At 44.2% G+C, this 144,179-nt stretch overlaps 1 protein-coding gene and 1 pseudogene across 2 annotated transcripts; one reads left to right on the forward strand and one right to left on the reverse strand.

The window, feature by feature from the left end:
- The first annotated feature begins 58,993 nt into the window (after window positions 1–58,993).
- EVA1A (eva-1 homolog A, regulator of programmed cell death) lies at window positions 58,994–113,666 on the forward strand. Of its 2 annotated transcripts, XM_040993636.1 has the most exons (4): window positions 58,994–59,270; window positions 85,516–85,638; window positions 92,741–92,911; window positions 112,585–113,666. In XM_040993636.1, the coding sequence occupies exons 3-4, from the start codon at window positions 92,812–92,814 to the stop codon at window positions 112,956–112,958; spliced, it is 474 nt and encodes a 157-aa protein (XP_040849570.1). In that variant the 5' UTR covers window positions 58,994–59,270; window positions 85,516–85,638; window positions 92,741–92,811; the 3' UTR covers window positions 112,959–113,666. The 2 variants fall into 2 exon arrangements, with proteins under 2 accessions (XP_040849570.1, XP_040849571.1); XM_040993637.1 differs by lacking the exon at window positions 58,994–59,270 and having other exon boundaries at window positions 85,220–85,638.
- Window positions 113,667–138,025: 24,359 nt separating this feature from the next.
- On the reverse strand, window positions 138,026–138,446 carry LOC121164986 (annotated as a pseudogene).
- Between the last annotated feature and the right edge of the window lie 5,733 nt (window positions 138,447–144,179).

The following is a 144,179-nucleotide window of genomic DNA, read 5'->3' on the forward strand; positions in this document are numbered from 1 at the left end:
GGTGAGGAAAGAATGAAGAGTTCCAGCCCCGGATCTGGAAGGCAGTGGCTGATTTGCTTGTGGTTACCTGCCCTGCAGGTGTTGGTGTTTAGTCTTTCCCAACATATAGAAGTGCATGTTACAGAAGAGAAAATGCCCCACCACTTTCATTCCCTCCTAGATACTAGCAATTCCCTGGCCAGTTAGTGTTGGGTTGGACCTCACACTTGGCCCCTGCCCACGGTGCTAGAAATAGATGCTCACCTCTGGTAATTCCTGTTAGACACTGGGCAACTTATGGATCAAACCATAATAACACTCAGGCTTTTCCCTTCAGCTTGGCTCACCATGGTGAAATTGGTCACTGCCAATGCGACGCTCTGATGTGAAGGATACACAGAGCATTCACATCAAATTAAGCCTATGACAGGAACCGGCATACTATTGTGGTTGATCACCTGGTCTTTCCAGCCTGGAATTCCATTACCACTTTTATCGTCCTAAAGACTCACACCGTCCTCTTTCCTGAGGAGTAATTGAATTCTGCCACAGAATATTTGATCTTGATCTTTCTGTCTTATTCCTGAAATCCTATCCATGCATCTTGTGGAGGATGTTTCCACAACACTCCCCAGGAAAGCAGCCTTCATTCTTATCACCATTGACTAGCCTTGCCCTCCTTCTCCTCTGGCTTCCTCATTTCTGGAAAGTCTTTACCTAAAAGCATGACAAGCTGAGTCAAGGATTCACGTTAGCAGTTCCCTAGACTCAACCAGCTACCCCTGCTTCCTGCCTAGTTGTGTTAAAACAGGGGAGGGAGAGTGGAAAGGAGGCAAAGGAAGTGTAGCTAGAGGAAGTGAGCAACAATCAGCAGAGAGTGGTAGCAGAAAAGTTAAAACAGGAATGAACTTTAAGAGGGTGTAATTTTCCTTTACATGGGTAAAGAAGTCTTCCTGACAGTGGCTGAGAAAGACAGACATTTCAAAATGTCAGCGTATTTTGTGTTCCCAAATGGAGCAACACCCACCAAAGTGAGGTGGGATAGGGTGGTCGAAGGAAATAGTGGGGAGCAGACCCAGTAAGTTTTCGTTGGTTTAATTATGTGATTTTTTTAAAAAAAAAATTATTTATTTTTATTGGAAATGCAGATTTACAGAGAGGACAGTAAGATCTTTATTATGCTGATTCACTCCCCAAGTAGCCTTAATGGCTGGAGCTGAGCAGATCTGAAGGCAGGAGCCAGGAGACTCTTCCAGGTCGCCCAAGAAGCAGTTCCGAAGGCTTTGGGCCATCTTCTACTGACTGCTATCTCAGGCCAAAAGCAGAGGGCTAGGAGGGAATTAGAGCAGCTGGACACAAACTGGGATACCTGTGTTTACAAGGCAAGAACGTAGCCGCTAGGCCATTATGCCAGGCCCTGATTATGTTTTAATTTAATTGCTATAACATCCAGTAGGTGCAAACTAATTGTTATGAGTCCATATGGAAATAGCTTCAGGACAATTAAACAGCAAAATCTTGCTTTATTATACCCTGGGTGGAACATTCTTATCCTCCATCACCTCTTCAACATGCCGCTAAGATGGAGAAATCCAACTGAGTGCTTCCTTCGGCCCAGTGGGGATAAGTCTGGGAAAGGCAGAGAGAGATTTCAAACCACGAAAGGAACTCTGAAATTCTCTGCATAGCAAATCAAGTTGTTGACTTACAAGGCAGGTGGTGTCTAGGAGGAGAATATATAGAAATATGGTGAGGTAAACCTTTTTTCATCACCCCTTTGGGGAAAGTCTTCTAGAGTTATATGAAGTTGGGATAAGTAGTGGATAATGGGAATCGGACAGAGAAATCAATTATCACAAGAAGTAAACACAGAAACACTTTTAGTTCATGGAAAGTCGTGACTAGAGCCAAGAGACCATGAGAACCTACAGGAAGCTCAGAGGGGGCACTGGGCTTAACACAGCGTTGAGTAGGAATAGAGGCTACTAAGTATGACTCTAGGGAAGTGAAAGTTCATTTGTTCCTTCTTGACTTCAAGAGTAGCAAGAGGCAGAGACAGGTGGGTCCAGGGTGGACTTAGGAAGGAGCTTAGGGCAGGCAGGTTGCTGTGGCCTGTCTAAGGCTCTAAGTTTGCATGCTGGGAGACCTTGAGGCTGGTAAATGGTAGACCAGGTGAGAGATTCAAGGTGAAGACTAACTGCATACTCTGTGGATTTGACTGGTGGGTCCATTCTGATGAAATTCTTCAGAATTGGACATCACAGATGGGGGAGTGAAAACTAACTTGAGATCTGCATTTCCAACATAATTCACAGTGTAGTCATAACACAAGTTGGATACATGAATTTGTGAAAATTATCCTGATGGATAGGAAAAGTAGTGAAAAGGAAAAATAACAGTGTAACAACTCAAATTCACATATTTAGACACAGAGTTGGGCCCAAAGAAATCCTGAGGCAATTACTGCGTGGATCTATAATAAAGTATTTACTGGTGTCAGATAGTAAAGAAGACCTAGCCCTAAGCCTTGTGAGATTTGTATGATAGAGTAACAGGAGAAAAGTGAGAGAGGGAGAAGGGAGCAGGGCAAATGGGTAGAGAGCTCCTACCTACTGGCTGACTCCCCAAGTATCTGTGATAGCCAGGGCTGGGCTAGGCAGAGCTGTGAGCCAGCAGTGCAGCCCAGGTGTCTGACATGAGTGACAGAAAGACAAGTATAGAAGCAGATAACAGAGGCGAATGTTTCACTGCTTGAACCATCATCACTGCCTCCCTGGTTTTATATCAGCATGAGGTCAGAGTCAGGAGCCAGAACTGGCAGCAAACCCAGGATACGGGCATCTTAACTGCTAGTGAGACATTCTCTGTTATCTGCTCTGTACTTGTGTTGGTCAGTGCAGCACATAGGAGAAAACTATTTTGGTTGTTTGAATGTGTTAGATACATGATTTACTAACATTGTACACCAAGCAGTAAGTGATTGTAAAATCATATTTTGATCGATACAACTTCAAAATGGAAAGCAGAGACCATACAAAATTCAAAATATAAGAATGAGAAACGTTGCATAAAGTTATCTATTTGGATATTCTTCTTACTGAAAGTCATTTGAAATAACCTATTACAAATTGGCAGCTCAACTATTTGGGGTACACTCCAGGGAGAAACCAAGAGCTGTACTATACTCAGAGAAAGCAATGGGTTTAGAGCATGAATGAACAAATTAATTAACAGTCATGTTCTACTGTCTAAGCCAGCAATTGGCAAACCACTTATGCAACTATTATAAATGCTTTAGGTTTTATGGATTTTATCACAAATATGCAACTGTACTATTATAGCACGAAATAACCAGCACCAGCACAGTCACTATGGACAATATTGGAGTCAGTCAATAGATGAGACCTTTGTTCGTCTCTCCCCGTTTGTCTCTCTGCCTCCCAGATAAAATAATTAAATAAATGAAAATAAAATAAAATGTGTTGGTAGAAATGGTAAGATCTCTTAAAATCAGTAGATCAGAAAATCACCACAGTGAAAAAGATAGCTTACTATAGTTCCCAAGAGAAGGGGACACATCATGGAATGGGCATGGGGCCCACGTGGAGGTATTGGAGCTCATCAGGAAACGGAAGAGGGTAAAGTATAGGCTGGTTATCCTATAGTGGCTTCCATGGGAAGGAATAGGAAGAGCAGTTTAGGACTGGCTGGTTTTAGTGGGCTCCAAGTGTTTGCTCCTGTGGTATGGGGCAAGTATATAGAGTCCTGCAGTGTGAGAGCCCAACAGTGAAAGTGATTGGGGTTGTGGCTCTAGGCCTGTTCAGTTTGTATTTGAAAACCATGCTTGTGGGTAAGTTGATCATCAACAACAGTTTTTGTTTTTTTTTTTTAATCTCCGGGAAATGGTTAATCTGAAAAGGGACAGTGCTTCCAGGCTCAGCAAGGCCCCAGATGTGGAGAAGGCATAGTTAATATACACAAAAGCAGGCTGTAGGCCAATTTATGGTTATAACTATGTGCTATAGCTCAGCAACCGATGGACACAGGGAACAAAGGAAGTGTCAGATAATAAACATGCAGTTGTTAGAAATAAACAGAAGAGGAGGAAAGAAGGAAGAAAGGAAGGAAGAAAAAAACTAGTAAGAATAAATTAGGAGTATTTCATGAAGTTCCTTGATTCTTGCGAATGAACAATGAAGACAGAAGCTCTAATTCATGGCAATGAGAGACCACTTCTATTCATTTAGACTTGAGGACCATCTTTTATTTATTTAGCCATGTGAGGTGTTCATTCTGCCTCTGTGCTGCCCAGCACATAAATATCCTCTAATCTGTTCTGCCCTGATCTTCATTATGAAGGGTAACAGCCAGCAGAGGATGCAGAATTTCAAAGTAATGTCAACAGTTTTGGTAATTCTATCTTTCCAAGCCCTCTAGTAAGATGTTGGTGTAATCTCTGGGTTCTCATCTTTCACTCAGGCCTAATTAAAGTTTGCAAGCTTCTAATCTAGTTATGTAACTGTGAATGTCTTGAGGGCAAGGATGATGTTTTCTTTTTTTGCATAACTTGCTCAAATCCTACCACTGGCTGCTCACTGCAATCAGGCGAAAAATCCCAAGCTGTGTCCACAGCCAAATGCTATACCTCATGCGGCACCTGCTGCCTCCTTTTCTACTTATATCTCGACACATTTGCTCCTTTTCAGGATTCATGCTGCTGCCTCTTGATCGACAACTGTATCAGGCTTTCCTTTCCACCTGCAATAGTTTCTGTGCATTCCTTGCTTTATTCCTCATTTTAAATTTTTTAAAAAGATGTATTTATTTTCACTGGAAATACAGATTTGCAGAGAGAAGGAGAGACAGAGAGAAAGATCTTCCATCCAATGGTTCACTCCCTAAGTGGCTGCAATGGCCTGAGCTGAGCTGATCCAAAGCCAGAAGCCAGGAGCATCTTCGTGGGTGCAGGGTCCCAAGGCTTTGGGCCATCCTCTGTTGCTTTCCCAGGCCACAAGCAGGGAGCTGGATGGGAAGTGGAGCAGCTGGGACACAAATTGGTGCCCGTATGTGATCCCAGGGCATGCAAGGACTTTAGCTGCCGGACTATTGCACTGGGCACTATTCTTCATTTAAAAAAAAAAAGAAAGAAAGAAAGGAAAGAAAAAAGATTTCTTTTTATTTGAAAGGTAGAGAGGGAGAGACATAGAGAGCTCTTCCATTTGCTGGCTCATACCCCAAATGGCCACAGCATCTGAAACTGAGCTGAAGCAAGGAGCCACACGGGTACAGTGACACAAGGACTCCAGCCATCCTCTGCTATCTTCCCAGGTCATAAGTAGGGAGCTGGATTGGAAGTAGAACAGCTGAGACTTGAACCAGCACCCATACGACATATGAGCACCTCAGGTAAAGAATTAGCTTGTTACACCACTGTGCCAGCCCCTCATTCCTCATTTTTGAGGTCTTGCTCTTCTCATGTAAGTTCAGTCTTCCACAATTCTTCCTCATAGAAGCCTGTGCCCTTCCTTCGTTGTGCTTTTGAGGTCTATATTTATACAATTTTCAATGCAATCATCTTTTACTGTTGGTCTCTTCCACTAGGCCTTGGGTCCTTGAGGGCTGAGAGCCAAGCCCACAGTAGCTACACAATAGCATTTGCTGAATGAATGTATGAATAAGTACAAAGAATTGAATGGCAGCCTGAGGAAAAGCAAGATGTTAAAAGTCTGGAGTGAGAAGTAATGCATGTCGATCTTCAAATATTTCCAACAGCTTCATAAATCCTCATCCCTGTTGAGAACATGTGGAGGCAGCAGCACCCCAACAGAAAAATGTCTAATGCAGAGTCCATGAGAAAATTCATTGTGAGGATGATCCGAGTTGTGAATATGAGGATGGGACAGGCCCCCACGGTGACAGGTGAGGAGGGAGAGATAATAAGCCACGTAATTTTTATTCAGCTCAATTTGGCTTAAAAATCTTAATAGTTTAGAGCATGCAGGTGCTCAATGTGAACATGGGAGTCTCAAGCATCAGGCTGAACATCTACACCTGGGCTTTTTAGGTTGCCTTCTGGCCAAGACCTCTCATAACAGTATTCTCCTTTAGCACAACACAAAACAACTCCCCTTTACTGCTGAACAAAATCATTCTTAAAATGACTTCCTGTCTCATTGGCAGACAGCCCAAAGCTTGGTTGAGTTGACTGTGTTGTCTGGGTTGAGTTGTCTGGGTTTTGATTGTCACATCCTGGTCTTCCTGTGGTCTTCCATCTCTCTGGTGGTCTTCAGTGCACTAGACATTCATTTAGTCCTTATAGGTGCTCAAGGGGTAGGCATGTTTATTCCCATTTTACTGACAAGGGCAGTGGCATCTATAGAGGGGCCTATGTCACATTGTCACCTTTGAAGACAAGGAGCTGGACAAGCCCATCGAAAGCTCTCAGAGTGCTGTAGGAAGTCTGTGCTGGTTGCTGGACAGCTGAGGCCACCGTGAGCTGAGGAATACTCAGCATGGCATGGTTCTCACATGTGGACAGGAACGGGTCCTGGAGGGAGAGCCAGTGAGCTCAGTCATGAAATTGAAGCGGCACTTTGACAAGGAACCAGAGCCAGGGAATCAAGCCTTTCTGACTCAAATTCTAATATGGACAGACACACAATTAACTAAGAGAGAAAATATTTAATCAAGTCTGTTTTAAATTTAAGTGTAAACAATTGTGACTTTCCAACCATGTATTATTAAACTTTTTGAAAATTAGAAAATTAAAAAAAAAACCAGCAAAATGTTGGCTTCCAGGTTTCAGACCCCTTTTCTCTGCGTACATAGCCATGTGTCTATTCACTTGACATGATGTCTTGCAAATTCTCCTGTGTCAGCCAGCATGCGCCTTCAGCACTGCTGTTAGTGTTTGCTCCATGTAAATAATGTGGTTGCACCACATTGAATCTGGCTGAGGCCCTGTGGGAGGGACATTTAGACCACAATCCACGCAACTCTGCAGCTCCCCCAAGCTGAGCTGGGACCAGCGACTGAGGCAGAGGCCCTGAGGCCCAACCAGGTGTAATTATTCAGTGACTCATCCCTCGCCTTTCTCGTAAGCCATTTGCCTGAAATTAAGTGCAATTCTGAAAGCTAATCTGGGTGTTTGGGAAGCAAAACAAACAAGCACAAATACCTTGTGGAGCTCTGCAAAGTAGCAGTGGGTCCCGTGCCAGGAGATACTAGGGCTCGCTGACGTGGCCTCTGCAGGCAGGTGGAGAGACAGGAAAATACAAGGTGTTTCATCCTCTTGAGGATGAGTTTATGATGGAAACAGAATTGAAAGAAGAAATAAAAACTTGGAAAAAAGCATGTAATATTTATACATCTCCAAATCTTGCTTTGCAAATCAAACTTATATCCACCAAAGTGTGGTGTATCCTCATGCGACCTGGAAAATTTTCTCTGAGTTCCAATTCAGACTTGAATTTATTAATGCATCCCGGAGGCGTGGCTCTCAAGTCAGCCCATCTTCGCTGCTGCTTCCCTGGCTTCTTCCTTCCTCCGCCTTCTTTTAGTTCATTGCGCTCCGGCTTTGTGCCGCCAAGGGTTCATGACGGGAGGCCAGTGTTTCCTGTGAGGACCTTATTCACAGCTGCTTTGCGACTTGATGTGGAAGCAGATCTACATGGGCAAGTGCAAGGTGGGGTGCACATAGGTCCTGGAGGAGTGTAGTGTGTCCATAGAGGTCAGGGACACTCACAGAGCAGCTGACATGAGGGTTGAGTCTTGATAGAGAACAAGTAGGAAAGACACTGATGCTGAAGTTGCAAGTCCCATATGCCTGGGCAGAGGTGCAGGTACCAGGATAGGGACGTGCTGGGGGTGGGGCTGAACTGGAGAGAGCCTTTCACTGCCTGGAGAGAGGCTCTGGTTTTCTTCTCCATTTCTTCCTTGGTTCGTCCGTCTTTCTTTCTTTCTTTCTTTCTTTCTTTCTTTCTTTCTTTCCTTCCTTCCTTCCTTCCTTCCTTCCTTCCTTCCTTCCTTCTTTCAAGTCAGATATACAGAGAAGAGGAGAGAGAAGAAGGAAGATCTTCTGTCTGCTGAGTCACTCCCCACATGGCCACAACGGCTGGAGCTGAGCCGATCAGAAGCCAGTAGCCAGGAGCCTCTTCTAGATCTCCCATGCGGGTGCAGGGTCCCAAGGCTTGGGCCATCCTTGACTGCTTTCCCAGGCCACAAACAGGGAGCTGGATAGGTGGGAAGCGGGGCTGCCAGAACTAGAACCGACGCCCATATGGGATCTTGGTGTGTACAAGGAGACGACTTTAGCCATGAGGCCACTGCACTGGGCCCAGTTCTTTCAACTTGGGCATCCTCTTCCCTGACACAGCTTTCCCAAATCCATCCTCCTTTTCCTCTGATCAACTCCAATTTATCTTTCAGGGTTTACTGCCAATGCCACCTCCTCCACAAGTGCTGAGTTATAGCTGATTTGGACTCCCTTGCCTGTAGCCTGCTGGATGGCACAGATTCTTTCACTATTATTGGTGCGCACTGTAGTGATTTCTATAGCTACGGATACCAGGTGAGCTGTGATTGGTTTCCTCTTTCCACTCCGCATTCCTAGCACAATGACCATGATGGAAAGAAGGATGTTTGCTTTCAAATCCCAGTACCTTCTCCACACTACATCATGGAGGCCAACCCTCACACAGTGCATTTCCCAGGGTCACTTGGCAATTAGCTTTCTGCTGGGTTTGCCAATGAGAGCCACTGGTGGGGAGAAGGGAAAGATGGTCCCTCCCTAACCCCTTTCTGCTTGCGCAGTACCACTGACACCCAACACATCTCTCCTACAAGACTCCAGCTCCTACTGGCCAATCCCTGTCTCCAAGATTCAAGCTCCTGTGAGGTGGCTGATGCTGCTGGCTGGCTCTTATACTAACTTCCACCAGTTTTAGGGGATGATTAAGAGTCTCTTGCTGTTGCTGATTCTAGGTTGTTCTTTGCTTGACTTTTCAGCTCTTCTTAAACCATCATACTTTCCTTGTTCAATTTCCTCTGATTAATTTCCTCCATGGACCCAAGCACATAAGCTTTAACAGAAGTGGGTGTTCTCAGTGTGTGTTGGGTGATCACTCAGGGAAGACCCTGAGAGGGGGATCAGGCTGGTGGGGGAGCACTTTAGGTAGTGAAGCCATTTGGAAGCTACTATAGCTGTCCAGATGGTGAGCTCTGAACGAAGGCCGAGATAGCCCAAGAGGAAAGGAGAGCAACTGCAGATGCTGCCGAGGGACAGTGAGAGTCCCAGGGACTCAAAGGAGTGGAAGGGGAGAAAGTGATGAGGCAGCAGCCACGATGGCTCTCTGACTTCTGCCTTGGACCCTTAGATGTAGGAGCTGCAGCTCTCACTGGGACATGGAGGGCAGGTGCAGCAGTGCCTTTGGGAGGGCTGAGAGAGCTGACTAAACTCACTCAGTTCTCTCCCGTCTACATTCACCTCTGAAGTGGAGGCAGTGCCATGGTTGCTCGCTGAAGCCCCCTGTCCCGCGAGGCTAAGGAAATGGGGTGCTGCAGCTGCAGCAGTCACTAGAAGACTGTGAACAATGAGAAGCAGAGCAGTTCAAGAAAAAAAAAAAAAAGCCAGGCCTGGAGGAAATTTGACCATGAAATGGGCTCTGTCGCTCAGTGAATATGCCCTGAGCCAGAGGGTGCTACTCAGCACAGCGGGGCCTCTGTGTCCACAGGGCATGGACTCAGGCTTCCAACCAATACTGGAAACTGCAAAAAGCATCAGACCCCTGCATCTTCTTATGCATATATACCTACCATAAAGTTTAATTAAAAAGATAAAGCCCTGCAGGAGATGAATGATAATAGCCTACTATATGTCTTAGCAATCATCAGCACCTAATTTTTTCCCTTATTATGTTGAGAATGTACAGGGAATACATTATTGTTTCTCTGACAGATCTGAATTGCCAGTATCACAACTCTTGCACTCTGGGGCCATTAGTAAGTACAATAAGGACCACTTGAATCCAAGCATAGCGATGCTACAGCAATTGATCTGAGCCACTCAAATCTTGGAAATTGCGTATTTCTGGAACTTTTCACTTCATCATTTTTAGATTGTGACTGACCACAAGTAACTGAAACTGCAAGGAACAAAACCATTGTGTCCACAAGTTTTTGTCCACCTTGATCTGGCCCACATGCTATTCAATGAGAAAAATGGCACCATCTCCCCTCTGGGCAGGGTCAGGGCGTCAGTGAGGAAGGGTTAGTTTCTGGGAACAGTAAGGGGGATGAAGTCATGAGATGCCAGGATTCAGAAGAGGGCAAGGTGGAACAGACAAGGGGCATGGGGGCGTGGGGAGACGGAGGACATGGTAACACAGAGGTGATCGGAGGAAGTTCGTGATGCAGGTGAATCAGAGGTCTAGGCCTGGGCCTATCACATCAGCCCTCCCTCCGGGCTTAGACCAGGGGGGAATTGGCCATGACCTCCAAGAGCTTGCCAGAGGCTTTGTGGGGCAGTCCCTTAGGACAGAGTCCCCAGTCAGGAGGGAAGGGGCACCTGACTGCAGCTGTGGCCTCTGAACTCAAGGCCCTCCTATCTGCAGTGACCCCGGCCCTGGATTACCTCCTGACCCTGGCGAGGAAATAGTTGGAAGCGCTAGGCTTGTCTCTGCCAAGGGACTGGCAGACCCTGGAGGTAAGGACTTCTGTCTTTTCCTCCTCCTTTTCTGCCCTCCAAAGCCTGCCACCCCATGGCACAGAACATGCTGGATAAAGAGTTGTGGCTGAGCCCACAAGCTGTCCAAGTGAATGAAGTTATGTGGGTCATAATCTCAGCACGTCTTTCGTTTGGTCTGCCAGCATCCTCTCAGAGCGTAAAGCCCGGACTTCCGACCTCTCTGTCCACGCTCAGGTCATTAGCGTTGCATTCTGTTGATTGTAAACAATCTCTAGTAAGGGCTTAGAAGTGCTGTGTGTAATGTTCATTCCGTTAAACACCTGCTTCCTGTACATTTTTTCCTTTTACTTTCATTTATTTGCGTAATGACAATTTCTGCTTAAAACCTGCTTCCTGTAAATTTTTTTTCTCTTTATTTTTATTTATTTGAAAGGCAGAGCAGGATCTTACATCTGCTGATTCCTTCCCCAGATGCCTTCAACAGCAGAGCCTGGGCCAGGCAGAAGTCTGGAGTTGGAAACTCAAATTCAGAAGGCCCCAGCTGGTGGCAGGGCTCAAGCACCTGTGCCTACTGCCTTCCACGGTGCACACTGGCAGAAAGCTGGGATTGGACTTGAACCCAGCACCACAACATGGGCTGTGGGAATCCCAACTGGCATAGTTAACTGCCATGGTAAGCATCCACCTCCAAACCTGCTTTTCTGAAAAGACTCAATGGTAGCTTTTGGCTTTCTCAGCTCCTGTCACCACAAGCTGCTCTCAAGTCGGTCCTCTGTCGGACTGCGGAAAGGCTTACTAATGACTAAGCCGAGGTCTTTCCTGGACGGGAGGGGCGCGACCTGTGTCTGGTGTGGAATCTATCAGGGAAGAGACCTGCGGCCCACGTCTGCCTGTGGCACCTCCCTGGGATCTTCAGAGACCCTCTGCCAGTCGCCGTGCCCACTGTGCCTGAGACCTGAGTAGCGTGTTTCATCCCTTTGGGTGTCCCAACCCGCAGGCCCTAGAGAATGACTGCCCTCTGCATCGAATCCCACTGTTGGGGGGGGCTCTGAAGGACTGGCGCTGCAGCCTGGCTTTGCGCCTCGCTCTCAGGCGTTCTAGCAACATGGCTCAGCGTGAGTCAGGCGCCTGCTTCCCCTTCCCCAGCCTGTGAGGTCTGCTGCTGCTCCCGAGGAAGCGTCTTTGGCCATGCGGCTCCCACATGGTCCTCCCTGGATTCCTGCACTTGCGTTCTCTCTCTCTCTCTCAATCTCTCTCTCTCTCTCTCTCTCTCACACACACACACACACACACATACACACACACACACACACACACACACACACACACACACACCCGTGCTTTTGGGGCCAGGAGCCTGGACACACGCCAGGACGGGGCATCCCTCTTTTTTTAGGTAATCGGTAAAGTCATCAGTCAGAAGGCTGCCTGCGACTGGCCTCAGCGGGGCATGGACGTGTAACGGTGGCGACACACACTCTTGGGCGTAGCATTTTTTTTTTTTTTTTGCTTTTATCCAGCTTCATGACCTCACCACCTCGCTGTTCTTAGAAAACCGACGCCCCCTCTCACTTGGAAGGGTCCGCGAGGTGAGAACTGGACGCGCTCCGCCCCGCCGCGGCCACACGGTGGCGCCCTCGAACGGTCCCGCCGCCGGCCACAAAGCGGCTTTTGTCCCCGTGCGGTTCTCTGAGGGAGGGTGACCCCATTCCCTCTGCTGACTCCCTAGGCAGGAGCCAACCCCCCACTTGCGCTCACGAGGTTGCAGCTCCGCGCTTCTCAGCCGCCTCCCAGGTGCCAGCTGGTCCCAGGAGCCCCGGGGCGGCGCAGGCTCCCACGGATTCCCACGCGGGCTTTGCTTTCACCTCAGCTCACAAAGGGTCCCTGTTACCGCCCGCTCCCCTGACTGCCATCCAGCTCCTGAGGAACAGTACCCTCGGGGCCTCCCCAGGGGCCTCCCGGCTGCCCTGCCGCTCGCCCCAACCCCTTCACAAACACCCTCGGGGAAGGCAACTGCGTTTTCTGTGCCACCCTACCAGCCAGCCGGGGCCCACACATCGAGTCTTTAATCCATCAGTCCCTCTGCCTGGCCTGAGTAAAGAATGTGTCTAACAAGCTTGAAGATGCAGAACAGCCTGCAGCCCGCCCTGACCTTCCCAGCAGACCCCCGAGGGTGCAGTAAAAACTGGTGTAGCGGTCTGACCCCTCCGACTGTTAAGGAAGTGAGTGAATGCCAAGGGCTTGTTCATGCATGACAATTAGTTTTCAAAGTTTCCAAGAGCAGAAGGTGAACTCCAAGGAGATGCAGCGCGGGGAATTCGCTCTTTCCTCGCCTGACCTCCCTCTGGAAGTCGCAGAGGCCTGACTGTCACAGTTGTGTCTGATGGAGCTATAGGTCGGGGTGAGACAGCAGTTATCAGGGATCTTTGAGCATTGGGAGACTTGGTTCTTTCTAACCCTCTTGACCCGTCTTTTTGGCAGATATCACTAACATCATTTTATAGATGGGAAACTGCGGTTCGGAGAGGCTGTTTCCAGTCCAGTGTTACGTAGCTGGTTACTAGCAGAGTTGAGATGCAAAACCTTGGGACTCCAAAATTTATTCTCTTTCTATCTGTTGCCTTATAATAAGAACAATTTCAGGTTCGAAGAGAAGGGTCGAGAGAATGGGTTTGGAAAGGGTTCTTGATATATTTCAGGGTTCCTTGTGAGGTTTCAAGCTTAGACAAATGGTAGCTCTACTTGTGGGCCAGTCATGCGCTTTGTTGCCATCAACAGTACGCAAGGGAGTGAGAATCTGCCAGTGCGAGCAAAGGGCCCAGAATAAACACAACTGCTTTTCCTTGGGACAAGTTTCTTGCTGATCCTGTCTTCACATCATTGTGCTCCTCCTCCCTTCTGTGCCTGGAGTTGCCTTCAGTCCCCCTGCCAGGTGTCTCCCCCAGGACAGGCTTTCTGTTCCCAGCAGACACCTGTGCAGCAAGCCAGTCGCTCCCTTCCGCCTTCCCATTGTCCTTGCCAGGTGTGAGTGGGGCAGTCAGGGGTCATGGTCAGAGCACAAAGCCAAGGCTGAAAGCCAGGGACACAGCCTGGGAGGTGGCCGCAGCACTAGCAAGTCCCATATTTTGTGTAAGCCGGTCCTCAGCAAGATGTGCTGGACGGGGCCAGGAAGGGTGGGGTCTGATCAATCACCTGATTTTTAAAAAAATTTTTTTAAAATTATATTTTTGACAATCTTTACATAGTTAATTGGGGTAAAAAGGTTCAAGGGCTACAGGAAAGTGGGTAAGACTATTATTTCCATATTGTTTCCTTCATGTTTAAAGAGGGGGTATTAAGGGAGAAGGCCCACCCAATTTCCCACCCTCCCCAGGTCCCGCATGTAGGGTATGTTCAGAGGTTCTTGCTCAAGTGGTTTTGATAGTTCACCAGTTCTAAATTGCTGCCAATCTTGCCACTCCAAGCACTATGAGGTCTTTGAAGAATCCACTGATTGACATAGTCCATCATAGCTGAGATGGTTGATTGACCTGTTCTGTCTTCTCTCTTTTCTTGGTTAGGGTTCTGAGTCCAGCATTTCGATTGGGGAAATCTCCAAAGAAACTTTGTCCGAGGTGTTCTCAGACCAGATTCTTGTATGTACTAGCAGGTACAGGGCCCGGCTCAGTCCCTCTCCCCATCGGATGGTGGTTGCAGTTGCTGGGTTGGTTCTGTTTTCAGCCCCGACTTCCACTGGAACCAATGGGTGTTGCAGTCCAGCCTGGTTCTGCCCAGCACATACTCGGCCCTCGCATAAACAAGTGGGAGCTGCAGCCTAGTTGGAGCTATCCATAATAACCCCCACCAGGCCCACCCGCTACCCTGGTTTGCCAGTATGTGTAGCAGTAGTCCAGTCTGTCCCACACCCCATTCCAACCCAGCCCCTGTCTTGGTTTTCGTACCCTCCTGTAGAAGTGGTAACCCAAGAGGGATGAGCCCACTATTTCCCTCCCAGGCCTCTCCCACTCCTGGATTATGCACTCTCCAGGTAGTTCTGTGGTTTGACCTAGCAGAACTAGCCCCCAATGCCAGCTTCTGCCAGCTGATGCTGTGGCTAAGCCCAAACAACCCTCACCCACTCTAATTTTGTTTGCACCAGTAGGAATAATCAGCCTGGCCTGGCTTTTCCCTGATCTAGTCCACATGAGGTGTATAGGTGCTGTAGCCCTGCTTAGTCTGGTCTGCCCCCATCCTTGCTCATGCTCTTCAGCTAGAGTAGCTATCCAGCAAAGGAACCCTCCCTTATAAATCCCCTGCCAGCTCTGCCCCCTCCCTTCCTGGTTCTCATGTGTGCTGGTTGGGCACTGTGGTCACATCCGGTACAGGCAACCTCACCTTGGCATTCCGTATTGTACATTCGTTTTTTTGCAACCGAACCCAGCTCGACCCACACTGTTCTGGTGCCTGGATTTGCCAGTGAATGATGTGAACAGATTCAGCCTGGTCTGCCCCCGACCCATGCCAAATGTATGCCCATGGAAAACTTCTCATGGCTAGTTCTGGACTGTTTCCTATCATGTTTCTTGCACTTACCTGCTGGGTCTGTGTCCTGCCAGAGGAGTTGCCCAGACTCCTCCATCAGAACCTCTCCCAACACCAGATTTTGCGCATACCACTGGGTGCATGAACCAGCCCTACTCAGTTCACCTCCTGTCTTAGCAGGAACAGTGGCTTTTCCTGACTGGCCTTCAACCCAAACTTCAATCGCCTGATTAAGCCAGACCTGAGGCTGTATGTGTCATAAGCCATTCCCTCACTCTTGGTTGAAGCCCTGATTTTCTCAAAAACCTGTTATGTTCCTGGAATGTGCTGCTGTGGTTCCCAAGCAATTTTCTTGTGAGTGAGTTTGACCGGCCACTTGGACCATGTGACCTGGTGAACTGCACTGCCTGTCGGGGCTACACTGGGACTGAGCAGCGGGTCCAGATCCAGTGTCTGTTTGCAGGGTGTCCAGGAAGATTCTGCCCTCTTTGGGGACCTGACTCTCTTCCTAGTTATGAATCCAATTGTGCTCAACACCCTCTTATTTTTCTAAGTAGGTGTTGGGAATTTCTTGGATGAAGCCACCAGGTCTCCTCTGTTTCCGGATTTAATGAGCTCATTTATTTTTCTTTCTCACTTAGCAGCTCTTAGGACCAGCTAAAGAGTGCTGGGGTTCCCCTTGTGAGCCAATTGGGTGGGAGCTCAGGGTACTTTTCTGGCCATTTTCAGCTCTCTAGTCCCTGGGGTCTCTTCTCAACTCTGGCATCTGCCTTCCTGGTGCCATTCCTCGATGTAAGAGTTTCTGGAACACGTGGTGCAAAGGCCCCGGTTTTTTGAGGGTCTTCACATGCCTTCCCTGTGATGGTTGTTTCTAGATAAGCCTTCAGGGGAGACCCCCTTTAACAGGCAGGGCTTTCCTTCTGAGTTTTGTCTAGAGCTTCCGGTGGGTTTGGAGCTGGAGGCAGCTATGAATTCCACGGAGACTTGCTGGAGGCTGTTTAATCTCTCTCCCATGTGAGGCTGTGGCCAGAAGGGAGCACTAATGGAAGGGAACTTGGGAACCTTGAGGTGGTGGCTGGCAGCTGGGAGGCTGGGGGCTCTCAGCCCAGAGAGAATGAGAAAGAACTCAGAGAGCATATGGCATTGAGAGGAATCTGCAGCAAATCAGATTCATTGTTGACCGGCTTCATGGACCATCCCAGGATAATGTCTTCACTTTGTTGTGTCAGATACTGGGGCAGCTTAGGCATGAATGTCTCCTATGCTAGTGTCCTTCCTGCCACCACATGAGCAAAGCTGGAGCATTCCCAGCACACTGCGGAAGAGTGAAGTCCCTGTGTGGCAGAGACAGACAACCTGCGGGAACTCCCTGGAGTCCCTTGGTGTGCTGCTTGGGGAGCATTTGCAGAGCAGGTGCTGCCTGCTGCTTCTCCTCCACCATGAGGACAGCCTGCTTTGCCTTCCGGTGGCAGTCCTGCAGAAACCCAAATTGCTCTCCTAAACCTCAACATTGGATAAGAGCCAAGGTTCTCCATCCAGATGGGCCTCACTGCCCCACCACAGCAAGTCCCAGCAAGGACTCGAATTGGACCAGACAGCCTGCCCACCTCTGGGTCAGGTTGGGATGCATGTATGCAGGAGATTCCTAGGAGAGCTGGGATAGAGGACTACAGACAGGGCAACTTGCTTAGCAGAAATGTATTGTTCCACAGTTTTATACACTAGAAGATCTGGAACTACATATCTATTGGGTTGATTCAGTTGAAGGCAGGAGAGAGAATTGGTCCCAGGCCGTTCTGCCCTATATCTACTGCTGTACTGCCATCTCTGGCCTTCCCAGGCTTCTAGAAGCCTCTCCCCTCTGCCTCCACCTTCACATTACATTCTCCCTCTGTGTGTGCCTCTGTGCTCAAGTGTCCCTCATTGAAATGAGCATGGGCCATATTGGCCGAGAACCCTCTTTCATGACCCAGTCTTAACTATGTACATCTGAAATCACCCTATTTCCAGCTGTAGTAGTCATTATCTGGAGCTATGGAAGGTGATAGACTTCAACGTTTGAATTTTAGAAGCCACAGTTCAACACATAGTCCCCAGATTCTGCCTTTCCCTGCCTCCTCCTGCCAACTCCAGGGCCTGTGAGGACGCCAGAGCTGAATTGAGGGCCAAGACAAATCTAGAGCCTTGGGACATCCATCAGGAGCATGCCTGGCCTGCAGCCGCCAGAAGCAGCTGCAGGATCACCCAGGGACAGACTGTCATGCAGAGGGCTGTCCACTGCCCAGCTGTGCTCGGGGAGGGCAAGAGCCTGCACAAAAGGACTGCCCGCAAGCTGGCAGTCCTGTAACAGTCTTCAGAGGAAAGCAGGGTGCAGAAGAGCCCACAGTGTCTGGATGCAGCAGCCCCTAGGGCTTCTGGGAAACAGGATAGTGCTCAGGGTGCAAAGTTGTGGGATCTTTGGGTCATGGGGAATTGGGAGGTGAGACCATGAGATGGGAGCCCTTGGGTGACTCTGGCCATGTGAATGGCTGCATTTTTCATTCACACACTGTCTAGAAGTAGCCGGACTCTTAATAATTCTCTCACTGAAACATAAAATCAACTTCATTAAGAGCATAACTACAATGGGGTATTGAAGTACAGTCTTGCAGACTTTGACAGATAATTGTGCAAAAGTAAACAGCAGATATTTACGCTGACAAATACTAAAAATTCAGTTAAATTGATCATTACCAAAACAATGTGTTTAGGCACATAAATAGTTTATCGGGATAGGCTAAAATCTGGAAATGAGTATATGTAATTTTCAGTAATGAATATTTCATGGAGATGATGTTTCAATTCAGCAGGAACATTATGAAATAGTATTGACCTAACTGGCTCTCCTTCTAGAAGAAAAAAAAAGTAGATGACTTCTTCACAGCATACACAAAGATAAATCCTAGGTAGGTTTAGGCTAAAGATGTAAATAAATAAATGTATACGTTACACATTTGAAGAATATGTAATGGGAAGTTTGCATTGCCTTAGAGTAGAGGGAATATTTTGAATGATGGCAAGACAAACACCGTGAAGAGAGCTGCTGCCTGATTTTTTTTTTTTTTTTTTTTTTTTGTCTTCAAACTACAAGCAAAACCACCACGAGCAAAATCAAAGGAAAAAATCACAGTCTTGGAAACTTTTGCAACATACCTGGGAAGACATATTCCAATGTTCATGTAAATTTGTCATAAATGGTAAAAGGAAAAATATGAAGAGGGAAGTCAAAGAAGAAATGAAGATTAAAATGGAACAAAGAAGGATGATTCAGAGAAAGATTTAATTATTTATTCATCAGCTTAGAAAAAATGGAAAGGCCCGATACTGTCCTGTGCTGGGAAGATTGCATGGGAATAAGGAGCTGGCACCTTACAGGTGAGAGTGTGAGCTGCCAAAACCTCCAGAGGAAAAAAATCCATCAGTGAGTATTAAAGTTCAACCTGCATCCTCCTGAGCTCATTTTGGGCAGTCTTTTCAGTACATAAAAATGCAGCACTCTGTAAGGATACATTGACTGACAAGGGTATTTACAGCACTATTGCTGTGTCAAAGTATTGGACAATACATGATAATCTATCAACTATAAGGTAGATGATTAACTTAGTCCTTCAGAGTTGCGGTATCTTATCAATTACCAAGAAAGAAAAATAAGTTGGAGTTAACAGTCAATATATTCATATGGGAAAATGTTAATATATAATATGCAAAAAGGGGGTTGTAGAAAAATGTGTATGTTGTTTCATTTTTGTGAAGAAGTCAAAAAGCAACACCGATGCCCATTACAGGTTTGCATGCCCATATATCTGCCAGCTTGGAACAGGGCCATTGAGCAGCCTGTTATCTCAGGATAGGAATGGAGGGTATGATTTTTAATGTCTTGTTTGCACATCTTTGGCTGCTTTACTTACTGTAGGACTTTTTTTTTTTTAACTTAAATGATAGGCAATCAGATATAGGAGAACAAAGTGCTTGGGAGAAATTCCTGCACCTCCTTTGACCCACAGGATGAAGCCCACTCTGTTGAGCTGACTTTCTGAATCTCCAGGATCCAATTTCCTTGCACATCACCAAACCTTACTGTCCTTTGTTCCACTCTTTCCTGCTATTCTCTGGTTGTGCAGGATCAGAAGAATTCTTAATATTTAATTAATTTGAGAGGCAGATTTACAGAAAGAAGAGATACACAGAGAGAATGTTCCATCCACTGTTTCACTCCTCAGATGGCTGTGATGGCTGGAGCTGAGCTGATCTTTTGAAGTCAGGATCCAAGAGCCTCTTGTGGGTCTGCTATGTGGGTGCAAGGACTCAAGGACCTGAGGCATCTTACTGCTTTCCCACAAGCAGAGCAGTTGGGACACAAAGTAGCATGCATGTAGGATGCTGGCGCTGCAAAGTAGGGGATTAACATGTTGAGGCACTGGGCCAGTTGCAACCAGGACAATTCTTGACACCAATATGCTTTCCTCATAGACCTTGGTCTCACTGCCCAAGGGAATTTCCAAGGTTGGGCAAAATGTGTACACTCAGTTCCTAGAGCACTTTGTGGAACTGCTCTGACTGCCCACAATCTGTAAGTTCCAAAAGGGCAGAAGTAACGCTTCTCCACTTGTCCTCAGTGCCTTGGCTAGCTCTTTATAGGTGCTGAATATAATAATTATTCATTGGTTGGATAAACAAAAGAGAGAAATGAATGGGCGAGTGAATGAATGAATGTCAAAACATTGGAGATACAAAGACAAGCACAGTTTGTGTCCTCAACCTTGTGTGGTAGGGAGGCAGGTGTATAAATGGGCCAGTTATAACACAAGAAGATCATTATTGTTCTAGAATGGAAGGGACAGAAACTACCACAATTGCCTGAGGGAAGTCTGGAAGATTTCACAAGTGAGGAAACATTTAATCAGAGACCTGAAAGGTGAATAGACATTGGCCAGGAAAATAAAAAGAAGGAGGCAGTGATATTTCTGTCAGAAGGACCAGCTCTGGCAAGGGCATAGAGGCATAAAAGAGCATGGCATGTGCCGAAAACCTCCAGAGAGAGTATTGCTTGAGTATGAAGTTCAAGCTTTGGAAAGAAGTAGATGAGAGATTGTAAATGGAGACAGCTTTGTTGAAACCAAAATTGTTCATGATGGACCCTGTAGGTGACGTCCCTATGGTTCGAGTTTGTATTGAAAGGGGACAGAAGGACTTATTAAAGAAGATTTTAAGCAGGGGCATGATTTTGGTGGAGGGTTAGAACACACTAGAAGAATAAAGATGGGTTAGGGCATATCAGACAGAGGGAGATTGACAGGAGCAATTAGAAAGGATGGTCAGTATACTCTACTGGTGAAGTCATCAGAGTTGACCAGGGTAGAGATATTGGACTCAGTGGAAGGAGGATGGGTGAATACGGAAGGCACATTGACATGACTTAGTGTTGGTGAGCTGTGACGGGATGGGGGGAGAAGGAAAAATGAGCCTCAAATTTCCAATTTGGTCACCTGTTCCAAGAAGTACAGAGAGCGAGGCTAGTCTGAGAAAAATAGAAATCAATGAGCTCATTTTGGGCCATGATGTATATTGCTATTCCCAAGGGTTGCCACAACAAAATCACACAGAGCAAGCAGCTTAAAACAACAGGAAGCTGTGCTTTCACAGTTCTGGCTCTTGGGGACTTGGCTGTAGTCCCTTTGAAACCCACCTGGGAGAGTTCTTATGACGACACTGGTCATATTAGATTAGGGTCCACCCCAATGACTACTTGATTCTATCTGCTATTTTCCAACTAGGTCACATGGACATGTACCAGTGGTTGGGACTACGTCTCCACAATAGCTGAAAGTTTGAGTCTGAAGGGTCATGGGACCTGGGTGAAGAGATGCCCAGGAGGCCCTACAGATGGCAGTGAGAACTTGGGGCGGGAAGCCCGGGCAGCACGGCGTTTTTAGGATAGACCACAAAGAGACAGTGCATGGAGCGATGGCAGCATGCTGAGTGAGAAGAGAAACCCTGGGGGAGATCATGGCCAAGGATCCTATGCAGGAGGAAACTTGGAAGGAAGGGTCAGAGCAAGGGTCTTGGGGGAACCCTGTGCACATGGCTGTGAGTGAGCTGCCTGCGTCCCTCATTTCCTGAGAGCTGACCTTCACCCACCAAGGAGACAGACTGTGTTGCCTGGTTCTTGAACGCCAGAATTTCTTCCCAGTATTGGACACTGCCTTTCTGCTTTATTCAGAAAGCACTGGAACCCTGCAGGCATCTCTTAAGGGGTCAGCAGGGCTATTACAAGATGCTGTTGAGCCAGCCGCCTCCCAGAACTGAGCATTACAGTACGGCATTGATAGAACAAACAAGGCCAGCTTGTTTGTGTTCTGTGTTTCTTCAGAAATGTGCTGGCAGTTTTGTAATAACACTGAGGGATTGCATCTTAATGCATCACCAAGTTATTCCTGTAAGGCCATGCAATTATTGTCTACAGTGTATGCGGTCTCTCTCCTGCAGTCCCAGACCCAACCCCCAAAAGAGGCTTCCACACCAGCTGCCAGTTAGCAGAGAAAACAGAGGATCCTAGGAGGTAGGAACGAAGAACAAAATGAGTACCTAAGCCTCAGAAAGGTGTGTTTTCGGGTCAGGTGGAGCAACAGGCCATGTTCTTTATGCAAGCAGGCTGCCTGGCTGGCTTGTTCAGTGCTAGTAGGTTCATGGACATTCAGAAACTATCTCCAGGGTCTCATGGGCTAGAAATTTTAGGTGTTTGTTTACAATGGGGTTGCTAAGTCGCAGCATCACGATGCTGGGTGAGCAGACAGGAGGCATGTGTGCAGTCACTGTGTGAGGAAACCAGCGGCCAATGGTCAGGATGACTGCAATATGGTGGTCCTGAGTCTCACATGCTCATTCCAACAGGATCCATCCTCTCTGCTCTGGGAAATGCAGGAGAAATTAAGAACAATGGCTGATGTTTGCCAAGTGCCTGTTAAGGAACACACACTCATGCTATAAGATCTACTTGCATTATCTCAGCTAAGTCCTACAACATCTCTGTGAGATCAGTGCTATTTATGTCACCATTTAGAACGTAGAAAAAGTGGGTGAGCACAGTCCTCTGCCCTGCAGCACCAGAATCCCATATGGGTGCCAGTTCATGTCCCGGCTATTCCATTTCCCATCAAGCGCCTTGCTTGTGGCCTGGGAAAGCAACGAAGAATGGCCATGGTTCTTGGGCCTCTGCTCCCTCGTGGGAGACCTGGAAGAAGCTCCTGGCTATCAACTCAGATCGGATCAGCTCCAGCCATTGCGGCCATTTAGGTAGTGAACCAGCAGATGGAAGACCTCTCTCTGCTCTTCTCTCTCTTTAAAACTCTTCCTTTCAGATAAAGATAAAATAAATCTTCAAAAATGAGAAAGATGACATTGAAAGAGCTGAAGTTATTTTCCAAAGATCTCACAGCTGGCACGTGGTGCTGGGGTGTTGGAACCTCTACCGTCTGGAGTTAGAGCCCACTCCTTGTCCTTGGGAGCTTTGCAGCCATTGAAATTTTGTGTCCATTTATTGCATGTTTAGTTTATGAGTTAATGCCCAGGAGAGGAGGCAAGAATGGAGGGGGTGGTTCAGAAGCCCCAGATCAGCTTCTGGCAAGTTCTGGAAATTAGAATAGAACTTTGTCTTTGTGGAGGAAGAGGGCAGTGAGTTCAGAGGGAAACTCAGGGGAGTAGAGGTGCCCAAGGTCACTGCTGCCATGGGACTAATGTCTGACTGACTTTAGCTGCCATCACATCCTGACCACCAAGGGTAGACTCCTAGACTGGACTTCATTATCAGTCAGCAAATTATATGTTAGAACCAGGCATGCCAGGCTGTGGGGATTGGCGGGGAGCTCAAAGGTAAACCAGTCTGACTCTTTATTTCACAAGTGGGGAACCTTAGGCCCAAAGGGGAGAATAGGGAATGGCTGATTGAGAGAGGCTGCATTTCTTGAACATTGGCTTGTTGAGAGATCCTTACCCCGAGTCTTAGCTCTGTGAGTGATGCTGTGTCAATTTCCAGGTTCCAGCCTTAGGAGACCAGAAGCTTCTACTTCCTGCTCTGGCAACATGGACCCTTGGAGCCCAGCTGTCACACTCTGAGCAAGACTGAACAGCCCCAACAGAGACACGTGCGAAGAGGAGTGTTAGTCACCAAAACCAATGCTCAGAAGACTTGTTGGAGCTGAGGGTAAGGCATTTCCCGCTCAACCGATATCTGAAATCTTGAGCACCAACTGGAAGGCTTGTGTTTTAATTCAGGCTGTCACTAACTAACCAGAGTTGGCATCAGGCCGCTCAGGTTTAAGGGTTCAGCCTTACAAGATTGTCTCATTTCAGGTGCCAGTCACAGCCATCGGTTTCCTGGGTAACCTGCCTTTGTATCTGACTTGGCCACACAGTTGATATTCTCATAATTGTTCCCTTGCCCAGGTTTTGATAATTTGCTAGAATGACTCTCAGAATTCAGGAAAATGCTACACTCTATACTTACTATCAAGTTTATTACAAAGCATGGAGATAAACATGAAGATGAAAGGTGTATAGTGACGGTTTGGGAAGGTGCTGATCACAGGACCTGTGTCCCCCAGGAGGTGGGCTCTACCTCCCCTAGCCAGCATACACAGATGCACCCTGAACCCTGTCATTTTAGGGGTTTTATGAAAGTTCTATTATGTAGGCGTGATTGACTAAATTGTTGGTTATTGGTGATTAAAGTTAATCTTCACCATCTCTCTCCTCCTTGGCAGTTCAACAGTGGAACTAAAAGTTCAACCCTCTTATATAGTTGATTCATTCTGGTACCAGCACCTACCTGAAACCATCTAGGAGTTGACCAAAAGTTACCTCATTTGGTATCAATTCAGTTATATCTGAAAAGGCATGCTATATATAAAAAAAGAAGACCCTCTCATAACTTCTTTCACTCAGAGAATTTGAAGCTCTGTGTCAGAAAAGGGAGTTAGGGACCAGGTATGTATTTTTCACTGCACAGCGGGAGGTTGAGCATAAAGGCTCGGGGGGCCCTAGGACAGTCTGATGCTGAATTAGAATTCCTAGAATGTTTCTGTTCTTCAGCCCTTCCCAGGTGATCCTGATGGTCTGGGTTGAAATCACTGATCACAAATCATTTGTGTGCCATTGGGAGAAACAGCCCAGCATCCTCTATATGCGTAGACTCTCCTAGACTCTGCACTTCTGGGTCTTCCTGTTTATGGACAGATTCCTGGACAGGATGAGTTATTTCTACTCCCTGGTTAAGTCAACCTGGGAGTTCCAAGTTCTCATTTAACTTGTCTTGGGATCTGCAGTGTGATATCTCTGGTACCCTTGGGCCAGGCTAATTTGACAGTTATTAGGGTTGTCTGACAAATATTTATGGCTCTCTCTCATTCTGAGACATGGAAGGATTTTTACTTTCTGTTTTTCTCTGATGGAGTGGGGCCAGATAAATAACTCTGGCTGCTGAGCAGATGTGATGTTTTTCTGGGCCAGAGCATTTTATTAGAGGTGCAGGTCCCTGCGGAATTCTCTTTCCTCCCATTTGCATCATGAATGGCAGCATTCTGGATGGTGGTTGCTCTACCACCATGGAGTCCTGAGTGATAATGATGTATAGGGCCTCCATGCCTTTTGGTTGACTACAACACACATGTGCCATTAGCAGTAAAGGGATTTTGACTGGAGACACTGAGATTTGAGGGATGTTTGTTATTGTGGTAGAGCCTCGTTCAGCCTTACTGATCAAGCCAGAGGTGCAAGCTGATGGCCCTGAGGCCGCCATATTCCTCTGTTTTTGGAGTTAAGGAGAATGCTTCATGCTCAGTTCGAGTGTTTTTGTTTTGTTCTACTTCAAAGATTTATTAATCAAAAAGTTCTAGCCTATTGCATGAATGAACACTTTCTCCCCACCCTGTCCAAGTAAGCCTGTCAGGGGCCTGTCAGTATTCTCAGAACAACCAGGAAGTGTTGAGAAAATGATATTATCAGTTGAAAGATAACAGTTTTGTTTGTCTATCACATGGGACTCTGATAGCAAAGAATGCTGGAGCGTAAACTGACAAAGGAAATCCTACCTAGCAGTGTTTAAAATATTTTGTAGAAAATTGCTTTTTTAAAAGGCTAATGTGCACGATATGTTTTATAATTTTTCTGCAAAGTCAGTGGCATAAAATAACTCCTGTTGAGTGACTGTGGCTTGCCTATCTATACTCAGCCAAGGTGTGATATACGGTCAAAGACCACGTAACAAAGTTTCAGATTGTATGTACAATGATGGCCGTGCAATGTTATAATGGAGCTGAAAAATTCCTATCGCTTAGGAATTACATTATATACTATCGCACTATGAATTACTTCTATGTTTGTGGCACTGCTAGTGTAAGCAACCGATTGTGTTACCAGTTGTATAAAAATAAGGAGCCTACAGGGCATGGACTGGTGGCCCAGTGAGTCAGACACTGAATGAGATGTCCACATCCCATTCTGGAGTGGACAGTTTAAAGTTCCAGCTCTCCTCCCAACTCTAGCTCCTTTGTTGTTGTTCATGTTTAAAAAAGATTTATATTTATTTTTATTGCAAAGTCAGATATACAGAAAGGAGGAGAGTCAGAGACGAAGATCTTCCATTTGATGATTCACTCTCCAAGTGACTTGCAACGGCTGGAGCTGAGCCGATCCAAATCCAGGGGTCAGGAGCTTCTTCTGGGGTCTCCCATGCAGATGCAGGGTCCGAAGGCTTTGGGCTGTCCTTGACTGCTTTCCCAGGTCACAAGCAGGGAGCTGATGGGAAGTGGGGGCATTGGGATTAGAACTGGCCACCCATATGGCGCATTCAAGGACTTTAGCTGCTAGGCCACTGCGCCGGGCCCCTGTAGCTCCTTTTTAATGTGCACACTGTGAGGTGGCCATTTTCAGCTCAAGTAACTAGGTCCGTACAACCCATCTGGAAGTTCTAAACTGAATTCCTGGCTCCTGGCTTTAGCCTGGTCCAGCCCTGGGCATTGAAGACGTTTGGGAAGGAATCAACAGCTGGTGATTTTCTCTGTACGTCTGTCTCTCTTTTTTAAAAATAATTTATTTTATTTTTTGATGGTGATCACAGGGTTGACCAGGGTGGGAAGGATTGAGGATGAGGGGAAAGTGGATAAAATCATTGTTTCCTAATTCTGCAATTCTTCTTGTCTCTGGAGGAAGGGGAGAGATAAAGGGGGAACCAAACCTAGCCTCCCAAATGTCCCAATACCCAGGGATGGGGAACCACCACCCGATATCAATTCAGGGTCCCACTGTAGTGCGTGTTCTGAGGGCTCTGATCAAGTGGTGTGGGTAGTTCTGAAATGTCTGTTTTGCTGATCCCAGGGTCAGACAACACTCCCAATGTCCATTGGCTGCCATAGTCGATCTTAGGTCTCCATTCATCCAGATTTTTGTTGCCATCGTTTGCTGGAGTAGTTGTCCAATTTGCTCTGTTCTCCTTCCTCTGCAACAGTCCCAAACAGGCTGCCAATATTAGGAGAATGTGCATTATGGAAACAGACATTCTCCATGTCTGTGTGTCTGTCTGTGTGTCTCTCTCTCTCTCTCTCTTGTTTAACCATTTATTTTATTTTTATTGGAAAGTCAGATGTACAGTGAGAAAGATTTTTGGTCCACTGATTCACTACCCAAAAGGCTGGATCAGCTGGAGCTGAGCCAGTCTGAATCCAGCAGCCAGGAGCCTCTTCTGGGTCTCCCATGTGAGTGCAGGGTCCTGATGCCTTGGGTCATTCTCAACTACTTTTCCAGGTCACAAGCGGAGAGCTGGATGGGAAGTGGAGCTGTCGGGGTTAGATCCATTGCCCATGTGGGATCCCGGCACATGCAAAGTGAGGACTTTAGCCACTAGGCTACCATTCCAGGCCCTGTCTCTCTTTTTTAAATGGTTTATTAATTTTTGTTGGAAAGACCCCTCCAATGGGGTTATAGGTTCCCAAGGACTTGAGCCATCCTCCACTGCCTTATAAGCCATAAGCAGAAAGCTGGATTGGAAGTGAGTGGCCAGGACATGAGCTGGAGCCCATTTGGGATGCTGGTACCACTGGGCAGAGGATAAGCCTGCTGGGCCACTGCACTAGCCCCTGTGTGTTTATCTCTTAAAAATAAACTTAAAGTCTATCATATGCTACATATGAGTGACATGTATTGCTTGATAATGATGACCACTATATTACTGGCTTACATAGTTGTTATATAAGCGAATATGTATATTATTATTTTAGAGGGTACTTCTGCTTATTTTTTCTAAGTTAACTATAAAACTGCCACAGGCAAGTCCTTCGAGATAGTTTCCAGAAGAAAGTATTATGGGACATGACAGCTTCGTGTTTCTTATTGACCCTGAGAGGATGTAGAGTGGAAAGACTGTGCTACTGATGATACATTTGAATCCTAGTTTTCAATAAGCAGCTTTAGAATTCTGGGGTTTACCAACTATGGGCAACTGCCTAGGTTATCTTGCACTTAGGTAAGTGTTAACACTGTTGGAAGAAAAAAAACGCATATAAAGTGAAGAATGTTTGTGTATTTCACAGTATAGATTTAGGAGCATAACGGTACTTCTCCCTCTACCCTCCTTCCTGCCCACATGTTCACTCATTTTATCCCCTCCTCATTTCTTTTTTTCCCCTTAATTTTTTTTTTGGTAAAGATTTATTTTATTTTTATTGGAAAGGCGGATATACAGAGAGGAGAGACAGAGAGGAAGATCCTCCGTCCGATGATTCACTCCCCAAGTGAGTGCAACGGTCGATGCTATGCCGATCCGAAGCCAGGAGCCTCTTCTGGGTCTCCCACGCGGGTGCAGGGTCCCAAAGCTTTGGGCCGTCCTCGACTGCTTTCCCAGGCCACAGGCAGGGAGCTAGAAGGGAAGAGGGGCCGCCGGGACCAGAACCGGTGCCCATATGGGATCCCGGGCGCGCAAGGCGAGGACCTTAACCACTGCGCCACCGCGCCGGGCCCTTTCCCCTTAATTTTTACAATGGCATAACTTTCAGTTCACTTCAGAATCACAGGCTTAAATAGCAAATAGGGGGGAAGGTATACTGTTCCTAAAAGGGTATGGAGGAAGGCGCTACACAATAATCACATCTCAAAATGTCAGTCTCATTCAAATAGCTCATATTTTTTCACTCTGTGCGTTAGTTACCATAGATCAAGGAAAATATATGATATTTGTATTTTTGAGACTGGCTTATTTCACTAAGCGTAATGGTTTCTGGTTGCATCCATGTTGTTGCAAAAGACAGGATTTCATTCTTTTCTTTTTAATGGCTGAGCAATATTCTTTAGTGTATATATACCACATTTTCTTTATCCAGTCATCATCTGATGGACATTTGGATTGATTCCGTATAGATTGTGTGTTGGATGTACATGTAAATCCAATTTTCCCATCACTATTTGTTGTCTTCTCCCTAGATTGATTTGTTTGTTTATTAAATGTTAACTAACTGTAGATGTGTGGGTTAATTTCAGATTTTATTCTGCATTATTGATATGCATGTCAATTTTTTGGGCAGTGTCAAGCTGTTCTGATTACAGCCACTCTAGAGAACATCTTAAAGTCTAATACTGTGATACTGTCACAGTTTTTGTTGTTTAAGATTCTTTTTGTGTAACTTTGTGCAGAAACCACTGCTTCTCTGGAGTGAATACAGAGATATGGGAAGGGTTTGTCAAGGGATCTGACACTACTGTAATGGACACAAACCTATCTCCCTAGGAAGCGAATCATTACCTAGGAGCAGGTGGCTGCTTCTCCATCTTTGTTTGCCATCATATCGTTTTTTTTTTTTTTTTTTTTAAAGATTTATTTTTATTATTTTTTCATTGGAAAGGCGGATATACAGAGAGGAGATACAGAGAGGAAGATCTTCCGTCCGATGATTCACTCCCCAAGTGAGCGCAACGGGCCGATGCTATGCCGATCCGAAGCCAGGAGCCTCTTCCGGGTCTCCCACACGGGTGCAGGTTCCCAAAGCTTTGGGCTGTCCTCGACTGCTTTCCCAGGCCACAGGCAGGGAGCTGGAAGGGAAGTGGGGCTGCCGGGATTAGAACCGGCGCCCATATGGGATCCCGGGCGTGCAAGGCGAGGACCTTTTTAACCTCTTGCGCCACCGCGCCGGGCCCCATCATATCGTTTTAAAGATAATTGATTTGATGGCAAAGTGACAGAGATGGAGAGATCTTCCAACTACTAGCTTACTCCCCAAATGGTCACAACAGCTAAGATTGGACCATACCAAATTTTAGGAACCAGGGATTCCTTTCCAGTCTTCCACATGGGTGATAGAAACCCAAAAATTTGGGTCATTACCTGCTTGCTGCCTTTCTTGATATGTTATGATGCTGTTTTGGAAGTGTGGAGGAGCCAGGACTTGAACCAGGCACTCAGAGAATGGGGGTGTCCCAAGTGGTGACTTAGGTTCCTGTGCCACAATATCACCCCCTGATTTCATGTTTTTATTTCTACTTAGAATCTTTTCCCATTTTCCTATTGCTGCCGTTATTTTTACTCTTCCTCTTTAATTTTTTTATTATTATTATTTGAAAGAGAGAAAGTGATTGTGAATCTATTTGCTGCTTCATTTGCCAAATACCTGCAAGAGGCAGGCTGGAATTAAGTATGAGTCTCCCATGAGGGCGACAGGGACTTCAAGAACTTTAGCCATTACCTGTTGTTTCCCAGAGTACATAGCAGGCCTTTATTTCTCCCCCTTCTGGAGTTTGGAAGGTTGGAGATCAGGATTCCGCATGGCTGGCATCTGGTGAAAGCTCTTTCTGCCCTACAGATCTCTACTTCCTCGCTGTGCTCCCACAGGATGCAGAGAGCTGCTGCCTTTTACCTTCTTGCAGCTCTTTATATGCTCTGCTTATTGTTCCTTTGTCATATACATTGCAAATACTTTCTCTATTCTTTGGAACTTTTGAAGTCTGTCTCTTTAGCGCTTCTCTGCAGATGTTTTTTTTCTTCTTGCCTCTTTACCTTTGTTTCCCACTAGTTAGTCTGTTCTTTGAGTTTAAAAGTGTCTCTTTTTAATGGTATATTCTTTCTTTGAATGTTTAATGATTTGTGATTGCAAGTGATTCTTTTTATTTGCTTTTGCCTCCATGTACATTACCTGTTTGCAAGCATGCATAGTATTAGCTGAGGGGCATGAGAAAGCCACATTCCATACTGCTATCCTTGGCTACTCGCTGCCAGTTGTCATTTGGTAGTCATATTCTTAAGCATGAGAACCACTCTTACTTGCAGGGGTTGTCAATTGCCCAAGATACAGGTGGCTTCCCACTAGGTGCAGATAGCTCTGTTGTTTGCTGTCTAGACCAAATGGGGAGGGGTAGGAAGAAGTTGGAAGGTGAGGAAGAATTTCAAACACTTGGTGTCTTTCCCTGCAGGATCTAAAATAATAATCCTATTGGTGATTCCAGAATTCCCTCCTTCACTGCTAACCAACAGCTCTGTTCTCGGAAGGGTGTGTCTTTGACCTTTTGGACCTGCTTTCTCTGAGCATATTGATTGTGGTTTTTGCCTCCAGTTTAATCCATCTGCATTCCATGTTTTAGTCATTTTTCCTGATTTCTAGTTTACACAAGTAATATCTTCTTGTTTCCTGATGCAAATTATGCTTTCTAAGAATTTGAGGTGAAGGGAAAGGAAGCCATGTATAATCTGTTATCCCTTTTACATCATCAAATCAGCCAATCCTATTGTGCTATATAAATATATGTAGTGATTTATATTACACTATTCTAATGTACTATAAAAGTGATTTATATTGCACCATTCAGTCTGATATTTCTGAAATATTGTTTCTTTTGGGCAAAAGAGCACTAAGAAGGATCGGAGAGTTTGCTTCATTGATGCGAATATTCTCAAATAGGCATAGTTGTGCTTGACTGATTGTTTACTCAAAGCTAAAGAGGATGAAGAAAAGAAAGGGATTCAGACAAGGTTAAAATATCTGTCTTCACATTTATCTCTGATGCTGTTGTCTACTGGAATTTCCCAAATGTCCCATCCTGACTTATGAGCTGCCTGTATCAATTGTGTTTGAATATCATTTACATATTCATATCTGAGTCAACTTTCAAGTTATAACACTTCTACAGCTGTCACTAGCTAATGATTCCGTTGGGAACAAAACCATCCTCTAACAAACCTGGCTGAGCCGAGTGGAAACAAACAGGCCATAAATTACAGAGAGTGGCCTTGGCTTGTGGCTTGTGGCTCATGGCTCAGGGACAACATTTTCGTAAGTTGCCCATGCCCATGACAAATATGTGCCCTTGCAACTTCTCCTTGAAGGGGCAGGGAATAGAAAAAAGTCCTGCTTATGGAATTTAGGCCTTGGTGAGTAGCCCTTAATTTTTTCTGTCTCTCTGACCTACTTTAAGGAACCCAAGTATCCTATTTTTCTTATCCTACTTATTAAAATGCAAAATGATAAAAAAAAAAGTTAAATTCTGTATTCCACAGAATTCTGAATTTCACCCAGTATATCATTTGTCCCTGGGGTAATATCCACTGGGCTTTGCCTACTGTCCTCCACCACTATACATAATAGCTTGAAAAAAAACTTAATTAATTGACATGCTATCGATGAACCAATGCAATTAGAGTAGGACAGACATTTATGTTTATGCAAAAAGGGAAGACAAATAAGTGACCCCATTACCATCACTTTTCTGTCTGAATGTTTTCTTCTTCAAATGTTTTTATCTGTTTGTGTAGGTGATTGGACCAAGAAAGTAAGCTAATCTAACTTTTCTCCAGAACCATTCCTTCAGCATTGCCCATTAAAGGGATACTGCCATAAAACAGAAATTTCTTTTATTTGCTGTCATCAAAGGAAGTTTGCTGACATTTAGTCTCAGATCAAGGATTCTGGGAAATGAAAACACCATGAGAGAATGCTTCTAGTCAGATTCCCAATGATTCAGAGAATTTCATGTGTTTACTGATGTGAGAAGACATTTGAATACATTAACCTTGAATCTATAAGAACGGAAAATCAAGAGTACCTCTCGTTTGTTGAAGGAACTGAAGATATTCAGATACAAACTTTCCTGAGTTCATTGCAATACAGATATGTAGAAATTATGGACACTGGATGGAAATAGAGTATCAGAAGAGTTCCACATTTTGACATATTTATATAAATAACTCTTTAAGTTCCCATAGCTGCTCTTAGAATGAAAATCTCAGGATATTTAGAACTGCAAGCATTAGCTCTAATAGTGCCAATATTTGGGTTACAATTGGACTACATCTACCAAGAAGAAGTCATAATGCTGAAGTTTTGGGACAAGGATACACACACTAGACTCAACTGCTGTTAAATTCCTTAGTTCTGATAACAACTCAGCCTGTTGATACCAGTTCTACAATTAACAGGGACCAAGTTGAACTAAGACTAATACCAGCAACATTTTAAAAAGTGTTTTTTAATCCACATTGGGATTAGAGATTAAGAAGTTTACGACCACATTTATGGCCAGCAAACGGACTGCTGATAATACTTCCATACAGTCCACATACATATGATATGTGGCGCATCTCTGGAAACAAAATGTCCAGCAATATATATGGGGTGCCCTCGGAAGGCCATGATTGGCCTCTGCAAGAGCAGCAGAGTTCCCAAATAACCAAGACTGCTGTGCAGGTGAGTATAGGTACTGTTGTCATTTGACCAGACCACTTTTCCCTGTGGGATATCATTGTCTCCCATTTCTGTGCACGAGGCTGTTTTCCTTGTTATTCTGTAAGAAACCATCCTGAGAAGGAAATGACTAGTTCGCCCAAGCCTAGGCCCCTCATGACACAAAGGAATCCCCTTCATACTTTGTGCTCTATCTTTTCCTGTGGCATTACAGCTCTCCAGTTTTGGATTTTCTCCTTTTCTGCATTTGATGGCTGCATAAAGTGTTTTTTATAATAGGACTTAAATCTTTGTTCTGGATAAATGCCATACTCAACTATATGCTGTTCTGCTTGGATTATTGCCACAGTTATTTTATGAACATATTTTTCGGCTCCACAATGTAATTTTGGTTTATTGCCCAAGGTCTGGGACAAATTACGCTCCTTTCTGTCTGATTTTTGTTTCTGTCTTTGTGGAGGGCCTGTTCATTTCCAGCAGAGATATGCTGAGCACACTGTCTTGTTGGTCCTCTTGCCTCTAAGCCACTTAGGATTGATTAGAAGCACACAGACAATTTATTTCCGGTGCTAACAGATTCAGCCATAGTCCACGTTCTTGAAAAAACACCCCCTCCTAAGTCATTTTATGTTGTTAAAATCTTGTGGTTTCCATCCTTTTTTTTTTTTTTTTTTTACATCCTACAGTCATTAAAAACTTGCGGGAGGCGAGATCTTGACCTTTAAATAGTTTACATAACAAAACTAACTCAAATAATTTCATAGATTTAAACATCCTGATTATAAAAGCACTATATGTTTATTAGGGAAAAACTCAAAAATAGAGAAAAAGAAAATTCATAGAAAATATAAATTAAATTTGAATGTCTTTTCTTTAAAAATCTTTTTTTCCTATCTACATAAATAGTATAGCAGTTAGGGCTACACAGATTTGTATCCTGCTTTTTAAATTTTGTATCATATAAACATTTTTCACATTATTATCAGTCTTATCAACATCTATAATGGCTTCAAGACATTCAATCATGAAGATCTACCATAATTTTTGTTTATTTGTTTTTATTTGAGAGGGAAGAGACAGAGAGTTCCCATGCTTTGGTCTACTCCTTAAATGAGTGCAACAGCTAGGGAGAGGCCAGGCAGAAACTGGGAGCCGGAAATTCATTCTATGTCTGCCACATAAGGATACGGGTAACCAGCTCCTTGAGCCATCATCTCTGCCCTGGGGAATACACATTAGCAGGAAGCTGGAATTGGGAGCAGTGTTAACATTCAACTGACACACTCCAATTGGGAAGCAAGCATCCTAAAATGTCCTACCTGCTGCAGCTGGATGCCAATTCTGACATGCATCCTAATGTAACGACTCCATTGTTGTTGAATATTTTGCTTCCAGAAGTTGTACCAGTGTACTTTACGATTTTTAAAAATCTAATATTTAAAATAAATTTCTGGTTTGTTGCCTTGAATGATTCAAAACTCCATATGTTGCCTCATTAACATACAGTTCAAACATTCAAAGGAGAAAAAGAAGACGGTGTGAATACACATCTTATATAGCCATAGCATTTTTGTGAAAACTAAGAAGCTGACATTGACTGTGGTCTGCACTTTGTTTTCAAATTTTCCCAGGGTTTTTGTTGTTTGTTTTACTAATACAATCTTGCTTTTATAGGATGGAATCCAGGAGACCTGACTGCATTTAGAAGTCAACTGTTAGAGCATGGTAACCAGTGGTATCCTCAAAAAGATAGGTGAGTTGTCTGTTTTTAGATCTTTTCATAGCTGACAATGTCTTTGTCTTCCATTGACTCATCAAGAGCAGCCTTCGTGTTGTTGTTGAGTCACAAATTTCTCTTTACGTATTTGAATATAATTCATGTTCCTTACATACTTACTTTTCTTCAGTCTAATCGTCCTATGTTTCTTGAGTTCTCTTCTATGATTCAGTTTCTCCTATGATCCGGCTCCTTGAGTGATTTGTGGCTGTCATAACTTTGATTGCTTGCAACCTGGTAGAACTCTCATCTGTGGTATATTGCTTAGAATTCCAAACTCCAGAAGTCTCCCCAATGAAGTACAAGGAAATTTCTACTATCTCTCCAACCATTGGTTTCCATCTTCAACATTTGAGATTTTGAGACAGCCTGTGACTATGAGATACTTCTCTGAGTAATGTGAATTAACAAAGACATGTATCTTTAAATATAGTTTCAAATATAGTTTCCTAATTTATCATATTGTAATTCATGAATTCCCCATTGCAAGGGGAAATCTTAGACATTATAAGGGCTTAGAGTTCTTCAAAACACAACATTTTAATTTTTAATCAATTGCTTTGATTTTTCACAGAGAAATTAAATCAAATTAGAAATTTTTTTCTTATGGAAGATGATAATGAAAGTTATATAATTATGACCTTCAACAAAAATTCAGATTGTCCTAACCTGACAAGATAATTTTAATTCTCTGGAGGCTTAAATTGCCTAAGTATGCTTACTCTACATTGATCCAAATAAATATTAACATATTAAAATTATACCACCTTGGCCTAAATTAAATACTGAAGGAACTTTACTCTGTTAGCTCTACCTTCAGACCAGAGAAGGTCTCCCCAAGAGGCCACTGAACTCATCTGGACAATAAGATGCTGGACTTTATGCTAGGTATATGCTTGCAATGAAAGAATCTCAACTGAACTTGAACTGTGGTTATGCAGCAAGGTGGAGGAATCCACTATGGGGGGAGGGGTGTGGGAGGGGTGGGGGGAGGGGTGTGGGAGGGGTGGGGGGAATCCCCAGTGCCTATAAAACTGTATCACATAATACAATGTTAATAACAATAAAAAAAAAGATTGACCAAGTTAATGACTTGGTATGATTATTCACACTGTTTATAGATAACATGATGTTATTTTGAGTATAAGAATAGAATATAATGAAATAATTTGCTAAATGCAGATAATAAAAATAGATTGGGCATAATGCTATTTTTTTTGTTTCTTCAATTATGTAAGTAAATGAAAAAACTACTTATAAATCATCCCCAGTGCCTAGTGTTAATGGATTCTCTCAGTGCTTATAAATCATCATCATCACTACCTTTGAGCAATTGATGCGTATTGGTGTAATGATAATGCTTTACATTGCTTACTACTTAAAAAATCCCATGGGGAGGGGTGCTGGTTGTTGGCCCGGAGTTAAGATGCCTGAATCTCATACTGAAATGGCCGGGCTTAGCCTCTGCTGCACTCCCCAGTCCAGCTTCCTGAAAGAGGGCAGGTGATGGTCCAGGTGATTGAGCTCCTACAACCAATGTAGGAGGCCTGAATTTTGGTTCCAGCACCCAGCTTCCATCTGGCTCAGCCTCTATCATTATGGACATTTGGGGAGTGCAACAACAAATGGGAGCTCTCTGTCTGTCTCTCTTTGTGTCTGAAACAATAAAAAAGAAATGTACTGTAAGCTATGTATTCGTTACAGAATCGGAAAAGGAGGCCTAGAAAAATAAATTTTCACGGTAATATTCCTCTTGAAGGATGGGGCTGCCCTTCAAGGCCTGCCTACTTTGAAAGCCAACATTTTCTCTCATTCGGATTTCTATTTTCATATTCAGTAATATGTTCCAGGCTCCAAGTATCTGGCATATAATCCCTGGATCCATTTTTTTATCCTGTTTGAAATTTTTAAAAAATTTTAATCAATCATTATTATTTCTATTTCCGACCATTCCTTGATCATATACTGCATCTACCCTCAAGGACACGGTAAGGTATAAATTTGAGCCTAGAGCATTAACTCACCTTAATTGTTACCAGCTTGTCATTATCAGCACAATTAGGGATAGAATTTAATATACAAAGTACTGGAGAACCATGAAGATTAGGTGAAGAAAGTCCTTGGGTTGAAAAATTGCTGCAGAAATTACCCTCTCCTTGCTAATCCTGATTCGGAGCCAGAGCTGAGCCAGGAGGATGTATGCGAAAGCTTCAGTTAGTATAACTGCGAATGTCCTGAATCTTTGGCTTCTCTTCTGTATGCAGCCCAGGACAGGTTCCATGATCGTTTGCCCATGGATGAATCTGGCTGTGGCCATCCTGTGAGTGAGGAAAACTGAGAGGCAAAGAGATGAGGCAACCGAAGAATGTATGTTGGCAGCATTCACCATGGCTCTTGCAAGATCCAGGACCCTCTCACTGACTCAATCCTCAATGCTGTTTTTCTTTTAGAACCCTGGGTCTCTACATGAGCCCAGTCTCAGTGTTTGTTCACTTTGACTCTTAGCACATCTTTTTTTTTTTTTTAAGATTTATTCATTTTTATAGAAAAGAAGATTTACAGTAAGGACAGAGAGATCTGCCATTCACTAGTTCACTCCTCAAATGGCAGTAATGGTCAGCGTTGAGCTGATCCAAAGCTAAGAGCCTGGAGCTTCTTCCAGGTCTCCCACGTGGGTGCAGGGTCCCAAGGCTTTGGGCCATCCTCCACTGCTTTCCCAGGTCACAAGCAGGGAGCTGGCCATCGGGATTAGAACTGGCACCCATATGGGATCCCAGCACAAGGTGAGAACTTTATTCACTAGGTTATCACGCCGGGCCCTGAAATAGTTTCAAGAGTTCACTTGCTGTGATAGAAAGGTAAATTATTCATTTAATACAAAAACCAGAAGAACTACAAAGATGAAAAATCAATGTATCTAAATATCTTAGTCTGCTTGGGCTGCTATAATAGACTGCCACAGACTGTGTCATTTATAAACAACAGATTTATTTTTCACAGTTCCATAGACTGGGGACTCCAAAGATCAAAGTGCTGACAGTTTGGGGAGGGCCACCATTTTAGTTCTCACTGTGTCCTCATGTGGCAGAAGGAGCAAAGAAAATTTATGGCACTGTCATAGGAGAGTGCCACTGTCATGACCCCATCACCTTCACATACATTGAGAATTAGATTTCTACATAGAAATTTGGGAGGAAACATACACATTCATTCTAAAATTACAGTGAAGTCAAAAACATATGCATGTCAAAATTTTATCACATTTGCTTTAGTTTCTTTGTAAAGAAATAAAAAGTCAAAGTTGGATTCTTGTTTTCATACCTCTCCATTTACCTTCATCGATTTCTCTCCCCAGCAAATTTGTCATGTAAAGGTAAATACACGCATGTCTACAAGCAATATAAGATTGTTTCTTGTCAAATGTGCATGTTTTGCATGTCTTCCACCTCAACATTTACATTGCTGAAATGTAAAAAACATGCTTGTCCTTTTAATTGTTTTAGTGGTCTCCCTCTTTCTCTCTGTCACACACACACACACACACACACATACGCATCAATCCTTATTTATCTGGTTTTATCTGAACATTAGCAATGACAATCAGAAATGAAATGAACGTTGTTCTGTGTTCTGAAGAATGAGTGCAAGATTTCATCTGAGATGTCAGCCTAGACTGGGAATTGTTAGGTTGCCAACTTATAGGTTTCCATTATCTTATCTTAAAATAGATCTTAGAGGTGGTTAAACCAATCTCTCTTGCCCTCTCTCTGTCTCTTCTCTCTGCAGCTCTGCCTTTCAAACAAGAGTAAAAAATAAAATCTTCTAAAAAATGTAAACAATTTTAAAAATACAACTGAACTTTCATTTGCAGCATTTGACAATTCCTGTTTTTCTCTCTCTTGACCTACAGGAATATGTCAGACTTGAGTCTTGTCCTATTGAGAAATGTTAAGCGGAAATTTATTGTTATTTTGCATTCTATTTTCCAAGTAGTCATTCTTTTATATGCTAATCCTTCATTCATGCTCTTCATGTGAAGATAAGGAAGAAGCTCTTGCTCTTCTCTTAAAAAGTTGGCTTATTTATCTTTTTTAAATCTGGTAGATTAAGACTTCTGGGCACTAAACTTTGACAAATTAAATATGTTGAAAATGTCCTCTGCCTGTTGTCTCTTGGAAACAAACATCGTTTTATGTAAGTAGTCTTTACATACTGAAGTTTTGTTATGGTCAAGCTAATTAAGGCTCTGTGATTTCTGCTTTTTATTTCTTCTTTGGGAATTCTATTTCCAAAACCATATAGATTTTTTAAAGACATTTATTATTTTTTTTTATTGGAAAGTCGGATTTACAGAGAGAAGTAGAGACAGACAGGGAGATCTTCCATCCACTGATTCACTCCCCAAGTGCCCAAAACAGCTAGAGCTGAGCTGATCTGAAGCTAGGAACCTAGATCCTCTTCTGGGTCTCCCATGTGGTTGCAGGTTTCCAAGGCTTGGGTCATTCTCAATTGTTTTCCTAGGCCACAAGCAGGGAGCTGGAAGGGAAGTGAGGCTGCCAGGACATGAGCCTATATGTGGGAATCTGGTCTGTGCAAGACAACGACTTTAGCCACTAGGCTATCGTGCAGGGCCCAATATAGATGTTTTTAAATGTTGTGAGGTGAAGTTCCAATAGTATCTTCAGGTTATGGAAATTTCCATAGATAAATCAAATTGTTTAAGTAACTCTCATAAATCACACTTTCCTTTTTCCCACTAATTTGCATATCTTCGTCTACTTTCTACCAAGGTACCTAATACATGTCAATTTATTTCTGTGTTTTTTTTCTTTCATTCTATGGATCTATTTGTCCATTTGTGGGCTGGTCTTCTCACCTACTTACTCTTGGGAGTCAAGTTCTCTGCTGTTCTCCTTTTTTGGAATTATTTTAACCTTTTGCATTTCAATAAGCCAACTTAGAATCCATTTTTCCATCTCAATGATGATGCTAACTGAAATTTTTATTAGAATTAGATGAAATTGTTATGCTAGTTTGATAAGATTTTTTGTACCAAATAGCTCTCATTATTTCTTTTGTTTTGTTTTGTTTTGTTTGTTTGTTTAGGAAAGTCAAGTCTACAGAGAGGAGGAGAGACAGAAAAACCCTTCATCTGCTGATTCACTCCCCAAGTGGTCATAAAAGCCAGAGTTGAGCTGGTCTGAAACCAGAAGCCAGAGCAAGTGCAGGGTCCCCCATGCAGGTGCAGGGTATCAGGCCACAAGCAGGGAGCTGGAAGGGAAATGTAGCAGCCAGGATTAGAACCAGAGCCCATGTGAGATCCTGGTGCATGTAAGGCGAGGACTTGAGCCATATTGAGCCCTTCCATTTTTCCTCCATTAGATACAGCCTTCTCTATCTTAATTTATTCTTTGAAGTGCCAACTTTTATTCAATCATCTTTTTGCACCTCAGTTCGTTGATCTACAATATGGGAATAGTAAGAATACCAGTATAGAATTATTTAAAAATTTAATATATCTAGACAATAGTAAATCCTATTTAATAGGTTGTTAATTAACCACAATATCTGAAGAGTGAAGGAATACAGTAATATCCAGTGGAATGTACAAGGAATTTTGAAACAAAAATAGTTTAGATTTGGATTTCTTTTTTTAAGATTTTTAAGTTTATTTTTTATTGGAAAAGCAGATTTCCAGAGAAAAGGGGAGACAGAAAGATTTTCCATTCTCTGGTTCACTCCCCAAATGGCTGCAATGGGTGGAACCGGGTCAATCTAAAACCTGGAGCTTCTTCCAGGAGTGCCACTCTGGTGCAGGGTTAGGACATCCCTTGCTGCTTCCCGAGGCCATAAACAGGGAGCTGGATAGAAAGTGGTGAAGCAGGGGCCCAGCGTGATAGCCTAGCAACTAAAGTCCTCACATCACACACACCAGGATCCCATATGGGCACTGGTTATAATCTGGGACGAAAGAAGACCTTACTCTCTGTCTCTCCTCCTCTCTCAATACCAGTAGGTAGAAAGTTATCCAGTTGAGCCATTGTTTCAGCCCCTAGATGTGGATCTTTAACATGGGAAAATATTGATGTTACGAAAAAAAAAAAAGATTCCTAAATCTTGGAAAGGTCTATATAGTCTTTGAAATTAAAATACAAATCAATATGGGTTGTAAACTCTAGATTAGGAAGCTTTCAAAAATCATTGTTGAGAGCATGGCGCAATAGCGTATGTGTTGAAGTCCTCGCCTTGCATGCACCAGGATCCCATATGGGCACCACTTCTTCCCATCCAGCTTCCTGCTTGTGGCCTGGGAAAGCAGTTGAGGACGGCCCAAAGCCTTGGCACCCTGTGCCCACATGGGAGACCTGGAGGAAATTCCTGGTTCCTGGCTTTGGATTGGTTCAGCTCTAGCTGTTGCAGTCGCTTGGGGAGTGAACCATCAGACAGAAGATCTTCCTCTCTGTCTCTCCATCTCTCTGCATATCTGGCTTTCCAATAAAAATAAATCTTTTTAAAAAAACCATTGGTGAAATGGAATAGACTCTGATGTGATACACTCTCATGGCTGGACTAAGGAATATGCAGAGAACTTATTATTAGACATTATTTCTTGATATATCTGTGAAGGTGATTCTGGAGAAGATGGGTATGTGAACCTGTAGACCAAGTGAGGATGATTTGCTGTCAGTGTTAGTGGCCCAAACTGCACAGTTCCATGCACGGCTCATTGGGTGAAGCACCACCTCAAATCTGGGCTAACTCCCTGTATCACCTTCGTCTGATTTCATGCACTCCTTGTAGCACCAAGGAGAGGTTGGCAATGATGTTACCATGATAACCCTCCTCTCCCCTGAGGAGAGTTAGTGTCAGCCATTGAAAGGTGTTTGAGATTGAAGGCAGAGGGGTGGGGGAAGCCACGATGAAGGAATTGTAGGCAGAGGCGGGAGGCAGATGTGAGCTCCTCAGCAGCTTCAGAATATTCCAGTGTGAGCGTCCTTCTTTGATACTGTGGGCAACTAAGCGAGCCAGTGCTGTCCTCTGGAGAATGGAATATTTGAGGCAGCTTCCAAGTGAACTCTTCAGATCCTTTCTGTTGATGATGCAGGCTGGGGTCATCTCAGAAAACTTCTTTGATTTTTATTCCTTGGCCCTAAAGTATGTATAAAAGTCTTTCTTGCCTTGTTTTAAAACCGGTTGTGCCTGGAGCAGATCGAGAAACATGGTAGCTGGCCTCCAAGACGGCCCTTGTACTGTCTCCTGGCACTCAGGACTTTGAGGAAGCTTCTGCTGCACTGGGACAGGACTGGCCCGTGTAACAGATAGAATAAGGTGGAAGGGACGGCGTGTTGACTTCTGAGACTACATGTGAGTTTGACCTGGGGCAAGCCGTCTGTCCAACCCAGGAGAAACTCTGGTAGCCTTCTGGGAGGCTCACCTCATGAAGAACTGAGTTCTAAACAAACAAAGAAACAAACAAAAAAGATGGGGCCTGGCGTGATAGCCTAGGGGCTAAAGTCCTCGCCTCACACATGCTGGGATTGCATATGGGCTCCAGTTCTAATCCCAGTGGCCCTGCTTCCCATTCAGCTCCCTGCTTGTGATCTGGGAAAGCAGTCGAGGATCGCCTAAAGTCTTGGCACCCTGCGCCCACTTGGGAGACCCGAAAGAGGCTCCAGGCTCCTGGCTTTGGATTAGCTTAGCTCCAGCCATTGTGGCTGCTTGGGGAGCGAATCATCGGACAAAAGATCTCCCTCTCTGTCTCTCCTCCTCTCTGCATAGCTGATTGTTCAGTAAAAATAAATCTTTAAAAAATTCAAAAGAACTGAGTCCTCTCACCACCACGCAGCACCAACCTGCCTAGCTGTGGAAGTGAGTTCCCTTGGAGTGGACCCTCAGCCCCAGGCAAATCTTCAGATGACTTGGATCCCAACCAATATCTGACTATAACTGCCTGAGAGGCTCCTGGCTGGAACTCCCTAATTGAGCCACACCCAAATTCCTGATCCATGAACACCACGAAATATGATAAAGGATTATTGTCATAAGTTGTTTCATTTTTCCGGAGGGTGGTAATTACACAGAAATAGAGTAAGTGGCATCTGTATTTCTTAATAGAGCTGTCTTCTTCCTATTTGCTCCCGAATATCATATGTATATATGTATACAGTCACCAATCAGTGAGAATTAATTTTTTTAATCATCATTTTCTTACCTCAATTATTTGACAAGCCCAGATTTCTTGCGGGCTTTCAAATTGATTGCTAGTTTCTGTCTTAAAAAGTTATTTGTGACTCTCAACCCTAGCAATATGCTCATTGCTTAGTCTTCTTGTAGAAAGAAGAGAGAAAGTTTGAGAATGACCAGAATGTAACTAGTTTGAGTACTCTTTCTGCCTGTATAATCTTGTTATTATTTTGCTTATTGGGGGCCCGGCGCGGTGGCGCAGTGGTTAAGGTCCTCGCCTTGCACGCCCGGGATCCCATATGGGCGCCGGTTCTATCCCTGGCAGCCCACTTCCCATCCAGCTCCCTGCCTGTGGCCCGGGAAAGCAGTCGAGGACGGCCCAAAGCTTTGGGACCCTGCACCCGCATGGGAGACCTAGAAGAGGCTCCTGGCTTCGGATTGGCATAGTATCGGCCGTTGTGCTCACTTGGGGAATGAATCATCGGACGGAAGATCTTCCTCTCTGTCTCTCCTCTCTGTATATCTGCCTTTCCAATAAAAAAATATTTTGCTTATTGGAAAGGCATAGTCGGAGAGAGAGAAGTGGAGAAAGAGTTCTTCCATTTGCTGGTTCACTCCCCAGATGGTCACAATGACCTGGGCTGGCCATGCGGAAGCCAAGAGGTGGGAGTTTCCTCGGGATCTCCCATGTAAGTGCTGGGGCCCAAGGATAACCATCTCCTGCTGTTTTCCCAGGCACATTATCAGATAACTGAATAGAAAGTGGAGCAGCTGGGACTTGAACTGGAGCCTACAGAGAACACTGGTATCTCACGTGGCAGTTTTACAACACCAGCCCTTCAACTTGTATAAATTCTAAATGTTTCCGAGTTTTTCCTTTCTTGGTTATTGAATATAAATAGTAGTATACTTCTAAGCTTTTAAGCAAGTTACATTTTAAATGTATTTTAAAACTTATACTGTCTGGCACATCTTGGTCATTTGACAATGGTTTTGATGATGATGATGATAATAATGATGATGCTAATCATGATGATGTTTTTATTTGAATGTGGCTTGTTCTCCAAAGGGTGATGAATTAGAAACTTGGTACCCAGGGTAGTGATATAGGGAGATGTTGGGGGACCATTCTAGTTGGGTCATGTAGGAGGTGGTTAGGTTACTGGGAATGCTACTCTTGGAAGGTATTTTTTAATATTTATTTATTTTTATTGGAAAGGCAGATTTATAGAGAGGAGGAGAGATAGAGAGGAAAACCTTCTGTTGGATGATTCACGTTCCAAGTGGCTGCAACGGCCAGAGCTGAGCCTGTCCAAAGCTGAAGCCAGGAGCCTCTTCTGGTTCTCCTAAGTAGGTACAGAGTCCCAAGGCTTTGGGACATCCTTGACTGCTTTCCCAGGTCACATGCAGGGAGCTGAATGGGAAGTGGGGCTGCTGGCACATGAACTGGTGCCCATATGGGATCCTGGTGTGTGCAAGGCGAGGACTTTAGTTGCTAGGTTACTGTGCTGGGCCCCTCAAAGTACTTCTTATAAGCGTGAGTTGTTATAAAAGAGCAAGCATGGACTCTGAATCCCTCTTTTTTTCTCATTCCCCATATGATCTTTCCTGCATGCCCCTCCCCCCGACGATGCCATCCACCATCAGGTCTTTACCAGAGCTGAACAAAAGCTGACACCTGCTCTAGGACCTCCACAATCCTGAGGTGGATGAATCGCTCTTCTTTATGCAACACCTAGCCTCAGGTATTTTGCTTTAGCAACAGAAAATTAACTAATACAGATTATGATGGTGACTATGATTATAGACGCCAATGTTTGGCGTTCGCCTTCCACAAGCCCCTTCTTGTTTCAGTTCTCTTCTATGGTTGTATGACCTAGTATCCCTCCTCCAAGTTTGTATCTAACCGTAAGAGCTGTTTAGTTATCTGTGGCAATTCTGTGGGTTGACTCAGATTAATTGGTTGGTTCTTCTGCTCCAGGTGATAAATAAATGGATTTGCAGTCATCTGGTGGCTTGTTTGTGTTGGCAAAAGCAAGATAGGCTGTTCACATGGCTGGTGTCTTTCCTGTCTGTTGACTGGAAACTCAGTTTGGGCTTTTGTTGGCAGAGGCTACAATTGGTTTTTTCATATGGTTGTGTTTTTCATAGCATGCTGATTGTGTTTTAAGAGAATACCTGAAGAGCAAAAGTTTCAAGAAGCAGGCATTGAAAGCTAGTGGTTTTTCTAAGGCTAGATCTAAAACTGTCTGCTATGCTTTGCATGGCTCTCCCAAATTCATATTTTAATAGCATTTGAAGAAAAGACATAAGAGAAGTGACTGGGTCAAGAGGGTTCTGCCCTCACTAACATGAATTCATTCATTGAATAATAGATGAATCAGCTACTCTGGGACGGGCTGTTGTAAAAGCCAGTTTGGGGCTGCTTTGCCAGGCACCTCTGACTCCTGTGGGATCTCTAGCACTGTTGGCTAGTGCCTTATGTACAGTTTATGAAATCCCATGTGCCTGGTATTTGCCACTGCTCAGGCTGAAATCCTCATGTTGAGTGCTGTTTCCCACTGAAGTTTGTGTGTGTGTGTGTGTGTATTTCTTTTTATATAAAAGTTTGGTACAAGTCTTTCCATTAATTAGTGCTTAGTAGGCATTTTGCAATTTGAATGCAATGCTGTAGGGAAGCAGTGATGGAAAGGAATTGACATTTACTAAACACCGGGTCAAGCATGATGCTACGTGTTTATATATACACACCATCTTGTGTATTCTTCCTAACAATCTGGCATAGTATCATCATTCCCACTAGGCAGATGAAAAAAACTGAGTACTGAACTTTTCCTGAGAACAATAAAGTCTGTCTGATGCCAGTACCCTTACCTTTCATTGGCATTGCCCAGCCTGCAACAGCTTTGGCATGAAGCTATCTGGAGAAAGAAGGGGGAACTATGTGAGCAATGAGGGACTGTGGTTTCCAGAACACTTGAACCATAAACTCTGCATGGCGAGGGCATGCTCTTGTCAGACTGGCTGTATGCAGGCATTCACTTCACCTGGGGCCCAAGCTAAACATTAACACACTCCAGCTCATTTTCCAACTCCTTTGGTTCCCAGGGGCTTTGGCCAAACAGATCCTATCCCTTCTTACTCCCATTGAAACAACTCTGGGCACCGTGTCAGCATGTTTGGAAGCACTGTGGCATATTTGTGGTGATTAAACTTCACTCACACATCTGGCTTTCCAGCTTCCAGAGGCTTCGTGGCTCCAGCCCAGCCTGCAGCTCCTCCTCTTGCTCTCTGAGAGCTCTCAGACAGGGGCCTATGGCTCCTGCTCGCCAGACTCAGAGTGGAGGAAAACCCCTGGCCATGCATTCCCAGGGGGACTTTCAAGGGATCAAAGAGAGAAAGCAAACACTGAGGGAAAATGTGCTACTTATTCTAGGGACAAAGTGACACTGGCAGCTTTCTCCTCCCTAGCAATACTTGTTTTCCTCAAAGGATTATGCTCCTGGTTGCTTCCTCCCACAGAACTGAGCTCTGCTCTGCTCACTGCCTGGAACTTCTGTCTCCTGCCCCTCCCCACCATACTTTCTGCTTTCCCATAGGCTGGGAAAAAATTAAGAAGATTAAAACCATCCATGAGAGAAAGTGGGTTAGTGCTTGTTACAGCAGTGCCCCGCATCAGCAGCTCAGATGAACTTGGCCACGTGAATAATTTTCCTGGGAACCAGAGGATCTCTGAGGAAGAAACATGAATGAGGTTGAGCAATGAGGGCTACCATGTCTTTTTTTTTTTTAATTGACAGAGAGAGAGGGGGAAGAGAGAGCAACAGAGACAGAATCTTCCATTTGCTTGTTCACTCCCCAGCTATAAGCCTGAAGCTTCTCCTGGGTCTCCCACAAGGTTACAGGGACATAACATCTAGGCCATCCCCTATGCTTTTCCCAAGGCACATTAGTAAGGAGGTGTATCGGAAGCAGAACAGCTGGGACTCAAACTGGTGCCCGTATGGGATTCCAGCACTGACAGCAGTAGCCTTATTTGCTAAGCTACAGAGCCAGACCTGGAGGCGTTTTTCTTCAAAGAGTAATTCCACTCTTTCTTCCTCCTCCTCCTTCTTCTTTTAAGATTTATTCATTTCATTAGAAAAGCAGATCAGATTTACAGAGAGAAGAGACAGAGAGAAAGATCTGTTCACTGGTTCACTCCCCAAGTGGCTACAATTGTTGGAGCTTAGGTGATCCAAAGTCAGGAGCCAAAAGCTTCTTGCAGGTCTCCCAAGTGGGTGCAGGGTCCCAAGCCTTTTGCAACATTCTCTACTGCTTTTCCAGGCCACTGGCAGGAAGTGCAGCAGCGAGGACATGAACCAGTACCCACATGGGAAGCCAGTACTTGCAATATGAGTATTTACCTGTTGGGCCACCGTGTCAGGCCCACAATTCCATTTTAATGGTTGGTTTGAGAGCTGTTCTGCAGCATAGCTGAAAGCAGTCTTATTCTAGGGGGCAGAGCGTCCCTGATCCTGTTTGTGTTCCAGCGGCCTGCACCCGTAGAGGAAACTTGTGCTACTCTGTGCTGGGGTGGCTTGGCAGCTTTGCATTTCTGAGGGTGTATGACCTACCTAGAAATCAGGGAGGCCCTGAAAATGACAGAAAGAATAGGATTGCTGGGAGAGACTGTGAAGTGCAGTCCCTTTTATCCTGCTTTCCCTCAGCACCCGCCCAGGGGGGGGGGTGGCTAAGATCAGGGGTGAGAGTTAGGAAGGTGGCCTTGACAACTTTTGTGGAAACAACACCCACCTGCAAACTTCAGCGGAGGCTGCCTCGGACTCTCAGCTGGTCCTGGTGACCACGCAAACAGAATGGTGCCGCTCCTCTGCGAGTCATGGTCCCTACAACTCATGAGAGACTTCTGCCCCACCCTGGGGTGGAGGGACACTCCAGTAAGGATTGAACTTAAGTTTCAACTCAGAGAGCTAAAAAGAAATATTATACTCTAGCATCCTAATCACATATTTGGTGTTGTGTCAAACTCTGGAGACATAAAGATGGAAAAGTCCCCAGGGCCTGGATCCCAGTGCAACCCATGGCAGAACTCTACAAGGAGGACATGTCCTGGGTGCTGAGGACTTGAGAGGGTTTATTACCTCTATCTGGGAGCAGATGAGTCTTCTCCAATGGGCCCTCTTTGTTCTAAGTCTTAAAGAAGAACTAGAATTCCTTCCAGGAGGATGGGGGTGGAGTTGAGAATGGTCTGTACACAGATACAGAAGTGTGAAATGGCACATGCTTGGGAAATGGCAAAGAGGTTGATGAAGCTGAAGCCTAAGATCGGGTACCGTGGCTGAGTGGGAGGGGGATGCAGGTAGGTCCTGAAGAACTTTGCATCCCGGCGTTTTAGTGAACAGATGCATTCATTCTGAAGCAGAGCCAGTGAAACAAGGTCAGGGGGAAAGAATGATCGCAAAGGTAGGAGGGGACGCCAGGGAGGAACAAGAACCTCAGGACGGACACTGCGGAGAGAATGGGAACCCAAAGGCAGCCATTGGAGATGAATCCAACTCCAGTGAGCTGATGATTGAATGGTGGCAAAAACAAACAGAAAAAGCAAGAAGTCTGAGTACAGCCATTTGTTTAGAAGTATGTCTGTGAAAAGAAATAGAAAATGTGCATAAATGAGTCCAGAATGTGGAAGACATATTTAATAATAGTCTGTGACCATATTTTATTCATTTGATTTTTCTTATAGATAATTTACCACTATCTATATTTATGGGATACAAGGTGATGTTGTGACATATAAATACAATGTGAGATAATAAATGAAGCTACTAACATATCCATCACTGTCACTGTCCCGCAGGGACGGACTTGGTGCACGGAGCCGATAATAACACGCGTGGAACCTGACTGATGGTCAAAGCCGAAGTTTATTAGGGGCATCAGACTTTATACACTGAGAGTCCATACTGTTTCCCTCTCTTGATTGGAATTCCTTTTGTTTTGTATATCCCACCAGGTGTTCTCATTTACATGCTGTTTATACCAAAGGTAGCCATTTGGTTGTTGTCATGCAAATACTGTCCAATGAACTGCAAACCTGTGCTCGCTGACCTTCCAGGCTCACAACGTCCTCCTACACATCACCACAAGTATTTCTTATTTGTTAGTGAGTTGTGTTTATTATCTTTCCAGTGACAATATCTGATTTTGATTTTATTTTTATTTTAATTTTGAATCTAATTTTGATTTTATAATAGCAAAATATGAATATTTTAAAAGGAACAATGCCCTATTCCTAGCCATATTCACCACTCTGTGCAGAAGAAACTAAAGACATCCATACCCTTATTTCTACTTAGTCTGCATCCTTCAACTCTTATTTCTATGTCCCCCACCCTCAGCCTTTGATAACCACCATTTATCTGCCTGTTTCAAGAGTTCTGTTCTCTGAGATTTCACATGTAAGAGGTTATTATTTGTCTTTATGTATCATTACTTTTTCTTAGTATAATATAATTCCATCCATGGTAATGCTCATGACAGAATTTCTTCATTAAAAAAATATTTATTTTATTTGAAAGACAGTTTTTATGGAGAGAGGAGAGATAGGGAGAGAGGTCTTACATCTGCTTGTTCACTCCCCAAATGGCTACATGGTCAGAGCTGAGCTGATTTGAAGCCAGGAACCAGGAGCTGCTTTCTGGGTCTTTCCTGCATGTGCAGAGGCCTGTAGACCTGAACTATCCTCCATTGTCTTCTCATGTCATAAACAGGGAGCTGGGTCAGAAGTGGAGCAGGTGGGACTTGAACTGGCACTTATATAGGATGATGGCATTGCTGGCCCAAGAATTTTATCTGTTTCAAAGGCTCCAAAGATTTCAGTTATCTAAGTTCATTCATCTACTGGTGGACACTTGATCTCCTTTCTTGACCATTGTGAATGATGCTGCAATGAACATGGGAATGCAGAAACCTTGGCAAATTGATTTCAAATATTTTGGGTAAATATCCAGAAGGGGGATTACTGGATTATATGGTGATTCTATTTTTAGCTTTTTGAGGCACATCCACATGATTTTCCATAATGGCTCTTATATGTCTTACATAGCAGAGGAGGTTCAGGCATGTTCAACAGTCAGAGGAAGAAGTTATGGAACAGCAAAAGGGAAAGGAGAGTGAAGCTGAGAAAGAAAGGTTTGGCAAGCAACAGATTGCAGCTCAGAGAGGATCCCCCAGACCAAACTCCTATGTTCCCAGGGAGTTTGAAGTCACACATCTGTGTGGCAGCTGTTCTCCTACTCATCTCTTGCTCATCTCTCTCTCTGCAAGTACGAATAACTTACGCTTCTGAGAAGTACAAGAGCAGTAAACCACTAGAAACAAACTCAAGTGCATCATACTGTACATATGTTAATCAAAGGATTCCTGAGCTGGACCTTCAGTGAAACAAATGAATCAGCCTTTTATGTATTATTTCTTCTTCACTTAGGATTAAAATGTTAGGTATTCACATATATAGTAAATCCCAAGCTCCCATCGATATGTTCGTTCAGGAGGTTGACTGGGTGTTGGTTCCAGGTGAAGAATGAAATTGACTCCAGTTTAGACACTGGGTTCCTGAATACATTGCCACTCGTCCATCTGATCTGATTAGATCTAGTGCAGCTGTATGTGAGAACACCCTGTTCCAGAATTGGCTTCAGGAGGCTGATGAATGAGCAAGCTGATTCAATGCAGGGACTGTGCAGTTTTCAGGAATTTGAGGCCTCCTCAATTATCTCTGGTGGTTGGTACACAATTCTCAGGGAAATTAGCAGTTTGGAAGGAGTTCCCTTTCCCCCTGTGCTTGCCCATTTATCTTTTAGACCAAATAACCCTATTGATGGCTCAAGATCACACATTTCAGAGTTTGGGGAGGTGCATCTTAGAGAAATTGTGGAGAGTTACAGGTAACCTTGTCACAAACACTGATTATGCTCACTGAAATACTGCAGTTACGCTGTTAGGCTTAGGAACTATAATTCAAATATATACTTAATTCAAACACTGATGTTTTCTTTTGTTCTAAAAGTGTGCAACTTTCTTCGTTAAGAGGATGCTTTATAATAGGTCTTGTGATAGGATGCCTCAGTTTCAAGAAAGAGCCAATAGTATTTTCAAATAAGACAAATTTGTATGTTTTGACAACTTTTTAAGGTCATGTATATCATGGTTAGGTTTCTAATTTGCATTTCATTAAAGGATAACTATGGGAAATTTCTTCAGGAGTGTTTCATAGTCTCTCTGTCTTTTCCTAAGTGAGAATTTGTATTTTACAGTGGCTTTCCTGGTGGGCAGAAAGAGTGCAGAGTGGGGCGGGTTTGTTAGAGTTCTGTTCATATTTATTTAATTTTGTTATCCAACATGAAAATGTAAAGGATATGTTAGTGTAGGCATGAGTATCTTCCTATAGAAAATGGATGGGGAAAAGAAGCAAAATTTACACCAAGCTATGTTTATGATTTAACCGGTTGAGTGTGTTTTGATTTAAAACCTATCATTAATCAAATTTAATGCATTGGGCAGCAGCAACCGGCTAGAGAAATATTTTGATATTTTTACTCTTACCCCTTAAGCAAGACAAAGTGATGGAGTCATGCATATTTAGATCTCTACTCTTCTGACCAGGAAATAATTTAACGGGGTAAGCCCACAGACTGAACAAAAAGATAAAGATGATGCTTAATGGATGCTTTTTCTCCTGATTCTACCCATCTGGGGCACATTACATTTACAAAAGCTGGAAGAGAAGTTTGTGGGGACTTAGCTGTGTTACTTTTGTTTCCTGGATTTTTAATTTTATTAAAATTCTCTAAAACAACTGAATGCTACACCCAGCTACTCCTCTGTGCAGACAAAATTTCACCTTTAATAAATGCCTGGAGAACATGAATTTTTATAGTTTGGGGTCTACATTAGGAACCTAGAACTTCAAACAGGGTGTTACCACCAATACTGGTTTATCTGGGGACCAAAGGCATCCATTAGACCTTACAAAAGTTGCTGAAAGAGCTCTAAATATGCAATTTTATATTCTTTAGTGTCTAAAACGTGTTGGTAGTTAATATAGTCCAATGAGTAGTTTCATTTTGGTGGGCTGTGGTGGAATGAATGAGTTTAAGTCCTAGTGAATAGCTATCTATGTGCCTTAAGAGAAATTCAGTTAGTTTTCCAGGCTATGTAAAGGCAAAGGTGAAAGGAAGGGAAGAAGGGACAAAAGAAAGGGGAACGGGGAAGTGAGATACGGAGGCAAGCAGGGACACTAACCTGCTTTTCCCCAAGTAATATTTTGAGTACACATTTTCTTTTCAAGCTCACTTTTGCTACATTGAATAGATATAAAATGACCATAGGGCAAAACATTAGATAAGTCTCAGCCTCCCGACTTTCCTAAAGTGACATCATTAATGGTGACACATTGGTGTCTCTGTCTGCACATCCATTAGCTTCTCATTGGGCCAGGAGGCAATTTCATTTTTTGCTTTTGCTTTTCATTATTTAGTTTACATGACTGTCTTGCTCCAGTGTTCCTGCAGGTCATTTACTACTTCTGGAATGAATAACAGCTCCAAGTTTGAAGGCTTCTTGTAAATAGCGGTGCCATAGCAGGAGCAGGAAGGGGTTCTGGTTTCAGTCATTTGTACTTTCTTGGGACAGAACCAGATTTCCCACTCTGAACTATGTGGGGATAACTTCATTTAACTTCAGGCTAACAGTCAAGTCCAGGGACTTTTTTCTGTTTGGCACTGAGATTTTCCTTTTTCTGATTACTTTTGGAGACCAGTTACGACTAGACTAAGCTACTTACTATTTTTTAAACTCCACAGCTGTGAGAACCTATGGTTTGTCCCTGCATTTCCTATGAAAGTGGCTCCCAATCCTTACTACATGTTTTCACTACATGCAACGACCAAACAAGCACAAGAAGCTCTCTTATTAGGGGCTGGATTGCTCTGGTTTGGAGCCCACCTGGTGACTTTAGAGTGCTCTTCAAGTGAGGGTTGAGTGTCCTGTGCAGCCAGCTGGCTGCCAGTGGATAGGAGGGCATTCTGTGAAGGGCAGGTTCAAGGCAAGGACAATTAAATTGAACTGCATTAATACTGACTTACGCAGCAGCAGACAGCTTTGCGTGAGAGCATTCCTGCAGGTTTCTCAGTGGCTTTAGTAGTTCAGCATTGTGGGGGAAACCGCGGCCATGCAAAGGTCTCTACTTGGGTTCAGCTGATAGCTCAGCCTTTTTTGTTTTTTTGTCTAGTTTTGGATGTTGTGATTTACTTTGCTCACCAGTAAAGTGTGGAGGATTCCAGGCTGTGTTTTTGTCTGAGGTGAAAACTAGCGCAGATTTGCCACGCTGAGTTCTGTGTCAGATTGCTTATATGCAAACATGGATGGAGCTCTGGAAGTAGGAACAGCAAGAATAGGGCTGGGGTTTTTACCAGTGGTAATCGGTGGGATTTGGTGATGACACAGAAGTAGCAGACCTATGGAATCTTGTCATTGGGCTGCTGGTGTCACTGAGGGAATGCCCAGCCTTTGCTCATTAAAAGCAAAACTACCACCTCTCCTCTGTATGGACTGCAAGCTCTGAGGCCTACACTTTGTTCTGTGAGTTGGATGTACTGATGGTCAGGTATCAGTGTGGGGGAAGCCGGTCCTTTGCTTTGGCCACTAGTAACTGCCCCCATCATCAAAGCTGCTCACACTGGGAGCCAGTTTATAGCCCTGGCCTATGACCAGGCATGGAGTGGTTACTTCAGATCCTGAGATGCAGACCCTGGTTTCCTGGGACAAATCTTATCCATCTTTTGACTCCTCATATCTCATTAGAACTGGAACTGCATGCATGGATCCTTCCTCTGTCCTGACTGTCTTATTTTGTGCATCCTAATCCCAGCAGGGGTTCCGTCATCACCCCTGACCTTAAGGCCAATCCATCACACCCCATGAGACCAGGCTGAACAGCCCATATTCAGCCACTGAACATCAATTCTGGGGCTTATTTTTAAATTTAATTATGGGGCGGTTGAGACAGAAAGAATGCTTCTATCTGCTGTTCTCTCCCTTTCTCCCCCACCCCACCCCCAAATGCCTGCAACAAGCAGGAGCTGGATGTCAGGTTTCCCATAAGGGTGGAAGGAACATGTTGTCTTCTTCAATGACAAAAAGGTAGAATCAGGAGCTGGAGCTGGGTGTGAAGCCTAGACATTCCAACAAGGGATGCTGGCATATTAAGGGCTAAGCTGAATACCTGCTTCCTGACTTTAACATCTTCATCGATATTTATTGCTATGTTTTCAATAGAAAATGAAATGGCTACTGGATGATTCCAATCTTCTGTAACATTTGTATGATCCATGATGCACTATCCCTCTCATTTGGGATAAATCATCCAATGTATTCCGTTTCTCTTAACCTATAGATTATTCCCCGTATTAATCACATTTTTCTTATTACAAATGAAATGTCTAAAGAAAGTTTCTTTCCATTTGCTGTTTTGGAGTAGCCACATTGGTCTGGCATCTGATGGGAGCAGTGGGTGGTGGAATACTTGCGGAAGAGAAATCTTGTAGTGATGCAAGAAGCTGAGTGAGACAGGGAGCGTGCTCCTTATGTTGCAGGATTTTTGACTCCAAGTATGGCAGCAACCTCAAATTCTTGTCTCGCAGGAAAGAAGAATTTTCATGCAGACACAGTTTAGTTTTAACGCAAGATTTATTAGAAAAGCTGAGAAGAGAAGACTCCCGTCCTAATGATAGGAGGGGGTTTTGAGATAGAAAGGACCCTTACCCCCTGCCACAGTGGCAGGAGAAAGAGTAAATAGAAGACCCTAGTCCTCTGCCATAGTGGCAGGAAGACAAGAAGCAAAACCCGTATCAATGGTGGGGAATGCACCTTTTAAAGGTTTCCCTCAAAGATGTTTCTCCATAAACAAAGAAAATTCCTGGTTTCCAAGGTACCTGGCCTTGGGACAAAAGGCCACAGAGGTGCCAGACATAGGACATTCCAGGCCTTAGGCAGATGTGTATTACTTCTTCCTGCTCTCCTTTCAATGATAAAGAGATCAGCCTGAGGCCCTCCCACAATGGCCAGAGGGGATGGCTGATACTTAAGGTGGGGAATTGATATGCTAATAGCACCCCGTCCCTTGGAAGAGACTGCTCTGGTGAATCCAAGACATGGTGGGGAAATTCTCTTTATTCTCTTTTACTCGGGGACCCAGAATACCCTAACTGCCTACTACCCACTCTAACTCCTCTCTCATTCATACAGTCACCATGATTAAGTCATGAGGCTGTACCTTGGCAGCCTAATGCAATCCTATCACTTCCTAAATGCCCTACAGTCATATATCATGATTGATTTCCAATGTACTCAGCATCACTGAGTTTAGGGTTAACTGTCTGCATGAGTTGGGGCAGTAAATTAAGTTCTAATTACAGTATCTCCTTTTACTTCCTCTCAGACAATCAAGTGTCAAAGCATACACAGTACCTTAATAAAAAAGTAATTAAGGAAAATGTATTTTATAGGTGAGAACATGAGGCACAGGTTGTGTTGATGACCTGTAATCAAATCATAACAGGTGAATGGGAACTGAATCAGAGTTCCTTCTTCTATGGGAGGGCTGTGAGTAGGGGGTGAAGATGGACACAGAAAAAGGTGGCAAAGGAGCGTACTTCTTGGAAAAGTCAGGGGCTCCCACTGTGGCATGCAGAGATTAGGTGGTCACTTATGATGCCCACTTCCCATAGAGAGTGCTAGTTGGGTCCTGGTTACTCCATTTCTGATCCAGCTTGTTGTTAATACATCTGGGAAAGCAGCAAAAGAAAGGCCCAGGTACTTGAGTCCATGCCACCCTTGTGAGAGATCCAGATAGAATTCCTGGTTTCTGATTTCAGTGTGACCTAAATGTGGATGTTGTGGTCATTTATGGTGTGAACCAGATGGAGAAGCCCTTTCTCTCAGCAGGATGCTGTGAGGATAGAAGAATATAGTTGAGAAGGACAGGTTAAAGGGTTTGGCACCAAAATGGTTCTCATGAAAGGCAGTACATGAATGCACACACATATGCAATCATGAATCTGGCAGCTTTGGGGACTCTGTTTCTAAGGCTCGGCCACAGCTCACAGTCCCCTGACAAAGCTCCTAGAAGCATCTTTCTCAGTAAGGCCCAGGAGCAGTTGTGTTCCTCAAGGTTTGTCTCTACCCTGGGATGTACAGTCTGGGGAATAACCCTCAGGAACCCCGAAGGGTCTCTGGTCAGCAATGGATGCACTGTTACCAGCTATACAACAAGAAACAGGGGCTCCCCTTGATGGCAATTCCAGTCCCTTTATACTCTTGCTTCCTAAAGCTTGTGGAAGTGAAGAGTTCAACAGTATTACCTACGTATTAATGAAATGAGGCAATGTTTATCAGCGGAACACTTAGCTCAATGTCTGGAATTTACTTAGTCACCTACTGGCAGTTTCTAGTAACAGTAGTTTTGTGTCCACAGCTACATTGTATCAGAGTGCTTCCAAAATTCCTTTCTCTAGCCTGCAGGGCAAAAGAATGGACTCTGGATTGTGCTCAAGCAGTCACTAGAAAATGGACCACAGCCAAATAGTCCCAACAGAACATGCTTACATATTGGCAACTATGCCTGCTTTGTTTGTTCAATTTATTTTTTTTTAAAGAAAAATGAAGCATTTATTTTCATTTGAAAAGCAGAGTTATAGAGACATCTTCCACCTGCTGGTTCACTTCCCAAATGGCTATAATGGCAGGAACTGAGTTGATCCAAAGCCAGGAAATTCCCTCACGTCTCTCACATGGGTGCAGGGGCCCAAGGACTTGAACCATCCTCCACTGCTTTCCCAGGCCATAAGCAGATAGCTGAATTGAAAGTGGAGCAGCAGGGACTAGAATCCGCACCAATATGGGATGCTGGTGCTGCATGTGGAAGCTTAGCCTGCTATACCATGGTACCAGCCCCATTCAATATACTTTCACAGAACATCATTCATGTTTGTGTTCAGCACACAAACCTCAGGGTTTTGGTACGTGCATGTGTTCTGAGCAGGTTGGCACAGTGTTAACATCAGCAAACCTGCTTCTCAAGACAGCCCTTCCATCTGTTTGCTAAGACAGCTGGGAAGACCCCTGTAAGAACTGAAATCTCATTGTGGCCACTTGAGGAGTGAACCAGTGGATAGAAGGTCTTTCTGTCTCTCCTCTCTGTAAATCTGTCTTTCCAATAAAAATGAATTCTTAAAAAAAGCAAGCTGAGGAGTGATATGGAGCTGTTACAGTGTCAACTTACAGGTGGGGTACGGAAGTTGGAGTCAGTTTTCTTTCTACCAAGGAATGAGGACACTTGGCTGGATATACAAACAAAGATACTTTCAGACAATGGTGTGGAAACAATTGATGGGTTTTGTAGACAGGCTTATGGGAACCATGTAAGCTCCTCAATATCTCCTTCCTTATCCTATGCAGTCTTCAGCCTATAAAAGCCTGATGCCATTAATAAACTTCGGCTATTGACCATCAGTCAGTGCACCAAGTCTATCACTGCAGGACAGTGAACAAACAAGGGTGCTTTGAACCAGATCTGTTGCCTCAGCAGCAGGAGGGTGAGACAACTGGTCTTTCTTTATGTTTGCATCAACACATGGTAGTTGTTTTTCTTTCGGAAGAACTGTATTTCCAGGCTAAGTGAAGTAGCTCTTCAATAGCTCTAGATCAGTGATTCTCAACTCTGGCCCGTCCTCATTAGGTCATCTGGAGAGCATTTCAAAAATACTAACTTCGGAGCTCCATCCCAGACTTGTTAGATATTTGTGGAGGTGGAGCTGGGACCCCCTGTTGGTTTTTATGACTCCCCAGGTGTTTCTAATATACAACCATGGCTCTACAGCGTAATACATGTCAGTGGTTTAGAGAGCAGTGTTCCCACATGCTAATGTGCATTGGAGTCAGCCGAGGAGCTGGCTCAACTGCAGGGCAAACCGGATCCGAGAATCTGCATTTTCAACAAGCTTGCATGTGATGTTAATACTCCCAACTGCGCATCCGTGTGTGGGATAGCAGCTCCAGATAGTGTTCTGGGAGGCTGGTCATCTATTTCACTACTGATTATTCCAGTCTGAGACTCAAGAGGCCCCTCTTCTCCGCATCTTCCCCTGTCCTCCACCCCATTGGTCTTGATCATTGGGTCCAGTCAATCTCATCCCAGTCCTCCCCGAAGGATAGATAGACTGGCAAACACTGGCTTCCCTGTCCTCACCATCACTCATTCCGTTGTCTCTGTAACCTCTCTAGACTACCTCCCCATGCGGGCTTCATTCCTCCTTGCCTCTGCCCAGGTTGTTTTGACTGAAGGGAAAGCTTTCCCACCGTTGGATCCATCTCTAAACAGATCTCAGCGTCCCTGAACCTGTGCTCCCCCTGCACCAATCACCCCTGACGGCAGTCTGGGAACAGGATGCCTTTCTGGTTTTCTATGTTTGCAGCACCCAGCTCCGAGCCTACCAGACTGTCAATAAGTACTTGTTGAATTTAACAAGCATAAACCCCAATCCTGAACGAGCAAGGCCAAACAAAGGCCTCAGACGCTCTCATTCCCTTAAAAATAAACATTCCATCGAGATTATGCAGCATGCTTTAAGCTCCCCACACACCCCGGAAAAGAAAAAAAAAGTTGATCAAATTGAACAAAGTAAGTGGTTATTTCCTGTCTGAGTTGGGTAGTTTAACACAGGCTCAACGACGGCGACAGGGCAGGAAGGAGAGGATGGATACCGGCCGGAGCTTGGAGGTCTGCTATCAAACCTGGGCTCTTTGACAGCACAGGGAAGCTGGGGCTCCGGGACAGGGTGGGGACCGCCGACGGGTGACGGGAGACATCGGAAGCGCGGGACAGCGGGCGGGCGTGGGGAGCGTGAGGGAGGCGCCGCACGCTGCAGCCGTTCAGGTTTCCCGTCCCGCGAGCGCCCACATGGGCCGCGGGCTTGGGGAAGGGGGCGGGGGATAGGGAGGGCAGGTCCCGAGCCGAGTGGGTGGAGGAGGGGGAGACCGAAGGAAATGAGACAACCTTTTCCTCCCTCTGACTCGGGCTCCTGCAGCGTCTCCGGGGAGCGGCGCGGCTGCCCGCGAGCGCCGAGGCCGGGACCCCACAGCCCCAACTAAGTTCCCACCCCGGCCCGTCCGCCGGGGTTTCCCTTGAAGCGCCGTGCTGGTGCAAGTGCCGAGCAGGACTTTTTCGGTCGCGTCGACCTCTCCGCGGGTGATCAAGCTGTGAGTCCCGCGGGTCGGCCCCCTGCGCTCGGAGCGCAGCCCCCGGAAGTGCACGAAGGTAAGTGGCGCCTAAGAACGCGCCCAGGGCGCAAGGGCATCCCCAAGCGGACCCCGGCTTCTCCCCAGTGCCCTCTCTTTCGAAACACCCGGAGCACTTTGACCTGAAACCGCCGCTTTGTTCCCGAGCCCCTGCCCAGGTGCTGAAGGCTGGATGCCCCCAAGGAACTTTCTCCCTTGCGCTTTCTTTTTTGCCCCTTCCTTCTCCTCCTACTTTTCTGTTGCTGCCTCTCCACCCTCCGCTGCTTTTTGTGGATCAAACAACTCTTGGCTCCCGGGCTCTCCAGCCCGGCTTTCAAAATCTCGGCGCCTCTCTCAACTCCGGGGTGCAGCGCTGAGCGGGCCGGCCCCGCGGCTGTGACTGGCTTTGACCCGGGCTCTGCGACCAACACACCTGCTTGAAATGTCTGTGGTGCGCGCAGAGCTATTTACCTGGCTGCTTTCGGAGGAACCCCGCTCGGTGCCCGCGGTTGACGACCCCTAGAACCCTGAGCTGTGTGGATTGCAGAGCTAGAAGGTTGTTGGCGCCCCCTAATGCTTCCTTGGGACCTGATTTAGGGCTACTGGGGCGCAGTTAGTGCGCTGCCCCGCCGTCTGCCGTGGGATGGGGAAGGGGTCCCAAACTTTGGGGGCTGCGGGAGACACTCAGCAGGAAACTCAGAGAGGGCTGGGAGGTCTGAGAGTGGCTCGGGAAGAGAGCGGGGGCGACCACACCTGCGCCAAAGCCGTGTTGCTCTCAGAACCGAGTTCTCTAATCAAGTCTCTGAACAGGAACTCCTGTGTCTCCTTTTCAAAGCAGCCAAATGAGCGCGGTACCAACGTCTATGGCTGGAAGCCTGATGAGCCAAGATTTGGCCCCGGTTCAAATCACAGGTCCCACCCTGCTGAGGTTTCTCCGTTCAGTCTGACCAAGAACCTACTGCTTCCTGCTTGCTCATGCCACATGGGTGGGCTTTGTTCATTTTCAACAAATAATCCGGTGATTCTGATCAGATCTTAATTATTTATTTAGTGGCTGCCGGACATTGAGGTTTTTGGACCTTTGACACTCATCCTTTCATCTCTGCCATTTAGCGTGTCATCACATCTCTGATTCTGCTGCCGCCAAACTATCTTCCTCCAAAGGCGGGTGAACACAGTGGCTACAGGCCCACGGATGAATCCTGGCTGGTCCTTTTCTTGTGTAGTTTGGTGGGTTGATTTCCAGCTCTCTAAAGTAGGGATTACAGGGTTTGAGGCAGTGGTTCTCAACTGGGGTTCAGATATTGCCTTCCAGATGACATATGGCAATGCTTGAAGACATTTGGGGCCATCACTATCAAAATGGGGCTGGGGGCTCTTCGTGTGATGGAAAGGACTGGGGTACTGCTGGAGCGCCTGCTATCAAACTCTGACTCCCTAGTCTACGATGAACTTTCCAGCCCCGAAATGCCAACAGTGCTGAGGTGACAAACCCTAATTCACGATGACAGTTCTTCAGTTCTTAAAGAGTGCTGTGATTTCCAAGCCTTCTCCTTTTGTCTGCTGCCATTTAACCAGTTCTACCAGATGCTGGCTCTGTGTGGCCCTTCCTTCCAGTGCCAGAATTCTGTGGCTAAATCTACAGTGTTGCCACCCTACCTTTGTTGGCCGCTATTGCTAACTGAAGGTGTGGTAGTCGGCAGGCGTTCTGCACACACTGAGGGTGATTGCTCCTGTTGGAGAGTCTTGGTCGTTGCAGAATATAACCTGGTCTGATCCGGCACACACTCTCTTCACAGCTGAACTTCAGCTTATTCTACTCCTCGTGCTGCTCTCTGTGCTCCTGCCCTGTCTCCCTTACACATCTTCTGATAATACAGGCTCCAGTTTGGGGGGTTGTGCTTCTCATTGCCCAGCAACCCTTTGTTCATTCTGTCCCTCTTTAGTGTGCCGTGTAGGGATCCCTTGTCCATCCCCCAAGGGGTCTTGTCACTTAGAACCTAGCACAGTGTTGTGCTCACTGTGGGGACCAAGCTTTTGGGTTTAGGAGTCAGTTCTGCTGCTTGTTAACTCTGTGACCCCGGACAAGTTGGCTCTCTCTCTCAAAGCCCTGCTGGTAAAATTCAAAGAAATCATCTACTTTCTCTATAGGCCGGTGTGACTAATGTGATAATAATTGTTCATCTTAATACTGAGTTCCTCATCTAAGATTGCTTATGGCTCAAGTTTAGCATTTTATTATAAGTTTTCACTTATTTAGTTCTTTTCAATGTTTTTTTATGTTAATGCGATGTTGCCCTGTTTTCCAAACAAAGAAATGGAAGCCCAGTGACAGAAAGCAGTCTGTCCAAGGTTACACAGCTAATGAGAACTAGGATTCCCACAAACATCTGGACTTCATAGCACACACTCCTCACTCTGTGCGAGCAAAGGCTTGTTGTAGTGTTGGACACATAGTAAGTGCTTGGTAAATGGGAACTAAAGTGAGTGCATTGAGAGTCCAAGTCCATTGGGTTTTCCCATGTATACTTGTGGTTTAAAACTACCATTTTTATAACTCCATTCCCTCCACTAGGTCCAGAAAGCCAGGGCATTGACATTAGTCACTGTCACAGCCCTGCGCCAGCAATACTGACCATAATGTTACGTGGAGCCTAAGTGTGTCTGGTCAAGACCAAAACAGGGTAGGGAGGGAGTAGAGAGGGATGCAGTCATACACCTGTCTGGAGGGGAGAAATGTAGACCTCAGCTGTGTCTTCACCAAGCATGTGTGCCTGGCAGTGTGCATAAATTGTGGTGAAGCTCGTCTGCGGATGAATGGGGAGGATTTCTTCGTGGCCATTGGTGAGGGATTCTACTGATGCAGAGTATGCCTCCTCTAAGTGTTATAAGGAGCATGGATCCACCGAAGAGAAAACTCATTAAGGAAACGTAGTGGTCCATGTGATGTGGTGGATTGTGTATGGCCCCAGATGATAGGTTACAGCTGGTCACTTCACCAATTAGGAATCTTTTATTCCCTGAGTGTAGCGACGGCTTTGAAAGCTGAGTCCCTTCGTCACCTGTCCCTGGGCTCCTTGCTTTGTAGGTCCGATTCACCTGCATCAGCACCTGCGTGTGTGCATTCTGGCTTCCTCTACAGCTGTCCTGCACAGCTGGAGTTCCCCATCATGTGCTTGCATTGGCAGATTGTCTCCAAAATTTTGGTGGGATGAGGTCACTTTGTGTGTGCAAGACCTCGTGGTTTTGTTGAATGTCACAGGGGTTGCTTTAGAAGGGGCAGTGGGATGTGGCCTTTCCTGTTCATCTACAATCCCCCGTGGCACGGGGGATGTTCCTCCGCCAACCCCGCCTCGGGTTGCTTGTGACTAAAATAAAAAAAAAAAAAATCTGTCTCCAAATCTTTGGGCATCACTTTGATTTATGAGAGGTTTTTATAGCTTGGCTCAGAAGATAAACTGGCCCAGAGGTGCCAGGTTTTCAGGCCTCTGATGTCATACCTCGTTGGCTGCCATCTTGGTTAGCACCTCATAACTGGCCACCAGACAGGGCTTTTTAAAAAAGATTTATTTATTTTATTACAAAGTCAGATATACAGAGAGGAGGAGAGATAGAGGAAGATCTTCCATCCGATGATTCACTCCCAACGTGACTGCAATGGCCGGAGCTGCGCCGATCCAAAGCCAGGCACCAGGAACCTCTTCTGGGTCTCCCACACGGGTGCAGGGTCCCAAAGCTTTGGGCCAGTCCTCAACTGCTTTCCCAGGTCATAAGCAGAGAACTGGAAGGGAAGTGGAGCTGCTGGGATTAGAACTGGCACCTATATGGGATTCTGGCGTGTTCAAATTGAGGACTTTAGCTGCTAGGCCACAGCGCCGGGCCCACCAGGCAGGTTTCTAATGAAGTAATCTGGTTGCAGGGAGCGATGTTTTCCTGCTTGAGGTCTTGGGCTGTGTTCTGGGTGAAATGCATTCATTCTGTTGCTTGAGTCTTGTGTGAAATCCTGTTTGGTGCACTAAGGTGTGTTTTTGGTCTCAGATTAAAACGGTGGCTGGAACCTTGAGGTGGTAGTGTGATCTTGGAATGTGTGCCAGAGACCCAGACGAAGACCTGGTCTGTATCATCAAGGTCACAGCCTGTGTCATTTGAGGGACACATGAATAACCTGTCATCAGAGATAAGTAAGAGAGATCTGAGCAGAGAACAGGTCTCAAAGGAGTCAGTTAGCATCTCTGCCAGCAAAACGAGAGACGTCGGAGAGAAGAGGATGTTTCAGTGGGGCTCTTACACGTGGCTAGAGGTTTGCAGGGTTTGGGAGCCAGTGACTAACAGTAATTACAGACAGGAAAGAGCATATACTAGATAGTTAAGAAAGGTTGCTGAGTAGTAGGTCAGTGATGGGGACCCTGGGACTGGAGATGGGCCTTAGGAAATGACTGGACTTCACAGAGTCTGTCCATATACTGCGGGACGACAGTGGAACAGGCACTGCAAGCTCACTTGTGCTGAGCTCTGTGAATGGTGGCTGTCTGCCTCTTGACTCTGCTGGCCTTGCTTCCTCTTGGGAGGGCGGAAACAGAGCCTGGGAGCCGGCGAGGGACACTGTCTCCAGGAACCCCAGAAACCACAGTCACACACACATCTGAGCTGGGTGGTGTGGGTGGTGGGTTTGTTCGGAGCCCTGGCTGATGAACTCTATGAATGTCCCCATCCAGAGTTTGGGGTTTTGAAAAGTTATCTTTAGAGTTTCGGTCTGTGTGAGCTGCTAAGTTTCCCCATAGTTGGGAGGGAAGGAAGGAGAGGAGCGTAAGGGTGATATCAGGGAGAGAGACTGAGCTTGAGAGCTAGTGCTACAGTGCTCAAGTTTTTTGTTTGTTTTGTTTGTTTATTTGTTTGTTTGTTTGATTCTCCGTCTGACACAGTGGCCAAGAGGCTTTATTATGCACACGCTACGCTGGGCCACGGCGGGGACACAGTCTGCACGTCATGGTGGTTCACGGGCCGGCGGGGTGGTCTCCGGGGTCTCAGTGACGGGATGGACCCTCTGGGGTGAGCGGGACGGCTCCCTCCTGTCATGAACATTTGTCTACATGGACCTCTGTCGCATCTTCCTTCGCTTGAGCCTCAGCCTGCGCATCTACTTCTTCCTCCACTTGGCTCTCATGGCGCGGAGGTGTTCACGGAGATGGCGTTAAAGCCAAGGGAGGTCAAGTTTGTTTTACATACAGTCCAACAGATCCACTTTCTCAGGACTGACTCATTTCTTGGGGATCTGTTCACAGTGGCCATTCTTGTCTGAGCTCAGAGCCTTTGGCAGGTCCTGATGGTGTAGGCCTCTCCACAGGCCATGGTTGTGCTTGCTTGTGGGCAGTTGATCCAGGTCCTGCTATAGGTACTCCTCAGACTTCAGTTCCTGAAGCACAATGTAGCGACCCTCTGGAGGCACTTAGCAGGTGATGGTGACTAGAATATAATACCACAGAAGTCACATTCCCAGATGCTCTCAGCCAGAATGGGGACACAGGCAGGAAAGTCCACCCCATAGCTCAAGCTGTCAGTGCTTGCTGCCACCTTTAGGTGTCAGGCACAGTTCTAGTCTGTGGACAGAGATGAACAAGAAACTCCATTTGCTCATGGAGCTCAGCACTCCAGCACAGCAACAGACAGCAATCGGATATAGGTAGTACTGCTACATTTTGTTGTCCATGACAGGAAAGATAACTGCGGGTACAGAGGAAGACCCAGTCCACCCAGAGATCGGGGAGTGGAGGCAGGGAGAAGGGTACTGTCTCCTGGGGACTGTCCTCTCTATGGTGGTTCCTAGTGCTCAGCCACAGTTGCATACCTCAGTGGGTGCCAGGTCCTCTGCTAGAAACCTTACATGATGATATTGTACCCTCTGGGGTCAGCTGTAGAGGGTCCCATCCATGCTAAGCTGGGGAGCCAGTATCAAATCTAGGCAGCTGTGCTTTAAGCACTTCACATTGCCTTGGACAGCCTTTTTAGGATAAGCATGTCAACATCACCAATGTTTTGAGAAAATCCGTTTATAAAAGAGAGAAGGTCTGGGATAGGGACTGCTGTGATCATGTGGGGAATGGCCATTGCCTGCTTCAACCTGTCCACTGACTGACATCTAAGTCTGTGCCTGGGGCAATCAGCAGCTTCCTGCTCCAGGATTCAGCCACTCTGCTCCTCTTGTTTCCCTCTTTGATCACTGAGGCAGCCTGCACTTTGTCCTGTATGGCGAGAGAAGGCGGAAATGCTGCTCAGCAGAGAGGACACCATAAACTTGAGAGAAGCAAGGCTTTCCACAAAGCACCTGCTGTAACTGAAGCCTCTCCCCTTTGCCCTGTGTCCTCCTGCCCACGTCTCTGATGGGCAGCTGCTACAAGTAACTGACTTCATGATTCCTGGTTCCTGCATAGGAACCTGATCACAATGGCTGAAGCCATTGTGGCTGGAGCCGCCTTCCCCTGTGTTGCTCACACAGATGAGGCTATCTTGTTCCTTTGTTCCCTCATCTCAGCAGAAACCCATGGAAAGCCGTGCTAGGGCCTCTTGCTGGGAGACACCCACAGACATATGGGACACTTTCTTGAGGCTGCCACCTTGTGTGCCCCTTGGCTGAGCAGCCTCTGACAACTGCTTCCTCCTAGTGATGTGGCAGTAATGCTGGGATGGGGAGGGAGAGCACTGAGGCTGGCCTGCTGTGAGACCTTGGCTGCTCAGTCCCTGTGCCCAGCGGTCAAACTGGCAAGAGCGATTGGCCTGGGTCTTCTCCAGAGTCATGGCCTGCTGCATGTCAAAGCAGAGTTCCCTATAGGGACCTCAGAAAAACCCAGAAAATAGTGACTTTGATGTTTAGTTTAGAAAAGACACATGAAAGGGAAGTGTGTCTTCCTTTTGCAGCGTAGAGAGATTGTGTGCTCAGAGTGATGGCTTGGTGTTCTTGGTGTGTGTGTGCTCACCTCCAGGTGTCGGTGTTTGCTGTCACTTTGGTGTGTCATGCACAGTTTAGGCCCTGAGGATACAGAGAAGAACAAGACCCATGGGGAGCAGCAAGCCAGCATACACATATATTTTTGCTCTCCATTGTTCTCATCAGTTTCTGAATGCAGGCTACGTGCCTCATTATTTTCCAAATCATTAGCGCCTTACTGAACTCTAGTCCATGGCAGGTGGCTAATGAGGGAATGTTGTACTACCCTAAAATGCTGTGCTAGAGGCAATCATAGTGCCAGTACCAACCCTGACCCCATGAGGGCCACTAAACTCGACCTGCACACCTGTCCAAGGGGCTGTGAGGGAAGCATCCAGGCTGGCAAGAGAGAGAACCTGGGCAGAGGGCCCAGTGAGGAGTGCAAAGGGACAGGTGCAGGCCAAGACAAGAAGGTCGATGAGGCTTGTGGAGGAAAGAGACCAATCTGAAAAGGGGCAGAGTAACTGTATCAGGATAGGGTTGTGTGGTAGAGTTGGAACTTTACTTTGAAGGCACCAGGGAGCTTCTAGAGGGTTTCACACAAAAACTGAATGGGAGGCTTGTTGGACTGATAGATTTCTCGGGCAGCAGAGTGGATCCTGGAGCAGAAAAAGGCAGGTGGTAGAAGGTCAGTTAGGACACTGTTGCAGTTAGAAACAACTGGTGTCAAAATCAATCACACCCAGTCTGCTTCCCAGCCCCATGGCATCTCTGAAAGTCTCTGGGCTTCTGTGTTACCTGAAATCAGGATTAATTCCCCCATCATGTTTGGTGAACAGCATTATGTTCAATAAAGTGTGTGAAATGTATACTAGTAGCATGGAAGAGTAGAGGCCTATATTATTATTTTTTAAAAAAATATTGTAGCTACTTACTATCATCCAGGTAAGAAATGAGATTCTCAGTCAGACATTGGTAATAGGGTGGGGAATTGGGCACAGACTCAAGAAATACTTTGGCAATCAGGTCAACCTGATTTGCTGACTGATTGAACGGAGGAGTGAGGGAGGGGCAGGAATCCAGGATGACTGTGCCATCCTGGCCCGACGAAGCAACAGGGTAGATAGAGGGGCCATTTATTAGGCTGGAAGAATGAAGTGGGAGAGGAGCGGGGGAGAGGAGTGGTAGGAAAGGTGATGAGCTCAGTTTCAGACATGCCAAGTCTGAAACACCCAGGATGGCAGGGAGAGGCACCCAGTGGGCAGTTGGTTTTGTAGGTTAGACCTTTGAGAGGTTTCAAAGAAGGTTTGTGAGCCAAGTTTTAATAAGTAATAGTGAAGTCATGCTGGGGTTCAGTTAATCAAGGAGAGTGGGAAGAGGAATTATAATGATCACTGCTTACTGAGTATGTCCTGAATATTCTAAACACTTTATGTATATTAATTCTCTCAACAACCATTGCCACGGAAAACTGTTACTGTTTTATAGTTGAGGATCCTGGGGGACAGAGCTGGTGAGTGATGGTCCCAAGGTCACATAGCTGTAATAGATAAACCTAGGATTTTAGCCCAGCTGTCAGGAGTACCACACTGCCTCTGAATGTGTGTGTGTGTGTCGGGGGGGATGGTGTTGTTTTAAGATACAGTACTGACTTTTAGGGCAGGGAATGAAAGGCCACAAAGAAAGCCTCAAGGAAAGCAGCTGTGCAGAGAGGCAAGAATAAATGAGAAATGAGGTGTGGAAGAGCAGCATTTCCAGAGGGGAGGAATCAACAACATCAGCTGAAATAGAAGAACGTAAATGCCCATGGAGTTGGGAATTTGAAGCTTTTGGCATTTGGTGAGATGTGTTTGAAAGATGAAATTGGTTAACAAATGAATGTAAGGTAAAGGCACTAAGTATAGGCAATTGTTTCTAAAAGCCTGGAGATGAAAATAAGACAAGAGCAAGAGGTATTAGGTAGAGGCAGTGCTTTAGAGGTGAAAAAGGTTGGTGCATATTTATAAAAGAAGATTGTGCTATACACTCTGGGAGAAGTTCCTCCAGGTTAGCTTTCCTTCCCTACAAAGTTTTTAATATTTCTTCCGTGTTCTGAATAGCTTCTGCATTGATGGCTGAACATCACTTAAGTCCTCAGTCAGTGTTTCAAATCTTCACTTTTTATTAAGTAAAGCAGGGAATATTTCTTGCCCAATGTCCCATGGTGAATTATTACATATTATTGAATCCAGATCCTACCAAAGTAATTTACAGGATAGGGCATGAAACCCCTGATCCTCTGAGCTGGGGGAGAAGTGGCCCAGGATGAAGATGAATCTGTGGGAGGAGACAGGAGGTGTTTCAAACTTGTAGGAAATGGAAGGTGCATTGTAAGGAGGTTGGCTGGGTCACAGCGCTCTGCTTCAGATCACCCTGGATGATTTGGCTACTTCAGTTCTAAATGAAGGACAAGACTGGCATTTTCTTATGAATACTTTAAGAGGCTTAGAGCATTCGGGTCTAAAGGCTCTGAAAAGATGTGCTTATCTAGGCAGTGTATGTTTAGTACATAGATTTCGTTTGTCCAGCCCACATTAGGTGCACACAGGGTTAAAAGCTTGAATTCAACAAAAAGCTCAGCTTTGTCTTGGTTCAAGGCCCTGACATCCCCGAGGCTCAGGGCTGGAATCAGAGTTTAGCTGCCAACCTCATAACTTCACCTTGGTTTAAATGACATCTTTGCTGTTCTTGCACACATCTCGTGACGTGCACACACATTCACAGAGGGCCTTTGTGGAGAGTGCCCTCCCCAAGAGACACTGTCCTGAAGCTGAGAGGCCACACAGGAAATGCCCTTGGGATATTATTTTTCTCTCCACACCAAAGCAGCAACTTGGGTGAAATATTTGCTTGATCTTAAGCCTTTGCATATCAGACACACATATCAGCGTGTCTTTCAAGAGTCACAATATGAGCCTGGGGGTTGCTTGTGGGCATTCACCTCTGGGCCCCTACCTGCTACCTGGTGGGCATGGCTCACTGCCTACCTGCCCATGTCCTGAGGCACAGCTTCCAGTTGTACATGTGCAGCGTGACCTCTGCCGTGACTACAAGGTCAAGGGAAATAGACATGCCTTATAGCCAATTATAGCATCTTTGGACTGCCGAGGAGATGCCCTCCTGCCCTCCCCTTCCTTTGTCTTTAAACTTGTAGCTTGTGCATAACTTCCTCACCAGCTTGTCGTGTGAGTCTTACTTCCGGAAGAACACCGTTGGTCACCTCACCTTGGTGACCTTTGGGCCTGCTGGCAGGTTTAAACCCTGAGAGTTCCCAGTCCTGGAGGACCCACACTGTGTACGGTGAGGAAGGGTCCCCCACCCATACATGTCTGTCACCCTGACGTGAGTGTTGTGCAGAGTACCTTTGCCTCAGAGTGGTTATGGACTGGCAGGGCCAACTCCGTAGAGGGGAGTGAGGAGCCTTAAGTGTCTTGCCCCATGTTGCTCCGTGGACAGGGCTTCAAAGATGGCGTTCTGCACAAGTTGGGGATGCCACATGGCTCAGCCCAGATGTGGACTTCACGGAGCTATGTGGCCCTCTCTGTGGGTATATTCCAGCTTTAAAGGGTCTACATTTTCTGTCATGGAAGAAGCCTCTATTCATGTTCTACTCTAATTCCAAGCAACAGGGCTTAGGGCTGTGTGTATGGTGTCTTCTAAAAAGTTCATGGAAAAAGTACATTATGAAAGATTGTTTTAAAAATATTTTTGCATCAAAAATTCAGCTTAATTCTGTTTTCTGAGAGCTTTTGGAAGTACCCTTATGCTTTAGACAGTCACATCTGTGCTGTAAGTATTGCTTATGGCCATGCAACCTTCCACATACTTTAAACATGGCCATGCAACTGGACCTGGAAGCAGTAGCTGATGTGCTCGGAAAGTAACAACTTGATACCTGAGACTCCTTCACTTACATTTGACCCATTAATAAGCTGTTTTTTTAAATTCATCCAATTAGGGAGCCTCCGCTCATTCACCAACTGCAAAAATGACTGTGAGTAGCTCCAGGCTTGGTAATGGTAAAGTTGTAATTCCAACAACCCTTGTCCTTGCCTTCTTAGACTCATAGTTGTTAGGTGAGCAGCTATGTAAGAAATCAAACTTTACATAAATACAGTCATACATTACATATGCTGTCTTGATCAATAATGGGCCGCACATATGGTGGTCCCATAAGATTCATATTGCTTGGGGTCATCATGGCCTTCTTAGGAAATATCCTAATTAGATTTCTTAGGGCAGGTGCCCATGATGAAGTTTCAGGTAGTAAATAATCTAAGCTCTGTGAGTGATAGAGTCTCTATCGTGAATACTCAGCTGTACCATCATAGTACAGAAACAGCCACAGGTATGACAGAAATGAATGGGCCGACTCAGTGCCAAGAAAGCATCATGTACAGAAACAGGTGGCTGTCTGGTTTGACCCTTGAGTTGTAATTTATCAAAGTCTTCTCTAGAATGGAAATTCTGTATCCATGATGATTGTACTAAGGGCTGGAGGTAATGAAACCAGGTGGGAGTGAGAGCTTAAATTCAAGGGAACTAAGGAAGGGACTGTAGGGAGAAATGGTCTGTGGCGTGCTCCAAGGTGAAAGAGGCAGGCTGGCATGGCCAATTTAATGGGAATCTGTCCAGTTGTTTCTTTAATGCTCAGTGGACTGATTCTTTCAGCCAAGGAAAAAAATCAGGACATGCTAGGCGTGTGACTCAGAGTCATGCGCACATCTTGGAAGGTCACCTGCTGGTCACCAGACACTCTGCTTCGTGCGTTACATAGATTATCTCATTGTTAAGCGTACGCCTTAAGAATTCTTAAGAACATTAAGTTGAATTTATTTCCAAACTGACATTTAGAAATGGGAAGTTGTTGGCCCTGAAGTCACCTAGCTGGTGGAGTTATGGTGGAGCAAGCTATGAGCTTGCTCAGCTCCCTTGGATTTGGTGTCAGGCCTGGGCTATTCCTGACATGCAGAATTCTCTCTCCTTGTCCAAGGTGTGGCCTAAAGCCCCATCTATGAATCTGTATTCCTGTGTCCCCCTTTTCTTTGTCCTAAGACCCATGCAGCTTTTTGAGGATTTCATTTAGCTTCTATTATAGCAAAAACTGGTCCTGTATATATAAATATAAATATATATTTATATATATTATACATATACACATGCACATATATACATATATTTTTTCCATGCAAAACTGTTATGTTTGTGGTTATTCTTCTGAGTTTGGAAGGATAAACAGCAAAACCCAGGCCCGGACATATGGTTCCAGCCTCATGGTTTATGCGTGTTAGAGTATGGGAAAAGACAACATGGTATGAGTTTATAGGTCAGAGAATCCCTGAGTGTAAGTGTCTAGATTAGAACATTGTTTTATTTAGTGCCTAGTATAGATATCCGGGAGATGTTTAGCAGACTAAAGTAATAGTATCAGATGAGGAAATGCTTGTAAGCATAAGATCTGGGGGTCAAGGTTATCAACTGGAAGTTCAAATCTAGTAAGGCTGGTCAAATAAACCAATTCAGTTCCCATTCTTCACTGGGGCATCAGTTGTCAAGAGCCTCCTGATTATTTATGCTGTGTCCAAGTTCAGAAAGAGACTTTGTACCACATACTTTAAACAAAATCATTTCAGCAAGGGAACTATTCAAAAATAAGCATATTATACTATGGATGTAGCATATATTCTGGATATAGCATATATTATGCATTTAAGATCTACTGGCCAGTGTTGGGTCACATGATGGAGTGCCCTAGAGACCCCCATGATTGTCATGAATCATCATGTGACCCATGCCTTGGGCTGGTGAGGGTAGACACACACACACACACACACACACACACACGAAGGTGGGATTTTGAAAGGAGGGAGAATATGTTTTGGGGAGATGAATGCCCGAGTCTGCTGCACACGTCCAGCTGTCTTAGTTGCTAGCCTGTACTGCTTATCTGGGCTCCGTAACAAAGCATCACAATGCATTCAATAATGCATTGTGTTCCCGTTCTGGATGCCACAAGACCAATGTCAGGGTACCAATGGGGATTTGCTCCTTCCGAGAGCTTCAGGATTCTCCTGTAGTTCCTGGCAGCCACAGGCCTCTTCCTGTGTCTCCTCTTGTCACCTCCCCTCTGTGTCTTGGTGTCCACATTTCCTCATTGTGAAAGGACTACAATTACCATGCCTGGGGGCCCACCCTGATGACTTCACCTCAATTTGAGTTAAATCTGTACAGATCCTTTCACTAAATAAGGTCACCATTTGGGGTACTAAGGGTTCAGACTTTACCCTATCTTTCCATGGAAGGATACAGTTCAGTCCAGAACAACTCTTGTCCGAGAAGTATCCAGGAACTTCCTCAAAGCAAAGTGCTTAGTGGACTTCTGTTCATTTTCTACTCCTCAGTGTCTTTCCTTGGAATCATTTTGAGGTATATTTCTTGTGTTTGCTTCTTAAAATATATCAATTCTGACTGTGCTTGCTGTTCACTGAATTTTAATACTTCCAGTGGTTTCCTGTCCTAGTGTCTCAGCCTTTGCACTTGCCAGGGTTCTCTAGGCCACACTTGCTGTCTGCCTCCCAGCCTCTCTTTTCCCTGTTTACATTTTGCTTTTCGTCTGGTAGTTCATCCAACAACCAGTGTTGGGCTCCTCTTGCATTCCAGGCACTACAAGTGCTATACCAAGCTCTGAGGATGTAGGATGAAGGCTGCTCCTACTCTAGGGGCGTTCTTGAGGGAGGAGGTGCCAGGCAACAGCACGAAGCAGTGAATGGCGTCTTCGTGGCTCCTTGGTGCTGACATGAGAGAATCTGAGCTCCCTCAGAGTATACCGGCTCCCCACGAGCTTGCCCAGCCTCCTCAACAGTTCCATCTCTCTTGCACTTAAAAAGAAAAAATTATTCATTTTATGGAAAGGCAGATTTACAGAGAGAAGGAGCTACAGAGAAAAATATCTGCTGGTTCACTCCCCAAGTGGCTATGAAAACTGGAGCTGAGTTGATCTGAAGCCAGGAGCCAAGAGCTTCCTCCCTGTTTCCCATGTGGGTATAGGTCCCAAGGCTTTAGGCCATCCTCCACTGCTTTCCCAGGCCACAAGCATGGAGCTGGATGGGAAGTGGAACAAGTGCACGTGAACCAGTACCAATATGGGATCCTGGTGGGTGCAAGGTGAGGACTTAAGCCATTAGGCTATTGCACCAGGCCCCTTCTCTTGCATTTTTTGACCTTCTAGCTGTTCTCCAAGTGTACTGCACCCTCTGGGAATCTTCTCTCAGTTGTGCTCCTTGTCCTTGGCTATTAGCTGCTTGATGAACTCCTCCTTCTCTGAGACACATCCTTGGCCACCACTTCCAGGAAGCTTCTTCCATCGTCTTAGCCCCCCTTTGGTGATAAGCTGTCCTCCCTGAAGCAACAGCAGTGCGGGCTTCTGTGTCACTGGGACTTGAGTCCTGGGCTGAAGCCTGAAGTTCAGTGGTTCGTCCCCTTGCACGCAGGGATGAGGGGTTCCTGGCTTCCACATGTTGCTTCTACCCTCTAGGCTATGCCCTTGCTTTGGCTTCCTTCCTCCCAGATCACAGAGCTAGGCACCACCACACTTTCTCTGCGATGTTTCTGCTTGTGCATTTGTCTCCATCTTGCTGACCTCTCAGCAAGGCCAGCCCTCATGGTCACTGCCACAGCTGGCCGCCCCTGACCATCCTGTCTTTGGTCTTCCTTGCCTCAAGGAGGGGGGACACCTTCCTGCATGGTCCCCACTGTTTTCTCCATTCCCAAGCCATCCCCACACCCAATCCTTTCCAGGAGCAAAAGGCACAGCTTTTGTGTTTCACTGATGAAGAAGATGTATATGTTTGAACCCAGATTTTTATAGTTGGGCTGTGCTTGAAGCACATTCATTGTCATCTAATTTCTGCCTTTCTAACCAGAAAGTTCTCTTTGTCTCACTCTTTCCTCTTAATATTTTGGGTTTCTCCTAGATATTAAAAAACAGTTTTTTTTTCTAATATTAAAAATCTTTAAATAAAATCTTGTATGGAAAGTACAAAATAAAAAAAATATATATATATACAAAAGAAAAAATGTTATGTAGAATATCAATGAGTAAGATAGAAGAAACCAAGACTGGTTTTGTTATCTATAAAAAATTTATTTGATAAGCCTAGTTTAGTATTTTTATTATTTATTTATTGCTTGGTTTTTTTGATAAGCCTAGTTTATAATGTACAGTTAATGGAAACAATAAGTGTGCTATAATGAATATGAAAATTTGAAACTGAGGATGTGGGCCGGCACAGTAGCATCCTTATTACCAGATGTCCTTATCTTTTGTATTGGTTGTAAATGTGTGGAGAAAAGTGGCAACATATTGACGTTGGAAATGGTAGCACTTTCAGACAAGATACCTTGCAAACTCAGATTATTCTGATGATAATGAACGAGGAACTTTCAAAAAGAAGGTAGAAAAAAATCAATTTTAATGTTGGCTCAGTGCCACACAATAATTGTTTGCATTCTGTAAACGTAGGGAATTTAAATGAGGTGAATAGACAAAGTGGTGCTTCCACCTTGGTAAAAAGTACTTGGCAAAATTATGTTGCATAATTAGAAGATGTTAATTGTACTAGTATTTTTTCTAAAATTTTCAGAACTATGTAAAGTCTTTAACACAGAAAAAAAAAAAACCAAAAAACTTTTATTTCCCATATTGGTCCCAAAATTCACTTGTCAGTTCTATTTATTTATTTATTTATTTTTTGGGTAAGATTATCATTTCCATATTGTTTTCTTCATGTAACTGAGGTAAAGGGGGATATTGAGGGAGAAGCCCCACCCGGTTTCCCACCCTCCCCAGGTCACGCATGTGGGGCATGCTCTGAGATACTCGCTCAAGTGGTTTTGATAGTTCACCAGTTATGAATTGCTGCCAATCTCGCCTCTCCAAACAGGATGAGGTTGTTGAAAAATCCACTGATTGACATTGTCCATCATAGCATCTCTCTTTGCCTGGTATTTTGTTGCCAAACTATAGCTGAGGTGGTTGATTAACTTGTCAGTTTAAAAAATCAACATTTTACCAGTTACAGTAAGAACAGTAACAGGTTGGGTTTGTTCAGATTTTAAAAGTCAGCCAGTCAGTCTACCCTTAATACTTATCATGATGTAGCATATTTTCTTTCCTTAAAAAATAATTGGAAACATTGTTGTGGCATAGCAAGTGAAGCCACAGCCTGTGGTGCTGGCATCTCATACAAGTGCCAGTTCAAATCCTGGTCACTCAACTTCCAATCCAGCTTCCTGCTGAAGCACCTTGGGAGGCAATGGAGAATAGCCCAAGCACACAGGCCCCTGCATCCATATGGGAGATTTGGAAGAAGTTACTGGTTCCTGGCATTGGCCTGGCCAATCTCTGGCTGTTGGGGCTACTGGGGATTGAGCCAGTGGTGAAAGATTCTCTTTATAATTCAGCCTTTCAAACAAATAAATAAAACTTTAAAAAAAATTAATGAATAAAGACTGAGATACATAAAGTAACACAGTGAGATCCTGCATCTGCTAGTTCACTTGCTAGATACCCATGACAGCTGTGCCTGGGCTAGGGCAGAGTCAGGATCCTGGAGCTCAGTCTGGGTCACCCATATGGCGGGAATGTAAAGATTTCACATTCTGAAGTAATGGTGGCAAAACACAACATCCGTGGATGCTCAACTGAGGGAAATAAAATTGAGAGTTGTTATCTGCTGCTTCCCAGGGTGCATATCACCAGGAAGCTGGAATGGAAAATGGATCCAGGTCTTGAGCCCCGCATTGATGTAAGATGCAGTGGTTGTCTAACCACTTTGTCAAGTGTTCCCCCAGTGGTAAGCATGTTACATGGTCACATACTACTGTGTGGTTTACCACTGAGCCTGCATGCATGCAGTGCAAGCCCCTGGATTCTGCCTGGCCTTCATTCATATGATACATGGGGGCCAGGGAAGTGGTTGATAATAGACCCACTTGTACAGTTTTTCAGCATAAAGATATACATGATCAGAATTGTTAAAAGGTCCTTAAGAATTTACATTTTCTAAAATGAATGACACAACTACACTGTGCATGAGATCACTCATATTCATAGTTTTGGCAGGAGAAGCTTTGTTCTGCAGTGGACCTGAGTGTGTTAGCATGCAACGTGTAGACCACTGCTCACATCAGAGATATCAAACTGAAGTGTGTCTGCTTATAGTTTTAAACATGCTTTTTAAGCATAATTTGAGTTTAACATTTGAAACAAATAAGTTGACCTCCATTACATTGGAGTAAGGTGTAAAACATTTCTAGTTTTGAGTGGGATAGTTAGTGCATTGGCTGGCTTGGAAGCCTACCAGGTTGCAATCAGCTAAATGTCTGCACAGCTCTAGGTATTTATCTGCCAGGTGCTCTCTGTGTGGAACTGAACTGAGTTGGCTCAGAGCAGGTCCTGAGTGACGGAGGCAGCAGCAACCCCTGGTGAGGAAGGATCAGGAAGGTGAATTCTGTTTCCTCAAGATTCCATATAACTTCTGCCCAGGAAGGCTGACCCAGCCCTCCTACTTGCAACTGTTCTTTCTTCCAGTTCCTGGCTTTGTGTGGGGGCTGCCATGGGTTCCCAGGCTCCCACTAATGGAGGTTTTGAGTACCCTCTGCTGACCTCCTCTGGGTCCCTAAGATTATGCCATGGTTTTAATGTTATTAGACTTAGAAATTTCTTTTTTGGATGGCCAGGAGTGCTTCTCATTTTTCATTTCTGTGATCCCTGGCCAGACATTGTGTCTGTGAATTCTCTCATTGGTAGGCGTCTTATGTTCTCTGGGCTCGAGAGGTCCGCTCATGGTAGATGGAAGCTTGTGTTTGAGGAGTGAGGGTTGGGAATGAAAGGGAGGCAGGTAGATCCCCATTTTTAATGTTCTGAATCGGGGATCCACAAGTCTACGCACATCCTCCTTATTTGCAATTCTGAAGGGAAAAGCCATATGAGATCTGATTATATCTTCAAGTATGTATCTTTCAAGTATCTTTTCAAGCTAAAAGTCTCCTCATGTGGATTATTAAGCAGATGTTGTGTTTGTCTTCTGTTCTGTGTGACCATTTCCTGCCTGTGTTCATGACAGTTTCTACATTCTCCACTCCAGGGTTGTGACTTGCAGGCTGCCATGCCCTCAGGAGGAAGTGGATGGGCTTGTAAAATGAAATTAGACTGTATTGTGCTGAGGATTCTGGGAAATTCAAATGAAGACTGCTAATCCCTACCCCAACCTCAGTGTTCTGGACTCCCTTTTCAAGCCTCCACAGTCTGGCTGCCCCTTTACCCTGCCCAACCAGGACCAGCTAACACTAGAGCTCACACTTCTGAGACTTGAGACTATAAGTGCTTCATTAGGTGATAAGTGCTTCATTAGGTGCTGTTTATTGGCCTAGATAGTAGGAATCATTTCTATTTTAAACATATTTATTTTATTGAGAGAGAGAGAGAAAGAGATCTCCCATCCACTGCATCTTACTTGGAATAGCTGGTACTGGGCCAGACCAAAGTCAGGATCCATTTCTCAGTCAAGACCTCTGTATAGGTGCTGGGGACCCAACCATGTGAGCTATAACTTGCTGCTTCCCAGAGTAAGCACTGTCAGGAAGCTGGAATTGGGAGCAGAGTCGGACTGATAGGAGAGGAAGAGGGACAGAAAAGATCTTTCATATTCTGGTTCATTCCTCCAAGATGGTCACAACAGCCAGGCAAAAACCAAAAGCCAGGAGCCAGGAACGAATTCCAGATCTCATACATGGGTTGCAGGGGCTCAAGCACTTGGGCCATCTCCCACTACTTTTCCCAGGCTCTTAGTGGAGAGATGGATTAGAAGTAGAGCAGCCAGGACACAAACTGGCACCCATATGGGATACTTTCCTTGCAGGCAGTAGCCTTATCTACTATGCCATGACTACAATTCCTGAAAGCTCACTAAAAAAATTTTTTTTAAATTTTTATGTGAAAGTCAGATTTAGAAAGTAGAAAGAGAGAGGAAGAGAGAAATCTTCCATTTGCTGGTTCACTCTCAAAGTGACTGAAACAGCTGGAGCTGAGCTGAGCTGAAAGCAGGAGCTTCTTCTGGTTCTCCCATATTTGTTCAGGGGACCAAAGGACTTGAGCCACTTTTGTTGCTTTCCTAGTCCATAAGCAGGGAGCTGGATTGCAAATGTAGCACCGGGACTAGAACTAGTGTCCACATAGGATGTTGGCACTGCAGGTGAATGATTAGCCTGTTGAGCCCCAAGCTGGCTCTGAAAGCTTATTTTTTATAGCTAAGTTCTTTATGTGTGTGTCTAATCTGCCTAGGTGAAAGTTCACAGTTTTTTGCTTTTTGACCATTTTTAAGTCACATAGGGATAGCTTCACACTTTCATCTGCAAGATGTGGTGCCTAATGCCTGAATGGGCCTCACAAATCATCCTGTGACCCTAGTCCCACACTCAGGTGCTGCTTGAAGCCCCATCTGTACCTTTCCAGTGACTGGAGGAAGGTGGAGATACCAGCAGATGCATGGCATACTCTGCACCTTGCATCCTCTTGGAGCATTAGTGAGACCATCTTAGGCTTGCCTCTTAGGACTCAAACATTCTTTTGTTATTCTCACCTCTCTGCTCCTGCTGTGTCTGCAGGGAGCCATCTGTGAACACGTGAGCTCCAGGTTGCCCTGGTGGTCTTCAGACTGTTGGTGCTGGGGTCTTTCACCCTGGCTGTTTTTCCTGCTCGTTGCATCTTCCTTCTGACGGTGCTGTCATCCAGTTCCGTGGGAGCGTCCTGTGTGTTTAGGGTTGGGACTGCAGAAATAAACTGAAATTAGAGAAAGGCTTGGCAGCTTCCAGGGCCTCCATGACTGACTAAGTCAAACATCTTCAATCACTTTCTTCTCATTCCGAAGACTTCACGTAATTAAAACCATCCCCAGCCAAACACTAAATAAATTTTGCACATGCTGGTTGAATTACTGAGCAGCCGTATCCCAGCATGGTTTTCTCAGAGATTAATATTTCACTATAACTGTTCCTTTGGGTAGGCTGAAGCCAGCAGCTGTGAAAACCATGCATTTGCTTTATGCAGTGAAACTTCAGGGTAGGCCTGCTTTTCACATATCTCAGAGACGGAGCTCATTTGGAAAATGACTCTTGGCAAAGGCCATTTGACTTGAGCCCTTGCTTGTGCTTCCATCTGTTCTGTTGTGTGGTTCTAAATACTGTCACAGAACATTGGTATAAACAAATATTTATCATTCATTGAGTACCATCTTTGTGGCATCCCCACAAAACCCTTATGAATGTGCCAGACTTGAAGCTGTTGGCCTTCTGGTCCCTGCACTGCATGAGACCAGAGGCACTGCTAGGCTCCCAGCTTCTTTGAGTTCCTTCTAGAGGTGCCAGTGGGAGGTTGGAGGGCAGTGATAAACCTGGGTCTTTCCTGTCTCTCTTCAGAAGGCTGCTTCATGGTTCCTAGTCCCACTCTTTGGGCCCTCCATGGTTCTAGATTGTTCCTGATGACCTGGGCCCCTGGGATGGGGCAACATTGCCTCCTACCTTTGTGCTTCCAACTATCTGCTGTGTATTATTGCTAGTGTCTGGATTACATTGTGATCCCGCCCCTCAAGACCACACTGTGACTGCTTTCATCTTTTTGCAATCAAACTCTTGACTGTCATTTTTAGCAGCAGTTTTCAAATTGCAGTTTTTTTCTTCTATCACCTGCTACCTACCTTTACCTTTATCTCTGCAACCAGTTCCCGGCAATCAGTTTTCTCTGTTGTAAATACCATGTAGTTTCTATTTTTCTACATAGACACTGATAGATAAATTGAGGTAGGAATTATTAGCTTTGTTTTTAGAAATGAGGAAATGAAAAAAAGTTAAAGTAAAAATAAGGAGATAACAATTCGGAGAGATTAACTAATTTGCTCATTCTTAACTATAGGGAAGGTGGAGTCAGTTTTAAAGCCAGGCCTAATTAGTCCTGATGCATGTACACTTTTCAGTGTATCAGTCTGTGTTACTGGCACCATTGCACATCAACTCTTTTCATATGTGACCTCTTCATTTTCGGGAAACAGAAAGCCCTCATAGTGCTTTCCTCCAAAAATTCTCAAAATAAAACACTTTGACCCTTCAGTTATTCCTCCTGAGAAGGAGGATATGACCCCTAATATCCTGGTTTAGTCTTCCAGATTATTTTTTTTCTTTCAAATGAGGTTTTATGCAGAGATATATACATATGTACAAACAGCTGGGAAACCCAGAGAGATGATTTCCAATGGTGGAGGGCCCTATTCCTTATTCTGTTCTCACCAGTGACTAAATCCTTGATTTCTGTGTGTCAGTCAGGCGGGAATGAGGGAGTGTAAAGACTTCACATTCTGAAAGAACGGTGGTAAAACACAACATCCATGGAGGCTCAACCGAGGGAAATAAAATTGGGAGCAGAACATGATTGGAAGGATCTACTACTAATCCGGGTTCCTCACATTGGCACTTGCGTGCAGAGGGGAGAAGGCGGTTAGAGCCACCCATCCCCGTGTCAGAGTTTTACAGAGAAGGACGTCCCACGTGAACAGCCTTGCCATGCCTGAGGACTGTTCAACACTTGAAGTGAGCTTCGGATCAGTTCCTGGCTGAAGTCCACCCGCGCGCCTTTCACGAAAGTCAAGCTGTCTGAAGCCAGGAGCCAGGAACTTCTTCTCCAGGTCTCCTGCATGGGTGCAGGGTCCCAAGGCTTTGGGCCGTCCTCGACTGCTTTCCCAGGCCACAAGCAGGGAGCTGCATGGGAAGTGGAGCTGCCGGGATTAGAACTGGCACCCATATGGGATCCTGGCATGTTCAAGGCAAGGATTTTGGCCACTAGGCCACCATGTCGGGCCCAAGATTTATTTTATTTTTGATTGGAAAGTCAGATATATAGAGAGGAGAGACAGAGAGGAAGACCTTCCATCTGATGATTCACTCCCCCAGCAACTGTAACAGCCAGAGTTGAGCTTATTGAAAGCCAGAGCAGGTGCAGAGTCTCCCACGCGGGTGCAGGGTCCCAAGGCTTTTGGCCGTCCTTGACTGCTTTCCCAGGCCACAAACAGGGAGCTGGATGGGAAGCAAGGTTGCCAGGTTTAGAACCAGCACCCATATGGGATCCGGTACTTGCAAGGTGAGGACTTTAGTTGCTAGGTTGTGCCAGGTTATGTAACCTACTTTTCTTTTCTTTTTTTTTTCTCTCCAAATTCTTTTTTTATTTTGACAGTCTTTACATAGTTTGGGTAAAAAGAATCAAGGGATGTAGCCTACTTTTCAAAAAAAGTCTTTAGCAGGGGAAATTTTATTGATTTTTGGTGAAGCCCAAATTACTAATTCTTCCTTGATATGGATAATCATTTTGGTGTCAGTTCTAAGAACCATTTGATCATAGATCCTGAAGGTTTTCCCTGTGTTTTTGTTTTTTCTAAAAGTGTTATTGTTTTACATTCCTATTTTAATGTCTAGGCTCCATTTTGAATTCATTTTCATGTAAAATGTAAGGTTTATGTCCAGGACCACTTTTTTACTTATATTCATTTCCTGAACCACTATTTGGAAAGAGGTTATTTTCTATACTTGATCTTAGCCAAAAGTCAAAGAAGTGACTTAAAGTCTACTTTATTATATTGAATTGTTAGAACATTTGTCAGAAATCAGTTGATTGTATTTGTGGCTCTGCATCTAGATTCTCTATTGTAGTTAAATTAATCTGTGAACCTCTCTATAATAATAGTCTTGATTAATTTAGCAGTGCAGTTATTCTTGAAATTGGGCAGGCTGATTCCTCTCACTTTTTTTCTTTTTCAAATATTTTGGCAGTGCACATTCCCTTGTCTTTCCATATTACTTTTAAGGAATATTGTTTATATCTGAAAAAGTCTAAGACTTTAATAGAAAATACATGAAACCTGTGTATCAGTTTGGGCAGAGTTTGCATCTTCTGTATGGTAAATGTGAGCTGTTAGTATAGTTAGTTATTCAATTAATACCCAGTTGTTCAGCATTCAGTGTGAATGTTACATCTCTCTGAAGTCTTCATGGGTTGTCACGTGTTGCTACCCATTATTGGAATTAACTATCCCAACTGGCCCATATGACTTAGTCTACATTCCTTTTATAATTTGTTCTATTTGCAGCGCAAGTAGCCAGATTGCAAATGTCTCTTGCTGACCACATTTATTGTTTCTGGATTTATTCATTTGAAGAAAGCACTTAATGTGAGTCAGTCTCTGAGTGCAGAGATAGCTAAAGCAGAGACCTTTCTGCAGGGCATTTTCAGTCTCTTGAGAGTGGCAGACTGCTTTGCTGAATAAATGCTTCCAGTGGGATTTAACAAATACTTATTGACTTAAGACAGCAGACTGCCTTGTGATAGGAAGACAGTCTGCCTCCAGGCTTGAAGGCACTGCTGTGCGTTAATGGTGTGCTGCCATTTCTAGCACTGACCTCTGCCTGGTCCTCCGTGCTTGCTCCAGGCTTTGTGTCTCATCCCTGCTGTAATAACATTGGGACGTTTCTGGTCTGCATTCATGGGAGGATTGGTAGGGGCCATACCAGTCTGCACTCTAGTTCTGTACCATAGCTTTATGTTCAGTTCAAGACAGTTTCTTGTTGGGGGTTCAGGCGTTATATAGTAATGGCTGAGCAACTGTTGCTTATGTTTTCAATCCCGTGTCTAACAATCTTAGCCCCACACACCTTGGTTCCCATTACCATGACAGAATGTCTTTGAAAGCGTGTATGTGCCAGGTACTGTACTAACCAGCATTGTTGGAGGATGAGACGGGAGGTGCTTGCCAGCCAGGAGTTCCTAGTCTCCATCCGGAAGCACTCAAGGTTAGCACAAACCTGATGGTTTCACTATGGCCATCACCCCACTGATAAATCTTTGATAGACAGTCTGGGTTCAGGGCCAGGCTTTTTTTCAGGCCAATGGCTGAATGATAGAAGAAATGGAAAGAAACAACTATAAGTTTCTATGAAGATGTTTGGTTGTGAAGGGAAGAGAGTGAGAAGAAACTACAGGGGAAATGGAGCAAATGAATGATCATTCAGGGTGGGGGAGGAAATCAAGTCATTGTACAGTAGACAGTGACCAGACTAGAACACTGAGGGAGTGATGTGGAGAGGACAAGGAAATATCTGAGAAAGATAATATACAAATATACATATCTGTATATATACACACATGAGCATATCCATGTGTATTCATGCCTAAGTGTCTTGTACACACCTAGAAAGGAGGGAAAAGAAAATGAAAGGGAGATGTTGAGGAAAAGTCTGATAGAGAACTACACATGTATGTAATATCTATATATGCAGAACATCTACTTATCTGCCCATCACCCATCTGTCTGACCACTTACCTGCTTACCTGTTTATGTAGTTAGATGGAAAAAAAAGCAAAGTGAGATAAGGGTCAGTCAGTGATGAAACTATGTCCTGTAGGAAGAAGGAATGAGTGTTTGATCAAAAGCACAGGATGGGGAAGGTCAGAATGAAGTGGAAGAAAGGGAAGTTCGAGTTCATGTAGCGTGACCTTTGTTCTCTGGAAAGCTGGGAACATTTGAAAGAGGTGAGGGTGGAAGGGTGGGCTTGAAATAGCAGGGGTTTGGTAGACTTTAGGGAATGAAAAAGTGACTTATCATTTTCCACCAGCTGATGAGTTTGTACACCAAATATTTACCATACATAAATACAAATGCTTGGTTGTTTTTTTTCTTTCAGAAGCACTTGTACTGTGGGCTGGAGAGCAGGTCAGTGAGGTTTGAGGAGTTTAGGGGTTTAACCTGCAGGGGAGGGAGGGAAGCAGAAAGCTCTAGAGCAGAGAGGTGTAGCTGTGGTAGCCCGTGTGGGCTGTGCGGGGAAAATGTTCATTGAGGATGAGAGCCTACTGGAGAGCAGGAGAAGCTGGAAATCTGAGAGGTTGGAGCATATTTGTTTTACTTCCAAGCGTGGGAGAAATAGGACGGAAGGTTCTAATTGAAGAGTGGGATTTCTGAGTGAGTCATTCATCCAGATCACTGAGCGTGAGCTCTCTGCACTTACTGCAGGAGCCCCTGAGAACAATGAGGAGTTCACAGCCCAGCTCTCAGAGGGACAGACGCCTCTCAGCCCTCAGGTGATGGCTTGGACCAGAACATGTGCCCAGTAGTGATTGACTGAAGCAGGCTGGAGGGGAAGATTATTGGATCAAAGCAAGCCGGGCTGGCATGTTTCATGTGTCACTCATGGGGTACTTGCTAGTCTTATGGAGGAAATTAGGGTTTCTTCATGCACTCGATTCTTGGGGGGCCTTGTGTATCTTCTGCCTAGTCTGGGATGTGGGAGCTGTCCTTCCATTTAGACCTTTGTCCCCGCAGCTCTGAGTGACCGCCTTGTGTTTCTCACAGGTGCAGAGCGGATGGTCGGTGGGCCTCGGAGACCTGCTCCTGCACTTAGGTGCATGAGGCAGTAAAGCAGCACTCATGGTGTACTTTGAGTTTCCTTTTCTCTCTCGTTGTTAATTTCTTGAGCAGTAATAAAACAGATAGGAAGGCGCCACACATCTTTTATGAGGCAGAAGCAGCTGCAACAAGTATCTCTATCGTCCCAAACAGACGTCAGTAGCGCTCTGGGAGTTGGCAGGAAGCGGTGGTGACAACTGAATGAGTGTGTCCGCATGGCGTGGGGGGCTGCCGAGGGCTCTGGAAGCTCTGTCACTGATTGCATTCTTCCTGCACACTCCCACACGGAGTGTGGACTCCCTCCCTGGCTGGGTCACATAGGGGCCTTGACACTTCTGCATGGAAGTTATGGGCTGTGGGAACCCACACGTCAGCATTTCCAGGATTTTGCAGCCACACAGAGCTGCGTCAGGGTTCCTTTCATGGCGCATCTGGGCTTAACTGTTTTTGGAACCACCTTCCTTCCCTTCTTGCTCCAGAGAGGCTGGGCTGAAGGGAGACCGGTAGACCCACGTGCTCTACTCTAGCAGTAGTCTGTAGGCTTTGGCTGTTGGGAGGAAAGAGGAAGCAGATGTCTTTGATCTTTTCCCTCTCACTGTCTTTCTGTTATGACCTTGGGAAGTGGTTTTTTTTTAGTATTGTCTGGTCTGAATTCCAGATCAAACTGGCAATGGGCTTTCTGGCCTTGGGGAGTGCTGTTTGTTTAAAGATACACACACACACTACTGAGACTTCTCTGTTGGGTTCCTGGTGACGCCTGATCCAAGAGATGTTGTGGTTTCCCAGGTATGTGATACTTTTCTCCTGCTGCTGTTTTCCTTTAGAATCTGAGAAGCCAGCTGGGGCAAGCCAAGCTTTAGAACCTCTACTGCATGAAACCAGCATCTCCAGGAATGAACTCTTCCTGCCAGATACTGCTCTGCTCCTGACAGCACGCTTCTCCACAGGTAGCTGAAGTGATAATGAGATTTCTACCCACTGAATTTTATAAAAAGATAATCACTTGTGAGGGAGCTTACCAGAGGATGCCGATTGCTGCTACTGAAATATATATGTATACATATATGTACATACATATGTGGTGAAATGAAGTATCAACTAATGCCTTTCCTTTTACACTTTGGGTTTCAGTGATCAACTCCATGTTAATGGGCAGTCTTAAATGCCTAGGGAGAGTATGGACTTGCATCATTGAGAGTGAGTTTTCTTATAAAATGAAAGCCTATGAAAATAACATACCATGTACGCTGTTCGCTGTTCAAGCTGAGAGGTGACGTGCACGAGACAAAGTCAGTTGCTCACTTCGTCAGGAGACCAGTATGTGGAGGAAGACAAGATTCTCCCTGAGAGAAGTGGTGGTCCTTTCCGTGGGACTGTCGTTTGGTAGTAATTAGAGGAAGGACCTTTGGACCAAAGATGGAGGAAAGGTACCCAAAGAGAATGTGTCCTGAGGCTGGTTGACTACTGATGTTTTCTACAAATGGTTTTTCTCTAGAATGGGATAAGGTTATCCAATGAGCTGTTGCCAAGAGAACACTCTGGCTTTGAAAATGTCCATTTCCTCACTCTTAATTCTGTCCTTGCCAACATATTCCTTGAGATTGATGTATCTAAAAGAATAACTAAGCTGGAACTTGTGCCAAGTGGCTATCCATCTCTACATTGATAAATGTGTGGGTGTAGGTTGATGATATGCTTTTTTGAGTCATTCTCTCAGAGCCTGATCATCCTGGTGAGTGGGAATATTGAGTTGCTGGTCCAGGATTTGGACCTGTGCTTTCCTGATCAAGGTGTTGAGAGCTGCCTTGACATCTTGATGGCTGTGATGCATGTATGGTCATAAACTGAGAATTGCTAAAGCCTGTTGTTGAACTGGTGATGTTTGTGCTACACAGATATCTCAATCTGCTGGTACTATGAAAATGCTTTGGGATGGATAGTTCTTTAAAATGTTGGACTGCCCTGGGCTTTGTGGGATTTCTAGCAACATCCTTGACCCCTACCCACTAGATGCCAGTGTAGGACAATGACCAAAAAAAAAAAAAATCTCTCAATATTGTCACTTGTTCCCTGGAGGTGAAACTGCTTCAGGTTGACAGCCACTGTTCCTGGCACTAAATTGGTAATGAGAGGCTTCCTTGACATACAGAGAACACAACTGCACTTGGGGGGTGGAGACTTCATTCCCCTTGCCTAGAAATTATAAGACAAACAACTGGCAAAGGTGGTCAGAGCTACTTGAAACTATTCCATTCCTATTAAGGGAACGCTTAGTGAGAAGAGTCAGAGTAGAGATTGGCTGTAGGGTTCATTGATTTCATAACTTCTACAGACCATGTCCTGCAGCTGCCCTGAACAGACCCTCCGCTGCCACATTCTGCCCCTGGCATGGTGCCTCACTAAAGGACTCCCCCTGCTGGGAGGACCCAAGTATATGAGAGAGTCGCTTCCGGCCCAGATCAGATTATACAGATGGCATGAGTGTAACTCCCCTGGGCCTCTGCTGAGTGTGTGTCAGCACCCAGGCTGCAGGGGCTCACAAGGTCATGCAGACACTTCTCAAATAGGACTGGGCCTCCTGTGAAATGAGACTCTGATACAGTTTGCCTCACACCCAAGTTCATGCAAATCTAATTAGTTTCCAAGTAATATTCATGTTGCTGCTTCTTGTATTGCACTTTGAGGTTAGCAGGAAAAAGATCACCTCAATAGATGCAAAAATGTGTTTGTGCAAGTCTAATGAAAATGTATGATTTTTTAAAAAATACAATATTAGATGAAATATTAGAATCGTACAGATGCAATATTAGAAGAACATTTGGATGCTTGGGCAACATCTGGAGAGGGCATGGGAATTACCACTGTTGACTTTGTTTTCTTAATGTGAGGGCTGGGGAGCAAGGGAGAGACAGAGATCTCCTGCCTACTTGCTCACTCCTCAGATGCCCTTGACAGCCAGGCTGGGCGAGGATCCAGTTGGAAGACAGGAGTATAATCCAGGTCTTCTGTGTAGGTGACAGGAACCCATTAGCTGAGCCATTACTGCTACCTTCCAGAAGCTTCTTGGCAGGGAACTGGGGTCAGGAGTTGGAGCAGAGAATCAAACCCAGGTGCTTGGAACTGGTTTTCTGATGTCTTCACTGCTAGACTAGACTCCCACCATTTTTAAAAAATCATACATTTGCATTAGACTTGCACAAACACATTTTTGCATCTGTTGTGGTGATCTTCGTTTTTCCTGCTAACCTATAAATGTGATCTTACTATTTATTTTATTTTATTTTATTTTATTTTATTTTATTTTATTTTATTTTATTTTACTCATTGGAAAGTCAGATATACCGAGAGGAGGAGAGACAGAGAGGAAGATCTTCAGTCTATTTATTCACTCCCCAAGCAGTCCAACAGCCGGAGCTGAACTGATCTAAAGCCAGGAGCCAGGAGCCTCTTCCAGGTCTCCCACGCAGGTGCAGGGTCCATAGGCTTTTGGGCGTCCTCAACTGCTTTCCCAGGCCACAAGCAGGGAGCTGGATGGGAAGCGGGGCCACTGGGATTAGAACCAGTACCCATATTGGATCCCGGTGCATGCAAGGTGAGGACTTTAGCTGCCAGGCTACCATGTTGGGCTCATGATTCAATTTTAAATGAGACAGTACTTTTTACTTAAAACCTAAACCATAATCTTACATTATATGAATTATAATGTAATTCATATAATGAATACATTTTATGAACTGCTAAAAAGTAACTCAGCCACCATTGTTAACTAAAATCAAATTGTGAGTGTAGGATTCCATAAGTTACCTTCAAAATTCACTTTTGTACCTTAACATCTAGTTATTACTGTTGCTAGCAGTAGTTTGTCAACTGTTTTTAAATGGTAGTTCAGTAGACTAAGTACATTTGCATTGTTGTGCAACCAAACCACCATCCGTGTCCAGAACACTTCATCTTGCAAAACTGAAACTTTGTACCCTGTACTCATTAAACAGTAACTCTTCATTGATTCTTGACCCAGTCCCTGACAACTACTGTTGTCCATTCTGAGTCTGTGAGTTTGACAAGTCAAGGTACTACGAATATGGGGGAGCATGCATTCTCTGTCCTTGCCTAACTGACAGCATAATGTGCTCAAGTTTTGCCCATGTTGTAGCTTATATCAGAGTTTCCTTCCATGGTAAGGCAAGCTATTTCATGGTCTGTGTAGACCACTCTTTGTTTCTCTGTTCTTCTGTGGATGGACACTTGAATAGCTTCTACCTTTTGGCAATTGTGCGTAATGCCACTCCGAACACTGGTATCCATTCGTGTGTCTGCTTTTCAGAAGTAGATTCTTTGAGCCACATGATAATTGTAGCTTTTTTTTTTTTTAAAAAAATGGTTTTATTTTTTTTTATTGGAAAGGTAGATTTAAAGAGAGGATAGAGAAGGATCTTCCATCCACTGGTTCACTCCCCAAAAGCTCGTAGTTGTCAGAGCTGAGCCTATGTGAAGTCAGGAGCTTGGAGCTTCTTTGGAATCTCCCATGTGGGTACAGGGTTCAAAAGGCTTTGGCGCGTCCTCAACTGCTTTCCCAGGCCACAAGCAGGGAGGTGGATGGGAAGCGGGCTGCTGGGATTAGATCTGGCACCCATATGGGATCTCAGCACATGCAAGGTGAGGATTTTAGCTGCTAGCCTACCACACTGGGCCCCTGTAATTGTTTTTAAGTATTTAGAGCATCCATAGTTTTTCCCATAGTGGCTGTGTAAATTTACCTTCCTATCAGGAATGCATGAGGGGTCAAACTTCTCCAAACCCTCTCTAAAGATTTATTTATTAGAAAGCAATTACTCAAAGAGATGAAGAGACAGAGACACAGAGAGAGGGAAGTAGATACACACACAGACTTGTCCAATCTCTGGTTCACTGGCCAAGTGACTGCAATAGCCTGGGCCAGACCAGTCCCAAGCCAGGAGCCTGGCACTCTATTTGTGTCTCTCAAATGGGTGGCGGGGGCGCAGTTTCATGAGCCATCTTCTGCTGTTTCCACAGGCACATTAGGAGAGAGCTAGATTGGAAGTGGACCTGGCTGGGATTTGATTTGTTTGCTCATATGAAATGCTGGTGACAGGCATCAGAACACTGGCCACTTAAGTTCTGTTTTTATATGGTATAAAGTAAGGGCTCAGGGCCCGGCATGGTAGCCTAATGGCTGGGGTTCTCACCTTGCGTGCACCAGGATTTCGTATGGATGCCAGTTCTATTTCCGGCAGCCTCACTTTCCATCCAGCTCCCTGCTTGTGGCCTGGGAAGGCAGTTGAAGATGGGCCAAAGTCTTAGGATCCTGCACCATGTGGGATACCCGGAAGAGCTCCTGGCTCCAGGCTCCTGGCTTCAGATCAGCTCAGCCCCGACCATTGCGGTCAGTTGTGAAGTGAATCATCGGATGGAAGATCTTCCTCTCTGTCTCTCCTCCTCTCTGTATATCTGTCTTTCCAATTAAAAATTAAAAATTAAAAAAAAACCTTAAAATAAAATAAAATGAAATAAGGGTTCAGTTTCATTCTTTTGCATGTAAATATCTGACTATCCAGATTTTTCAGCATCATTTATTAGAAATGTTTTTTCCTGCTGAAGAATCTCAGGTTCTTCATTGAAAATTATTCCAAAATATGTTTTCACAAATATATATTTTAATGTTTATTTGAGGGTTTTATATGTCAGTCCCATGTTGCTTTGATTACTGCAACTTTCTAATAAGTCTTGAAATCAGTAAGAGGGAGACCTCCAACTTTGATCTTCAGAATTTCAAGATGCTTTGGCTATTTGGAGTCAGTTGAGAGTCTGTCTTTCAGCATTGATTTTCTTATTTCCAAGTCGTTGGGATTTAGAGACTACCATGGAACTTTTCAATTTTCTTTTGAAGGAAACATTTGCCAGACAGATGAGGGGGAAAGGGCATTTTAGGCAAAAGGAAGAACATGATCAAAAGCGTGGAAAGATGAAAGAGGGTTGTGTGTTTGAGGAACTGGAAGTCATCTGGAATTGTTGGAGATTTAAGCATACTAATATCTCAGTGTGCATATGTGTGTAAGTGCAGGCTTGGGCAACAGATAAAGTAAGAGCTAATGTAGGGGATCAGCTCTTGTGAAAGTGGATCTGTATTGGGACCAGCACAGTGGCCTAGCGGCAGAAGTCCTCACCTCACATGCACCAGGATCCCATAAGGGCACCGGTTCCTGCCCCAGCATTCCTGCTTCCCATCCAGCTCCCTGCCTGTGGCCTGGGAAAGCAGTTGAGGATGGGCCAAAGTCTTAGGATCCTGCACCATGTGGGAGACCTGGAAGAGGCTTCAGGCTCCTGGCTACGGATCAGCGTAGCTCTGGCCGTTGCAGCCACTTGGGGAGTGAATCAATACATGGAAGATCTTCTTTTTTTTTTTTTTTTGATTTATTTTTATTATTTATTGGAAAGGCAGGTATACAGAGAGGAGAGACAGAGAGGAAGGTCTTCCGTCCAATGATTCACTCCCCAAGTGAGTGCAACGGCCGATACTATGCCAATCCGAAGCCAGGAGACTCTTCCTAGTCTCCCACGCGGGTGCAGGGTCCCAAAACTTTGGGCCGTCCTCGACTGCTTTCCCTGGCTCTGGCAGGGAGCTGGATGGGAAGCGGGGCTGCCAGGATAGAACCGGCGTCCATATGGGATCCCGGGCGTGCAAGGTGAGGACCTTAACCACTTGCGCCACCGCGCCGGGCCCGAAGATCTTATTTTCTGCCTCTCCTCCTCTCTGCTGTCCAACTTTCCAATAATCTTTAAAAAAAAAAGTGAATTTGTGTTGAGAAGTTTGATGAAATTGAAGCATTGGTCCATGACGTTAGTGGCAGTGGTTACCCCTGAGGAGGGAGAAGGAGTTAGCAGAAATGGCAGCTAGAATACTTTTGTGAACTCCTAACAACGTGCTATGGAGATAGGTAGGAGGAAATGGATGTGAAATAGTCTTATCTTGCTATCCAATCAGACATTTTCCAGCAACTTCATTTCTCCTGAGTCTTGAAATCCTCAGGACAGAAGCTCGAACTCCTTCCCTGTGTCCTACAATTTGACACCACTGAACAGAGCTCCGTTCTTTGTGTCAGAGGCTCAGGCAGTCCCACCTAACTCTCCCACTCCTTATCCTGCCTCTCTGAGGGCCTCTGGCTAGTCTCAGGACCTTGTGGTTGTGTGTGTCTTGCCTGTGAGGTGGTCAGCCATTCCTGATTTTGATCTTCTCTAAAGGTGTGTTGGAATGTCACTGCTCACCCTCCATCCTCAGGGGCTCAGGGGGTGGGGGCGGGACCTTCTCTGAGTTCGCTGCATGATGCTGCCAGCCCTGGACTGCAACAATAGCCAGCAGAGGATGTCACTGCCACTGGGTTTCTAAGTGCCACTAACAACCCGGGTGGGACTGTTCCATTGATGGGCGATGTGTGGGCCACATAAGGCATGTATATATGCATGGCTGCCCTGTGGTATCAGTCAGGGAGTTATGGAGCTCAGACAGGGAGAAGGCTTGAACTCCCAAAATCTTGTGAATATTTCAGTAGTTCTGGGATAGCCAGCTCTGACTCATTGCCCAGGTGCACATTGGGTGACCCGAGGGATGAAGCAAACTGATCAAGGTACACAGCTGTTCTCGGTCCGCGCTCCAGGGAGAGCAGAAAAGGGGAGGAGAAGACTGTGGCTTACGGTGAAAAATGTGCTGAGTAAGAAAAAGATTTGAACCCCTATGGGCTCTGATGCCTAGAAAGTGGACTAAGGAGTATCAGGTAAGGTAAGGGAGGAAATAAAGTGGGGAGCAGGGATAGGCTGGGGAAGGAGAAAGGCCAGGAAACACAGATGCAGGGCGCTGTGCTTCCTTGAAAGCTCAATTAGTAAAGGGAACAAATCTCAGTTCTTGGTGTTCCCCTGGCTGGGGAAGTTGGCTGGAACTTTAGAAACCAGCCCTTTGTCCGTAAGGCTAAGTACCTGGAACACAGCCTTGGGAAAGCAAAATGTGTCTCACTATTGGTTTGTGTGCCCAAACAGAAGAGAAGAGGGGGAGAGAGCCGCACTGATTCAGCCTGAGCACCTCGGAGAGGCTTCCTCTGGATGCTCCAATGAAGCTGCCCTTCACCCCCAGCATGGAGCCGGCCACCTCGGAGCACATGGAGATGGCTCTGCTCAGCAACATCCTGGCTACCTACTCGTTTGTCTCAGGTAGGTGCCCAGTGTCTGTCGGCCAGAGCTGTTTACTGGGTGGTCGTCTCTGGCCTCCGTGCTAGGACAGAAATACCATGCTATCCTAGCCAGGGCTCTGCTCTACAGAGTTTGAGAGGATCGTTTCCATGGTTGGGAATTAAGCTAGGTATCCACTCATTTCACTCTAGGAGCTTTATCTTTTTGAGAATGTTCACTTTCCTCTTTTGCTCTGGGAAGTGAGTGAAGTCACCAGGGGTTACTGTTGCCTTCTGTCATTGGGTGTTAGTTTGGTGAAGGAAGGCAATGGTTATTTTGTGTAGTTCTCCACCCACCCTGTTAGCTGGGAGTGCGTGAGTGTGTGTGTGTGTGTGGGGGGGGTAATCTCTGGGGTATATGGTATCATTCTTGGAGTGAGGAGACAGAGGGATGTAAGGGTTGGGGAGCCTGATACTTGCCCCTGTCTTGGATATGTTGTGCTCTTTAGAAAGGTGACTTTCTCCTCCAGATCATTTCTGAAGGGCAGATTTTGCTCATTTAATGGGGTCAATTGAACATATCTGGAAATACTCTGTGGTTGAAGTGACCATGCTGTTCCTTTGCTATGTGAGTTTTCAATTTTTGGATAGTTTGCTGTTGATTTGTGTTGTCTGATGTCTCAGGCTGGCATATGAAAGGGATGGGACTAAGGCCCTGATTAGATTTCTTGTGAGCAAGCAATGGTTTTATATTTTCCTTCTCTAGGCACAGTTGATGTGTGGAGACCTAAGAGTTAAGATGCATAACCTGACATTTTCTATTTACAGTGCAAACTCTGAGCCAAAGCCCAAGGGTAAAAGGCAGCTTGTGGCTTCTCTTTGGGAGGGAACCTCAGCTGGCTTGTGACCTGATTTCTGAAAGGCAGTCTTCTCAGGGCTTACCTGGCTGCTTTATGTACAGCTGGCAAAATGCAGCGTATCATCTTGCCTGCACCAGGGTCCTGACTTCTTGAATCAGCATATGCTCAGGTTTTTGGTCAGCTCCTTGCCCTGTTTGAGAAAATCCAGAGCCTAGGGTCTGCTTGCTCAGGTGCTCACAGGTCAAAGGAATTTCTTCTTTGCTCTTTTTCTGTGACCTATTTGGAGAGAAAGAACATGAGAGCTGGAAAAGATGTTTGAAACTCGGGCATCAAGCTTTCACAAGCAGCTGAATGAGTGCTGAGCTCTTGAGCTGGAGGATAAAGATACTTTCCAAATGAAATGAGAATAAAAGAGGCGTCTGGACTTGGCCAAAGCCTCAAAGACTTCTCAAAGACTCCTCAAAGTTAGCTGTTGCAAGACAACGATCTTGGGGTGGGGTGGGGGAGGTGATGGTTTGGGGTAGAGGTTTCAGTGATGCCTCTTGGGGCACCTTCATCTGCTGTCCAGGTCCTTGGTTCAAGTCCTGTCTGTTTTGCTTTTGATCTAACTTACCGCTGGAGCACACCCTGGGAAACAACACTGCACACTCAGGCACCTGCCACTCACAGCAAAGAGCATGGGGAGTTCTGGGCTCTTGCTTTGTGCCTGGCCTCACCCTGGTGGTTGTAGGTATTTGTGGAGTGATCTAGTAGATGGAAGAGCTCTCTCCTCTGTCTCTCAACCTTTGCAAACAGAAATGCAAATAAATAAAATTAAACAACAAAGAAAAGAAAACTTGTTATGTGAGAGTGAGCAGAGTGTTGGACTTTGGAGTCCTGCTTGGCACAGGCTGTAGCTGGCCATTTTCCACTTCGGCCAAAGTGACCCTCAGTTCTGACCACTGAATGTGGTAATTCATTGAATGGCTGGTGTTTACCATGCTTGATCTTATGATCTTGTCAAGGCTGAAAGGGTACATGACCCTGTTTTTCTCTGCCCTTCAAACTTCCACCTTTTCCATCCAGCCCATAGTCTAGAATTAAATACTAAGGATGCTCTTTTTAAGTGAACATGGGCTTAGATATACAGAGAATACAAGGAAAGGGGGCATAGAGTGGCTAAAGTAAAATGTGTTAGATCCATTAAATTGTTTTGATGACTGACAATTGATTCTAAATTGGGTAACATTGCTTGATTATAAGACAATTAAATTCAGAAATTCTAAAATATGAGGGTGAATATAAGAGATGCAAATAAAACTTGTTTTTATTTTTTAAATATTTATTTATTTATTTGGTAGCACAGATTTGCAGTGAGAAGGAGAGACAAAGAAAGAGCTTTCATTCACTGGTTTACTTCCCAAATGGCCGCAATGGCCAGAGTTGAGCCAATCCAAAGCCAGGAACCAGGAACTTCTCCTGGGCCTCCCATGTGGGTACAGGGTCCTAAGATTTTAGGCCTTCTACCACTGCTTTCCTAGGTCATAGGTATGGAGCTGCATTGGAAGCAAAGCAGTTGGGACACTGCTGAAGGTAGGGGATTAGCCAGTTAAGCCAACATGATGGATCCAAGCCTTGATTTTAAAAGAAGAAAACAGAAAAAAATTAAAAAATTAGGGCTGGTGCCCTGGAATAGTAAGTTAGGTATTTACCTGTGTTGCCAGTATCCCATATGGGTACCAATTCATGTCCTGGCTGCTCCCTGCTTATGGAGAGGGAAAGCTGTGGAGGACTTCAGGTCCTTAGGCCCCTGCATTCACATGGGAGACCTGAAGGAGGCTCCTGCCTGCCTGGCTCCTTACTTAGGGTAGACTCAGCTGGAGCCATTGCAGCTGTTTGGGGAGTGAACTAGTGGATAGAAGATCTTTTTCTCCCTCTGTATCTCCTCTCTCTGCTCTGTCATTCAAATAAGAATTAAAAAAAAAATTAAAAAGAAAAAATGGATTGGAAGTACTGATGGAAAGTATGATAAAGAAAAATGGTAAAAATTCCCTCATCTTGTAGCTCTCTCCTGTTCTCATTCTGCTGTACCTGATCTTCGGCTGCTCAGCGGACCCTGAGCCTCCTGTCATATCCATGACACTTACTCATTTAGCAACACATGTGGTGATACAGACCCCTGCCTTAAACCTTTGCCCAGCAATAGAAGAAACTGAAACTCTAGGCAATCCTACTCAAGTTTGTGTTTCTGCTCTGTGTCCAGGGCGTCTGAGATGTGTGATCAACTTAAATGAGATGGAGACAGAAGGAATGTGAGTCCAGGGGAATCTGACATTTGTCCTTTCCTTGGTTCAAAGTTGTACTGTTTCAGGAGGATGGCTGGCCTTCTCTTCCAGATAATTTCTTGAGAATGGATGCTTTGCATATGAAAAGAGCCAGTTAAAGCTACTTGAAAATAAATGCTCAGTGGTTTAAATGACCAAACTGTTCAGTTCCATAGGCTCTGGGATTTCCCTCATCCCCGCCCCAATTCCCTCCTCCCTCACCGAGTTCCCCATAGCATAGTTCCTCATACACAGTCATATGTCCATCATTGTGGGCACGGGCAATGGCAGAGTCCAGCATCCTATGCGGACATGGACAATGGCAGAGTCCAGCATTCTTCAGTGACTCATAGACCATACAGTAGCATAATTTTCTTCAAGAAGGTTCTTGATTTTCTTTTTCATTTCTTCAGTGACACATTAGTTATTCAGTAGCATGTTACTTAACTCATGGTGGTGTTAATTTCTTCTTTTTTTCCCCCTCCTGTTGTTTTCCTGTTTGTTTTGTGGCTTTTCGTTTTAGGGGATGTATAATAACTGTGTAATGGAGACTATCATATTCAGTATGCAGCATGCATCTCTACTTCTAGACAAAGATGGACTCCCAATGAAACTGTTTACTATGTCTTGACAGCTTTACATTTTTTGATTGTGTGTTTTGTTTTGCCCTGGATGCCGTACAACTGATTAGATCTCTTCTGGGTGAGGACTGTTTTTGTTTTCTAGTTTTCCAATTCTCTCACCAGGATTCATATGGGAAGACTCAAGAAAGATGATGGATAACCCATTCTCTCTCTATGCCCAAGTTACCAAGCATTGGTTTGATTTGTAGATTTCACCTCTGTCTCGTCTCCAGACTCAGGTGAACCTTCCACAGAACACTTTAGTCTCTGTTTCTGAAACCAACGTGTTGTCCTGCATAACCTACACTTCAGATCTTGCATATGCCAATAATTTAAAGATCCACTTACCAGTGTGTTCTCTGGAAGTAAATGACATGCTTGAATTTTTCTTAACATTAATGAACAAAGGTTAGAGTTTATAACATGTAAAGAGTTCTTATGAAGAAAAAAAAATTCCCCAAAGATAAGGTAACAAAGGATAAAATGAGCAGTTTGTAACAAAAAATTGTAAATTGCCAGCAAAACATAATTAACTCAAATTCCATTGAACCAATGCAAAATGGAAACAGTAATTAGATGAAGAGTTTATAAAAGCCTCAAAGATTTGAATGGCTAAGTAAGTATCCAGTTTTATAGAAAGTGTGAAGAGATTGGTACTTTGATCAGGTACTGATGGAAATGTAAATTGCTGTCGTCTGTCTGTGAAAAGCCCGTATACTGGGTTGGACATCTGGCCTAGGATTGCAGAGGTCCATGTTCTGCCTTGGAGTGCCTTGTTCAATTCTGGATTCTGGATCCAGTGCCTACCATGGAGGCAGTGATGCTAGCACGGTTTACCTGCAGCTCACAAGGGATAGCTGGATTACAGACTCAGTATTCATCTTTTGTCCCAGCCCAGTGTAAGCTGTTGCAGACCTCGGGGATGAACCACCCCACGTGAACACCCTCGCTCTATGTGTGGGTGGCTATCTCTCTTTGCCTTTGAAAGACTTTTTAAAAAGCACACATTCTATTTATCTAGCAATCCCACTTCTCACAACTGCTCCTGAGGAAATATTTAGGGATTTAAGCATAAAATTTCCATGAGGAAAATTAAATACAGAACTGCTTACAGTAGTGAAAAAAAAGCACTAAATATTTATTGAATTAGAAAGATATTTCTTTTGACATGCTACCAAGTAAATGAAGTCCTTTACTACAGAACATATATGCAGTGTAGTAATTCTATTAATGTGTGTATGCTATGTGTGTGTGCATAACCACATTTTATTAGAAATTATTCTGCATGCCAGGATTACAGTTCATATCTAGTCAAGATTCTTTCATTGCAAGCATATACCAAGCATAGAATCTAGTGTCTTGTTGTCCAGATAAATTCAACAGTTTCTTGGGCAGACCATTTCTGGTCTGAAGGCAGAGCTGGCAGAATATCAACCTGGTCAATTAAAAGCCCCAACATAACATCAACAACAATTTACAACATTATGGAGTTAATTGACATGGTATTGAGTAACCAATATGTTAAAAAAAAATGCAAGTTCTTAACCACATCCTGTAACTACTTCATTGACATTTCAATTTTAGTTTATATACATCTGGTTTCTATACACCTTAATATGGCTATAGGGTACTATTCAGCTGTCTCATGTCTATTTTCATTTTAGTGTTTAGTAGTTTATAGTGTTGAAGCACAATTTTTACTGAACTTGAAATATCACATTTTAAAAAAGGTTTATTTATTTTTGTTGGAAAGGCAGGTATACAGAGAGGAGGAGAGACAGAGAATAAGATATTCCGTCCCATGATTCACTCCCCAAGTGACTGCAATGGCTGGAGCTGAGCCTGTCTGAAGCCAGGAGCTAGGAACCTCTTCCAGGTCTCCCACGTGGGTGCAGGGTCCCAGAGCTTTGGGCCATCCTCAACTGCTTTCCCAGGCCACAAGCAGGGACCTGGATGGGAAGCGTGGCTGCCGGAATTAGAACTGGCGCCCATATGAGATCCTGTCATGTACTTGGCGAGGACTTCGGCCACCAGGCTACTGCACTGGGCCGCAAAACTGACATTTTGAATTTGTTCATGCATCCAAGCAGTAAACAACAGTGACTCTTCTCTTTTCTGCCTTCTTGAGCTGTGCTCTAGTGTTCTGAGAATCACCTCTTGGAGGTACTATAGGCATTTCAAATTCAACCTGACCTAGAATGGAAATGTCTCTATGAGGTACTGATTTCATTTTCTTTGGGCATACACCCAGTAGAGACAGAGAAAGAAAAATATTACATGATCTCACTTACATGTTAGATGTAATAGAATCTTGAATCCTTAGAAATAGAAAATAGAATGGTGGTTTGCCAAGAGTGGAGAGGGGCAGGAAATGAGAAGTGGATCAAAGGGTACATACTTGCAGTTGCACAGGTTGAGTAAGTCTAAAGATCTTACATACTGCATGAGCATTGGGGTTAAAAATATTGTATCTAACTAAAAATTCATAAAGAAGGTAGATTATAGGAGTTATCACAAAGAATAAAGATTTCTGTAGAAGGTGTGATGTGTGTTATTCACTCGAATTAGTAATCATTTCATTCTGTTTATGGATAATAGTATATTATATTGTATACATTAAATGTATATAACAAAAACGTAAAGGCCAACATCTGGAATTCTTGTGGCCTTTCTGTTGTTCTTGTTAACTTCTTGCTGTTGTTCTTATTGTCATTCAAGATCAAAAGGAAACAGAAACTCAAAGGGAGTTCCAGTGTCTCTTCTCTCGTGTTTCATTGACTGGATGTACATCCCTGGCCATTTCTAGGTGTGAGGGAGGCTGAGAAAATGGGAACTTCAGCTTTTTCAATCTCGCCAGGGGTGATTTTTCCTTTGGAGGTGGGGAATTTTCTTTCTGTAATTCTAGTAAAGTCTGGAGAAATTTTTGGCCGTCCCAGCATGCATGGAGAGATGCTACTGACATCTGGTAGGTAGAGAAACACAAGTCAACCTCCTGCAAGAAACCATTGATCATTCTGAGGCGTCACTGGTGTTAAGGCTAAGAAATGTGCTGCAGAGTGGAGGCAAGCAAACAAGAAAGGACTTGGGGCTGGCATAAACCGTCCTGCTCTCTAGTTCCTTGTGCGGCTTATCAGGGCTGTTAGCATTAGAATATTGTTCCTTGGGCCCGGCGCGGTGGCGCAAGTGGTTAAGGTCTTCACCTTGCACACCCGGGATCCCGTATGGACGCTGGTTCTAATCCCATCAGCCCCGCTTCCCTTCCAGCTCCCTGCCTGTGGCCTGGGAAAGCAGTCAAGGATGGCCCAAAGCTTTGGGACCCTGCACCATGTGGGAGACCCGGAAGAGGCTCCTGGCTTCGGATCGGCATAGTATCGACCCGTTGCACTCACTTGGGGAGTGAATCATCGGAAGGTAGATCTTCCTCTCTGTCTCTCCTCTCTGTATATCCGCCTTTCCAATGAGAAAATAATAAAAATAAATCTTAAAAAAAAAAAAGAATATTGTTCCTCAATGTTCTCAGTCACAGCCTTGCAGGACCAAGATCCTAGCTCCAATCATTCAGAAACACTTGCCAGGATTTTTCTTGTCTCTTTGCTTTTGCATATTCTTCCCCATGTCTTGGAGTGATTAATGGCCTCCCCACAGTAATGGTCTGATTCTCTAAGTGTCATCTCTTCCCCTCCTTGCTCCAGCCTGCTTAGGTACGCCTACCTGTTTATTGCCAGGTGTTTGTTTTTCTTAGTACTTGGATTGGAAGAGTTAACATTTCTTATTTTAATGATTTATAAGCAACTCATTGAGACAGATATGGTTATCTGAGAGAAACAATATCATTATTAATAATAACCTCATTAATAACTCCTAACAGAGTTGTTAGGAAGAGTAAGTAAATACTTTTCAATTTAATGATTGGGATATTTGAAGCATTCTCCAGAGTCACCCCTCCATTTCCTTTAGATTTTGCCTTGAAAGTCACCATTTTTTTAAAAAAGATTTATTTATTTTTATTGGAAAATCAGATATACAGATAGGAGAGACAGAGAGGAAGATCTTCCATTCAATGATTCACTCCCCAAGTGAGCGCAACGGCCAGTACTGCGCCGACCCAAAACCAGGTGCCAGGAACTTCTTCCAGGTCTCCCACGTGGGTGCAGGGTCTCAAGGCTTTGGGCTGTCCTCAACTACTTTCCCAGGCAACAAGCAGGGAGCTGGATGGGAAGCAGGGCTGCTGGGATTAGAACCGGTGCCCATATGGGATCCCGATGCGTTCAAGGTGAGGACTTTAGCTGTTAGGCCGCTGCGCCAGGTCTGATTTTTTTCCTTTATTATTATTTTTTTTACCACCTTACCATCTAGCATACTACATGCTTCATTTGTTTAAAACAGCTTTTCTTGCCACATAGCATACTTCCAGGAACAGAGAAATTTCTGTTTGTTTTTTGGCTGCTATATCCTTAGTGTGTCGATTCATGCCTGCCATTTATTGGGTGCTCAGTAAATCAGTCAATGAGTATGACTTGATCACCATATAACATAAAAATACATAGCAAGAAGACTTACCCACAGGTATCCCCTCTACCCAGTTCCTATGCGTGAACTGTCATCAGGGTTCTGTGCACTCTTCCGGACTTCTAAATTCACATATAGGAAAATATGAGCACACAGTCTCCAGTTGCACCATTTATGCACAGGTATGTGATGCTTTTCCCTCTGCTTTTTTTCACTGACATATCATGGAGGTATTTTAGAACAGTGTGCATATAGCTTTCTCATTGTTTCATGCAAGTACATACTATATCATTGTATCATTGTTCAGATTTTCAAACAGAACAACCAACAGAGCCACAATGAATAACCACTGCACATATGTTCAAGTGCATTTTTGAAATAAATTTCCCAGGTTACTGGATCAAAGTGTTTATAAATTCAGAAAAATATCACCAAGTTATTTAAAATTTTACCAATCTACTCTTTGTAAAACGTGTGATGAGCACATCAGTGGCACAGCAGTTATGTCACCTCTTGAGATGCTGTCTCTTATATCAGAGTTCCTAGCTCAAGTCCCAGTTACTCTGCTTCCAATCCCGTTTCCTGCTAAGACACACTGTGAACACTGCAGGTATTGGTCAAGTACTTTGGTTCCTGTCACCTATTTGGAGATTTGGATAGAATTCTAGGCTTCTGGTCCTGGCTGTTGCAGATATTAAGGAGTAACTCAACAAATGAATGAATCTCTGTATCTTTCAAATAAAAAGAAATGCTACTCATCTATCATAAATAATGAACTCCTATCCTTTGCAACAAAATAGATGCAACTGGAAACCATTGTGCTTAGCAAAACAAGTCAGTCTCAAAAAGACAAGCTGATATAGAATATAATAAAAATGGAATGAGATAACTTTGGGATGTGATTATCATTTTAGCTCATCTTTTTTCAAGATTTATTTTGTTTTTATTTGAAAGGCAGATTTACAGAGAGAAAGAGAAACAAAGATCTTTTGTCTGTGGTTCACTCCCCAAGTGGCTACAAGGGCCAGAGCTGAGCCAATCTGAAGCCAGGAGCTTCTTCTGGGTCTCCCATACAGGTACAGGGCTCTATGGGCTTGGGCTATCCTCTACTACTTTCCTAGACCACAAGCAGAGAACTGGAAGGGAAGTGGAGCAGCCAGGATTAGAATCGGCACCCATATGGGATCCTGGTGCATGGAAGGTGAGGATTTAGCCAATGGGCTATCATGCCGGGCCTCTTAGCTCATGTTTATGCTTTTGGAACTGGGGTTTTCCCATTTTTTCCTTGTAGAATGTTATGATTAGTGGCAAGTTAAGCCTGTGAATATAGAGAGAATTAAAATTGTTTTAGTAAAAACTGGTGGGAAAAGGGAAGGGGGATTGAGAGGAGCAGGAAGTGAGGGAAGTATGATTGTCTTCTTGGAATTGCACTTAGAGTACACACAAAATCTGTTCTCTTTATATATATTAATGAAATACATTTAAACTATATGAGAAGCTTCTGCAACAATATATTTCAAGCTTTTGGATTTTAGACAACTGATGGATGAGAAATGCTAGTCAAATGTCACTTAATTTCAGTCTCTCTGGGTCAGGGAACAGCAAGCTTTTTCCATAAAAGGCTGATGAGTAAATATTATCAGGCTGGTCTCTGTATTTATGAGTCAACTTTGCACTGTAAAATGAAAGCAGACACGGACAATAAGTCAAAGAATGGGCAAGGCTGTGGTCCAAGTGCAATGTTATTTACGACAGCAGATGGCTGGCCAGAATTGACTTCTGAGCCACAGCGTGCCAATCCCTGTTTGAGGTGCGCATCTTTTTATTTTATCCTTTGCTCCTGTGAACTGCTTTTGTCTTGTGTCCATTTCCTTTACAGATTGTTGATCTTTTTCTCAGTGCCCTTTGTAGATGCTCTTTATAATTAGTGCTTTGTATCTGTTACATTCTAAAGATGTTTTTTCCCCTAATTTGCCATTCATCTTTCAATTATTTTCACCACAGAAGTTTTGGGGAAGCTTCTCGTTCATCCAATATTCTTTAATATGTAACTGCAAGCTTATTTAGCTGTGCTGACTCTTTTATCCAGAATTTGAGTCATTTTTCCTATGACTTTGGGATGAGGTGGGTGCTCTCTTAGTTGTAGGAGAGCATGACTGTCCATAACTCAGGTGATTATGGTTATTTGAGAGAAAGTTTTATAGACTCGTAGTATGTTTGTTTAGAATAAAGTAATAATTATCTTTTACTTTTGCAATTGAAAAAAAAAATGTACCCATTGGAATATCCCTGCTTAGAGAACTTGGAAAAGAGTTTGGTGAAAGTGATACTTTGATACACAGTTAATGGTGAGGGGAGGACTCCCCTTGTCTACGTGGCAGAGCAAGTTTCTATACAGAGATCACCTTATTATAATGCTTGAAGGATTTAGAGAAGACATTTTGCTGAGCATTCCCTGACATTCTCTTTCCACTCAAAGGATTGGAAGCTTGGGGACAGAAGCAGTCCAGGCAGGGAAAAAGTTGTGCTTGCAGTAGAAGTGGCCTGAGCCAGTGTTGCCTCTCCCGAGGAGAGTCTGCTGGGCAGGAGCTGACCCTTGGGGGTTCAAGTGAAATTAGCCTGAGACCTCCTCTTGGGGCCTCTTCCTGCCTATGAAAACAATGACCCTGCAGGAAGCAAGATAGAGCAATACATTTATTTTTATTTATTAAGGGAAAACAGCTGACAATAGCCCTCCCCAATCTGCTTCCTGGGCAGTTAACAGCTGTCTGGGTTTGGTCAAGACCAGGGTGGATGGTTGGCCAAGAGGAAGTGACCTTAAGCAGGAAGTGTTATAGGAGAAAACAAACAAACAAATAATAATTAAAAAAGCTACCATAGAGCTGGAGCTTTGATTTATGCAGCAAAATGATGAAGACACAAGACAGCTGTGAAAATCAGCTGTGAAAATCAACCATAAGTCCCTAGTCTGGGACCCAGCAAGACCCAGGGAATTCCTCCACTATTTTGGGTTGTTTTTGATGGGCACCTCTACATGCCAGGGGTACCAAGGGGTAAAGAAGGTGTTTTCTGGTCTTGGAAACAGAATGGGGTAGACCTCACTAAGCTAGAGGGAGAATAGAGATTTCCAAGGTGGAGTTAAAATTACCTATAATATTATGTCTGTGTATTGGCAAGCATGGAATGTGAAAGCCAACTTTATTTTAAGTATATAATATATATACATATATATATTATATTATGTATATATATGGCTAATTTAGCCTCAAGCATCATTTTCTATCCCAGTGAAGCAAGAATTTGAGTGTCAGACAAATGTAGATTTGACACCTAATCTCAGCCTCAATCCTTTTTTTTTGAAAGTCAGATAGACAGAGAGGAGGATCTTCTGTCCGATGATTCACTCTTCAAGTAGCCACAACGGCTCCAGGTGAGCCAATCTGAAGCCAGGAGCCAGGAGCTTTTTCTGGGTCTCCCACGTGGGTGCAGGTCCCAAGGCTTTGGGCTGTCCTTAACTGCTTTCCCAGGTCACAAGCAGGGAGCTGAATGGGAAGTGGAGCTGCCAGGATTAGAACTGGCACCCATATGGGATCCTGGTATGTGCAAGGTGAGGACTTTTGCTACTGGGCTACTACACTGGGTCTAGCCTCAATCTTAAAAAAAAAATTTTTTTTAAGGCTTATTTATTTGAAAGGTAGAAAAAGAGAAAAATAGGGAGAAACGGAAGTGAAACAGACCCTTCATCCTCTGATTCACTCCCCAAATGGCCACGATGGCCGGGCTGGACTAGAAGCCTGGAATTCCATCTAGGTCTCCAACATAAATTACAGGGACCCCAATACTTGCGCCATCACCTATCTTTCCAGAACATTAGCAAGAAGCTAGATTAGAGAGTGGCCAAGACTTGGAACAGCTTTCTGATAAGAGCTGCCAGCATCCCAAATGGCTACTTAACCAGCTGTATCACCATTTTGGACAGTGTAGCAATCTTTGAAACAAAGGTGATGCCACCTACTTAACCTGCTGAATTGTGGGCATGGTTAAAATTATTGTAGATGACAAGTATAAAAGAATTATCCCAGGGCCCAGTGCAGTATTCTAGCAGCTAAAGTCCTTGTCTTGAACACTTAGGGATCCCATATGGGCACCAGTTCTAATCCCAACCAGCTCCCTGCTTGTAACCTGGGAAAGCAGTTGAGGATGACCCAAAGCCTTGGGACCCTGCACCCACCTGGGAGACCCAGAAGAGGCCCAGATCCTAGCAAACAAAGGTGGTCAGTAAATGATAGCTCATCTGGCTGTCTCTCTTTCCCTCTCTTCCTTTTTCCCTTCCTTCTTTTCTTTGCTGATCAACCCCCTTCTTCCTTCTCTGAGATTACACATCACTGTCTTTGTGTATACAGCATGTACACACATCTTCTTAGATCTCAGTGTTGGAACAGGGCTGCAGGAAGAGATCCCTGTGAATGAATTGGAAAATAAAGGGAGGAGCCAAAGCCCTGCTGCTATGGCTACCCAGCATTTATAGGTTTCTCTTAACTTTGTATTTCACTGGAGTATGTGCCCAATGGGATTATGCTGGAAACCTTCGTTGCCGGCAAACCCTGTTAAGTCTCCAGGAAATAGAAACAATTATGGAAAGAGATAGGTGTGCTCTACAGGAGATGGGCTGTGCTTGCTGCCTTAGTGGACCTGTGAGCTATCTAAAGCTTTGTAAAGGAAGCCTGTTTGTTTCTATCTTAACTTCAGATTTATTTCTGGGGTCAGCACCATGCGTGACATAGTAAGCTAAGCCTATGCCTGCTTTGTCAGCATCCCATATGGGCACCAGTTTATGTCTCTGCTGCTCTGCTTGCAATCCAGTTCCTGCTCATGGCTTGGGAATGCAGAGGAGCATCGCTCAAGTCCTTAGGCCTCTGCACCTATATGGGAGACCTGGAAGAGGCCCCTGGCTCCTGGCTTCAGATCAGCTCAGCTCCAGCCGTTGCGGCCATTTGGGGAGTGAACCAGAGGATGGAAGATCTCTTTCTGTCTCTTCTCTCTGTATAACTCTGCTTTTCAAATAAAAATAAAATAATTCTTTAAAAAACTTTATTTCTAACCTGTCAGTAGTGATGGGTTGGATTAAATTCTTCGATTTTACTAATGGTAGAAGGTTTGATTTATTGAGTTCAGTGATAATCATTGTAACTGATCATATTTGTTTGCTTCCACTCTGGAACTCAAGCAGATTCCTTCTCGATGGGGAAGCTGTTTGTCCTGGGCCCAAGAGACTGGCAGCCGATGCAGTATTGATGCATTCTCACCTGCAGCTTGTCCAGGGCAGGTTCTCTTCAAGGCTGCAGGGTAGCACAATGGTCCAGCAGAACTCCAGGCTCAGCCATGGAGTTCCAACTACAGTAGCTCTGCTAGCTGAAGTTTCTCACTTGGATCACTTCAGTTTAACTTAGAAAATCTGCAATATAACTATAATTGGATTTTTTTTTTTTTAGTTTTACTAAGAAAAAGCCAACCAAGGCTGTAAGTCAAAATCTTTTTGTTCCTAGATCACATTGAACAATATAGTCATAGCCATACTCCCTAAACCAATTGGATGCAGAATGAGTTTCAATTGTTCTTTTCCAAAGAGAGAATTTTCATGATAACTTTCCGTTAAACATTTTTATCCTCATTAACATGTGATCTTTAGTAGAATTCTTAGAAGAAAGTCCTTTCAAATATTTATACTGCAGAAAGGCGTGATTAAATATCTGTGGAGTTCAAGGCATGCCACTTTGAATATAAAAATGAAGGGCCCAGCATAGTAGCCTAGCAGCTAAAGTCCTACCCCTGCATGCACCAGGATCCCATATGGGCGCCGGTTCTAATTCTCAGCCACCTGCTTCCCATCCAGTTTCTTGCTTGTGGCCTGGAAAAGCAGTCGAGGGCAGCCCAAAATCTTGGGACCCTGCACCCGCATGGGAGATCTGGGAAAGGCTCTGGGTTCCTGGCATAGCTCTAACCCTTGCGGCTGCTTGGGGAATAAATCATAGATTGGAAGCTCTTCCTCTCTGTCTCTCCTTCTCTCTGTATATCTGACTTTCAATTAAAAAAACATATTTTTAAAAAAATGAAGCGCCAACTTTTATTGAAAGTTCACGATATATTTGAACAATCCACAGAGGGGCCCACACTCTGGCAGCCAAGCCAAGGAAATAGAAATGAAGAGAAAGTGAAAGAGGACAAGTTTGTGGATTAGGAGAAGTCAAGGCAGCCCTGGGCTTGCCTGGGGTGAAGGTGTAATATGGAAGAATTCAGGGGAACGTAATTGGAGACAGAGAAAGGAACAAGATTTTTGAGTCTTCAGAGTCCATTTAAATTTAATAAATCACATAATGGACGTCACACTCAAAAATGTGGCATTGACAGAACATGTGCAAAAGGCATTGGAAGTGGGTGGAACTGAAATCAATTGTTGAGCCAGGAAGCTGCAGAAATAATTCATGTATGGGAAAATGGCAATGAGAATGGAGAGGGTGGGTGAGATAGGAGAAGGACCGTGGCTCACAAAGGCAGAGAATGAAGCCCAAGAGAATGCCCAAGAGGATCTCAGGCTTTGGTCAGGGATGATTGGCAGGCAGAAGGGAAAGCTTTAGAGGAGGGAGGGAAGGAGAATAATGAGAGGGTGAGAGAAACTGACTAATTTGAGGTAAAAGAGTTCAGTATGAGATATACTTTATATGAGATTGTAAGGTACAAAGGAATTTGTAAACAAAAATGGAAAGTTTTTAGTTAAATAGGAAATTGGTTTCTTGAAGAGAGAAGAAACTCAAACTCCCTGCCCCCATTGCTTAGTTTAGTTTTTAAGGATAGGAACACTTACTGCAGGAATGAGGTCTGGTACAATGCTAATCATGTTTGTGATCTTCATTTTTATAGGCATGGGTGTTGAGAAACTTTGTCCTCATAAATATATAGACAGAAACAAATGTAGCTTTGTTTTAATGACACCACTCAAGTCTCTGAATTAAATTTGTATTCTCTGGCATAAATTAGAGTGATCTGTCATCAGAAGTTATTCTTTATTGGTCAGTCAGCTGACAGCTTGATTAGGCCTGCTTTGGGCTTTGTTGAAAACCAAGGATTGGAAACAGACTTGGAAGGGGATGTGTGACTTGGTTCTTAAAAGCTTTTACCTCCTGACCATTAGTGGCCATTAGTATTTGGGGTTGTTATTTTGCTCATTGGCCATTTGTGCAGCATGGAGCAGCCGCTAAACTAAGACTCAGGATGTGTGGAGTCTGCCACACAAAACCAACTATGGAATGGGAAATGGCACAGAGACGGGGAAGAGAATGAGTGCCTGTCAGAGCCAGTGGAGGAAAGAACAAGTGGTCCTTAAAGGTTTGGACATTGATTTTCTTAAAATCATCTTTTTGGTAGCATGTTCCCCATTGTGGAGTCTGTTTGCCTACAGAAAAGCACAATAATGAAGGGAAGCCTAGGCCCTACTAGACGCCCTGGAACTAAGGCAGGGTCAGGGACTGCAGGGACCATGGCTCCCCAGGGAACAGCTATCTTCTTGAATGCAGTGATCTTATTCCTGCCTGATGCAGCTGCTAGCAGAAAATCAATTTTATTAGCAATTGAGGAAGGTTTCGAAGACAAAGTTGAGCTTGATTTTAGAGCAAAAGGAGTCTAAAAAAATGGCAGTCCAAAACACGGCCCTTGGTCAGGGTTTATCTTGTTAAACAAAATTCGTTTTTCCTGTAATTCTTTTAAATTTCAATCATGACTGGATCTAGGTCTTACATAAAGAGTGCTCTAGGCTGAATGTTTCTTGCTTGTTTTTATTTTTCCATTCCCTAGCCCCACTGACTTTTTGCCAGTCTTGCACTCTCAACTGGTGCCAGTGCTGCCTCACAAGTAGTTCGTTCAGTAACCCTGTATTCTTATGTTGTTTCATTGTACACCTGCCTCTTCCAGTATAGTTGTAAGTTCAATGAGGTTGGATTGGCCCGAGATTATCCTCCCAAGCTTGCAAAAAAGTATGCCAGGGAGGAGGGGGAGTGCAAATAATAAGATGAACTCGGTCATGGGAGATCAAATTCACGGATTTTTGTGTGTGTGCAAACATGTGCCCTGTGTCTGAGTATAAAAGATTTTTCCAAGTTTACTATAGAGTCTGAGGTTCAGGCCACTCTAGCTTGTCAGCAGATACCTTGTTGTTATATATTTGGGGCATGTTAATTGCAGTCACATGGGCATGAGCTAATTCTGGGTAAATGTAGGTTGGTGTGCAGTTCACGGATTTCCTGGCCATTATTTTCTTAGGGAAGCACAACAGAGGTGGTATCATCGCTATGGGCCTATGACATCTGGCATAGTATAGTGGCAATGGGCAATGGATTCTGACAAAAATATCTTTACCCAGAGAGGAACCTTTACCAAGCATTTTCACATATTGATGACACCTCAGCACTTAGAAGTAAGAATTGATGAGAGGGGAATGGGCTTTGAAAGCACACAGATTAGGCTTTGCTTGTTTGGTTGCTTATATTTGTTATCTGTCACATCACCTGTGTTTGCTTCTGTCCTGTTTTTTTTTTTTTTTTAAGTGAACCACAACAGGAAGAAAAGATAAGTACAGGAAGGAAGAGGGGGAAAATATACTGTTTAAAACTTGAGGTTGCTCTGGAAATTTAAAATATTTAGATTTAGTTCCTGTCTTATGAAAGCATCCAATGAGATATAAGCAGCAGATAGTGGATAAAATAATTGGCTCTTTGTGATTTTCTAGGGTGATGAGGATATTCATAGGTACTGAACATCACTGTGCTTTGTATGGATGGCAAGTCAATCTTAACAGGTGTTTGCTGCAGGTCATCCTATTGAATACTTCTTTATTTTCTTTGATAGTTACACACTTTTTGGCAGCTTTCACTGGGTTCTGATGGGCTTTAGATGACAGTATTAAGGTAACAAAATAATTTCAACACTAGGCCCAAGTTGCAGCAGTAAAGTTTATTTGGTATTTGTATTAAAAGGAATCCTATAGTAACCATTTTTTAAAATGAAGGAATGAGTCTTTATGCTATTGTCTTTGTTAAAGTTTTGCCAGGTCGACTTGACAATAAGCTTACTACATGAGGATTTTGTGAGTTGGTGATCATGACTTGGGGCTGCATGACTAGATACCAAGAAGGTTATGGTTCTGCTACTTTCTGCGCTCACATATGTTCAAGGAGTGACCGCAATGTTGGAATACCAATCAGTGTTCTTTGCAGGCTAGCCATAGGCTGGGTCCTAAAGGACCACCAAAGAAGAGAATTTATTTAACATTCTCATTGTAGGTTTGACCCAAGTCTCTTGTTGTGATGTTCCCTCTGCCTGGAACACTGTTCCTAATCTTCACGGCAATAACCCATCTCCACCTTCAACTCTGGGCTCAGAAGCTCTCTTTTCTGAAAACCTTCTAGCATGGACGCTTGCCCTTGTGTTGCCAGAGCTTCCTCCCCTTGTTTCTATTGCAGTACTTCTCTTCAGTGGTAGAACAGGATGGCTCAGCCTGCCTGCTGCCTCGTTGGTTCCTCAGCCCTCTCTGCATCTGCCAAGGGTCAGCTGGACAGAATCCAGTCTCAGAATCCTTCACCACACTTTGGCCCGCTGATCAACCATTGCGCCCACTGTTCTCCTGTTCTGTGTTCTTCTCTTTGTACTTGTAACTTATGTCTATTTTATTTACATGACTGTCATTCTGTCGGAGTTTTCAGAGGGAAAAAGGAAAAAAGGATTGTTAACACATGGGTTCAATAAGCTGTGTTTGGATTGATAGAGACTTTTATTGGCTACAAGATAGAAAGCCCCAAACTTCAAGCTCGCTGTTCTCTTTGATGCTGCTGTTCTATCTCTAGGAAGCCTATAGAAATTCATCCAGCATGCTTTTGAAGAGGTGTGTGTAAGACAAAGGACATTAACTTTATCATTGATTGTAATGGTGGAAAATCAGAAATAATTTATATAAGGAGATGGATAGACTTAGATTGTGCAACAAAACACTATGCAACGATCAAAAACTGCTGTTAGGCGAAATATATTGTTTGGGAAATCTCTTAAGAAATGATAAATGAGCTGCTTGTATTGTTTTGAACTTCACGGAATTAAAATTTAATTCATACCTTTAAGTGGTTACAGAATATAGAAAACCAATCTGGGGATGTCAGTCTTAAGATCTCTCAGCAGAGAGATCTGCTGCGCACACAGTGTGACTGACCACATAGTGTGACTCAGGCCAGGCACATCCTGTGTTCTCATTATTAAAGGAACAGATGCTTCCCCACCTGTCCTTCATTCTGTGAGCACTTCTGCATGAGATCACCAAGGGCGTCACTGAGAGAAATTCTGTTCTCTCAACAGGGAAGAGCTCAAATGAGTTCTTCCCTTTCAGTTCACTTGAGATCATTTAAAAATGCCCGCACTGGCTTTCATGTGTAACTGATTGCATAAATTATCTATTGCTACTGGAAAAATTAACACACATGATCTCAGTTTCTGTGGGTCAGAAATCTGGGTGTGGCTTAGTTGGGCTCTGTGGTTCAAGATTTCTCACAAGGCTGTCAGAGTCTTGCACAAGGTTGCTGCCAGCCCAGGGCTGTGGTGAACCAGAGGGTACACCAGGGTGTGATTCACTTCCAAGCTCACTCCCATGGCTCTTGGCCTCATTGAGTTCCTTGAAGACTGTTGGCCAGAGGTCCCTCTTAGGTGCTTGACCCAGGAGGCTCTGCAGGGCTGCTGGCTTCATGGGATCCAGCAAGTAGGAAGAGAGAGTGTGAGCATGACAGAACAACAGTACAGCCTTAGTCTGTACCTCAGTCTTAGAACCACCATCACCTGGCTGCTGTTATAGTCTGTGCCCCTGGGGTAAGGCATTAGGCCTCAGCCTTAGGACTCTGGGCTTGCACAAGGGCGAGAATACCAGGAGGCGGGGGTCATCTCAGAAGTTGCTCTCGCTGTCACTTAAAAGGAGGCTCAGAGAGGGTTGTGTGCAAAGTCACCACGTTGTTGTGCCTGTTGAAATAGGTAAAAGAGGCTTTTAACAGGCATGTCTATAAACAAATGTCATCAAGCCTGGTTGGTTGCTTTCATTTCTGCAGGTGCAAAATAATTATAGGTGTTCTTCCTTTTGCCCTTCGTTTGGAAAGAATTTCCAAGTTAAAGTGAAAGAAAAGCAAAAGAACATCCTTTTCTCTTTAGTGAGTCACCGTCTGTCAGTAAGTCTGTCAGTAACTGTATTGTGAATACATCATGAAGTTGTCACACGGGAGAGCAGTGTTCGTAACCCCCCAACTCCTTGGGCCTGATGAGAGGGGTGGGCAGGTTGTTTTTGCTCTTTGCCATTGAAGTCACAGTGGTCTCTTCATTCCATGCCTTTTCAACTTCCAGAAAACCCTGAGCGTGCCGCACTATACTTCGTCTCGGGCGTGTGCATCGGGCTGGTCCTGACCCTGGCTGCCCTGGTGATGCGAATCTCCTGCCACACAGACTGCCGGCCGCGCCGCCAGAGGAAGTTCCTGCAGGACCGAGAGAGCAGCTGTGACAGCAGCGACAGCGAGGACGGCAGCGAGGACACAGCGTCCGACCTCTCGGTGCGCAGACACCGTCGCTTCGAGAGGACGTTGAACAAGAACGTGTTCACCTCGGCCGAGGAGCTGGAGCGGGCGCAGCGGCTGGAGGAGCGCGAGCGCATCATCCGCGAGATCTGGATGAATGGGCAGCCGGAGGCCCCCGGCGCCCGCAGCCTGAACCGCTACTACTAGGGTGTGGCAAGGCCCAAGAAGCCGGTGCGCACCCACCTGTTTCCTAGTCTGGAGGACAGATTTTTCTTAAGAACTCAGTCTCCCACGAAGGAGAATAAAGAAAATTATAGGGACCTCAACCTTTCCAGGTGTCGGAATGGTGCTGAAAATCCCTTGTCCAACCTTGTGGATGGAGGAGATGCGGGCTCTGGGTCTCTGAGGTTCTCAGAGGTTTCTGCAAACCTTATCACTGCCTGTTACCTCCTTTACAAAAGGAAAGGCAGCTGTGATGCAAACGCTGGGAGGAGCAGGGCAGGCATTACTCTGGAAAAGCGGTTTTGCTAAGCATCTTCTCACTGTGTAGGCGACTCTGACTCAGCGGGCTCTGTGCTTCTTATTTAAGGCTGGTGTTGTAAATCCCATGTTGCAATGGCAACTTCTCCATTTTAAACTGGCACCTCAGGGATTAAAATCCTATTTTTTTTAGTATATTTCCCACCTCATTCGTGAAAATGAATAAAGTTATTGTATTGTGGGAGATGTGTCAGTGAACTAGGAATAATATTGGTAACCTCAAAGGATGAAGGGTTTTTATTTTATATAGTTTATAAAAATATATATTGACATGCATGTTTAAATTGCTGCATAAAAATTAAACATGTCTTGTCTCCCCACCTCAACTTAGAAGAAATGGCTTCATGCTCCAGATGTTCATGATTATAAATACTTTAAAAAAAAAAAAAAAGCAACTTTAGGTTTCCAAGAAAAGAATGAAAATGGGAGATAAGCATTAAAGAGCCAAAATCAGGATGAAATAAAAGCAAATTCATGAATTCTATCTTGTTTCTAGTCTGTCTTGGTGGCTAAAGGATAGCTCCTTTATGCAGATGGGGGTGCAGTTTTGCCAGACCTTGCTAGGACTAGAATGCAAAAGTGACCCCAGTGTGGATTTATGGGCTTTCATTTGCTGTATTTGTATGTTGTGGTTGTAATATGGTTGAGTCAGTCAGAGAGAGGAATAGAAGACTCACCTCTGGCCACAGATAAGAGGGTGACCCCTATATGGGGAGAGGAAGTTGGCAGGGAAGGAAGAGAAGCAAGACAGTGCCACATTTAGAAGTGGGTTGAGGAGGAGGAAGCCACGGCCTCAAGACTGGTAAACAGGAACAGGGAGATGTGTCTCTGGGCTCTCTTCTCCTGCCCTGGAGTAGGTTCCTTAGTCTATCTGGGTGCCCGGAGCTTTCTCACTGGAGGCTGTCCTCTATCCGCTGATTTTTGTGACCTTGCCTAATGGAATTGTGAGAAGACTTCCGGGTGGGGGCTCTACTACTGCACCAGCTCTCTCTGTTGGTGGGGTACAGATGGCTGTTTTACAAGCAGAACCATCATAACCACTGTGTGTCCAGGGGGAAATAACAATGTAACTGAATTCCCCAGTGGCCTGCTTATATCATTTTCGTTGGCCACAATGACTGGAACAAGTCCCAAAGATCTTGCTAGATTTATCGCTCTGACTTGTGATTCCCCCCTTTAAAAAAATAGAAATTATTCCTTTTCATTTTATTTAGAACAGATTTTTGGTCTGCTCATTCATTCCCTAACTGCCTATAATAGCCTGGGCTGAGCCAGGCAGAAGCCAGGAGCTGGAGCTTGAGGCGTCATCTGAGTCTCCCACCTGGGTGGTGGAGACTCAAGCACTTGAGCCCTTACCTGCTGCCTCTCAGGGTGTGCGTTAGCAGGAGGCTGGAGTCAGAAGCAGAGCCAGGGCCTGTACTCAGGCACTTTGATATGGGATGTGAGTGTTGCATGTGACATCTTTTTTTTTTTAAGATTTATTTATTTTTATTGGAAAGGCAGATATACAGAGAGGAGAAGAGACAGAGGAAGATCTGTCCAATGGTTCACTCTCCAAATAGCCACAACTGCTGGAGCTGAGCCAATCTGAAGCCAGGAACCAGGAGCCCCTTCCAGGTTTCCCACATGGGTGCAGGGCTCCAAGGCTTTGGGCCATCCCCAATTGCTTTCCCAGGCCATAAGCAAGGGGCTGACTGGGAAGTAGGATATCCGGGATTAGAACCATCACGCATATGGGATCCCGGCATGTTCAAGGTGAGGACTTTGGCCGCTGGGCTACCGTGTCAGGCCCAGCATGTGACATCTTAAGCACCGCTCCGAACACCTGTCCTGAGAGTCTCACTCATGGTTTTGTTCTTTAGCTGTGTGGAGGGGATTATTGCACCATCTTGGACTTTAGATTCATGTCATCTGTCTTGGTCTTGCTCAGAAAAGTGGAACAACTGGAACCTGTTTTCAGCTGCTTTTATGGCCATTGTCTGAGCAGAAACTGAGTAATGGAAAAATTTGGGAGAGCTCTGGGGGCACTTGACGTTCTCAGATCTCACTCCAATATCCTGATGCTTTTTGTAAAACTCTTTCTTATTTTTCTTAGTTTTTAAATTTAAATTCTAATCTTTTTAAAATTGTTGATGATACAGTTCGATAGGCTCATCCTGATGTTTTTATGCTAAGCCTTGAATGTTTCCTTGTTTAGGAAGGTGTTGACATCCCCGAGACACAAAATGCACTGGGTAAAAGTTTAATAGGCTTCTTCACTTACACTGTTTGGGAAGAACCCAAGCGTCCGTCTCATGACTCACCCAATTAGTTCCACATTTTAGGTCTGTTACTTTACTTCTGTTTCCAGTTTTTGGATGAGGATGCTTGCATGTGCAACAGAGATGTTCAAGCCAAGAGCATTTATTGATTCACCTAATGGAGACAGGGTCGGTCTGGGACTGGGTTGGATAGCTGGGTCCTAGAGCCCAAGTACTACCACGATGTTGTATCTTGGCTTTTCTCTGCATGTGGTCTCATTTTGTCCTGTTGCAGCTGAAACTTTCGTGCTTGAACCAGTGGAGGGTGCGGGACAGCCTGCTACTGATCGGATCCTCGTGAAGTTCACAGGTGTGCATGTGTGTATGTATGTACATGGTATTTCTCCTTTTTCTATGCTTTGAACTCAGCGTCAAGTGACAGCATGGAAAGGCTGTTTTGGATACAACCTTCTTTATCCTCCATCGTTCCAAGGGGAGACACAAGGCTGACAGAGGACTGAGCTCAAAAAATCCTCTTTAGATGTGAGCAAATTCTCAGTTTGATTCAGAGCCTCCTTTTGACTTACAAGAGACGGGTGGCTCTGATCCATGCAGCACCCAAAGCAACTCAGCTGAACTCTTGTGCTGTGGCATGCCCCAGGTACTTCAGGATTTATATTGTTCCAAATGAACAGCACAAAAGCAAAAATCACTTTCTTGGTTCACACTATGAAATCACAAGATAGGCCCCTGTGGTCTGCGTAATGTGCTCAGTCATAGTTGAATCACTGTGGCTCAGTGATAGAACTGGCTGAGAGGGGACAAGGTGTCAGACAGAGAGAATAGTCACTGCACCTGTCTTCCTTGTCTCTTGGTTTTCCTTCTGTCTCTCTAGAGTTTTTATAATGTTTCTCTGAATGTTCTTTCTGCTTTTTTTTATTCCCTTCCATATGAGTGTGTCCTTCTCAACTTGAACCACTTACTGATCAGGTGTGGCAATGACGCCAAAGACCTGCTGATCACTTGAAATGTCCCTCCCTAGCTCACTGGTCCTCAACCAAAAAAGACAGTTGTGCCAATGTTTGGCAATGCTAGGAAAACAATCTGGTTGGTCCTGCTGGGTGGGTGGGATATTGATTTCTAGAGGCTAGAGATGCTGCTAAATGCTCTTCAATGCTGAGTCCAGCTTTCCAGCCATCTCCACAAATACCCTACAAATAAGTAAAGATCTGCACATGATCCCAGGCCCCGACAGTATATCTCTTTCTTTTTTTTTAAAAAAAAGATTCATTTATTTTTATTGGAAAGGCCGAGAAGCGACTGTATGTTTGCATGCATGTATGTCTACCTTTCAGATAAATACAAACAAAATGAATAAAGACTTTATTTCTAAAAAAAAGATTGTAGTCAAATAGGTCAAGATCCTATTGTTGGCCAGCTTAAATCAATCTTTATCTATTGGGGTACATTGTTTTGTTCTAAATATTGAATTAATGTTTAAAAAGTAGTGCAAAAAATATCAGCCTTCAACGTAACAGATGGTCATCCCAAATCTTTAAAATTATGCATGACCATTGCTTCTCAGCCTTTTGACCAAGATAAAGTGTAAAAATGTGCATCATGCCTATCACCCATGGTAGATTTAAAGTCTCATGATATTTCTTAAGTTGAAAGAGGTACACTGCTTTGCTACTTGGGATAATAATATCTTCCTACATTTAGCCAGTCATATTCTGCTGCATTCCCATTACCCCTTGATGTGAACGCTATTTTATTTTCCTGTGCCTGTCTTTGTGCCCTTGTCTCTGAGATTGGTGGCTATTATGCCTCGTACTCACCTCTGTATTCTCATTTTGTGTGTCTCACAGTAGCATCTCTTTATGCATATTTGAGTTCATAGCATAATGAGTAAAGTCTCAGATAGGATGATAAGTCTTTGCTGTGTGCCATCCCACCAAGTCTCAAGGTGGTTCATGATGGAGATGATTTCTGAAGTTTATGAAGGTATGTTTTCCCTGCCTTCATTTATTCTTTGCTCTGGTACTAACCATTTTCTCTTTGTTTCTGCTTTAGTGTCTTTTGCATCTCCCTGTACACTGACTTAGATGTGACCCTGCAGAAGAGCTTACTGTGCATTTTCCAAGTACAACTGAATATGGAGAGTTCTACAGAATTTTGATAGGTTTGGAAGTCATGGGTATGTTTTTCTCTTGATCTGTGATGGCTCTTCTTAATCTCATTGGTGGCCATCTTCCAAGGGAAGAACAAATAATGGAAACTTAACCCAGCCACTGTGAGTTCGCCTTGTTGGTTACCTCATTGGCCATATGAATTAGCCATTGTTTGGATTTTTTTTTCTTGATTTCAGGACCATCTGGGTCTCACTCCTCTTGTTGAACACTTGACTTTCACACACGTTTTGTCTCCTTTCTGTAAGAAAGCCCATGATTCAGTCACTGAGAAGGGGACTGCTGTATGAATGTCTTCCAGCCATCCACTCACTTTCTCTTTCAGTGAGGATGTGGGCCTACTAGTGGCAAAGGTACAGTTAAAAATGACCTTCACTTCCAGCTGTCATTTGAAAAACACAAGACACCTTGGAGGCTCTAGGAAGAAAGATTTCTCTGGGCCCAAGGCCAGAGACCATTTAGAAGAGTCCTTTCAAGCCCAGAAGCATGCAATCAGCCCTTTAAAAAGAGTCCATGTGATTCACTAAAAATGTTCTTTTATAGTTTGGAAAATGTGTGTTTTTAGCTATAGGCTCCAGCCTTTTATGAGGACTCTCTGATTCATTATATTCTGTTATGACTCCAAATCTGACATATGTTTTGGAGAAGAAAAATTATGGCACTCAGAGTGGACTCCAGATATTCAGAGTGAATTTCCTGAATGAAGACAGTGCATTTATGAACCAGGAACTTTTTTTGAAAAAGTAAACATATCTTATAATAACATTTTTCTGTGAACTTTAAAGCACTTTTTATTTATTATTTATTATTTTAGAGACAGGAAAAAGGAAAGAGAGAGTGTTTGTGTTTCTATCTACTAGTTGATTCCCAAAATGCCTGCATGACCCTGGGCAGGGCCAAAGTCAGCAACTGGAATATAATTCCAGTCTTCTACAGTCTTGGAAGGAGCCCATATATTTGAGCCATCATCTCTATCCTTCAGGGTATTTATTGGTAGGATACTAGAGTCAGAAACTGGAACTTGTACTCAAACCTAGGTACTCAAATGTGGGATACGGGCACTTAAAAATATTTATTTGAGAGACAGAGAGAGAGAGAAATCTTCTATCTGTGGCCAGCTTTGAACTGATGTGAAACCAGGAGCCAGGGCTTCTACTGGGGCTCCCATGTGGGTGCAGAGTCCCAAATACTTGGTCCATCATGCACTACTTCCCCAGGCTGTAAGCAGGGAGCTGGGTGAAAGTGGAGCAGTTGGGAGTTGAACTGGTGCCCATATGAAATGCTACTGTTAGCTTTGCCTGCTAGACCACTGCACTGACCCCAGGATGTGGGTATTTTAACCAATAGGGTGACTCCAACTTCCTGAACTAGGAACGGGCCCGGAACTTGTAATAGAAATGAAACTGATGAACAGGAATGCATTTTCTCTTTACAATATACTGTTGAGGGTGATGTCTTCCATCCTCAATGGTATTGAACCATTTAAGCTAAGCATGACCACGATATCTGTAAGGAATAAAGGCAAAATAAAGCAACAGAGATTTAGATAAATGGCCTGAGATTCTACTGAAGTTTAATACCAGAGATTATATCGCCAAATTCAATAAACTACAGTTTATGGACCAAATCCAGCTACTAACTGTTTATATTCTGCTTGCCAAATAAAAATCTTTTTTCTACATTTTAAAACCCGTTATACTTTAAATGGCTATATAAGCACCTACCTCAAGGTTTTGCCTTTTTGTCCACAAATCTTAAATTTTTTTACAATATAACCTTTTATAGGAAAAGCTTGCTTATGCCTGTTGTACAGTGAGGATCCTGCAATAAAAAAAAAATGAAATGAAATACAGACCAATGCAGAACCCACTGTCTCCCTCCCCACCTATGGCAGACTACTAAATTTCCCCCAGATAGGTTCATGTTCTCAACTCTGGGACCTGTGAATGTGTTACTTTGCCTGACAAAAGGGGATTCACAGACTTGATTAAATGAACGATCTTGAGCTGGAGAGGTGATCCTAGGTGAGTGGGTCCAATGTCAATTCAAAACTCCTCGTAGAAAGGGGTGGAAGGGTCAGGATCAGAAAGGAGTGGTTGTGGGAGCAGAGATTGGAGTGATACAGCCACAACCCAAGGAATGCAGGCACTGCTAGAAGCAGAAAAACAAGTAGAGGGTTCTCTAGAGTCTCTAGAAGTAGCCATCTTTTTTTTTAGCCTCTTAGGACACACCTCAGATCCTGACCCCTACAAATTTAAAATAATGATCAGTTTGAAGCCACTAAATGTGTGGTGAATCTTTACAGCAGCAGCAGAAAGCCTACCCACTAGCAGCCCTGTGCTCACAGGCTTCATTAGGGGCTGTCACAAAATATAGTTTCTGTAGGGAATTTGGGTCAGAAAGAACGAGAAGCAATGTTGTGAGAGGAAGCACAGGCTGTGGGACAAATCTCTAATTAGAGAACAGTGACTTTTAGAGAGCTCTTGGAAAAGGCACTTGAAAAAGACCTCAATTATGTGGTCAGTTGCACAAAGAGTAATTAAATAATTGAGGAGTTCGTTGAGGCTAGAAGTCAAGGGGAGGTAGACAATTGAAGGAGCAAGGATATGGCACACAGTTGCATAGGCGGGGCTAGGGTTTCCAAAAGGACTCCACTCAGCTGTCTACCTGACTTAGTGATATACTTATTGGTAGAAATACAAGGAGAGGGATTTGAAGACTGTAAGGATTTTTTTTAATGTCAACCATGAAAACTGTATGACATTCTTTCAGATCAGAGTATTTATCTCCACCTGTCTCTTAATTTCAGATTTCCCCCGCCTCCAACCAAGAATCCATCTGCTCATTATAATTTGCACCTAATGGTATTATTGGCAACCAGTTACTTGTCACATGTACAGCCTTTAAAGAGGATGATCTTCCATCCACTGTTTCACTTCCTAGTGTTCACATTGGCTGGAGCTGAGCTGATCTGAAACCAGAGTCAAGAGCATCTTCTTTATTTCCCATGTGAGTACAGGGTCCCAAGGACTTGGACTTAAGCTTTCCCAGGCAGGGATCTTACGTCTATTTGTTAACTCCTCCAGATGGTTGCAACAGCCAGGCTGGGCCAGCCCAAAGCCAGGAGCCAAGAGCTTCATGTGGGTGTCGCATATAGGTGGTAGGGCCCCCAATACTTGAGTCATCCTCTGCTGATTTTCCCTGATCATTAGCAAGGAGTTGGGGTCAGAAGTGGAGGAGCCAGGATGTCAACTGGCACCCATAGGGAATGCTGGCTTAGCAGGTGGCAGATCTACTCACTCTCCCACAATGCTGGCTCTTGACCAACTTCTTTGAGGAACATGAAGGCAACAGGCATTTAAGGACTTTGACGAAGACAATGTCCAATACTGCCTTTTGCCTAACTCTGAAAGTGTGAAGTACTGCAGGAATATGCATGTTGCCTGGTTGTATATGAAACAGCCCTGAGACTAGTCTAGAATAAACTTGAGATTCAACTAATAAAAGAGGCAGGCAGTTCATTCAAATTTCACTGTTCTTTTGTACCCAGTACTTAATGGATGTTGAGCAGGTGAATTTTTGTTAGTCTGTCTCCTCCACTAGATGACTCCAAGTTCTTTAGTCAGCTCATCTGTCTAAAAGTCCTAGTGCAATTCCACACTGCAGCACATTACCAGCCAACCTATGCCAAACGAATGAATAGCTGGATGTTAAGATTCAGCATCCAAAGCCTCTTTTGAAATTCAGAGGGACTTTTGAGCAGTGCTTTGCTAGTACTGTTCAAAATGATAATACTAATTAAATTGATTCATTTTCTGTAAGATTATTTGAAGTTGCTAACAAAATAAAAATGTCTACCAGAATGTGAAAATGAGTGAATAATATAATCTCTAGATACATATCCAAATGTACTGTTTTTTTGGTATAAAAGTAGAATGCTTAATAAAACATATATATTTTTTTAACTGCATAGGTCCCTTGGCAAAGCTTTTGGAGCTTCTACTGGCATCATTTCAGTGTGTGCTTTCCCAGTACTGGCTTTGTTCAAGAACCAGAAGGACTGTGACCCCTGCTTCACTCTGCCAGAGGAGATAAGAAAGCAGAAAAGGCTGTTTTGTAGAATATAATACAATAAAAATCATGTTAACTGAAAGAGCAAAATGCTAGAACTTCCAAAGACACAGAAAACTGGCGACTAGGGAAAATCGCCTCAGAGCTCTCATCATTTTTCTGAAGTGTTTTGTTTTAGAGAGAATGAAGATTTGAAGAGAGGCAAAAAATATGCTTCCGAAACAGAAGTTACTCATTGGCCATCTCCTGTGCCGGTTGGAGGACAGCCTACGTTCATAGTACTGACCTCCAGTTCTAGAAAGGACAGCCTTAGAACATTCCAGTTGCCACCACACTAGGCTAATTCTTATTTATCACAGCCCGTTATGAATAGATAATACGTAAAGATAGTTCTGCCAAAAAGAAATCTATCATCCTATATTAACAGAGAAATAAATATTGGGGCTTGCATTGTGGTGCAGCACGTAATGCTGTCTCCTATAATACTGGCATCTCATATCAGGGTACCCATCTATTTAAGTCTCAGCTGCCCTGCTTCCCATCCAGTTCCCTGCTAATGCATCTGAGATGTCAAAAGAAGATGACCCATGAAGTTGGACCCCTGCCACACAAGTTAGAGAGCTGGCTTTGTTCTGGCTCAGCCCTGATCACCATAGCCATTTGGGAAGTTAACAAAATGAATGGAAAATCTCTATCTCTTTTTGTCCCCATGACACCACCCTTAGCTCCTGCCCCATGTCACTATGGCATTCAATTTTTTTTTTTTTAAAGGAAATGCTTGCTGATCCAGGATTCTGTCTATTTTGAAATAACTTTATATAGCTACATAACAATTTCTTTCTGAAATATCCTAAAAGACCATGGTGTAGAGACCACAGAATGGTGAGGATGCTCTTGGAGAAGTGGGGAATGATGTATCTTTGCTGTAGGCCACATCCAAAGTTCCAGAGGTAGAAAGATTCAGGGCCAGCGAGTTGCCTCTGTTGGCTGGAAGTATAGGAGTACTTGGAGGAGAGGTGAGGAATTAAAAAAAAACTTTTAAGATTTATTTATTTTTATTTGAAAGATTTACAGAGACAGAGACACAGAGAGAAAGATCTTCCATACACTAATTCACTCCACAAGTGACCCCAATGTCTAGAACTGAGCCTATCTGAAGCCAGGAACCAGGAACAACTTCTGGGTATCCCTTGTGGGTGCAGGAGTTGAAGGCTTTGGGTCATTCTCCTCTGCTTTCCCAGGCCACAAGCAGGGAATTGGATGGAAAATAGAGCAGCTAGGGCACAAACCGGCACCCGTGTGAGATCCCAACATTTGCCAGGTGAGGATTTAGCCGCTGAGCCAGCATGCTGGGCCTGAGGAATAAATTTGGAAAGATGAATTGGATCTAATTCCTGGAGACTTGGACTTTGAGGACTGGCCCATCAGAATGCCCATTTGTTCTCAATCATTGAGGGCACAGAAGGCTTAAAACCAGAAGCTGAGCCACCCTATGCTTCTAAAACAGTTCACCTGCATTGGGAAGCATGGAGCCTGGTTATATGGGATTGAGATGAAAGACTGTGGTATCAATTTGGTTCCTGAATCAAGGAGATCTGGCAGCTGATTAAACAGTGAGGAAAAAGAAAAGTGTAGCCAAAGATGGCTGTGAGGGGTTGATGCCTGAATTATTTATATTGGTGATATCATTAGAATGGTAGTGGTAAATTTAATGTTTGAGGAATACCATTCAGTTTATGTAATGTTTTTTTTTTAACATTATCTTGCTTAAACAAGTCAATGAGGTTGTTGGAGAGGAGGCAGATTTAATGGAGATTTGTTTCTTTTGCCTAAGCAGCGTACTTGACCTTTTTGTTTTGTATTTCCTTGGAAGACTAAGGCTCCCAACACTCAGTTCATGGAAATGATATTTGTCTGTAGCTTCCAGTGACTTAGACTTCAATAATTAACATCTTTCCGTGCTTGAGAAATGTGTTTGGATACAGGATATTAAGTGTCCCAAGTTAATCCAGTGAAATGCAGTTGCCAGCAGTGTCAACAGTGGGTTAAGTAGCTGTTTGCACGCTGGGATCCCATATCAGTGTGCTGGTTTGAGTCCTGGCTACTGCGTTTCTGATCCAGCTTCCTGCTATTATGTCAGGGAAGACGGTGAATGATCCAAGTAGTTGGGTCCCTGCCACTCATATGGGAGACCTATTTGGAATCCTTGGTTGCCAGAGTGACCTGGCCTAGATTTGGCTATTGTGGCCACTTGGAGAGTGAACCAGTGGATAAATTCGTGTGTGTGTGCAACTCTCTGCCTTTCAAATAGATTAGACACAATTTAGAAAAACGAAATATAAATATAAAATGAATCTATTGGAAAAGGCAAGTCCCTTGAGGCCTGGTATCATTGTAGCTGTGATGGTAATTATAGAGTAAACTACCTGAATTGCTTGCTCCCCCATCTCTCTTTCCTTCTCAAATAAATAAATACATTAAAATAACTTAAACTTTCTCCCTTAAAAATAAAGAAAAGGAACATAGTTTGGAATAAGTTGAAAAATAGGCCCAGTTATGCATATTAACTCTCGTCAAATGACGGTGGTGGCCTAGAATGCTGGATGAGTAGAGGATTGTATGGCTCTATGGGAAACAATTTATGGCACTCATTGAGTATTGAAGTCTACCATGAGCAAAGGAAAGGAGATGGATCTCGCTTTGTTTGTGTTTCTACTCTGATCACAGCTCCTTTCCTGGTCGTTTAATCAAAAATATCTTGTTTTTCTTCTTAACTCTCAGTATGATTCAACATTACGTCATGAATACGCAGTTTATGGTCTGATTTCTTTTCCCTAGAACGTAAGCTCCACAAGGAGTTCACTGCTCTATTCTCATAGCCTAAAAATAGACCTTCCTCCACAAACATTTGTTGAATGAGTGAGTGGTTTTCTTACTCCGTATTAGCCAAACAAAGCTAAGCAAAGGTTCATGTTTACAACTGGAGAACTCAAAAATAGCACAGCTTACAGAAAATTGCACCCCGTTGAAAGATTCCCCCCCACCCAAATACCTATAGTTAAAGGAAAGGAGGTAGAACTCCTGGAGGCCCATATGTGCAGGAGCTGACATTCGCTGAAAGCTCAGCACTAGGAGCAGAAAAGCAAGATGCCCTCTCCTCCCTGTCTCAGAGACTGCGTGGAACTACATGCTGGGACCACCCACGGAGCAGGGGCTTGAGGACGGCAGATGTGTAGGTTCCACACTCACTTTCCACGTTAATGGAAAAGCTGTTTAAAAGACACAATCACAACCTTGAGACAGAGAATTAAAGCAATGAATCATAACATTGTAGTGACACTAATTTAGGATCCAAAAGGTTTGGGAGGCACAACTGTCAAACAGTAGAATGAGTGATGTGAGGTTTAGAAGCTTTGGTTATGAGTGAGTGAGCATGTGTTAATGAAGCAGCGGACAGAAATACACAAAGGAAACCCTTGGATAAGTTTATTCCGTTACTCAGGGTTTGGGAATAGGATGGAAGAATCAGAGGAATCAAGGAAATCTCACTTAGATCCCTGCCAAGGGAGTATGTAATTTCTTTGGAGGAAACTATTGTGAAGATACCAGTGGTACTAATTCCACTTGAGTGGAATGTGTATTACCAAGACCAAGATCAGGGAGACAGAGAAATACAGGGAAGCTAGAAAAAAAAATGGACACCAAGTAAGTGTTAGGATTCAAGGCAGTGTGGTAGCCATAAACAAGGCCAGCAAGTGGAAGTGTGAAGAGAATGAAGGGGTGGAAAAGTTCCACAGGTGTACTGGAGCCCTCCCTGAATAGGAACAAAACATCGTGGTGGAGTATGGGGAAAAAACCAGGAAGATTGCGTGACAACGGAACTGCAGTCAGGGGAGGGTTAAGGCATCGGCGGGTGGGAGAAAATGGACACATGTGTTTTGTTTCATCATTATTTATATCTGCATAAAACTTCCAAGAAAGTTAAGACAGCTTTCGAGAATAGAAACAATTGCAAAGCAGCTGTTAAAATAGAAAGAAATGAAAGAAAAATGTTAGACAAAAGGCAACAGGAAACAAATTGAGTCATTGCCTAGGAGAATCTGGTTATTTTAACGGAACACTGAATTTAGATTTGCATTTCCTACTAGTCCAGGGAAAGAAAGAGGGAGATTTTAATAGCTAGCTGTCCAAGAAAAGAAAGCAGCAGGATTAAGTGAAGCTTTTTTGATTATTCGAAATAAAGAGAAAGGAATGTGCCGTGGGAAGCTGCAGTGACTGAAGTTGAAGAAGAAAGGTCTGAGTAAGTGGAAAGCCAAGGCCAAGTGGAGGGCGGAGGCATCCAGGCCCCCCTGCGCTGTGGGCTGAGGTCTCTTCCTCCCACTGAAGCTAGCTCACCACAGACTCTCATTTCTGCCCCCTGAGAATTTCACACGCTGTCTTCTTCCTTGTGGCCTGGCTGCTGGCTTGCACCATGGTTTGGAAACATCTGTCCTTTCCTGCTGTGCTCATCAAAAGCTCATCCTCTTTTTTTTTTTTTTAGTTTCTTGCTTCTGCTGCCTGTTAGTCTGCGTGAGGCCCCAGGAACTAGGAAGGTTTTGCGATCCGCCGATCATGAAATGACAATGATTGCGGACTTCTTTCTTAACCCCCACATCATGGGTGCTGTAGAGCTGTTCTGCAACCTGGTGCGCCCCTTGGGTGGTGCTTGATCTGCCTCTTACCTTGCCCACCCTCTGGGAGATCTCGTGGGCTCCTGCATGCAGAGTTGCCTTCGGCACCTGATTGGTAAAGATGTGGCCAGGCTGTTCCCTCTCTTCAGTGGTCTCCGGAGCTGCCACCAATCCTGACATTATCGCCACAATGCTGTGCCACCATAATCCTCTTTATGCTTTACTGTGGTTGCTTACTTAGTTTGTCAACCTGTCTGCTGTTCTCTTTCCCCCTCCTCAAATGCCAGAAGGCATACATGGACAGCTCAGGGCTGTCCAGTTTTCAGTGGGATCCCCAACACTTAGCTCAGTGGATGGCACAAAGTGAATGTTGAAGAAACATCCCATTCATTTAATAAATATTAAGACAGGATCAAGTGAAGGGCACTGCTGTAAGAATCTGGGCTACATCAGCGAAGGAAAGAGGCAAATGCCTTGTCCTTGTAGAGTTTATGATCTGGTGGGGCTTGGTGAATGAGTGGCTAAAGGTCTTGCAGGAATAAGGAGCAATGAGATGGGACAGCACATTCACCTGGTGGTTCTCCAACTGACATGTGCCTGAGCGCTAGTATCGAGGTACTGGAGAAACAGGCAGGTGGCAGGGGGTGTCTCTCCAGTGGGTGGTCCTCAGACCACACTTGGAGAAACAGCATGGGAAACTTGTAAACTTGCCTGGCGTCCTGGTGGGAAGCATTAGAGGAGCAGTTCAATGATTGGAGCCTGGCTTCATGGTCAGGTCAAAAAAAAAAAAAAGCAACCTAGGGAGCACTGAGTTGTAAAAAAAAAAAAAGGCAAAACCTGGGAAGTGGGAAGGTTGTCTTCCAAGCCAGTGACATTTCTGGCTACTTTCTGCCTTAAAGGACGCAGGATTCTGGGCCCGGTGCTGTGGCCTAGCAGCTAAAGTCCTCGCCTTGAACGCACCAGGACCCCATATGGGCACCAGTTCTAATCCTGGCAGTTCCACTTCCCATCCAGCTCCCTGTTTGTGGCCTGGGAAAGCAGTCGAGGTCAGCCCAAAGCCTTGGGCCCCTGCACCCATGTGGGAGACCCGGAAGAGGTTCCTGGATCCTGGCTTCGGATTGGCACAGCACTGGCCGTTGCAGTCATTTGGAGAATGAATCATTGGACGGAAGATCTTCCTCTCTGTCTCTCCTCCTCTCTGTATATCTGACTTTCCAAAAAATAAATGAATCTTTAAAAAAAAAAAAAAAAAAGAACACAGGATTCCCATGCTGAGGCCTTAATTAAGCAGGCGACCGTGCTGCAGCACCTTCCCTTGGTGGCATAAATCCCTGGGCCATTTCCCGGGAGGGGCGGGGGTGTGGGTATCTTTTCCTGGCTCACATCTTTTGCTTCCTCCTGTGTATGTCTATCTGCAGAAAGAAAGGGAACATTTCGTCCTGCTCTTAGTGTGCTTTGCAACCTGGAGCATGTGGGTAGGCTACACAAAGGTACCATGGCCTCCAACACATATTTCCTGTCTCATGCTCATGTGATTCTTAGAATTCACACTGGAAATCAGACTTTTAATCAGGAAGAGGGAGACCTCCCTAGCCCTGGCCAGTGGCTGTCTTGACATCCGAAGACCCTATGCAAGGACCCCCAAACCAGCCAGGGGAGTGCTGGTTGGTGCCCCCAGGCTCATGGGGAGCACAATGGTGGTACCTCTACCTCATGTCTCTAACGCCACATGACAAGTCCTCCCCCCAATCCCATACCCTCTTTGCTTGCTTTCTTCTCCCACTTCTAAGGGCTATGGTTTAAATGCAGCCGCTTCCAAGTTCAGGTGTTGTCAATAGCCGAGATTAAGAGGTGGAGCCTCTAAGAGGTGATTGGACCCTGAGGATTCCACCATGTGAGGCGGTTTAAGGTGCTTATAAAAGCAGCTTCGGCCAATGTTCAGTACGCTTGCGCTGCCGCTCTCCACTGGGTGAGGATGTGGCATTCCTTGGAGACACGGCTTTCACCAGACCCCTCCAAACCTGCCAGGTCCCTGGACTGCCCTGTTCTTCAGAACTGTAAGAAAAAATTTTCTTTCTTTATAAAACTAGCCAGTCTGGGGTATTGTATTACAGCAGCGAAAACCAGGTTGAGACTTGAGGTTTTTTCCTTAGTCCTGTGGGAGCTGCATGATAAAATGAAAAACAGTTATCACGTAATGGAAACCGCTCTTGCAGCCAGGGTAGGGGTCCTGCCTGTAGCTCTCCGGGCTGGAGGCTGCCCGTTTCAAGAGGCTCCTCAAAGCTCAGGACTTGGTGGAGACGACTTTCTCCAAGTCCTTCACTGCCGCTCCAACTCTGTTCCTCTGGTGTAGAAGCCTCCTCTTGACGGGACTGTGTGGGTCTGGAGAAACCCAGCTGTCTATCACCCTGGCTCCAACATATGGGCCTTAGGTTAAAAACAAAGATCATTCAGGTGTGCAGGCTGCTGCACTGACGAATGCCAACTTTGATTGCAACTGGTTCGGTCTCCTCCCTCTAGCCCACTTTTAATTTCTGCAGTGTTTCTCATTATTTGCAGACCACTCCTGTCCACCTCGCTGTGGATGAGCTCATGCACTGCAGCTGAGGTTAAAATGGGGGCTCTGGGATGTAGCAGAAGCGGCGGCATTCAGACTCAGGAGCTGATTGGCTCTGCATGTCGGCCTCTTCATGTTTTGGCATACAACCTTGGGTTCCCCTCCCCCTGCCATTTTCTGCTTTTTTTCTTGAAAAATGATATTTTGTGCGTCTACAATGAGGGTCAAATGTTTGAGTGCATGGAAAAACAGCTTGGCATATGATATAAACCCAATGAGTATCATTTAGTACCTTTATCAGTGTCTTCTGGTCTCCCCCCCAAAGGAGCATGGGCATCCCCTCCCAGCACCTTTAGAGACAGATTGCTAAACATGAGGAGGCTTTGTGGATATCTGTGTTTATCATGGGAACATGCAGCTAGACTGCAAGTCTAGCCCAACAGAAGTTGACCAAGAAGTTGATACTTATAACCTCCCTCCCCATCTTGTAATCTTTGTTCCATTCTCTGCCATTCCAATGGCTCATATACCTTAATAGGTGGAATAAGCTGTTTTAAGGAGAAAGGAAAGTGAACCTCCTAATTCATCCTCCTGACTTAGAGTTTCTTGCCCAGATGGTTTATTTTGAGCATTTCATGGCCAACAGAGCCTGCTCATGTGCGCTGGGGAATCCACCAGGTAGAACCAGGGGACTCTTCGTTCCTTTACCAAGGGGGTCGCTTTCCCAATGCTCAGGAAATACCAATACTAGGGAAATGCATTGTAAATTACAAGGCAGCACATGTGTAGCCAATAAGGCTGGACACAGAGGGGCTACTTCCCAAGCCAGGTGTTGGCTGTTTACAGCATTAGCTTTACCTCTCTGCTTTGAAACCTATTCCATCTCACCCTCACCCCAAGTACATAAACTTACTTCACATTGTTATACTTTGTTTTCATATAAGAATAATCAGGCTTCCTGTCATTCCAGGTACTCCTTATTGTAAAGGATAGCAAGTTCCCAAATAATTCAGCTCGATTTCAGGGAAAACCAAAGGGTGCTCAATTAATGGAGTTCAGGTGTGTGAACAAGAACACTCTGGTATCTCTGGCTCCCCTGTAAAGGACACTATAGGACAGATTCTGTGACAGAAAACAAAGGTGACCGCTCCCAAGAGGAACACCAAATATCTAGTACAGCAAAGGGGTCCCTCTGACCAGAAGACTAATAAGTGTTTTCAAGTTCTTCCTACTCTTCTGTCCGCACACCTTCAAAGGTTTTGTCATTGCTGTCCAGCTGGTTGCAGGCACTTGCTTTTCATCTCTTTGGATTGGATTTACTGTATCTTCCAATGCTTTCCAACTTTTGGTTGGATTAGAGTTAACTGCTTGAGAAGGTTCCAGGGAAGTTGGTTTTTCCATCCCCGGAAGTTACGACTCTCATCAGTGAGAATAAGAGACCTGCATGGTAGGTGCTGGACTGGGTACTCCTTCAAGGTACAGGAGGACAGGACGTGACAGCACTCAATTGCCATGGGGGTGGGTAGTGGATCTTTACTCCACTGAGCTGAGACCATCTTTGCAGGACTTTGAGACTCGGACTATAGGTCTAAATCTCCCGGCATACTGCTGATTAGCCACTTTATACCTAGGGTCTTGATTTTAAAAAGCACAGCCAACCACTAATTTTTAGTACCTCTCTGAAAACATTATCTTTTAATAGGTCTAGGTGGGGTAGACATTACTGCCATTTAAAAGGGCTCTCATGTATTACTTGAATTTTCAATGGAAATTAAAAACCACGTGTAAAAGATAAAATAAATTGGCTTGGCTCGCAGGCCAACGACAAAAGGCTTATTAGGCTATGAGATTTCTCGTTGGTTTCTAGCTTGACCCCAGTTTCTCAGATGTCTTGGGAAATAAAAGTACTCATGGTTTACCACTCTTCAGTCTTCAGAAGAAAAAAAGGAGCCAAACAAGGAAATGAGAAAATCCAAGTAGATAAAACATTTAGAATCAGACATTAGACCTTGTACTTGGATAATTCCTCAAATAACTAGGAGTGAACAATTAGGAGTTCATACAGCATCTGCAATATGGCTTTGCTCCTCAGATTCCAGTGCCAATGGATCAACAATTCAAACTGGGAGGGGCTTTTGGCTAGTGCTTAACATGCCTACATTCCACATAGGCTTGTTCAGGACGCCGGCTCCTGATTCTAGCTTCCTGCTAATGTAGACTCTGGGACACACTGGTAATGATTCAGGTAATTGTGGTTTTTGCCACCCGCTCTGAGACCTGGGTTGCATTGCAGGCTCCAGCCCCAGCCATTGCAGGAATGTGAGAAATTAGTCTATAGATGGCAGCTCTGTTCCTTTCCTTCTCTGTCAAAGAATTAACCAGAGAAGGTAATGACTTAGTTTCGGTAGATGCTGGTAATATAAACATCCTTGCCGACTGTAGCACATCCAGTCATGGACTCACAATCTCCTTGTATTCAGTTATGTTTCAGTATACATAAATGTAAATTTGGCAACCCTTGGATAATCCAAGGATAACTTTCAAGGAGAATAATCAGAATGTAAAATAACTATAGCTAACCCAAAATAAAATAATACTGAAGAATCCTATAATCCTTTTGGTTTGAAAGGCAAATTTACAGTGAGGAGACACAAATAAAGATCTTCCATCTGCTGGTTTACTCCCCAAATGGTCACAACGACCAGAGCTGAGCTGATATGCAGGCAGGAGCCAGTACCTCCTTCTGGATCTTTAATGCAGGTACAACATGCTGGAAGGGAAATGGAGCGTCTGGGACACGAACTGGTGCCCATATGGGATTCTGGCAGTTGCAGGCAGAAGATTATCCGATCCATCATGCCAGCCCCTATTTAATAACTTACTGTAGGTTGGGGTAAATTTTTTTTTTACTTGAAGCCTCTGTTTAGTAAGAAACCTGACAGAGACCAGCATGAGACAGGAAGTTCACTTTATTCTCAACCAGAAAGCATTCAATAACCAAAGCTAGTGTTTGATTTCAAGGTTGGGCTCAGGACCTTAATTGAGAAACCTCTGACCTGGCATTGTTCTCCATACTCCTAGAAATGTTAACACTGCTAAAAGGCTCCATAGCAAGCATTTTCCAAACCCCGAGTTCTGGCCATCCATTATTCTCAATAGCAAAACAGATTCTTAGATCTGAAGCAGTTTCACAAAGAAATTTTCCATTTACTGTTACACTCCCCAAATGGCTGCAAAGGCTGGGGGTAGGCTTGACCAAATCTGGAAACCTGGAACTCCATCAGGTCTTTGACATGGGTGGCAGGGGTCCAAGTACTTGGGCTTCCTCCTGCTGCTTTCCCAGGTTCATGAGCAAGGAGCCCATTGGAAGTGGAGTAACTAGGACTGAGAGTGGTATTAATGTGGGACACTGGCACTGCAGGGAGCAGCTTAACTAGAAGGGATTGGCTGCACGATGCATGTAATGAGGCTAAAAAATCATTGAGGCATAAGATGAAGATGATTTGAATTTAAGGTAAGACCAAGTCACAGTAATGTTATTTTTTATTATTATTATTATTTTATTGGAAAGGCGGATATACAGAGAGGAGAGACAGAGAGGAAGATCTTCCGTCCACTGATTCACTCCCCAAGTGAGCCACAACGGTTGATGCTATGCTGATCCGAAGCCAGGAGCCTCCTCCGGGTCTCCCACGTGGGTGCAGGGTCTCAAAGCTTTGGGCCATCCTCCACTGCTTTCCCGGGCCACAGGCAGGGAGCTGGAAGGGAAGCGGGGCTGCTGGGATAGAACTGGCGCCCATATGGGATCCTGGGCGTGCAAGGCGAGGACCTTAACCACTTGCGTCACTGCGCCAGGCCCAGTAATGTTATTTTAAATAGCTCTACAGTTAGACCTATATAATTATTACAAGGGCTTGGTGCTGTAGCCAAATGGCCGAAGTCCTTGTCTTGCATGCACCAGGATCCCATGTGGGCACTGGTTCTAGTCCCAACAGCCCCACTTTCCATCCAGCTCCCTGCTTGTGGCCTAGGAAAGCAGTTGAGGATGGCCCAAAGCCTTGGGGCCCTGCACCGGCATGGGAGACCCGGAAGAGGCTTTGAGCTCCTTGCTTTGCATCGGCTCAGCTCCAGCCATTATGGCTACTTGGGGGGTGAATCGTTGGATGGAAGATGTTCCTCTCTCCTCCTCTCTGTATATCTGACTTTCCAATAAAAATAAAATAAATCTCTAAAAATAAAAGTCTGTTAATCCTGACATCAGAGACAATTGGAGAGGTGAGTGTATGTGTGAAGGATTCTGGTCACAATTGTACAGATTTCAATTCAGTAGTATGACTTTGAGATCCAAGAATCTCGATTTTTCAGAATTGCCCAGGTACTCTTCATGTATGACCTCAGTTACAAGCTTAACCTTGTGGGCCCTTGTGCCCCACTGGCTAGGCTTGAGGAGGTTAGAAGACGAAATAACTTTTAAAGGGACAGAATTCTGAAGAAAAGGTGAGAACTCTGGGGTCTGTTGGAGACTGGATACTACCACTGTTCTTTTTGTATTTCTCCCATGGTTAGCTCTCCATTTGAGTCCGGTCCCCAGATCTTCCCTACCAGGTGCAGGAGCAAGGGGAGCTTTATTGATAAGGTGATGATGTCTTTGATCTTCCCAATTGGGGTACTGCTGAAAGTGAAAGGAGGCACTGTTAATCATCACACTGGACCACAGGCATACCAACATGTGTTGGAGTTCTACTGCACCCACTCTTTGGGACTGTTAATAGATACAAATCTGTCTGAATCATGCTCCTGACCTATCTGTTGCATGATCTTGAGCATTCAGGTATTTGCTGCAGGTTGATGTTTCTACAAGTCACAGTGATTCTGTTAACTAATTAAAAATTATAATAAAATATTAAATCTAATGTTTGGGGTTTTTAAAAATTTTCTTTAGCATTCAGTGTGGCTTGTAGATAAAATTCTAAGAACATAGTGATAACCTTCACCTGTCCCTTCCAATGTATATTTTAAAATCCTGTCTATTCGAGCATATTTTATTCACACTGAAAAGTACCAAGAATTGCATTGCAAAATAACATCTAACTGTTACATGTCTAGCAGGTTTAGATAGGATTCCTTTTATTCCCTCTATCTTCCTCTTCTCAGATTATCATCCTGAATTATTCCTAAATTTATAATTTTCTTGCCATGGTTTTTACTTTACCACATTTTGTCAAATCCATAAATTCCTGGCATTGTTCTCCCAGTTGTTAAGCTGTGCTGTTTGGCAACTTGCCTCATAAACAGTAAGATATTAGAGACTGATCCATACTGACACATGTCATTCCAGTTCCTTTACTTGAAACATTGCTCGAGTCTTTTCTAACAGACCACGGCTTAGTTGTCCATTGGACATTTCTTTATCTGGTTATTAGTGGTTACAAATAATGCTGCTATGAAGATATTTCTGTGTCTGTTTTGGAATGTGTGTGCGTTTCTTTAAGGTATGTTCCTAGATGCTGAATTTTAGGTTGTAGATTTGTGCTTCTTCAACTGTACTAGAAACTGCTATTTTTCTCCAGTGTGTATACAGCCTATACATGCAGCAGCAGCATAAGAGTCACTAATCTCCATCCTCGCCAACAGTTTTGTGAGCAATTTTAATCATAGCTGATACATGCAATGTTACCTTATTAGTTCAAAGTGCATTCCTTTGATTACTAATGATACTAAGCACTTATTCACATGGTCATGTCATCCACAGTACCTCTTGTGTGCATTGTGCATTCATAATCTTTGTTGTTTTTCTCAATCGCATAGTATTATTCTTCCTGATTTGTAGTAATTATTTGTAAATTCTAGATACAAGGTTTTGTTGGTTATATGCTTTATAAGTCTCCCAGTGTGTGACTTCAATTTTCATTTCATTTGTGATGTCTCATGGTGAACATGTTTTCATTTTGGAGGAGTCAGATTTATCAGTGTTTCCTTGTGGTTCATGCTCTCTTGGTGTCTTAAGCCCCGGCTCTACTCTGAAACTAACAAGGTATTCCCCCATATTAAAGTTTACCTTTTGTGCAGACCTTACTCATTTTATTCATGAATTAGGTTAAGGTCTAATTTCACTTCTCTAGGGGTGGTCATTGTCTTAGTGTCATTTATTGAACACTAATCCTCTTGCCCACTAATCCCTTGTGCCTGATACTTTTATTTCATTAAACTGGCCTTTTCTCTATGCCTGCACCATCACTGTTGTCTTTTCAATGTAGCTATGGAGTGAGTACTGGAAAATGGTGGCTAATATCCTGCCTTAAAAATTTTCAGAACTGTTCTTGGCACTGACTTTGATATAACAAATTGAGAGTAAAGATAGGCGTGAACGAGGGTTTATCTGTCCTCATTGTAGAATTTGTCTTCCTCAGGAAACTATGCATTGCTTATGATAAATGATGACCAACACTTCAGTGAGGGATCCAACACAGATAATTGGAAAACTTCTTTCCTTCTTTTTTTTATTAAAATCTAATTTTCCTCACTTTATGGAAACCATTTCTCAGAGTGCAAGCCACATTTTGAAGTTGTCTTGCCCAGATCAATTGGTTGCTTTCAAAATCTGAGATTCCTTGCTTAATCATTAGTCTGGATCAGAGACATTGCCTGAAAATTCTTACTTTGAATAATACCCCAAATGATCCTGTTGCACTTCTCGTTTAACTTACAGAGTTGTTCATTTTCCAAGGAATAGCATTAGTTCCAGGCTTTAAATACCAGTTTTCTGTTATCCTTGCCTTCCAGGAAGGACTGCACCATAGCTTTAGCCCAGTCCTGCCAGTTTGTTTCTGTAATGCCCATGAACTGAGAAGTATTTTTAAAACTTCAGGTAGTTGAACTTAATCTTTTCTAGCATATGAAAGTTTTATGGAATTCAAATCTGGTGTCCCTAAATAGTTGTGTTGGAATATGTTCCTGTGCATTAGCGCTTTAGCTGTGGATGTTTTAGCATTAAAAAGTAGGATTAAGTAGTTGCAGTAGAGCCCAAATGACCTGTAAAACTGAAAATGTTTATGCTTTGGTAATCCTTGGTTTAGGGTGTTGAGCGAATGTGTTACTGGACCATGGAGAAAGAGGATGCTGGGGCCCTGAGTGAGCAATGGGGTCTCACCTGTGAGTCTCTGGCAATTTCTTCTGAAGTGCTCCAACCAGGCTCCTGGGACTCAAAGGTCTAGGGTAAGAACCACTTTTAGACCTATCCTCCATAGTCCTTCAGGCTTCACTGGACTTTGTTAATGTGTAGTATAGCCAATACATGTAATTTACCTGTAACGGTAAGGACTGAGCTGGAGTATAATTTTCTGGTTGACAGATACTCTATTTTATAGATATTGAAATTAAAGATTCACTGTAGTGAGATTATTGGTTTGGAGATGCAGAATCAAGGACCAAGGAACAATTTGCTTGGATTTAAGCACCATAAATAGTAGTAGAAAAGCTAAATGCTGTGTGTCTCAGTTTCCCTAATTATAACATGAAGACAGGATAAGCAGTCAGTGCTTGAGGATGCTGAGGAACAAACAGGACACAGAAACTTAATCATCAGAGGCCTAGCAAGTACTACCTAGTCATTTGCCAATGTTAATTATTTTATTTTATAGTTTTGAACATCTACTAATTTTACTTACATCCATCCACTAATTCACTCCCCAAATGGCAAAAACAGCCATGTCTGGGCTGATCCAAAGCCAGGTGCTTCTTTTGGGTCTCTAATTTGAATACAGGGGCCCAAGGCCTTGGGCCATCCTCCACTATTTTCCCAGGATATTAGGCAACGAGCTGGTTGGAAGGTGGAGCACCCAGGACTAGAACCAGTGCCCATTTACAATGGTGGCTCTGCAGGCAACATGGTAGCCTGCACGTGGCTACTGATTCTCAATTGTTAAATCCTTTGAAGATTCCTTAAGGTTCGAAGAGTGTCTTTGTAGGCCCTAGTGACTCAGACAAGCTCTGCCTTGGTTTAAGGGCCCAGTCACCTCCTAGCTCTGTTTGGCTACCCTGTAGTCATCATCAGCCTAAACCTGAGAAGATGAATCTAGGATTTAACTCCTTGGGAGAAAGCCATTAATCTTGCACACTAAACTTTAGTTTGGGCCTCCATGAAAAGACCATGTCAAAGACTCAACAATAGTAGTAAACAAGAGCCTGTGCTTGCTTAGACCCTGTCCTCAGACTGCCTATGCCGTTCCATAGGCTTTTTGGCTGAGAATGACTTGGTGTTCTGGGCAGTACATTATTCCTCACAATAATTATTTTTAGGCGGTATCCCGCATAATGTGCTGACACCCCTATCCTGGAAGGCAGAACTCCTCTTTACATCCACTGCTTGGGGTGCAGATCCTGAGGCCTCCGTTAGACATTCCAGTACCCCCAGCTGGGCTGTGTGTAAATGTGTTTCTGCAATCCAGGCAAGTCTAAACCTGAGAGAACGTCCCAGGACTCTCCCATGAGCTTAATTGCTGTACTCAATTCTCCTTTTCTGTTACTTGACATAGACTTCAAGTCAACAATAACGATAATTGTCAGGATTTTATATGTCAAGCTCTCTACTTTATTTTCATTTTCCTGTAAATCAGGGTTCCTAAGTATGGGGTGTTATCTTGTAAGCATGTGAGAGATCTCCCTCTACTGGGCAGACACACTATTGCTGCAGACACCTAGAAAGAAGAGAACCCGTTTTTATGTTCTACATGGCAAAAGAAAATACTCCATGCTTTTCGATTAAAAAAAAAAAAAACTTTGTGAAAATCATTCTTAACCTGTATGTATTGTCATTGGTCTCTACCCTTCCTCTACTTTTTAATATAAAAACAACCAAAATTTATATATTTAACATACGTCATAAGAACTCAAACTTAATTTAAAAAGAAACAAAAATAAGACTGCAGCTCAAGATAGAGTTCAATACAGAAAACAAGGAAAGGACAGAGACTGCAAGAAAAGCTAAAGAACACTGCACAGGAAGAAGCTAGACACCCCAGATCCAGGGGTCTTGGCTGGAGCCCAACTTTGAGCAGGTTTCTTGCCAGCACTTTTTCAAAGCTGTGGAAGTTTCCAGAATTCAGCAGCATGTGTTTTCAAAGGGATACAGATGTTGGGTTCTTCTAACAGGCTCTGGATGGAGAGCAGGGTGGCTCCAATGTCACACAGGGCAGATCACTTGTCCTTTAGGATGTCAAGGTAAATGGTACCTTGGGTGTCCACTTTGGGGTGATAGCAGGACATGAAGAATTTTGCTGTGGGTGCGTTTTAAGAGTAGACACTGGAGGCCTTCAAGGAGTGCCTCTAACTCTGCCAGCTGCTCCATGGATGGTCCCCATCCATGTGAAAAGGTTGTTTGATTCAGGGAAGGCAGAAATTCCTTTGTTGCAAGCCCACACAAGGTTCATTAGCTCCTGTTGTAGCCTGTTACCCACCAGGTGCTCCAGCTGAGCTTGGCTGCGTTTTGATAGGACATTAAGTTGGCACTTGGCAGTGAAACAGAAACTTGAGCAACACAATTGCAATTGCCCCTTTCTCTACTTTTATCCTTTGCCAAAGTAGTTCACGTTGGGTTGTCTTGACCCATGATGACAATGAGCAGCACAATTTTGGTCTATTGTCAGCTTTTTGATCGCAGTCGTGGAAAAAGTTGATGTAGAGTTGGGGATTAGAGCCATAATGTCTTTAACTAGGTTCACTAATGAACTGTACTTAAACTTTGTAGGGGTTCGTCTCAGATGGATAGTTTTTGTGGCTTGCTAATGTTGTCTTATGTGTTCTGGGGATAAATTCTGTAATCAGTCTGCAGCTTGTCTTCCCTCCCCCATGATTTTTCTTCACCTTTAATAAATGCATATTAGTGGGGCTGGATTGATGTCTCAACAGACTAATCCTCTGCCTGCAAGCACCAGCATCCCATACGGGTGCCAATTTGTGTCCCAAATGCTCCACTTCCCATCCAGCTCCCAGCTTATGGCCTGGGAAAGCAGCAGAAGATGCTTCAAGTCCTTGGGTCCCTGTATCCATGTGGGAGACCAAGAGGAGGCTCCTGGCTTTCTCAGCTCAGCTCTGGCTATTGAGGCCATTGGAGGAGTGAACTAGTGGATAGAAGATCTTTCCAGTTCTCTGTAAATTTGACTTTCCAATAAAAGTAAATCTTTTTTTTTAAAAAAAAAATGGGTATTGGTGAAGCACTGGAACAGTGTATCTATGGGTTGAAAGAGAGGAACAACACAGTATGTTTTCCACTAATTTAGAGAAATTAGAATACTGGGATACTAAACAAATAATGTTGGAGATGCAAGCTGTGTGGGGGTTAAGCAGATCTTTTCCAGGTTGAGTCCAGACCTTATCTAGCATAAAAAGTTAGAATTTTAAGAGCTCTTAGGGCCAGGCAGATAAGCGATTGAAACTTCCTAATAGGGACAAGAGAAATTGACCCATTCAAAGGGATCAACCACAATTTTTGTCAAGAATACTTAGATCATTTTTCATTTCCAGGCATGTTATCAGGGAATTGAATCAGAAGTAGAGTGGTTAGGACTCAAATGAGTTCTTACAAGGGATGTTAGTGTTACAAGTGTTGGCTTAACTCTGTGCCGTTAACAGAGGTCCCAGCCAACCACAATTATACAGCTAATAGTTACTATGCACAATCATCTCTTTTTTTCCATATTGATCTATACTTTTAAATTTAGGCAGTACAAAAATGGTTCTTCTGAGACAAGTGAGTAAGCTATTGGAACAAATAAGTAAGTGATGGGGCTTAGACTAGGATTTGATCAAGGAAAACTAATGATCTCTGCTGTTGTGTCCCCAGAGTCATCATTAACTGATTAGTTCTCTTTATGGCAAGATTTCAGGATAATATAAGTTGAGTTCCTAGCCTAGCAAAAAACTATACAACTTCTCAATATGCCATGTCTAATCCTTCAATGTAAGTCTAACGTTTGTGACAGTTCTTCTTTCTGACTGGATCAGAGTATACACAGAAGCTTTGTGGGTGCTAAAGTTATCTCAAGAATGTATAACAGTCTCACAGAACATGCAATCCCTTACATTAGATAAAATCCTGCATCTTAAATCATTATTTAGAAATTAGAATAATTAGAATAATTTCTAAAACAAAGACTTGATCATAGGGCTATCGAATAAAAACAATTCAGCTCATGGTTGACTTGATTATAAGCTGAGAGGAGATGCCAAAATGTAATTTTGTTTTTGTAAGTGGGAATATCCTCAGAAGAAATTTTAGTCTATGCTACCTCTAGAGGCCTTAAACTAGCTTATTAAATACTAGATGCTAGAGTGTTTAGACGTAAGGGCACAAAGCAACTGGAAACTAAGGGAGACCATCCTACAAGCAGGGGAGATTCTTGTTTACACAAGGACTGCTTTCGGGGACCCTCTTCATGGTTTATCTTTATTAGAAAACCATTTATCAGGCTCAGAATAGAGCAGAGTCACCCACCCAGAGTGGCATATGCCATGAAAAGGAAGATTGAGGGTGTTTGGGAAATGTCTAGAAGTACAAGTAAAACATCCTGGAGGGTTGGGTCTTGATGAGGGAGTAATGCCTGTGTGGGGAATGATAGTATGTACGAGAAACATTTCAGGGAGAGACTTTTGGTTGGGGGTGGGAGTGGGGTAGGAATGGGGGACAATGAAAGGGGGCAAAGAGGAGTGAACCAAAAGAGTATATTCAAATACTAGCAGGCAGAAAAGAACTCAGTGTGTTCCCACAAGGGGAAAGACATTTATTCTAAATGGAGTTCAGAGCCCAGAAGTGGCAACATCTGAAACTAGAGCTGTCATGAGGGAATAGATCCTGAAGGGCCTTGTAGACCAGGCTTGGGACTTTGGATGTTGGTATAGGAACACAGGGAAAGCCTAGAATTATCAAGAAGCACATCAGGGGAGTCGGACAATCTCCTTTTATATTTTATAAAGGACATTTAGTGGTGAGGAGAGTGATTGAACTGGAACAAGATTGAAGGTGATCAATTATTGTTGCAATAATCTAGGAGAAGGTTAAGGTCAAACATGGAAATGTGGTTTGAAAGGATGATACAGGTATGAAGGGTTCTTAAGAAATAAGAATCCTTGCATATTCACTCTTTCTTCCTCCCCATTTCCATCCCCCATCCCTGTCAGGAACTGCAGGGATGCTGTGGTATTTGATAGCTTTCTGATTGCAGTCATGTTTAATTGTGATTTCTACTTTATTTTTTATAAAGCACAATAAAAACCAAAAGACTTCAAAAACAAAAACAAAAACAAAACCCTAAGAATACATTTCATGGGGTTTTATTTGAAGCATGTCTTTCACCTACTGGTTTATTTTGCAGTTCTCCCTAATAACCACGGTTGGGCCAGACCAAACTGGAAATCCAGGACTCAATCTGGTTATCCCATGTGGGTGACAGGGACCTACAGAGATCTATTACACAGTAACTGGCTGCTTCGTAGGATGCACATTAGTAGGAAATCGTATGCACAGATGGTGATTAGGTTGCTGAACCTTCCTGAATTAAGATTTTGTTTATTAGAAAGGCAGAATAGATTGAGATAAAGGGTCTTCCATTCTCTGGTTCACTACCCTCCCACCCCTACCCCTGACCAAGGCCAGAAACCCAGAACCCTCCATCCAGATTTGCCACATAGGTTACTGGGATCTAAGTACTTGAGCCATCACTCAGGATACCTCTCAGTGTAGGCATCAGCAGATATTTTTGGAAGCCAAGATGAGACTTGAACCCATGGACCACAGTATGGCATATAGCCTTTTCTGTGCCAAGTACATACACAACTTGCTGAATTTTTAGTTCATTCATTTGAGCATGGCACCATGGACCTCTTAAGCAGTTCCCATCTTGATTATCTACAAAGTGGCTTCACTTCTCTGGTTCATGCTGTCTCAAATGAGAAGGCTTTATTTCTCAGTCAGCTAAAACTTTTCCACTTTCCACATTCAGACTTTGGGCTTTCCTCTGTTTCTTCCATATAAACTAGTAGAGATTAAACAAGATATGCAATACATTGCTGTGTTGACAAAATCAACTTTCTGTTCCACTGAAAGCCATCTCTTTCTTTTTCTTTTTTCTTTTCTTTTCTTTTCTTTCTTTCTTTCCTTCTTTCTTTCTTTTTCTTTCTTTTTCTTTCTCTTTTTCTTTCTTCCTTCCTTCCTTTCTTTCTTTCTTTCTTTCTTTCTTTCTTTCTTTCTTTCTTTCTTTCTTTCTTTCTTTCTTTCTTTCTTTCTTTCTCCCTTTCTCCCTTTCTCCCTTTCTCCCTTTCTCCCTTTCTCCCTTTCTCCCTTTCTCCCTTTCTCCCTTTCTCCCTTTCTCCCTTTCTCCCTTTCTCCCTTTCTCCCTTTCTCCCTTTCTCCCTTCCTCCCTTCCTCCCTTCCTCCCTTCCTCCCTTCCTCCCTTCCTCCCTTCCTCCCTTCCTCCCTTCCTCCCTTCCTCCCTTCCTCCCTTCCTCCCTTCCCTTTCTTTCTCTTTCTTTCTTTCTTTCAAGAATCATTTATTTTACTTGAAAAAACTACAGAGAGGAAGAGGCAGAGAAAGAACATGATCGATCTTCCATTTGCTGATTCACTCCCCAAGTGGTTACAATGGCCACAGCTAAGGTGGTCTGAAGCTGGGAGCTAGGAGCTACTTCTGGGTCTTCCACACAGGTGCAGGTGCCCAACCACCTTGGCCATGTTTTATGCTTTCCCAGGCTACAAGCAGGAAGCTGAATTATAAGTGGAGCAGCGGGACTCAAGTAGGCTCCCACATGGGATGCCAGTGCCAGCGGCATTAAATTCTCCTGCTATGCCCTCAGATCACCCCCCACATTTTAAGAGATGTATTTGAAAGGCAGAGTTAGGGAGGGAGAGACATGGAGATTTTCCATCAGACAGTTCACTTCTCACATGGCCTCAATAATCAAGGTTAGGTCAGGCTGAAGCCAGGAGCCTGGAACTCCATCCCACATCTCTAGCATACATGGCAGTAGGCCATCATCATCATCCACTGCTGTCTCATATTAACACGGAGCAGAATCAGAAGTGGAGCAGCAGTGTCTCAAACTGGCACTGAAACAGGATGCTGGTGTGGCAGGTGTCAACCTAGCATGCTGTGCCCCAGTGCTGGCCCTTCTTCCACCCTCTTACTAAAGATAAAAATGCTTTCCCTCTCAAACTCAGCATTTCTCATCACTGACTGCAGGATCTTGCTTGCCTGCTACCTTCCTCCTTGACACTACTGTCCCAACTTGCGCTTGGGATCCCAAATCTTACATTTTACTGGCACCCTGGCCTTTCCTTTGAACCCTATACTTGATTGTCTTGTGATTTTCAATTTTCTCTTCTAAATTTATCTTATCTTCTGGTCGATACTTTGACCTAGGTTACAGTTTTGGATTGCTAATTTACCTCTTTCCTTGCAGATTTTGCCTGACTGTAACTGTTCATTCCTGTGGTTGTGCAAGTGCTATTTGTGAAATTGTGTGTGTGTGTGTGCGCACACACATCCAAACTCCTGCCAGCGGTTTGCCCTTTAGGACAAAGTCCCAACTTTTCACCTTGCTTCTGTCCCTGGTTGTCTCTTTGTACTCTTTGCATGGAACACCTTGGAGTTGTTATCTGAGGTTATACAGTGGTGGGTGGGGAGAGGTTTAGAAAGAACAGGCTTTGAGATCTATTGCATAAGATGGTTGTAGTCAATGTGTGATACAAAGCAACTTGGGAAATTTCAAATGTCTCCCTATAAAAGGCAGGTGACATGATGTTAACTAGTATGACTTCATTCCATATATTGTACAGGGGGATCACAACACCTCACTATATCCCATAAATACTGGTACTTTATGACTTACCAATCTAAGAACTTTAATAATTTTAAACAGAAAAGAGAAGAAAATTTTGTATCAGCACTGGACCTCTCTTGTTCCCTCCTTTACCCTGGAAGGAAAGTTCTTGGGCAGGCCAGCAACATGGAGCTTTTCCTGGCATGCTTTGTGTAAACTGCCCCATAAGGTTAGCTCAGCTCTATCTAAAATAAATACCACTTAAAACTATCTTCAATTTAAGCCCAGGACTAGTGGCTAAAGTCCTTGTCTTGCGTGTGCCAGGATCCCATATGGTTGTCAATTTGTAT

The sequence above is a fragment of the Ochotona curzoniae genome, unplaced genomic scaffold (genome assembly GCF_017591425.1).
Source record: "Ochotona curzoniae isolate NIBS_2020 unplaced genomic scaffold, NIBS_Ocur_1.0 contig_883, whole genome shotgun sequence".
NCBI classification, from domain to species: Eukaryota; Metazoa; Chordata; class Mammalia; order Lagomorpha; family Ochotonidae; genus Ochotona; species Ochotona curzoniae.

What these genes read in the sequence shown, in the direction of transcription:
- EVA1A (XM_040993636.1), top strand. Translation starts at nt 92,812, where the DNA reads ATGAAGCTGCCCTTCACCCCCAGCATGGAGCCGGCCACCTCGGAGCAC. An exon ending in TACCTACTCGTTTGTCTCAG is followed by an intron (nt 92,912 to 112,584) that starts GTAGGTGCCCAG and finishes TTCAACTTCCAG; the next exon opens with AAAACCCTGAGCGTGCCGCA.